The 135,222-nt window shown below is 53.4% G+C and overlaps 9 protein-coding genes across 39 annotated transcripts in view; 4 read left to right on the forward strand and 5 right to left on the reverse strand.

Moving 5' to 3' along the window:
* Window positions 1–247: 247 nt before the first annotated feature.
* Window positions 248–28,006, forward strand: GRK6 (G protein-coupled receptor kinase 6). Of its 6 annotated transcripts, none has more exons than XM_045576799.1 (16): window positions 248–464; window positions 4,493–4,588; window positions 5,503–5,615; window positions 5,746–5,823; window positions 6,175–6,275; window positions 6,581–6,673; window positions 6,776–6,839; window positions 6,976–7,116; window positions 7,401–7,591; window positions 8,341–8,378; window positions 8,469–8,558; window positions 9,682–9,890; window positions 9,971–10,108; window positions 14,069–14,206; window positions 14,297–14,431; window positions 27,870–28,006. In XM_045576799.1, the coding sequence occupies exons 1-16, from the start codon at window positions 413–415 to the stop codon at window positions 27,915–27,917; spliced, it is 1,725 nt and encodes a 574-aa protein (XP_045432755.1). In that variant the 5' UTR covers window positions 248–412; the 3' UTR covers window positions 27,918–28,006. The 6 variants fall into 6 exon arrangements, with proteins under 6 accessions (XP_045432755.1, XP_036279144.1, XP_036279142.1 ...); XM_036423249.2 differs by lacking the exon at window positions 27,870–28,006 and adding an exon at window positions 15,068–16,134 and having other exon boundaries at window positions 249–464; XM_036423250.2 differs by lacking the exon at window positions 27,870–28,006 and adding an exon at window positions 14,620–15,058 and having other exon boundaries at window positions 249–464.
* Window positions 18,989–28,967, forward strand: PRR7 (proline rich 7, synaptic). 4 transcript variants are annotated; one of them, XM_045576801.1, is made up of 3 exons: window positions 18,989–19,248; window positions 27,527–28,186; window positions 28,411–28,967. In XM_045576801.1, the coding sequence occupies exons 2-3, from the start codon at window positions 27,775–27,777 to the stop codon at window positions 28,806–28,808; spliced, it is 810 nt and encodes a 269-aa protein (XP_045432757.1). In that variant the 5' UTR covers window positions 18,989–19,248; window positions 27,527–27,774; the 3' UTR covers window positions 28,809–28,967. The 4 variants fall into 4 exon arrangements, with proteins under 4 accessions (XP_045432757.1, XP_036279167.1, XP_045432758.1 ...); XM_036423274.2 differs by lacking the exon at window positions 18,989–19,248 and adding an exon at window positions 19,526–19,706; XM_045576802.1 differs by lacking the exon at window positions 18,989–19,248 and adding an exon at window positions 20,517–21,045.
* A 561-nt stretch (window positions 28,968–29,528) lies between these two features.
* Window positions 29,529–42,924, reverse strand: DBN1 (drebrin 1). Of its 2 annotated transcripts, XM_036423244.2 has the most exons (15): window positions 42,684–42,924; window positions 38,155–38,210; window positions 37,405–37,517; window positions 37,183–37,257; window positions 36,944–37,090; window positions 36,728–36,805; window positions 36,303–36,454; window positions 36,147–36,210; window positions 33,286–33,345; window positions 33,074–33,197; window positions 32,230–32,367; window positions 31,728–31,898; window positions 30,644–31,323; window positions 30,246–30,348; window positions 29,529–30,119 (listed from the first exon to the last, which is right to left on the reverse strand). In XM_036423244.2, the coding sequence occupies exons 1-15, from the start codon at window positions 42,767–42,769 to the stop codon at window positions 30,049–30,051; spliced, it is 2,118 nt and encodes a 705-aa protein (XP_036279137.1). In that variant the 5' UTR covers window positions 42,770–42,924; the 3' UTR covers window positions 29,529–30,048. The 2 variants fall into 2 exon arrangements, with proteins under 2 accessions (XP_036279137.1, XP_036279139.1); XM_036423246.2 differs by lacking the exon at window positions 32,230–32,367 and having other exon boundaries at window positions 42,684–42,922.
* A 4,832-nt stretch (window positions 42,925–47,756) lies between these two features.
* PDLIM7 (PDZ and LIM domain 7) lies at window positions 47,757–63,153 on the reverse strand. 8 transcript variants are annotated; one of them, XM_036423257.2, is made up of 13 exons: window positions 63,031–63,153; window positions 61,997–62,103; window positions 58,280–58,431; window positions 58,170–58,200; window positions 57,648–57,766; window positions 56,882–57,018; window positions 56,740–56,776; window positions 55,668–55,729; window positions 55,283–55,520; window positions 54,213–54,393; window positions 49,185–49,305; window positions 48,248–48,363; window positions 47,757–48,097 (listed from the first exon to the last, which is right to left on the reverse strand). In XM_036423257.2, the coding sequence occupies exons 2-13, from the start codon at window positions 62,090–62,092 to the stop codon at window positions 48,011–48,013; spliced, it is 1,377 nt and encodes a 458-aa protein (XP_036279150.1). In that variant the 5' UTR covers window positions 62,093–62,103; window positions 63,031–63,153; the 3' UTR covers window positions 47,757–48,010. The 8 variants fall into 8 exon arrangements, with proteins under 8 accessions (XP_036279150.1, XP_045432355.1, XP_036279152.1 ...); XM_045576399.1 differs by having other exon boundaries at window positions 61,997–62,097; window positions 63,031–63,131; XM_036423259.2 differs by lacking the exons at window positions 57,648–57,766; window positions 63,031–63,153 and adding exons at window positions 57,256–57,272; window positions 62,732–62,947.
* Window positions 63,154–69,450: 6,297 nt separating this feature from the next.
* Window positions 69,451–73,744, reverse strand: DOK3 (docking protein 3). Its single transcript, XM_036423262.2, has 5 exons — window positions 73,593–73,744; window positions 72,381–72,686; window positions 70,678–70,777; window positions 70,413–70,585; window positions 69,451–70,318 (listed from the first exon to the last, which is right to left on the reverse strand). Exons 1-5 carry the CDS (start codon window positions 73,656–73,658, stop codon window positions 69,635–69,637), a joined length of 1,329 nt encoding a protein of 442 aa, XP_036279155.1. The 5' UTR covers window positions 73,659–73,744; the 3' UTR covers window positions 69,451–69,634.
* Window positions 73,745–75,456: 1,712 nt separating this feature from the next.
* On the reverse strand, window positions 75,457–81,753 carry DDX41 (DEAD-box helicase 41). 3 transcript variants are annotated; one of them, XM_036423248.2, is made up of 17 exons: window positions 80,464–80,619; window positions 80,264–80,374; window positions 79,852–80,011; window positions 79,697–79,771; window positions 79,520–79,580; window positions 79,257–79,393; window positions 78,827–78,899; window positions 78,583–78,736; window positions 78,369–78,505; window positions 77,405–77,567; window positions 77,159–77,290; window positions 76,826–76,897; window positions 76,609–76,705; window positions 76,321–76,470; window positions 76,172–76,243; window positions 75,961–76,071; window positions 75,457–75,793 (listed from the first exon to the last, which is right to left on the reverse strand). In XM_036423248.2, the coding sequence occupies exons 1-17, from the start codon at window positions 80,488–80,490 to the stop codon at window positions 75,657–75,659; spliced, it is 1,869 nt and encodes a 622-aa protein (XP_036279141.1). In that variant the 5' UTR covers window positions 80,491–80,619; the 3' UTR covers window positions 75,457–75,656. The 3 variants fall into 3 exon arrangements, with proteins under 3 accessions (XP_036279141.1, XP_045432715.1, XP_045432716.1); XM_045576759.1 differs by lacking the exon at window positions 76,826–76,897 and having other exon boundaries at window positions 78,583–78,754; window positions 80,464–80,663; XM_045576760.1 differs by lacking the exons at window positions 75,457–75,793; window positions 75,961–76,071; window positions 76,172–76,243 and having other exon boundaries at window positions 76,329–76,513; window positions 78,583–78,754; window positions 80,464–81,753.
* A 1,580-nt stretch (window positions 81,754–83,333) lies between these two features.
* Window positions 83,334–115,962, reverse strand: FAM193B (family with sequence similarity 193 member B). 10 transcript variants are annotated; one of them, XM_036423242.2, is made up of 11 exons: window positions 115,608–115,745; window positions 109,304–109,364; window positions 100,271–100,513; window positions 99,025–99,256; window positions 97,530–97,902; window positions 94,055–94,256; window positions 92,923–93,162; window positions 85,502–86,519; window positions 85,293–85,368; window positions 84,383–84,480; window positions 83,334–83,716 (listed from the first exon to the last, which is right to left on the reverse strand). In XM_036423242.2, exons 3-10 carry the CDS (start codon window positions 100,382–100,384, stop codon window positions 84,384–84,386), a joined length of 2,352 nt encoding a protein of 783 aa, XP_036279135.1. In that variant the 5' UTR covers window positions 100,385–100,513; window positions 109,304–109,364; window positions 115,608–115,745; the 3' UTR covers window positions 83,334–83,716; window position 84,383. The 10 variants fall into 10 exon arrangements, 9 of the variants coding, with proteins under 9 accessions (XP_036279135.1, XP_036279130.1, XP_036279129.1 ...); XM_036423237.2 differs by lacking the exon at window positions 109,304–109,364 and having other exon boundaries at window positions 94,055–94,253; window positions 115,608–115,959; XM_036423236.2 differs by lacking the exon at window positions 109,304–109,364 and having other exon boundaries at window positions 115,608–115,956.
* A 5,872-nt stretch (window positions 115,963–121,834) lies between these two features.
* TMED9 (transmembrane p24 trafficking protein 9) lies at window positions 121,835–125,767 on the forward strand. Of its 2 annotated transcripts, XM_036423275.2 has the most exons (5): window positions 121,837–122,056; window positions 122,220–122,320; window positions 123,047–123,172; window positions 123,473–123,619; window positions 124,952–125,767. In XM_036423275.2, exons 1-5 carry the CDS (start codon window positions 121,873–121,875, stop codon window positions 125,099–125,101), a joined length of 708 nt encoding a protein of 235 aa, XP_036279168.1. In that variant the 5' UTR covers window positions 121,837–121,872; the 3' UTR covers window positions 125,102–125,767. The 2 variants fall into 2 exon arrangements, with proteins under 2 accessions (XP_036279169.1, XP_036279168.1); XM_036423276.2 differs by lacking the exon at window positions 123,473–123,619 and having other exon boundaries at window positions 121,835–122,056.
* Window positions 125,768–127,912: 2,145 nt separating this feature from the next.
* Window positions 127,913–135,222, forward strand: part of B4GALT7 (beta-1,4-galactosyltransferase 7) — an 11,877-nt gene continuing 4,567 nt past the window's right edge. Inside the window, exons 1-3 of one of the 3 annotated variants that reach the window (XM_045576348.1) lie at window positions 127,913–128,069; window positions 129,776–129,928; window positions 131,591–131,953. In XM_045576348.1, the coding sequence (XP_045432304.1) occupies window positions 128,020–128,069; window positions 129,776–129,928; window positions 131,591–131,953 (566 nt within the window). In that variant the 5' untranslated portion in view covers window positions 127,913–128,019. The remainder of the gene's footprint in view (window positions 128,070–129,775; window positions 129,929–131,590; window positions 131,954–135,222) is intronic. The other 2 variants (XM_036423270.2, XM_045576349.1) reach the window with 2 other exon arrangements.

Consider the following 135,222-nt stretch of genomic DNA (forward strand, 5'->3'; position numbering starts at 1 on the left):
CCTACGAAAGAGCAGAAATTCGAACCCGGGGGCCGAACCCCGCCGCAAACCGCGGAGGAAGGGGTGCCGCACAAGTCCCGCCCCCTGCTCCTCTGGGCCAATCTCTGGCTCGGGGGCGGGGGAAGATGCAGAGTTTGTCCAATGGAGAGCCGGCGCGGGGAGCGCCCTCCCGAGCATTGGCCGGGCAAAGTAAACAGAGGGCGGAGCGGGCGGGGCGGGGCGGGGCGGGCCGGCGCCGGGGTGGCCCCCGGGGTGGGGGGGCGGAGAGAGCGCGGCGGGCGGCGGCGGCCGGGGAGGCCCGGGAGGCCGCGGTGCGGTCACTGCGAGCCGAGCCGAGCCGCGCCGATCGCCATCCGGCCCCGGCTCCCGCGCGCGATCCCGGCCGGCGGCGCGGCCGGCGGCGCCGCAGCCCATGGAGCTCGAAAACATCGTAGCGAACACGGTGCTACTCAAGGCCCGGGAAGGTGAGGCGGCCGGGCGGCCGGGCGGCCGGGGGCGAAGAACGCGGGCGCGCGGCCTCTGGGCTCGGTGGGGTGACCCCGCCACCCGGTCTCCTAGGGCGGCGCGCCTCGCGCCCCTCACTCCGCGCAGACATGAGTCTTTCCGGGCCCGCGTCCTCCTCCTCCGCACCTGCCCCGGGGAGCTCGGGCCCAGGAAGGGGCGCGGGGGGAGGGGGGGCAGGCCACCGCCCTCGCGGCGGGGGAAAATGAGGGGTGAATGAGCCGGTCTGGTGTAGCAAGCGGAAGGAAGAGGGAAGGGTGGGACCTCAGACTCAGGAGAGCTTCTCTGGGGCCTCTCCCAGGTGAGCGATGAGAAGATGCCCCAGGAAGGGGCAGCCTACCCCCACGTGCCCAGGGCTCAGGTTCTGCGCACAGCCCGGACTGGCACAAAGTTGATGCAGGGTAAAGGTTTGGAGAATGAATGAACGGCCATTGGACTTGGGGAAGCTGCTAGTTACGTAGGCTACCGATATGACTGCCACTTGTTCTGCACCTAGTGACACTGGGGACAGAGGTGAATGGGTCACGATTTTTGCCTTCAGGAAGCGCACGGGCTACCGGGGCAAACAAGCACAGAAACCAGTGGGAGGCAGCTTTGAAAGGAGAGAGCATACAGGACTGTAAGAGCAAGGCCTAGCAGAGGGAGCTGGTCCGGTGAACCAAGTGTGTGCCGAACTCCTCATGGCTCCCACCCAAGATGTTACAGACACCTGCTCTGGAGGGTCCTGGGAGACACAGAAGGACCCAACCTGACCCTCCCTGCTGGTGCTCAGTCTGCCCCTCCTCTGCTATTGTCCACCTTGGTAACATAATCACGGAACACCCCCTGTGTGCTGTGTCCTGTCCAGGGTGCTGGCAGCCAGCACTGTACAAGACCCTTCTTTTGGAAACTCTAGGACAGAGAGGTCATGACAGCTTTTCCACTCTTCGCTGAGCTTCCAGGCTGAACGTGTCCGGAAAGAGTAGTCTGCTTCACCTCTGTGCCCCTTTTGCAGCGACTCTCCTCCAGGTCACGTAGTAAGGCTGTGGTTGACCCAGGCTTAGGAGACAGGATGCCCCCAATACAGTTTGTAGGAAGCCCGGGGGGGCCCCAGCCGGCACTGCTTTTGGTACCTTCTGCCTGCCCAATGGGTACTGACCCCAGGGAGGTGCTGCCTGGAAATGGGCACGGCAGGCTGGTGCCCTGAGCCTTCCTTATCTCCTGTTCCTTATCGAGTCCCGGGCTGGGCCTTCCTCCCAGCCTCTGGGGGCATCTGCCGATTCTGTTCTGCCTCGTCATCCAGCAAGCCAGGGAGGAGGGGTGAGGAGAGCCTGGCCTGGCCTCTCTCTCATTGCTGTAGTCAGTTCAGGCCTCAGGCTGCTGAGAACATGGTCTTGCCTGGCGGGAGAGTAAGTGCATCATCAGACAGGCTTCTTCAGGCGGTGGGTGCAGGTGTAGGGATTTGGCCAGACCCGGGACCCATGCCTCCCTCCCCTGGGGAACCCTCATCCTACCTGGCTTTGTCTCTCCCGCCTACCTGGCTCTAGACAAGCCTCTTCTCTCTGAACTTTAGTAACCTTTTCTGTGGAATGGTTGGGAACAGGACATGAAAACTAAAGGAAATCCCGATTGTCTCTGAGTCCTGAACCCTGGCCCATGGACTGGCTGCATCAGAATCCCTTCATGTGCTGGCGGGCAGCTTGGGGCTGGGTCTTTGCCAGCTTCCCAGGTTGTTTGGGAGCCTTCGGTGTATATCTTCAGTGGACACCCAATAAATATGTGACATATTTGGGGTGGGAAAGGAGCTTGGATTGTGATCCAAGGATATGGGTTCCAATCCTGCCTCTGGTACTTCTAGGTTTTGTGATCTTGTACACAATGGTTCGTTTCAGGGTCTTGGTTTTCTTATGAAATTGGTCCAGGGCTGGCAGAGCTGCTGAGAGGATGAAGTGGGACAGCTCTGGGGATGTGAGGCCTTGCCCAGTCCTTCCTTTTCCAGGTGCCCAGAGACACAGTGCGGGGACCAAGCTGGGGCGGGGAGGAGCCCCGCTGACTGGTGGCAGTTCCAGGACAGGATATTTGCGTGTGACTCTGCTGCTGCCTTAGTGTGGCTGGGAGGAGGGGAGAAAGGGAGGAGGAAGTAACTGATGGGGAGGCAGGCGGATGGAGGGTTGGGTGAAGGACCTGCGGGGGTGGGGGAGGAGTTCCCCTTCTAGGGAGGCCTTGCCTGTGTTGGGGGGGGGGGGGGTCTGTTGCTTACTCACAATGGAGCAATGACTGGGATATACTGGGCGTAGGCGGCAGGAGGGCTGCTAATGGGTTTCCCAATGGGTGCCCTGCAACACTTCCTCCTCCGGTCAGCTTGGGTCAGGGAGCACATTGAGGGACCCAGCCCTGCTTCCTCCCCAGAAGGCAGCTCCTTCTCCTTGCTCCACCTGCCTTCAGCAAAGCCAGATGGAGATAAGCCTGGGTAAACCAGGGGGGAAACTGAGGCGAGGGAAAGTGGTAGCTTGAGATTGCCATTGACTTGGATCTGGGGCCCATCTCTTGTCACAGCCCTACTGGTATTGGACACAGACACTCCCAGTCACCCTCACAACACCTCCGGAAGTGGCTTAGGATCCAAAGTACACATGGAGAAATTGAGGTTAATAGTGGGCAAGTGATGGGCGTAAAGTGTGAATTGGAGATTGCAACCAAGGTCTCCAAGACTCAGGCCCCTTCCACTATCCTCAACCTCATGGCCCACAGGCCACATCTGGCTAGCTCTCTTAACATGTTTTATTTGGCTGAAGTAGTATTTGAAAAAATAGGAACCAATCCTAACATATAAAAAGCCAGGGGTGTCACAACCGAAACAACCGGATGAATGACAGAACAGCAAGCTGGTGGGGCGACCAGGCCCGCAGGGGGGTTAGTGAGGGATGACCAAACAACTGAATAGCTTGCTGCATGAGGCGACCAGGCCGACGGCGGGGCAGGGAAGGTCTGGGGGGGCAGCTGGGGGCAACCAGGCCAGTAGCAGGGGAAGCTGGGGGTGACCAGGCCAGTGGATAGGGAGCAGTTAGGGGAGATCAGGCAGGCAGGCAGGTGAACAGTTAGGAGCCAGCAGAGGGATTGTGAGAGGGATGTCCAGGGATCGGGCCTAAACCGGCAGTTGGACATCTCCCCGAGGGTTCCCAGATTGGAGAGGGTGCAGGCTGGGCTGAGGGGACCCCTCACCCCCGCCCCCCATGCACCGGACCTATAGTATTTCCCGTAGCAGTCTGGATTCCCAGAGCTGGCCACACTGAGCCAGCATTCCTGCCTAGCAGAAACCAAGCAACAGCTGGAATTGTGCTGCAGCACTATTAGAAGGGGCATGACTAGGTCAGTTCACCACACTCTCCACCACTCCCTGTTGTCTCCCATCTGGTCCACATTAACCACATCTGTCTAGCTTTGTAGGCATTTGGTCTCCGTAGCTGCAGTTGGGAGGTTACCTAGGTGAAATGAGGCAGGGAATCAGGGCTGGGGAAGCCTTTGTGTGCAGGGGTGGGCATCCTGAGTGCCAGCCCTCCTGCTGCCTCCTTATTTGAGTCTTCTATAGCCCTGATACAGGTGACTCAGGCTGCCCTCTGGCTCTGGCAACTCTCAGACATATTTCCTAGAATCTCCCCCTTTTGGGTGTTGACTTACATGGTTCCTGCCATTGTCAAGTTCTTTTCTGTTTTCTTCGGAAACATGAGGAACTACCTGGTAGGTAGCAACTGAGACTTGCCGAGGCTGCCCAGAAACCCCATCCTTCCCCAGCATCCTAGTCTCACTGTCCGCTTGGCTCTTCCAGCCCAGGAGCCCCTAGCAGGAAGGTGGATGGACCATGCATGTCCGGGAACCCAGTGAGGATATGTTGGAGTTGTAGAAGGAAGGCCTCTACAAGCCTCTGTTAGTGAGCTGTGCCTGGGGTGGACCACACTGAGAGTGGAGGGGAGGCGTGGTGGTGGGCAGACTCAGTGCCTGTTCGCTCCCACAGGTGGTGGCGGGAATCGCAAAGGCAAAAGCAAGAAATGGCGACAGATGCTGCAGTTCCCCCACATCAGCCAGTGCGAAGAGCTGCGGCTCAGCCTCGGTGAGGCCTGGGTGGAGACCGGGGTGCTGGTGTCAGGGAGCCTCCCCTGAGGCCTTACCCTGGGGCCCACGGGCAAGGTGGGGGGGCGGGGCAGGGAGCAGATTTAGGCTACACCACCCACCTCAGTTTCAGTTCCTGGGCTTGTGATGAGTGAGGGCAGAGAGCAAACAGAACAGCAGGGGGCGGGTGGGGTGAGTGTGGGGAGCAGGGCAGGGTCAGATTTGGGCAGAATGAGAAAAGCAGCGGAAGAAAGGGCTGGGCCTCGGAGCAGAGCTCAGGGGACAGAGGCTGGAGTAGAGGCTGGAGCCAGCCCACAGATTGACTTTGTTGGGAGTCTTACCCAGTCTGGTCTTAGGGAGCTCAGCAAAGTCTTGACCAGAAGGGCTCAGAACCCAGTTCCTGCTTATTGTGGCTGAGGCCCCAGGTCTGAGCAGCACTCCAGGTTGCCCAGGCCCCCTCTGACAACCTGCATGTGGGCAAGGAGTATGTTGTAGCTGCTTCCCCTGCCTGGGAAGGAGATCTAGCCTGGAGCTCAACGGAAGCCACAGCTTCCTCCCGTACTTTCGCCAGGCAGGCTGCAGGTGCGGGCCCAGCCTGGGCCTGGCCGGAACCTCAGGCCACACCCAGCCCCAGCACTGTGACGAATGCGGGGTGGTGCGAACCAGGCGACCGTGGGGGAGGTGAGGGCCCCGGTTCTAGAGCCACACACCTGGTTGTGTGACCTTGGCTAATCACTTAGCCTTTCCGAGCCTGAGTCCCAAGCTATGATATAGTAGAAGCTCTAAAGGAGGAAATGGGTGCCATACTTCAGGGCTGGAAGCTGTCGATGGGACCCAGGGCCTGGGGGTGTGGGCTGGAACGCCCCACTGGCCAGCTCCAGGTCCAGACCCAGCAGCTCCCACTTCTGCCCGCAGAGCGTGACTACCACGGCCTCTGCGAGCGGCAGCCCATTGGGCGCCTGCTGTTCCGAGAGTTCTGCAGCACGAGGCCTGAGCTGACCCGCTGCATTGCCCTCCTGGATGAGGTGGTGAGTGCTGCTTAGCCCAAAGCCCAGCCCAACACCCAGGGTAGTCAGAGGCCCAGACCCTGTGTGCTCTAGTGCCCACGCCTGTTACTTCCCCCAGACCGCAAGCCTCTCCACCTTTTCCACCCTGCAGGCTGAGTATGAAGTGACTCCTGATGAGAAGAGGAAGGCATGTGGGCAGAGGCTAATGCAGAATTTTCTGAGCCACACGGTGAGTGAGCAGTGATGGAGGGATGACGGCAGCGGGCAGAGCTCAGTGATGGGGAGAGGAGTGGTCACCATCTGGGCAAAGATGCCCTGGAGCTGCTCCAGGCTCATCAGGCATCACTGTGGGCACAGAGTCTAAGGGGGGGGGGGGGAGAGACAGACAGCCTGCCAGCAGCTCTGCTTCCCCTCGCCTCTAATGTAGAAGCAGGAACTGATTCAGTAATCAGACAGGCTAGGACACCACCAGCTTGCAGCTGCTTCTAGTACTGGCCCGAGATATCTGCCATCTCTGCCCTCGGAGTGAGCTGCTGGCCCAGGGGGTCCATTCACTGACCTGTCTGTGGCCTGTCCTCAGGGTCCTGACCTCATTCCTGAGGTCCCCCAGCAACTGGTGACTAACTGTGCCCAGCAGCTGGAGAAGGGGCCCTGCAAAGACCTCTTCCAGGAGCTAACGCGGTAAGCCTCTCCCTCCCACAGGCCTAAAACTTTGTCCTGAGGAGGGGCTTCTGTGGGTCTGGAAGGTGAACAGCTCAGCTGCTCAGCCTCTCATCCCAGGCTTGCCATGCTGTGTGACCTGGGGCAGGTTGCCGCCCCTCTCTGTAGCATCCTCAACTTCAGCCCCTCTCTGTCCCAGTGGGTTAGTAGGAGGGTTGGCTGGGGATGCTGCCTTTGAGGCTGAGCATGCATGTAACGGGGGACTGGTCCATCAGTCTGAGAGCCTGGGGCGTCGGGCTGACCAGTGGGCTGGGCCTTCTCAATAGGCTGACCCATGAGTACCTGAGTGTGGCCCCTTTTGCCGACTACCTCGACAGCATCTACTTCAACCGTTTCCTGCAGTGGAAGTGGCTGGAAAGGTGAGGGCCTCGAAGGTGGGGCCAGGGCAGGCCAGGTTGTTGGGGCTTTCGTGGGCCTTGGACCCCTATTCAGTCATTGGCTCCCCACATCCTTTCCCACAGGCAGCCAGTGACCAAAAACACCTTCCGGCAGTACCGCGTCCTGGGCAAAGGCGGCTTTGGGGAGGTGAGTGGCCACGCCAGAACCGTGCAGCGGTGAGGTAGGGTGGGTCCTGGACAGCCCTCCTCCCCGCCCCCCAAACCTCTGTGCCCCCAGCAAGAGCACGGCTGGTTCCCATTTTCTCATCTACCCTGGCTGTTAGGTGTGCGCCTGCCAGGTACGGGCAACAGGCAAGATGTACGCCTGCAAGAAGCTGGAGAAGAAGCGCATCAAGAAGCGGAAAGGGGAGGCCATGGCACTCAATGAGAAGCAGATCCTGGAGAAAGTGAACAGTAGGTTTGTAGTAAGTACAGACAGGAGACCCAGCCCTGCCCCTGGCCATGTGCTTGCCCTCCCCACTCACCAGGCTGACCTTTTCCCCTCAGCCCACCCCTCATTCCCTCCAGGCTCTGCCTCCCATTCTTGGAGATGCCTGGGAAGGGCAGGTTTTGGGGTGTTGATACCAGGCCTGGGAAGCAGGCTGGGCCCCCAGGAGTGGCACTGAGGATATTTGGGGCAGCTGGCACCAGCCCCGCCACCAGGTGGCCTGTGTCTCCTGCCTGAGGGCTTGGGTCCCTTGGGCCACAGGTGAGCTTGGCCTATGCCTATGAGACCAAGGACGCGCTCTGCCTGGTGCTGACACTGATGAACGGAGGTGACCTCAAGTTCCACATCTACCACATGGGCCAGGCTGGCTTCCCAGAGGCCCGGGCCGTCTTCTACGCTGCCGAGATCTGCTGTGGCCTGGAGGACCTGCATCGGGAGCGCATTGTGTACAGGTGCGGAGTGCTGCCTCCCCGCCAGGGCTGGGGCTGGGCACGGGTGAAGGTGGTGGGAAGGTATGGGTGTCTGAGGCCAGGGAAGCACTGGCTGGAGGCTCTGCCCTTGCCCACATTGCATAGACTTGAAAGGCTCAGAACCCAGTCTCTGGGGTCTGGCTGACACAGGGGTGACTCTGACACTGTCACCCTTCTCAGTGGCTGGGCCAGTCTGCTTCCTGCGCCTAACATCCCTTCCTTCCTGGAAAGCAGAGGCTTTCATTCCTGCCTGGTGGGTTGTTATGGGGCCAAATGAAATGATTCGGTAAAATACACAGGGCTTGGCAGTGGGGGCTCTACCTATCACTGTTATTGGTGACTATTTCCTTGGAGTCTCCCAATAGCCCCAGGAGGGAAAGAATGAGCAGCCCTGTTTTACAGGAAAGGTAGACTCAGCCACCAAAGGGTGGGATGGGCGGGGAGGGCTCGACACTGGGTGAGCAAGGCTACTGGGGAGCTTCCCTAGGTGAGAGATGCCCTCCACATGCCCAGTGAGTCCCAGGAGTCCTGGCCCCACAAATCCTTCATCTGCTCCCTCGAGCTGGGGTTGCTGCGGGTGGAGGACAAGGCTCTCTTGTCACCCTGGCAACACATGGCTCCTACACCTGCTGCGCATCACATCCCAGGAGCTGACCCAGCAGGGAGGAGGTAGCCCTTCCTGGCTGCCTGGCACACTGAGCAGCATCTGATCCTGCCCTTCTCTCCCACAGGGACCTGAAGCCAGAGAACATCCTACTGGATGACCATGGTGGGTGGGGGGGCCACAGAGGTAGGGTGGTGTGGGGTGGGGTCCAGCCCACCTGCTTCATGGGCTCCTCACTTTTTTACCCACCTTCAGGTCACATCCGGATCTCCGACCTGGGGCTGGCTGTGCACGTGCCCGAGGGCCAGACCATCAAAGGCCGTGTGGGCACTGTGGGCTACATGGGTGAGTCCTCTCACTGTGCTGGGCCCGACACTGACCCCTCCCCCCACTCCCCCCCCCCCCCCAGAACTTCTGTGAAGTCTCCTGTGTCTCAGGGAATAGAAAGAGCTATTGTCCCTCTTTCATAGATCAGGAGTCGAGACTCAGCCAGGGCCCCAAATACGTGTGAACCCACTTCGTTTATTAAAAACTTGCTGAGCTCCTGTTGGCTGGGCTTGCAGGTGGCAACCAGTGAAAGGACTTAAATCCATGTCCATGGCCCCAGCCCTCCACTCCCCTCACCTGCCTATATCAGAGCCGAGTGTCCATCAGGGGAGGGACCAAGATGAGGTCCTGGGTTCCCCTCTGAGACCACATGACACAATAGACAGAACCCGAACTACAGGAGTTCTCTCTCTTTTCTTTTTTTTTTTAATATATTGATTTTTTACGGAAGAGAGAGGGATAGAGAGTTAGAAACATCAATGAAAGAGAAACATCAATCAGCTGCCTCTTGCACACCCCCCACTGGGGTTGTGCCCGCAACCAAGGTACATGCCCTTGACCGGAATCGAACCTGGGACCTTTTAGTCTGCAGGCTGACGCTCTATCCACTAAGCCAAACTGGTTTCAGCTATAGGAGTTCTCTTCCTCACCCCTTGCTTATTGTGTCCGTGGGTCAGCCCCTCCCAGCCTCGCTTTCCCTGACCGTGATCCTCATACCGCCTGCCAGGGTTGCCTCGAAGATGAAGAGGCAGTAGAGGCAACTCACCCTGCCCTGCAGGCAGTGTAGGCATCCAGCAAGTGACTTTCCTTCTTTCCTTGGTCTAATACTAAATCCATACATTGCAAACTGGTAGCCACACGGGCTTCATTTGGCCTCCGTTTGTGTGTTTCAGTCAAATTATGTTTAAAACAATTGGAATTGGTTGCCAACATTGAATGAGCTAGACAGCCTCACAGTAAAATATGGATTTCTGACTTCTTTGAAGTTAGAAACTTGCCCTCTGCGGGTGCTCTCCTACCCACCATGGTCCCCACCAGGCCATTGGCGGTGTTTGAGCTGAGCTCCTGCCTTGATATGTGCTGGGCTTCCTGGGATGCCCCTCATTCATTCTTACCTCTAACTCCTATGCCTCCCATCCAGCTCCAGAGGTGGTGAAGAACGAACGGTACACGTTCAGCCCAGACTGGTGGGCACTCGGCTGCCTTCTATACGAGATGATTGCAGGCCAGTCGCCCTTCCAGCAGAGGAAGAAGAAGATCAAGCGGGAGGAGGTGGAGCGGCTGGTGAAGGAGGTGGCGGAAGAGTACTCGGAACAGTTTTCCCTGCAGGCCCGCTCACTCTGCTCCCAGGTGTGGCAGCCAGCGGGAGGCCTGGGCTGGGGCTGGGCACCTCTCCCAAGGCCACCCTGACCGCCCCTCCCCTGCTACAGCTCCTCTGCAAGGACCCTGCCGAGCGTCTGGGGTGTCGTGGAGGTGGTGCCTGTGAGGTGAAGGAGCACCCCATCTTCAAGAAACTGAACTTCAAGCGTCTGGGAGCAGGCATCCTGGAGCCACCCTTCAAGCCTGATGTGAGTGCCACTTATATGCAGGCAGGGCCAAGCCTGGATGGGGACTGGCGGCTCTTGGAGTCAGGATACCCGCCATTTGAATGTAAGGAAACCTAGCTCAAATGGCTTAGCCAACAAAACAGATCGTTCTCTGGGCTCACGAAAACGAAAAGCCCCATCTTGGCTTCCAACTGTGTTGTAGGAATTGTCTCTCTTCCTCTCCCTTCCCACGAACTGGTCAAGGTGCAGTCTTTTCTCTCAGGGAGCTGTCCCAGGGCATGGCAGTGGTGGACTCAGCAGCCCGAACCCACATCCTGCCAGCTCAGTCACTCCTGTAGATAAAGAGCACCTCTTTTTTTTTTTTTTTTTTTTAATATATTTCATTAATTTTCCACAGAGAGGAAGGGAGAGGGATAAAGAGCTAGAAACGTGATGAGAGAGAAACATCGACCAGCTGCCTCTTGCACACCCCCTACTGGGGATGTGCCCGCAACCCATGTACATGCCCTTGACCGGAATCGAACCTGGGACCTTTCAGTCCCCAGACCGACGCTCTATCCACTGAGCCAAACCGGTTTCGGCTAAAGAGCACCTCTTGCCCAATAATTTTTAAAGTCCTAAAAGGGAGGATAAAAGCCTAAGGCTGACGCTAATAGCCTTTGATTCCTCAGAGGCCCCTCAGTGGCCACACTGGATCATACGCCTACCTGAAGCACTGCTAATGGAAGAGACCAGTTCCCCAAAGGAAAACCAAGATACTGTTAACAGCAGGGGGAAGTGCTATTAGGGTTGGCATAACACCTGGTGCCCACCTTCCATCTGTGGGCAGAACCCTCCCTCTTAGAAAATCTCACCCATTTGCTGACATCTCAGTGGGTCAGGCATCCTGCAGGCAGGAATAGTCTTGAGTTATCAGACTCCAAGTGGAAAAACCCCAACTCAGACTTACTTCAGACTTACTTATGCCCAACATGGAGTTGGTTCATTTAGCCAGAAAGAGTAGGGCCCACATCAGGGTTTTATGCTGTGTTCCAGGACTCCATCTCTTGGCTCTGGTTCATTCTGTTGACTGCCCTCCCACTAAATTCAGGCTTCTCTGTATGAAGTTACAGGGAAGGTTCTGATTGGCCAAAATTTGGTCATGTACTTACTCCCCTCCTATGTGTGAGAGGCCTGTGTGGTGAACACAGGGGAGGCAAGAAGGTGATGGGCAGACCAGGTTGATGCATGGTTGCTATTTCATTCAACAAATATTTGAGTGCCCAGATGTGCCAGACCTTGTAGATAATGAGGTCAACAGGACCCAGTCCTGCCTTCATGTTCTAGTGGGAAAACACCAGTATAAACCAGTAAGTGAAAACATTCTAGGTAATGTGAAGTGTGCATTGACAAAGGAATAAAGAAGGCTAAAAAGAAGATAAGGAAGATGGGGGTGTATTTTTAGACAGGATGGTCTCTGAGGAGTTAACAGTTAAGCAGAAGCCTAAAATATGTGAAGGAGAGAACTCTGCCAAGACTTATAGTGTGAGCATTCCAGGGAAAAGGAATGAGCCAGGCAATGAGGTCCTGGGGCAGGGACCAGCTTCTGGAACTAATACAGCAACGAGGGGCGAGTGTGACTGATGTGTCTTCCTCTGAGTGTGATGGGAGCCTTTGGGGACATGGAGGCAGGAATGTGAGGTGTCCAGTGGGCCACAGAGGAGGTGAGTGGAAGTGAGGGACCCGGTAGTGGGCTGCCGCCTCTGAAGGACTGTCATGTGGGCCTCACTGACACCCCGTGATGTGGGCATTGCTGGGGGTGGCGGCCCCTGACGTCAGCAGCTGCCTCCAGGCTGCACTGCCACTCCTGCTTCCCAGGCACATCGTCTAATTTAACCTTGAAACCACCCACTGCTCCCGGTCTTTTATTCTGAGTTAGAGAATCAGCCCAGCCGGTGGCGCTCAGTGGTTGAGCATCAACCTATGAAGCAGGAGGTCATGGTTGGATTCCCGATCAGGGCACATGCCCAGGCTGTGGGCTCGATCCGCAGTGTGGGGTGTGCAGGAAGCAGCCCGTCCATGATTCTCTCTTATCACTGATGTTTCTATCTCTTCCTCTCTGAAATCAGTAAAAATATATACTTTTTTTTTTTAGTTAGAAAATCAGTGCCTTGGACTTCAGTTTTTTAGAAGCAGCAGGTGAAAAGCAAGGTTGTTTTTAACAGCTTTATTGGGAGTTAATTCATATACTATGTAATCCACTCATTTTAAAGTATATAATTAAATGTTTTTAGCATATTCAGAATTGTACAAGCATCATCACAATCAATTTAGAACATTTTCATCCCCCCCCCAAAACAAAACAAAACAAAAAAAAAACTCGTACCCATTAGTAGTCATTCCCCATTCTCCTCTTCCCCTGGCAACCACTAATCTTTCTTCACTATAGACAGGGTGTGCTAAAAAAAATGTATACATACTTAATAGCTGATAGCTCAATTGATTTTTTTTTTCTTTTCAGATTTAACCCATTGGAATTAATAATTATTCAAAGTGTGTATACAGTTTTTGGGGACACCTTATATTTGCCTAATCTGGACATTTTATATAAATGAAATTATACACTGTGAACCCTCTGATAATGGCATCTTCCCCTTTGAATTTTTCTTTTCTTTTCTTCTTCCTTTTGCATGTTTTTAAACTTCATCAGTATTATAGCACATTTCAGTTCTTTCCAGTGTATGAATAGCTCACATTTTGTTTGTCTTCATCAGTTTCTAGACATCAGGGCGGTTTCCACTTTTTGACTATCATGAATAATGCTGCCACAAACATGCACACACACGTTTCTGTGGGGACACAGGTTTCCTTTTCTCTTGGCTGTGTACCTAGGAATGGAGTTGCTGGCTCATCTGGTAATGCTGTTTAACCTTTGAGGAACTGCCAGACTGTTTTCCATAGCAGCTGCACTATTTCATATGATGATGTTTTAATTGATATCCTTAATAGTCGGGGATAGAGCAAGCTGTTGAACATCCCCAGACACAAACCCCTCAGCACTGGGCCCTGCATGCAGGTGCCTTGCTGAAGGTGCCTGCTGAGATTCAGCCTCTGCTCACCGCACCAGCGGCACTCGCAGAGAGCAGTGTGCTAATGGAGGGGGCACTTGTTAGTGGTTCCCCCTGGCACTGTGGAGGCTACTGGCTGTGGTGGGTCAGCTACCAGCAACTGGTCAGGGATGGAGAATGATCCCATTTACAAAGGGGAACTGCGCTCAGAGGGAAGGGACTGCCATACTTAAGAAGTACATGGCTCAGTGGATAGACAGCCTGTGGACTGAAAGGTCCCAGGTTCGATTCCAGTCAAGGACATGTACCCAGTGGGTGTGCAGGAGGCAGCTGATCAATGTTTCTAACTATTTCTCTCCCTTCCTCTCAGTAAAAAAAAATATATTTAAAAAGGGGAAAAAAGTACATAGTTTGCTGATTTCTGACTCTACCAGGCGTCTTCAAACTACGGCCCGCGGGCCACATGCGGCTCGCAGAGGAGTCTGATCCGGCCCGCCAGGTTTTTTGGGCAGTGAGCGCAGCTGAGGTGTTACAGTAGGAATTAGTAGTTCATATAGTCCGGCCCTCCAGCTCTCTGAGGGACCGTGATCTGGCCCCCACTTTAAAAAGTTTGAGGACCCCTGCGTCTAAACTAGGGGTGTCGAACTCAATCAGAGAAGGGGCCAAAATCTAAAATCCAGCCTAAATCGCGGGCCGAATGGTTTACTGAACAGTCATAAACTGTCATTGTGATGGAAACACAGCAGAGTGCAGTGATGACAGCGCGGTGCGGGCCACATTGCAAGGCCTGGCGGGACGGATTTGGCCCGTGGGCCTTGTGTTTGACACATGTGGTCTAAACCATAGAGCACAACCAGGCTAAAACTGGAGTGGTTCTCAGGGCTGAGCTATCTGACCACCATCTCTTGTCTGACCATTGCCTTTGTCCCCTCAGCCCCAGGCCATCTATTGCAAGGATGTCCTGGACATTGAACAGTTCTCCACGGTAAAGGGTGTGGAGCTGGAACCCGCGGACCAGGACTTCTACCAGAAGTTTGCTACGGGCAGCGTGTCTATCCCCTGGCAGAATGAGGTGGGACCTGCCCAGCTGGGGGCGGGGGGGGGGGGGGAGTCCAGAAGTTGGCCCTGGGGGCAGTTCTCACAGCTGCCTGTCCTGTGGCAGATGGTGGAGACCGAGTGCTTCCAGGAGCTGAATGTCTTCGGGCTGGATGGCTCAGTTCCCCCAGACCTGGACTGGAAGGGCCAGCCCCCGGCACCCCCCAAGAAGGGACTGCTGCAGAGACTCTTCAGTCGCCAGGTAACCCAGTAGTGTCCTCCCTGGGCCCCAGCCGTGATCCAGGGGATGGTGAGTGGGAGGCCGGGCCAGTGCCCGCATGAGCTGTGAGTGGGCCTCCTCCAGCCGTGCCAGTGGTGCCCAGGGTCTCTGGCCTCAATCCCTCCCGTCCCCCACCTCTGCTGGGCTCATGGCCTCTTTTCTCTTTCCAGAGGTGAGCAGTGTAGGCTCCCCGTGGGTTGGCTTTGCTGCCTGGCCTCGGGGAGCCACGGGCAGTCCTTCCATGGCAGAGGCAAGATGTGGGAGAAAGAAGTCCGGTGCCCACTCCCCACCTGACCCTCCCCACTGCTTTTGTTTCCTGCACCCCAGCACCTTCAAGCTGCTAGCCTTGCTTAGCATCTGTTTCCCCATGCTCTGCCTTCAGCTGCCCCAGGGAAGAGTGGCTGGATGGGGCCCTGCCCTGGCAAAGCCTGGGTTCCTCCTGGTCCCCCTTACTTCAGCCTGTACTCGGCAGCCCCTGCACCAGTGTGTGGCCTGAGCTGCTGCTCCAGGCCCCTCGTGGGATGTCCCCTCCCCAGAGCATGGCCCGCTCAGTGATGGCACTAGTGGCTAACAGCGCTTGCTCTGCCTCTTTCCCTCCGTGTCTTCTCCGCCCTCTAGGATTGCTGTGGGAACTGCAGCGACAGTGAAGAAGAGCTCCCCACCCGCCTCTAGCCCCCAGTCCGAGGCCCCGACCGGCGGTTGGCGGTAGCAGCTACTTCGAGTGCTGTTTACAGTTTTGCACAGTGGTCCTCCCCATTGTCCACTCAAGTTGTGGCCTGGGGGACACAGCCGGAGCTGTCCCCAGTGTTGTCTTCCCCTCAGCCCGTAGTCTGGCTGAGTTTGGCAAGACCTAGGCTGTCCTTGGGACAAAGGTGCGTCCCTTCAGCTCTTGTCCGTGGAGCTCGGGGCTTTCTGTATTTATGTATTTGTACGAATGTATATAGTGACTAGAGCGTTCTGAAGACCCACGCTGGAGCTGGCAGAGGGGCCACTGCCAAACTCAAGGCTCCTCAGGCCCTTGAGCCCCCAGCACTGTGCTCACCACCGCCGACCTCCGAGTGAGACTCGTGCCTGCCTCTGCTGCCCTGGGCTCAGGCCGCCACCTCGGGCCCAACGCTGTCCCTTCTCAGCACTTGTCAGAGCTGGATCTGGGGCATGTGCCAAAGTATGAACAGAGAGTGGGCTGATACTGGGACCCATCAGTCCACTGCCCAGGCTGTCCCAGATGGGTGTGCCTCTGCCTTCCAGCTCCCAGGGCACCTTGTCCCTCATGCTGGGCCCCGTTCTGAAGGCACCTCTTGCAGAAATGCCCCATCCCAGGAGGGGAAAGGGGGTGTCCCTGGCCAACCCTCAAACATTCCAAACTTCTCTCATAACCATAGACACGTGCCCAGCAATAATCCGCCCCTCCCTCTGTGTGTGTGTGTGTGTGTGTGTGTGTGTGTGCGCGCGCGCGTGCACACGAGTGCGTGTGTATGTGAAGGGGGTAGGCTGAGGCTATGTGCCTATATGCCAGGCCCCACCCAGCCCTTCCCAGACTGGATAGCCATCCTGGTCCCAGTGTTGAGGTAGCATGGGATTACAGGACCCTGGTTTTTCCATATTTAAAGCCAATTTTTATTACTCATTTTGTTCAATGTACGCCGCCACGTGTCTATGTGAATACAGTCTCAGCACAAAGCTGGCCAGCTGCCCCTGCCTGCTTCTTGTTCCTGGTGCTCGGCTGGTCTTCCTTCTTCCCTGGATCTGCTGGAAGTGGGAAGGGATTGGAGGTGGGCCTGGTGGGGGCTACCTTCTAGCCAGGGCCAGGAGTTCCCAGGGTGACCTGGGGGCAGCCTCTCCAAACACTCCGGCCGTGGTGGCCTTTGGGCTCACCTTTGGGTTTCTCGGCTTCCTAAATGGGATGAGGCCTGAGGGAATTGGGTGCTCACCATGGTGTGGGTCTGGCTTTGCCTGATCCTGAGAGGCAGGCTCAGCTGGCAATATCCCCTCCAAGGCCACGGTGGCCTGGCCTTCAATTGTGGACTTGGAAAGAGTGAGGTGGAGCTGCTGTTAGAAACACCTGCCCAATCAGTCTCACCTGGACACTTGCTGGGTGCCTGGCCCAGAGCCAGTGACCGCCCAGTAGAGCCATCCCTCTGCTTTGCCCTTGAAGTAGGGGATGTGGCCAGGCCAAGATGAGATAATGGCAATACTGGGCATTAGGCTGTGACAGAGGCTTGTGGGCATCAGGAAGGGTCTTCTGAAGATAGAAGTTGAGCCAGGCCTTGAGACATTCAGCAGGGGACAGATGGATTAGGAGAGCATTCCATCCATAGCATTCAAAGTGCAAAGACTTGGGGCTGGGTGGGCGGAGGAGGGGTGTGCAACAGCCTGTTAATCACAAGTCTGTCCAAGTCTTTAATGCCAGTGACCTCAAACACAAACCTACCCTTGCCTTGTGCCACCATAAGATTTTGTTCATTGCCTCTGGGCTGGTTACCCCATTGCCACAGAGACCACATGAGCTTTGCTATTAGTTCTGGGTTCAAGTCCCAGCCTGGTCACTTTGCCAAACGGAAAGATGAGTGTGATACCCATCGATTCACAAGGCAGCTATGGGAAGTAGCCAGTCACCCCTCCCCTTGAGCCCCTAGATTAGGGGTGTCGAACTCAATCAGAGAAGGGGCCAAAATCTAAAATCCAGCCTAAATCGTGGGCCGAATGGTTTACTGAACAGTCATAAACTGTCATTGTGATGGAAACGCAGCGGAGTGCAGTGATGACGGCGCGGTGCGGGCCACATTGCAAGGCCTGGCGGGACGGATTTGGCCCGTGGGCCTTGTGTTTGACACATGTGCCCTAGATCACTAACGGTCTTGCTTGCCATGGGAGTGGATGTTGGATACCAAGCTGACCATTATCTCGGGCAGTCAGAAAACTCCAAGCAACAACTTAGAAGATGGGGCCTCTGGGGCTGTCTCAGGTCTTGGTGAGTGGAGTGTGCACTGCCTCTTCTAGTAACTCGAGGGGAACAGGGTAAGGAAAGGACCTTGCCAAGTTCTTCCAGCTGGTGAGTGGGTGTTGCAGGGCAAAGGAAAGCAACTGAAGGTGAAGCTGGATCCTGCCCATGAGGTTAGGGGCCAAGGTACATTTTCCTTTGCTCCAGGCTCCGGGAGGAAGGGCAGTTAGGGGGTATCAGCATGCAGAGGCTGCAGCCCCGCCCTCGGCAGGTGTGAGTGGCTGCCAAATGGACAGGAAGGACCCTGTGGCACTACCTGCAATGGGTCCAGATTTCCCACTAACTTCCCCTTGGGATGGGGAAGCATCCAGGAAACTTCTTGGCTAGGGTTCAGCTTACCTTACTGCTCACGGTGCACCACTGGCAGAGGAAACTCGGAATCACTTCCTAACAAGTCTTCCCAAGTGCGCCTGCTCTGAGAGCGGGCTGGGGACTCGAAGATAAGGCCCTGACAGCTTGGAGCTCAGTCTGGTAAGGAGACAGACATGGGGACAGTGGGGCCCAGTGTGCGTAAGTGGCAGAGATCATTCAAGAGCTGGGAGGGCTGGGACTAGGGAGGGAAGGCCCTTTGGCCACAAAGGTGTCAGAGTTGGTGCCCTCCAGCACACAGGACCAGATGTATCTGGATAGTCTAGGGCTGTGGTCAGCAAACTGCGGCTCTCAAGCCCCATGTGGCCCTTTGGCCCCATGAGTGTGGTTCTTCCACAAAATACCATGGCCTGGGCGAGCCTATCTTGAAGAAGTGTTAGGAGAAGTTTAAGTTTAAAAAATCGGGCTCTCGAAATTTCAATCAGTGCACTGTTGATATTTGGCTGTTGACTAATGAGTTTGCCAACCACTGGTCTAGGGCCTCTAGTGGTTTAAGATGGCTAAACATGAGGTGGGGTGGGTGAGGTGTGGAAGACGGGAGTGACTGGAGCTGAGGTCAGTGAGATACAGTCATGTATGGCTTTGAAAGCAGTGTTAACGTGAGGTCTCATCTGGAAGGCAGTGGAAGAGTGCCTGCCCAGCATGCACAAAGCACCCCATGTTTCCTTTGGGAAATCCAGGCAGTCCATGTGACTTAGATGGCGCGGGTTTGCACCCACTGCACACACACCTAGAGCTGCGTGACTCAGGTGGGGCTGTTGGGGGTCTTTGGTTGCAAGTTAGAAAGTGTTTTTTTGTTTGTTTGTTTGTTTTTTAAAGAAAGGATGGGGGCAGGGGCTGATTGACAGGGAGAACCAGATTGGGACGGCTCCCGGGTCTTAGTGGCAGACTCGATTCTCATCAGGGCACAGCTCCCAGAAGGAAGATGCTACCATCATGTTCGTGTCTGCATTGCTGACATAAACCCAAGGAATCTTGAGTAACCAGACTGGAAACCTGCCCACTGTGCATCGGAGAGTAGGTGGGTTAATAGGTCCACCATGATGACATATCTAGGATACAATTGATACCACCCCCCAAAAAACACACAAAAAAACAGAGAATGTAAGAGTCATAGACAGCCAAGTTCTGGCTCAGCCCAAACAGTGAGGCCCTCACTGGGCTCAGTTCTGTTGCTGGGGATGAGCAGGGTTTATGGAATCCAACACTGTGGATCAAGCACTGGGTTCTCCTCCTGCTATCAATATTTCTAAGTAGGCATGTGGTGATGTAGGCCTGCTGGAGACAGTGGGAGTGGCCTCGAGGCCGTGAATTCATGGTTAGCGCCACACTGGGGTACATGCCTGCTCCAAACCCTGCCCACTGCAAGCGTGCAGTGCCTGTGGGTATATGGCCAGGGCCTGGACGTGCGTCTGCTTTTCGAGCTGAGGTAGGTGTGTGGTGTGTGTGTGTGTGTGGTGTGTGTGTGTGTGTGTGTGGTGTCTAGACCTCAGCTGCTGGTTGTGTGCACTGGGTTTGCCTGCATATGCTAGCCTGTTGCTAGGTGTGCGGCGTGGCGAGCGCACTCCCCGTGACAGGGGAGCCCGGCTCGACAGGTGGGTGAGGGTCCCCCGCCTTTGGCTCCGGGGACGGTCTCCTCCGCCGCGAGGGGTGGGGGGCAGGGGCTCCCGGCTGGCGGCCGCGTGCGCGCACGCCGGGCCCAGGACGCGCCGGGTACGCGTCCGTGCGCGCGCCCCGCGGCTCCAGCCCCGCGCTCGGAGCCGCCTTCGCGGCCACAGTCGGCTTCCCGGGGCTGCCGTCGCCTCCCCGCGGCCGGGGGCTCTGTCCGCGGGGCCCGCGCCGCTCTCCCGGAGCCAGGAGGACGAGCTGAGGAGGATGTCTGGGCCCGTGAGTACCGCGGCCGCGGCGGCGAGCCGGGGGCATGCAGTGCGGACGGAAGACAGTCCCGGGCCAGCCCCCTTCCCGCGGGCGGATCCAAGCCCGGCCCGGGTCTCTGCCTCGGACCCCGGCCCCGGCCAGTCCCTCTCCCAGCCCCCACTGCAGGGAGGGAGGGGAGGAGAGGGAGGGCACCAGTGAGCGAGGGAGCCGGAGCGGGGCGCGAGCAGCCACTGGTTCGCTTGGAAACGGTTGTCACAGCAACGGGGTTTCGCTCCTCGGTAACGCGACTGTGGGGCGGCGACACCCTATCCCAGCCCTCCCCCACCCCATGCGGGGCCTCTGCCCCCAGTCCCAGTGGGAGAGGGGACTACCCCTCTTACGGTTGGGGCGGGGGACTTGGCCCCTTTGGCCCGTTTGGGTGTGCCTGTCTCCACAACCCGTCGAGGGTGGGGGTGGGGAGGTGAGCACACCTTGGAGCAAGATTCGGCTCCCACGTGGCTGCGGTCCTCGCAGCGGGGCTCCTGGGGTGGCAGAGGTAGAGGGGAGCCCTGGCAGGAAGAGGCATGGAAGCTGGATCCGGATCCCGCCACCCCCACCGCCACTACCACCACCTGCCTTTGAAATGGCCCAAACCCGAGCTGGGTACCCCATGTTCCTTACCAGGGGAGAGGAAAGAAGCTCGGATCTCTCATCCTCGTGGCCAGGGCACGTGCTGGGCCGGTGGTGGATCTGGACTACTCATTCCAAGCCAGGACTCTGCAGGGAGGGGTGGGAGCAGCGTGTGCAGGGCCAGAGGAAAGGACTTCGCTGACCCCAGCCCATTGTCTGGATCACAAGTGTCCCTTTCTTGTCTGAGCACAAAGCCCAAACTGTGCTGGGTGGCATGCAGGCTGGCCGCAGGCTGGCCAGGGCCATATGGAGATACCCTGGCCCAGGAAGCTCCTTTGGAAGGAGAATGGCAGCAGAGTCAGAGGAAGTGACCTCTGGCTCCCTTCCCAACCTCCCCTGGTGTCAGTGTACTGGGGAGAGAAATGCCCTCCAGCCGGCTCTCCTGGGTCTGACTCAGCAGATGCCATCCCCTACTGACCACAGGCCTCGACCACAACCGCCACCCCTGGCTTCCCCTTCGCATCCAGGGTGGTGTCCGGGGCACCAGGAGAGACCATCATCCTGGGCATCTGAGATGTTGGCACAGATGTCCGTGGATGAGTGGTGCCCTGAGTCAGGCCCAAGCCTCCTTCCCCAGACAGTAGGCCTTTGGAATTATTCACAGGCCCTGTGCATTCCCTTTCTGCTCAGGGTGAGGCTCTGCATCCATTATTCCTAAGCCTTACGGCAGTTGTGCAAGGTAAGTTTATTACCCACATTGTGGCACTGAAGGTGCCGGAGGCGCAGGGAGGTAGTGACTTGCCCAAGGTCACACAGCCAGTCAGAGTGGAGCGAGGATTCCAGGCTCTGTTGGCATCGCCCACTGCGTGCTGCACATCTCTTGTGAGCCAGGGAGGAAAGATCTGAGGAGCTTCCTAGAGGAAGATTCTTCACCTTCTTTCACATTCCTCCAGTGAGCAAATGCAGTCTTTCCTGCCGTGGTACACCTTTCCTTCTCCCAGAAATAGCCAGCGTTTGCTCCCTTAGATGCTCCAGAGGACTGTTCTGCTGCCAGGCTGGCTCCCACCCACCCTCCCTCCATTTTCTCTCTCTGGGGACGACCAAGCAGTGAGGTCTGCCTCAGCATCCTGGGAACTCCCGAGGTTCTAGTGCTTTGTTGTTGGCCTGATCACACAGCAGCTGTGGGAGAAGGAATTTAGCGAAGAACGGCCCTATCGAGTGCTGGCCCTTGTGGGTGCTCAGTCTAGCTCAGTGGTTGGAGACCCGAATGCCTCGAGGGCCCAGGATGAGGAGTGCCAGGGAGCTACTCACCACAGTCAATGTCACCAGGTGAGAATGTGGCCTAGTCTGACCAGATTGTCCAATTTTCAAGAGGAGGCAAAAATCCAGGCTTTCGTGTATAAACTCCTGGTATTTAAATGTTGGCAACTAAATATTTTTTTTAAATTGATCGTGGTCCAACAAAACACACCCATGAGCGTTGTTCAGCCTGTGAGTCACGAGCTGAAACCTCTGGCCCGCAGTAAAGTGATGGCACCTTTTGCCGGACCATGCCAGGCTTGTGTAGATAGCACCATGGTGTGGTTTTCACATATGAGCCTTTTGAGGCTGCAAGATTCTGGCATTTGGTTTGTCACATGCAGCTGTGTACTCTGATTTTTTTTTTTAAATATATTTTTATTGATTTTTTTACCGAGAGGAAGGGAGAGGGATAGAGAGTTAGAAACATTGATAAGAGAGAACATCGGTCAGCTGCCTCTTGTACACCCCACACTGGGGATGTGCCCGCAACCAAGCTACATGCCCTTGACCGGAATTAAAACCTGGGACCCCTCAGTTTGCAAGCCGACACTCTATCCACTGAGCCAAACCGGTCAGGGCTACTCTGGTCTTGAAGCATTTTCACCTCCCTCATCAGTTGTGTTGCCATGGTGCTGCCAGGCAGGCTTCATCATCCCTGTCTCACAGGTGAAGAGTCTTCAGCTCAGGCATGAGAACAGCTGGGATCAGGTCACACGGACCCGGCAGGGCAGGGAAGAAGCAGGATTTGAACTCAGGGCTCCCCTATCAATGCTCTGTGTGCTACACCAGGCCGCCCCTCAGAAGAGCGGATCCTCACCCCACCCCCCACCCACTACACCCCCAATTTGTAGTTAACTCCCTCGGAGGGACAGATCTGAGTACAATAGATACTGACCGAAGTAAGGTCTCTGTGGCCACAAGCCCCTGGGGCTCCTGTCTCTGCTGTCCTATTTGCAGTTCCCCGAGCCTGGGATCCATGGCCCAGGACCATGGTTGGGTCACAGAGATGCTACCTACAGGTACTGGTGCCAAGCTAGTACCTTGGCCTAGCTGGGAAGGAGGTTGTGGCCAGCTCCATGCCTGGCTGACTTTGGCAGCTGGGACACTTCCCATCATTTCTCTCTGGCCTAAGTTCATCTGTCTTGGTGTGGGAGGAGTGAAAAAATGTCACCAGCGCCTTCCTGAAATGCCCTTCTTGCCAGGACAGTGGACTTGGCAGTCACCTGGGCTTCACGGTGTGGGCCTAAGGCGGCCCCAGCTTCTTGTCTGTAGAACAGGGATGGCAGCAGCCACCTTCTGGGTGTCACTGAGATACCGAATGAATAGAAAGAGGCTAGCAGGGAGCCTGGCGTGTGCAAGGGCATGCAGGACAGGCTAGCAGCCACTTCCTTCTTTTTTTCTTTTTACTATAAAGCATTTTTAACTTTATTTTTTATTGAATTATTGGAGTTACATCAGTTAATAAAATTATATGTTTCCAGTGTACAATTCTATAATACATCATCTGTATATCATGTGCTCACCATCCAAAGTCTGGTCTCCTTCCATCACCTTTTATCCCCTGTTTATCCTCTCCTACTGGCCACTACCGCCTGCAGTCACCACCCTATCCTCACTCCTCAACACACTCTGCTCCCTCTCCCCTCTGTCCCCTGCTCTGAGTTCCTGTCCCTTCACTTGATTGGTACCTTTAGCCTCACATGCAAGAAACCTCATGACCAGAACCTCAATTGCCTGGTGTTTCTTCTACCCACACCAGAGGCCCTGGCAAATGCTAAGGACATAGATATGTGGTCCTCAACTTGCTCATAAAACAACCTGCAAGGACCAAGAGCTGGGTGATGGCCTCTCTCTGTGACATTTTGATGAATGACTGACATTCCCAGGAATGAATTAGATGCAGACCCAGCTCTTGAGGACTTCCTTGTCCCTACAGCTAAAAGACCAAATAGGTAACCAGACACCTCCAGTCACTCCTTCAGCAAGTGGTTTTTCAGCTACTGTGTACCAGGTGATTAAGACAGATACAGCCGCTGGTGTTGGACACAGGCCACTGTAGGACACTGAGATACATAGGGCTTCTCACTCAGCCTGGGGTGAGGTGGCTCAGGGCTGACTTGTCCAGGGAAGTGACAGGTGAGGCTGTGAAGCTGAGCAGTGAGTGCTGGGGCAGGAAGAGCGAGGATGTATTACAGGTCCCTTGGAGAGAGAAAGCAGAGCTGTAGGCAGCACAGAACGGAGCCCTGAGAGGTAAGGCTGAAGAGATTTTGGCAGGAGCTCATCTCAGAGGCCATGATCTAGGTTAGGGGTTCTCAAAGTGTGCCCCCTGGACCATCAACAACCAGCACTTGCTGGGAATTGGTTAGAAATGCAAATTACTAGGCCCGACCCCAGACCTGGGGCGAAGCCCAGTACTCTGTTTTCACAAGCCCTCCCCGTGGCTCTGAGGCTTACTCCAGTTTGAGAGGTTCCCATCTAAGTGTGTGAAAGAGCTGGACTGTCTCCTGAGACAGTGGGAGTTGTTGGAGGGTTCAGGCCAGAGAGGGCCCTGGGAAAAGGGACAATGTGGAGAGGGGGTAGGCTGGGCAGGAACATGGCACAGACGTAAGGACAGTGGTGGCAACCATGGTAATAGGGGCCTACGTGAGAGTTGCTGGTAGCCTGGCCAAGGCAGTGGCAGGGGAACCAAAGGAAGTGGAATGTGAAGACACACTAACTACACTGAGGGTAAGAACAACGGGATTGAGTGGATAGAGTAACCGGTGGGCCCTTTGCTGAGGGAAAGGGCCCAGTAGCAGATCTTTGGGGTCTGAAGTTGGGTGCTGGGCTTCTTCAACCTACAGGGCTGCAGTTGGTCCAGAATGAGACAGCTAGGTGAGCTTGGGTGTCATTTAATCTCTTTGAGCCACGTGTTCTCGTCTGTCAAACGGGGAAAGTGCTAGCGGTTCTCAGGGTGACTGCGAGAACGACCTGTGATATCCAGCTCTTGTCAGGAACACCCTGGGGACACTCACATCTCCTCATCCCCAGCTCAGAGCCTTGAGAAGCACTAACATTTGTTGAACATCTCCAAGCCCTTTGCACAGATTAGCTCCATCTTCACCAGGACCATTGAGGAGGACCCCGAGGCAACATGGAGTTTAAGAAACTCACTGCCCTGGGTCTTTTACCTCCTGCTATGCTGCCAGTGAGCATGTGGCCTCAGAAAACTGTACAATCCAATGTGCTCACAAACTTTACAAATAAATCAAGATAGAATCCTAAAAAAAAAAAAAAAATGTTCAAATAACCCACAAAAAAGGTAAGAAAAGAGAAAGAGGAAACAAATCATAAAATGACAAACTTGAGGATGAGTCCATCTGAACTAGCACAGCCAGAGTCAGACACAGAGCAGGGATTTGGTATGAACAGTCTGGAGAGGCTGGGGAAGGGCTGTGTACAAGAGGCTACAGCAGGGTCTGCTGGAAGCATGACGGAGGCCCAAGGAGCAAAGGGACAGCTTGGGGAGCCTTGGAGCAGCTTGGCCTGGTCAGGAAGTGAATTTGGAAAGGCCTGCAAGAATGTCCTGATGATGATGTATTGAGCACCTACTATGGGGGAGATGAGATGGACTGAGAAGATAAGGGGCAGGAGGCAGGCCTCAGGCAGGGTTGGTGCCAGAGGGTCAGCTCAGCTGTAAGACTTCCTCTCATGGACACACAGTGGCCTAAAATGCAGCCATGGTTCCTGCCTCCTGGCTGAGGGGCCACAATGGCACTCAGCTGGTCTTGGGTGTGGCCTGCCCCAGTCTGTTCTAGTACCCAGCTGGCTGCACTGGGCTCCTGAGAGCAGGGTCTCTGTTCTTTTTTCCTGGTTAACCCTGGAGCTGCCATCAATTTCTCCACCACCATGTAGCCTTTTCCCACTCTCGAGCTGAGGGCTGAGGGCCCAAAGGGCCAGGGCCTTGATGGGAAAGAACAAGAAGGCACATTTTGGCTACACGCTGCCCAGTGTCCCTCTGGCTGCCAAGTCCTCATGTACAGGTGCACACGCACCAGGCTTTTCATGTACAATTCAGTTGTCATGTAGGCGAAGGTGTTTTGACAACAGACTTTGAATTCAGACTCTGGCTAAATATTAGCTTTCCCCTTATTAGCTTTGTGACTCGAGACAAGTTCATTTCCTTGTCTGAACTGGTCTCACCTATCAAATGGACCCCCCACCCCGATGAAAAAGTGCTGGTGAAGATCACACAAGATTCTGCATGAAAAGAGCCTACAAGGCCTGTCACACAGTATATAGGCCTTGGTAACTATTTCTAAATTCGGCTAAGCATCACCTGCAGCTGCAGAAGTGCCTTTTCTGACCCAGAGCTGTTCTTGCTCTGCAGGCTAAGAGGCCCCCTAGTTAGTACTGACTTCCTCGGAGCATTCCTGAAAATTCCTGTGGGCTCAGGAAAAGGAGAACAACGGATTAATTTAACTCCCAGTGACTGGCAGCATCGTGTTTTTATCAGGGCTTCGTCGCCATGGCAGCCTCATGGCAGGGTTGTGGAGGGGGTGGGTGGAACTATTGTTCCTGCCATTGTCTGTTCTGGAATGCAGGCCCAGGATAACGGGACTGGCACAGGCACCAAGCGGCACATGGCACAGGCAGCTGTTTAGTCTGACAGGAGCCCTCTTGGGGTGGCCTGTGCCCTGGCTTCCCCCCAGCTCACTGCCAGACCAGTCTGAGATGGCTTGATGTGGAGCCCTCAGGTTGGGGCTCAGGCCCTCCCTGGCCCCCAAAGCTGAATGTGTTCATTGGCCATGTCGAGGGTAGGAGTGTCCACGGGAAGAGGTCTCACAACGTGGCTCAGGCAGCACTCTTTCACCCAGGCTAGGATGTTGTAGTCAGGGTTGGAGTTAAATTACAGCGCGGCCACCTGCTATCTGCACAGCGATTTGCTTTCCCCTTCCTTATCTTTAAAATAGGAGTAATTACAGTTACCCCAAAGGGTGGTACTTGAAAGCCCCTGGGTAAAAGGCATTCAGGAAGGGCTCATTTCTGTTCTGCGGGGGTGATGAACAGTCGCCTGCCATCTGTCACTCCACCGACAGGGTCCCCTCCTACATACCTCTTAGGAGGCAAGGGTCCCCTCTCCACCCTGGCTGTGGAGAGGAGTTGGGAGGAGAGGGGCCCATCTGGAGTGATGCGGGACCTGGTGATACTAAAGACTTTCCTCCCCTTTGCGGAAAGGGAAAGGAATTGAGGGGAAGCGATCCAATGGCCTGGAGCCAGAAGGACAGGGCCAAGTGGGACTAAGCAGGAGTGGGAGGAGGTGAAGAAACTGGGATCTGGCGGGTGGAGGCACATAGAGGGAAGGAAGAGGGAAGAGCTCCCGGTGGGAGGGTATTTGGCAGGACAAAGGCAGATGCAGCGGGAACTACCCGCCTCCGAGCTCCCGCTGCAAGAACGGGCGACAACCCGGGAGGTCGCGGTGCGGGCTGGGATGCAGCCTGGGGTGGGAGCGGGTACAAGACCTAGAGCTCCTGGGGCTGCTAGACACATGCATAGGGCTGCAGATAGGCGCCTGTGGTTGGTTGTGTGGCTCTAGAAGGTGGGCCACCCTTTCCCCGCCGCCAAGCAACCAAGCGGTGCCCAGGGGATACCAGTGGCGAATCTCCCTTTGCGCAAAGGTCGAGTCTGGCCTTCGCGCGCCCCCTGCTGGCCTCCCTGGAGTTCCCTCAGCTCAGCCGCAGCGGCCGAGTCCCAGACCCGGGAAAACCCTACCAGGGGAAACCTCGGGGTGTGACGTCACCCTCCTCGGTGACGTCACCTCCCCCGGGGAGTTTGGGGGTTCCGACAAAGGAGGCATCCCCGGGACTGCACAGGGCACCGGCAGGGAGGTCGTCGGGGGCTGCAGCGCGCCTTCACCGCGCCTTATGTCTGTCCCATAGGTCCCGCGCGGCCCCGGGTGAGGCCTGCCCGCTCGCCCGCCGGCACCATGGGAAGGAGCGGGCACCGATGCTGCTGCCCCCCGCCGGCGCGCGCAGGACTTGAGCCTCGCCGCGGGCAGCCCCCGGCCGCAGGTCCCCGAGTGACGCTGGCGGCTCCCGGGAGCGTGGCGCGGGCCCGGGGCCACGTAGAGGAGCCCAGTGTCCAGTGAAGCTGCCGAGGACCCGCCGCCCGCGCCGCCGCCGCCGCCATGGTTATGTCCCAGGGCACCTACACGTTCCTCACGTGCTTCGCCGGTTTCTGGCTTATCTGGGGGCTCATCGTCCTCCTGTGCTGCTTCTGCAGCTTCCTGCGCCGCCGCCTCAAACGGCGCCAGGAGGAGCGACTGCGTGAGCAGAACCTGCGCGTCCTCGAGTTGGAGCCGCTCGAGCTCGAGGGCAGCCTGGCCGGGAGCCCCCCGGGCCTCGCGCCCCCGCCGCCACCGCACCGCGGCCGCCTGGAGGCGCCGGCGCACGCGCACCCGCACGTGCACGTGCACCCGCTGCTGCACCACGGGCCCGCGCCGCCGCACGTGCACCCGCACGCACACCACCACGCACTGCCGCACCCGCCGCCGCCGCACCTCTCCGTGCCGCCCCGGCCCTGGAGCTACCCGCGCCAAGGTAAGTGCCGGCCCGCGCCGGCGGCGAGCGGGGTGGGCGGGGCCCCGGACGCGGGCTGCCTCGGGTCTTCCATGGACCGGTGGCCCCAGCCTCGGAGGGCGCGGGCTGGGCCCGGCGTTGGCTAAGGTGTCTGCGGGAGGAGGCTGGCGACTTGGCTAAGGTTTCCGCGGGAGGAGGCTGGCGACGGGCGCCCTCACCCCTTCGGATCACTTCCCACTCCACAGCGGAATCGGACATGTCCAAGCCTCCGTGCTACGAAGAGGCGGTGCTGATGGCCGAGCCGCCGCCGCCCTACAGTGAGGTGCTCACCGACACCCGCGGCCTCTACCGCAAGATCGTCACGCCCTTTCTGAGCCGCCGCGACAGCGCCGAGAAGCAGGAGCAGCCGCCGCCCAGCTACAAGCCGCTGTTCCTGGACCGAGGCTACACGTCGGCGCTGCACCTGCCCAGCGCCCCGCGGCCCGCCGCGCCCTGCCCCGCGCTCTGCCTGCAGGCGGACCGAGGCCGCCGCGTCTTCCCCAGCTGGACCGACTCGGAGCTCAGCAGCCGCGAGCCGCTGGAGCCCGGAGCTTGGCGCCTGCCGGTCTCCATCCCCTTGTTCGGGAGGACTACAGCCGTATAGTGGGGTGCCCGGCGACCCGAGCCCCAAGAGTAGACTCCTGGCCTGACTGCTGCGAGGCTTTTTAAATACTTCCCTTGGACTGCGGGTGGTGGGAGGGATTTCTTACCCCATTTGTTACATTTTGAGGATAATAAAGGTGTGTGATCTGGTTTGGTACAAGCGGAGGGGACACCCACTGCTTGCGTGCAAAGCTCTGGTGGCCAGGTGTGCCTGGGCCTCGGCAGGAGGAAAGCTGAGTGCGCTTTTCAGCTAAGTGGCCCGAGGATGCAGAACTAAACCTGAGGTCAGCCTGCTTCCCCCAAGAGCCTCAGACTCCATCTTCCCTGCCCATGAAACCACGGTTAGGTGCCCCTGTGGCCTTAGAGGTGGGGAAAGTTGGGGAAAAGGGGTCAAGGGCAGGCGGCCCAGCAGCAGGCCCAGAGGGATCTGGATTTCTTTATTAACAGACATGAGCACGACCCGTTACAGAAGTTTGTGCTTTCCAAAAAACAGTTACTGAATGTGAAAAAGGGACCCAAGCAAAGAAGGGAGTTGGGGAGGGGCCACCCACGCCCTGGGCCCCACCCATAGCCCTGACCTGAATGGGCCTAAGGCCTCCAGCCTGGGACCCGCCCAGCAGGAGGGGGCAGGAAAGGGCTGGGAAGCTGAGCTGCCCCAGCTGGGCCTGCTACTTCCTTAGGGCCCAGGTGGGCAGAGGTCAAGAGACGGGCAGGGAGGGGGTCCCAGGGAGCCAGAGCCCGAGAGCCATTTATTGCCATGTTTTCAAATTTCGTGCAAAATATCTGAAGCCCTGGACAAAGAATACAAAGTGATTTTTTTCCAAGAAACATAAAACTAGGAAAAGTGGAGGGCCTTTTCCCACCAGAGCTCCCCCTCACCGGGCCCCACACAGGGTGAGGCCTCCACCCTGGCCATCTGAGTGAGCACAGGGAGGGCTAAGCGCTACAATCCGGACCGGGTGGGGGAGGGATGGAATTTGCAACAACATCTCAACTACCAACGGGAGGAAAACCAGTCAACTGTACAAGTCTCCTATCAACTCTTTTTTTAAAAAAAGGAAAGAAAAGCTGTAAAAGTCAGGCCCTGTGGGCAGGGAGGCGGCCAAGTCCCCGGTCAGGGCCAGAATCTGGAGTGGGTGCCAGGCGGAGCGTCTTGGAGTTCAGGCGCGGCGGGCCATCCGGGCAGAGGCCAGCGCAGGTGGATGCTCGTGGCAAGGACAGCCTGAGGGTGGGCGCCACTGCTAATCGCCGCCCTCGAAGCCCTCCTCCGCTTCCGGGACTGGGTCTGCATCCCAGCAGGTGATGTCAATTTCTGTGGCGATGGAAAAAGAGGGCAGGTAAGGAAATGGCCAGCGGATGTATCCCCCTGGGAACTGTGCCTGCCCACACGTAAACCCACCCTAATTCTGACCCATCACCCACACCCACACTGCACTACCTGGAGGCTTATTGTAGAACACAGGAGGCGGAGCCTTTGCACACAGATCTTCTGATTGGGCGAACTCCTCCTCCTGTGATTGGCTGAAGTACCCCTCACTGGCCTGCAGAGGAAAGCAGCAGGTTATTATATGTGGCCTCACCCTGCAAGGCTAGGGCTCACCTGCCAGGCCAGAGGCAGTTTCTCCAGCAACCAGTGATTCCACCGCGGTGGCCAAGAAAACAGACACCTGACTCAGTAACAAAAGCAGAGCTGGCCCAGGGAAGGGGAATGGAAAACAGCTTCCCCCTAATAAATGTGGGTCACAGAGAAAGGGGGTACTGTTGCAAGCCTAAAACACTCAGGGTCAGCCCCCTTCTCAAGCCCTGACTTCCAACCACCAGGATGCCCTGCCCTACCTGAGTCCCCTCCTTCTGGGTGGTCTCGCCATTGGTCAGCAGGTGGGGCTCCGGCTCGGGCTCCGGCTGCGGCTCCTGATCCAGCTCCTCTACAGCAGAGGGTGGAGTAGGGGCCTGGGGGGCAGCCAGGGGCTCCCCTTCTACTTCCTCTTCTGGGTCACAGAAGGTGGCTGGTGGCTCAGGCAGCTCATCAAAATTGAGGAGACTGGCACAGACTTCACCTGCTGGTGGCAGTGGCTCCTGAGCACCCTCATCCAGCAGGGACACCTCCGCCAGAGTGACCTCAGCACCTGAGGGTGCTGAGGGAGCCCCAGGCTCAGCCGGGGGTGCGGAGGCGCCATCCCCGTTGTCAGGCCATAGGTCAATGAGGCTGGCAGTGGCAGGGGCGACAGTGTTGGCAACAGCGGTGTCAGCAGCAGCAACGTCATCGGTTTCAATGGCAGCAGCTGCCAGGGTGTCGGCTGCGGTGTTGGCTACGGCAGGCTCTAGAGGGGCAGCCAGGACACCCTGCTCAGGGGCCCCCATGAACATAAAGTCCTCTATGGGGCTGCCTTGCCCCTGGGGAGGCTCCCGTGCCTGCGGGGCCTCCTCCACGGGGCCAGCCCAGGCCTCGGGGGCTGCGGCTCTGGCCTCCTTGCTGCTCCCTTCGCCCTCCAGGCCGGGGCCAGGCTCCTGGGTCTCTGTTACAGAACAAATGGAGGAGACAGATGTGACCAGCTCCACCGGCGAAGGCCACGGACAGGCACAATACCTACCCTGTCATGCACTGAAAATCTGACGCCCTCCTGGAAAGAAGGCCTCCATGAATAGCTCCATGCAGAGTACCCTCCAGCACCCACCGGGCCCTGCTGCCCCTTGGCCTAGTGTCTGCAAGGCCTGTGTCCTCCTCCATGGAGAGACACTGAGGCTAGGAGGGTAGATCTGACTGCCACACCAGGGCTGCTCCCTGCCACAGCCACCTCCAGGGCAGTGCAGTTTGGGTGGTGGGTGGCCCAGGTGCCTGGGGAGTTGTTACCGTGGCCGCCTGGGTTGTTCAGCATGGGGACTGGTGAGAGGCGTGGTACAGCGAGGGCCCCTCACTTACCTTGGGTTTGTGGAGGTGGTGGCGGTGGAGGAGGAGGCTGGGAGGACGTGACCTCATCCAGCGCCCGCTCGATCTGCTCAGAGACCGGGGTGGAGGCTGTGCTGGAGTCGGAGGGGCTCCGGGTGGGGATGGGGGTGGGTGCCATCCTCCGGTGACTGTCCAGGTGGCCGCCTGTGGAACAAACCCCCAAGGTTAGTGAGGGCCAAGAAGCCAGGTGGGACCAGGACTGTACACCTCAGGGCCTGGCCAGCATCTCTTCTCTGGAGTCTGGGTCGGGGCTGGGAGCTCCCCAGGCTCCCCAGGGTCCAGGCCACAACTCCAGACCCTGTAAGCCAGGCCCCTGGGGTCAGTGCCCCTTCAGGGTCAGGGAAAAGAGGCAGGCAGTACCTGCTCCGGGGCAAGCACCAGAGATCAGTGGTCAGGCTGGGGAGTAAGGGCAGGGGTGCTGCTGGGAAGAGGGGCCCCTCTTACCCCCCTGCCGAGGCCTGGGGCTGCTACCTACATGGGAGGGAGGAAGAGAGGTTTGGGGTGCGGTGACAGGTGATATAGGGAAAGGGAGTCCGTGGAGGGGAAGAGGAGGAAGAGGAGGAGGAGGAAGGCCCACTGTCCGATGCCTTTATGAAAGGGCAGTACGGACGACCTGCCGAGAGAGACAGACAGAGAGAGAGAGAGAGAGAGAGACAGAGGACAAGAGAGGGTCAGTCTCCCCCACCCCCGCCCCAAGGCCTCACCCACCCCCAGAGCTGGCCCAGGATTTCCAAGCTGCCTTTGGCCAGGGCACACAATCAGCCAAGCTGGGCTACAGCCTCCAGCACCAGCCACGAAAAGCAAGGAGCCAGCCTCTGCGAAACACACAGCCACGGACAGCCTGCCCCACCCCTGAAGCCCCTGCACAGGCCAAGCACACACAGGGGCAAACACTCCGCCCAGCAGACAGGGAGCAGCAGGGTGCTTCTGGGGAGGCAGAAGCTACAGTGAGAACCCTGACGGGGAAGCGGGGTGCAGGCTCCAGGGCTGCCTCACATGCACCACAGCCCTCAGGCAGGACCTGCTTCCACCCCAGCAGGGCCGCTGCCTACGCCCAGGGGCGTGCCTTAGCCCATGCCAGAGCTGCCTAGATGGGCCTCTTGCACTGCCCGCTGCTCAGCCAAAGCCCAACATTGACCATCTCCTCCCCAGCCTTCTCAGTGCTGCCACCTGGGAGGCAGTGGGCGGGAGCACGCTTGACGAGCCACCTTGCCTTCTCCCAGGGTCCTTGGGCAAGGCTTCTCTTCCAAAACATGGGGTCAAAGAGGCTCAGGGCAAAACCCGAGTGGGGGTCAGGAGGGGGCGGGACCTGGGACTACCTGGCCTATGATTGAAGGGCGAGGGCACATCGCAGCTGCCCACAGAGGCCGATGCGACTCGTTCCTGCTGCTTGAAGAACTCCCGTGGGTTGTCAGGCCGCTGGGCAATGATGGCCGCTGCCTCCTGGGGGCACAAGAGAAGGATCGGAGTCAGGCTGGCCAGGCTGAGGCAGTCCCTGTTGGACTCAGCTGCCCTGTCCCCCAACTCTCACCTCTACCTCCGATTCTGACTTCTTCATCTGGGTCTCTTCCTCTTCATCCCTCCGGTCACCCTAGGAAAGAAAGAGACAGTGTCCTGGGCACCCCCACCAGGAGCTCTTGCTTCTTTACAGCCCCATGTTTCCTCCCTAATCTGGCAGGAAGAGACTTGCAGGTGGCACCTCTGCTCCCTTTCCCACCATCACACAGCTCCTTCTCTCCATCCACAAGGCCCTCAGCCACCTCATCTCCAGCCTGGACAGGTGTCTGGGCACCCAGCTCAGCTCCTCCTGCTCCTTCTCCCCAGATCCCCAGTCTTCCAGGAGCACTCCCTGCTTTGCAGCCAACTTTTCATAAACCTCCTAACCCCAGGATCTAGCCAATAGCCCTGCCTGAATTTCAGCATCATGACTGAGCTTTCCTCATTAACCTCCCTCCACCCCGACTTGGCCCACATTCCCCTCCTGCTGCCTGACCTCACCCCTGTCACCTCCCCAACAACCCCACACACCCTGAGATATAGATCTAGTTATCAGCATGACATAATAGTTTTCATCCCTGGAACATGCACGCCATTTACCACTTGGTATGGGAGATGAACCTCTCTCTCCTCAAACGCCCAGCCCCCACCCCAGCTCCAACTCTTCCTGCTCCTGGCCTCGGCTGGGGCACCGCCTCCTGGGGAAGAGGTCCCTCGCCCATCCAGGTCCTTTCCTTCTCTGGGTCCCCAACGTGTTCTAAGCACACACCACAGGCTACACTGTGTCAGAAACCTCCTGTTTCTGGGGTCAAGTCCCCTCCCCTTGGTGGGTGACACAGGATGAGAACTCAGGTCTCTCTGTGTAGCCAGCATGAGGTTGAGTTGGCGTTTGCTCAGTTGAATTCACAACACCAAAGCCTCTTAACAGTGTCCCCTGCTGCTCCCATGGCAAAGGAGGCAGGAAGGACTGAGGGGGGACAAAAAGGTGCAGGTACGGCAGTAATGGGGCTCCTGTTTTTGAGCACACGCATAAGCTATCGGGTGCATTAGGAGAATGCCCTTCAAAGTGTCCCCCTTCAAGAGGGCTGTCACTGCAACAACTTCGTGTCTTCCAGAATGAAGTCTGGACTCTTCTGACCTTGCTCTATTTTTCCCAAATCCTCCTGCTGCCACTGGGCTCCAGTCAGTCTCCCGGCCTTCCCAGAATGGACATCCAACCAGCTTTTTCAGACTCTGTCCCTGCCTAGTATAATCTCCCTAGGTTCCTCTGCTTCATTTAGAAAAAAAAAAAAAAAAAAAAAGAGGGAAAAAATAAAAGACCAGACTTGGTTTACCACCTACCAACGATGTGGAAAAACACTGAAACAAGTTAGGGCTGTGGGTAGGAAGAAGATGCTGCTGTGCCTGAGCATCTTAAGCTCAGGCATAAAGGGAACTCAGAAAAGATTTATTAGGAGAGGAAGCATTTCATAGTTCTAAATTCCGAAGTTCCTCACATGGGATCTTCCTTAGAGGACCTGAACTCGTAAGGTCACTGTCACACGAGCCACAGGTGAAGGGTCAGATGGGACTATAAAGGTGCAAGTTCCTTAAGGTTTTGCCTGAAATGTTGATAATTAGTGCAAGATCAGCTCAGAGGGAAGCCTATACTATTCTCCCTACTTTGTGTGTGTGAAATTTCCTATAAAAAGCTTTTTCATAAAAGCCCTTGCTCTGAATGGACAAACTAATGTGGTATATAGATACAGTGGGATGGCATTAGCCTTAAAAAGGAAGGAGACATCCTGACACATGGATGAACCTTGAAATTATATTGAGTGAAGTCAGTCAGTCACCAAAGGAAAAATTCTGTATGATTCCACTCATGTGAGATACCTAGAAAAGTCAAATTCATGGAGACAAAGTAGACTGCTAGGGGCTAGGGGGAGGGGAGAATGGGGACTTGGTGTTTAATGACAAAAATTCTGGAGATAAACTGTAGTGATGCTTGTACAACGTAAATGTATTTAATGCCACTAAGCTGTACATTTGAAATCGGCTAAGATGTTACATGTCCTGTTATGTGTATTTTGACACAATTAAAAATAAAATATCTGGTTCATTTCATCTTGTTCATCTTCATCACCATATTCTTTAACACCTGGCACAGGCAGGTGGTGGCAAGGGCTTGTTGAATGAGGCTGGAGCTTACATCCAGAGGCTGGTGGGGTTGGTAGCATAGGATAGCCACTTAATGCCAATGCCTGCAGGTGGTCCTGCCCCCTCCCTCCTCATCTCCTGTGGATGTGGCCCTGAAGCTCCTTCGGGTCCCCAAGGCCCAATGGATCTGCCCATCATAGTCCCAATCCAGACAAGTACCACCCACCTCCCGCCCTGAACTATATCTCACCACTGAATGACCTGAATTCAAAGCATGAGGCTTTTCAAAGGGCCAATCCACAGGCCCCATGGGACACCCGAATGTTTGAAGGTTCAGACAGCCTCCCTGAAGGAGACACTACACACACAGGGTATTAGATGCTCAGAGCACCAGCCAGGTTCATTTGTGTGGCTCTTCAGCACTAGTGTTGTGGGGACCAGGTCTGCAGCCCCAAGTGCAGAAAGCATGTCTAATCCATCTGAGCCCCTCAAGCCTTGCTGGGAGGGGACAAGGGAGCCTGGTCAGTGAGGGTCTGGATCAAGATAGATTTTCCTCTTTCAGTCTAAAGGAGAAGCTTCTCCAAGTTTCACGTAGCCAGGGGCCAGATCCCACGTGATTGAGTGGCAGACCTGACACTTCATGGCACCCCAAGGAGCAGTACCCAGAAGCCACTGATCTCCCCAAGAGGCCCAGGAGCACAGGGACCACCCACATTTCCCTAACCAGGAGACTGGAAGCCCGGGTTAAGAACTTACGAAGATAGACTGCTCGTTTAACCGCCTCTTGGCCTCCTCAGCTTCTAGAGTCTGCTGTTTCCTCCTGAAAGGATAAGTGAGCGTAAGTGGGCCTGCACCTCACGGAGGCCCCCGGGGACCGGCCTGGGGCCTGCGGAGGGGCGGGGCCGGGCACACCTGTGCTCTTCGATCTGCTGTTCCCTCTCTCTGTAGCGCCGTTCCCGCTCCTCCTGCTCTTGCCGCTCCTGCTCCATCCGCTCTTGCTCAAACCTGAGTCTCTCATCCAGGGCCTTCTTCCGCTCCTCCTCCTTCCTCAGCTCTTCCTCCTTCTGCAACCACCCATGCAAGGCAGAGTATAGGCCCTGAGCCTGGGGACCCCTGAGCCTGGGGACCCGTCCCACCAGGCCATCCTAACCCAGGGCTGGTGAGGTATGGGTTCTGAGAAGACCTGAGTCCTCTGGGCATAAGCCTCACTCTTTCAGCTGGGGGGCGGGGACCCGGGATGGGACACACTCTTGAGGGAGGGACTTGAGGAGAGAATCCTAGAGCTACTCCATGGGGTCAGGTCAGCTCAGCCTGCAGGCTGGGGTCGGGGTCCACACCTTAGCCTGCTCCCAGAACTGCTCGCGGTTAATCCGCTTCATCTCCACAGCGGCGTCCGTCTTCTGGTAGGTGGTGCCCTGCAGGGTCAAACGGCCTGGTATGAGCCCCGAGAGCAGGCCGGGTGCTCCTGGAGGTCCTACCGGGAAAGGCTGAGGACGGAGAGGGCGGGGGTGGGAGAGCCCTGGGCAGGGCCAGCTGGCCTCGGGCACACTGACCACCGGCTCGGCATTCTCATCCTCGCGCAGCCGCAGCCGGTGCAGCACGGGGCTGGAGAGCCGGGCCAGGCCGTTGGAGAGCCGCTGCCCAATGGCGCCCGCATCTATGTCTTCCACGCTGCTGGCGTTCACAATCACATCGACGCCCTGCGGCAAGAAGGTGTGTTTAGGCAGCACGGCTCCCCCCCACCTCCGTCAGCACACAGACCCTGGGCGGCTGGTCCCACCCCCGCTCGCACCTGGAAGAATTCAGCCACCTTGGCCACGTGGCTGGCACAAGCACATTTTCGGGCATCAGGCACATCTTCACCAACCTGCAAAGCACCCAGCACAGAGGGGGTTGAGCGAGGACAGGAAAGGATAAGAAGGGCCTGGTACAGTGGGGGTTCTCTCCGGAGGTGTCCGAGGCGGAGGGTAACTGTTGTGGGTCTCAGCTCCCTGCCCAGCCCGCAGCTGCATACCCAGTTGATGAGCACGTATTTCGGCAGCGCAGCCTGGGAGTCCTTGACGCTGCAGAAGCCGTACATCACCTTCTGGTTTTCAAAGTGGCCTGAGAGTTCCTGCAAGCCCCCGTCTGGAGGAATTAGGAGGCATCAGGACTCCCTTCTCCTAACCCTTACCCACAGCGGGCCTGGAACCCAAAGGAAAGACTCCATTGTGGGCTCTGCAGGCACTGCCCCCCTCCCCCACTTCTCTCCACCCTCACCCTCCCCCCACCAACCTGGAGGCCCCAAGTTCTGTGCTGGTGCGAGAAAAAGTGGCAGGCAGGCACCAGCTTTGCCTTTGAATCCTCAGGGCCTGATTTGGGGTAGGACTGAGGGAATGCTTGTTCTTCACACATCCTCATGACACACTGGTGCCCGGGGAGGTACAAGAAAGCCTTTGGGCTCTAGAGAAAGTGAGGGAGAACTGGGCCATCCCCACAGGCCCCCGCCCCACAGCGGTGTGATGTGGGCTGTGTGACTCTCCTCGCTGAGGCTGCCTTCTCAACATCAAATAGGAATCAAGGCTCCCTCCCCCCCCCATCTCACCCCCCGGAGCTTAGGGATGATCAGGAAGGACACCTGCCAGACAAGTGAGGGTCTGCTGGACGCAGGCAAGGAGGTGCCCAGGAGCCAGGGGACCTACAGCCCAGCGGGTGGGGAAGAAAACAAGCAGAGGAGCGGGGAGGAAGGGCTGAGAGAAGACAAAGGAATGGCTGGAATTCTTACCTCCTGATGCTGCAAGCTTGAGGTCATCTGAGCCATCCTCATATGTGTACAGCGCCCTGGGGAGAGGGAGTGGTGATTCTTAGAACTGTCAAGGCCCAGGCTGCCAATTTTGGGTGGGGACAGCTCTAGGGAGGAGGAGGAGGGACACAGAGGGGGCAGGACAGGAAGGGGGCTCTGCCCCAGCCCTCACTGCCTGACAATAGGGCCAGGAACTATTTCTGGAGGGGGAAGCCCTGAGACCGGGTAGAGGGACGCCTGGGTTAGGTGGGGAATAAACAATGGGGTTCGGGTAGAAATCACTGTCCATGTCCTGGGAGCTCTGGTCCTGGCAGCCTACAACTCAGCAAGCGGGTGTGCTCGGAGATTCCAAGGCGATGGTTCCTTGGTTACTGTTCCCTGGCTACCACGCTCCTCATCGCCCATTGGCTGTTGCCAGGCGTGTCTCGGTACCCATCGCCCCTCCCCTCACAGCAGGGAAAGGGGAGGAGAAAGAACCTGGTGCTCACTCTGATCAGGGCATCCCCTGGTAACCATGGCAACCCAGCGACTGGCACATGACTGGCCCACTCCAACTGCAGACTCCTGAACACAAAGGACCCCAGGGACACACCCTCAGCCTTAATCTCTGTCTCGCTGAGATGTGGGTGAGGTAGCCCAGGTCGCTCTTGCCCAGACTGTGGACCCTGGTTGCTCTTACTCTCCTGGTCCTCCAGCTCCTCGGCCCCCTCTGCCCCCTCTGCGCGGCGGAGGCCCTGGCCTCCTGGGACCGCCAGCCTTTCTTTAGCCTTAGCTTCACCAGAAAGCTGACTTAGCAGCCTTCCTCGCTTTTTTCCTCCTTCCTAGCTTTTTCGCCCCAAGTGGCAGTGGCACAGCATCCATTTCACAGAAGGGGAGGCGGAGATGTCTGTTTCTGAGGATCCCTTTGGGAGAACAGGCCTGGGGCCAGGAAGGAAGGCCTTGTTCCAGGGGCTCCAGAGGGCTCAGTCCCCTCCCCATTTCCCTATTGCCAAGACTAGGAGGGGTGGTGGGAGCACAAGGGGTCCGGACAAGAGAAAGGGAGAGTCGGTGGGAAAAGCAGGGAGAGAGGAAGAAAGAGAAGACAAGAAGAAAGGGATAAAGAGGAAAGGAAGGAGAGAGGAAGGGAAGGGAAAGAAAAAGAGGGGAGAGAGGGAGGAAGCAGGAGAGCAAAAAGGAGGGCCTGGCCTAGCCCCACGAGGTCAGCACAAGTCACTGCTAAGGACACACACACACACACACACACACACACACCCCGGTTCCCAGGACCCTCCCTCCTGAAAGGGACACAGGTGGACTGTGAGGGGGGAAGCTCTTGGCCCAACTGTTGCCCGGGCCCCATTGCTGGCAGCTGCTTCCCCCGAACAGCTGTCCCACCACCTGTCCGGCTGCCCTCGCCCACCACTGGGAACAAAGGGCCCTCAGAGAAGCAGGATCTGTCCTTCCCAATCCCGAGATGAGAAACTGAGGCCGCACTCTGAGACCCTGGTTCCCAGACACTGCCTTAGGCTGCACATGTCCCAGGGGTGAATCTCGGCCTCTCGAAGGCTCTGGGGGCCCTCGCTCCTCCCAGGGACGCCTGCCCTGCCCTTTCCACCCTCAGTCCGTGCCGACCTACTTCCCGGCATCTTTCTGACTCCGGCCACAGCCCTGACCAGGCAGAAACCATAGCTAACTCCCAAGAGCCTTCGGTCCTGAGCTCTCCCCACCCGCCCTCCCCGCTGGGTTAACCTGGATGGCTCCCTGATGCCGAGCACAGCTTTGAATATGTCCCACTCTTGAGACTCTGTGTATGTGGTTCCCTTCGCAGAAGAGCGAGGTCTGTTTCTCCACCCCACGCCACGCTCGGCAGAAATCCCTCAGGGTCCTGATGCCAGACCTCCAGGAAGCTGTGTGCCTCCCCACACCACTGACGCCATCCCAGCAGGGAGGGGAAGAGGCACCGGCCCACCCCGGATCTCACCGACCCAGTGCTTCTCAAACACAGCAGAGGCAGCCTGGGCCTGGGCAGCACAAGGAACCAGGAGTGAGGGAACCGGGACTCCATGTCACCAGCTCCAGGCCCTGGTGACAGACACTGCCGTGAGCCTAAGCTTCGTGAAGGCGGACATCTGACTCAGTCAGCCAACACACTTCCCCCTCTGGGTTCAGGATCCAGCATACAGCAGCACCAGTAGGCATTTGTAATATCGACGCAAACTCTGAGAAACCATCTAGACCAGAGAAACTGGAAGAGGTAGGAGCTGGCATATGACAGCTCCAAGGGGTCAGCTGAGGCCCAAGGCGGAGGGCAGGGAGAGCCCTCCGGACAATCGCAGGCTCAGATGTGAGAGATGGAAGAGCCCTGGAGGTCCCAGGGATGGCGGAGCCAATCCCCTCTTCTTCGTTTCTTCTTATTATTATTTTTAAAGTGTTTATTGATGTGAGAGAGAGAGGAAGGGAGAGGGAGAGAAACATTGATGGGAGAGTGGAACATAGATGGCAGCCTCCCCCCTGCTGGGGATGGCGCCTGCCACGGGGCATGTGCCCCAATGGTGAATCGGTGACGGGAAGACACTCAACCAGCTCAGCCACACTAGCCAGGGGCCCCCTTCTTATTTTCAAGAGGACCAGAGAGGAAGGAGTTCTTGTGCGGTCACCCCGAGTCATGTCACATCCAGGGCAACCCTGGCTCTTCCTGAGGCCCCCCTCCCCGTGGCTGGGCAGTGGTCCATTTCAAAGGCGAGGGAGAAGGAGGACAAGCCCCCTTTACCCAGGCAGCAATCTCACCCAAGACACCTTCCTCCAGCCTCTGAGAACAGGGTCCGCTCCCGAGTCCTGAGACCCCACTGTAGCCCCAGCTCAGGGCCCCCACTGCAGAATGTCATCTTCACCCCTTTTTACAAAACGCCATCTCGGCCCTGGGGAGTGAGCAAATGTGTGCACAGGCAAGGGTACATGTGTGCATCTGTGTGTCCCACACAAAACCCAGATGGGAAGTGACGCATGCCAGTGATGAATAACTAGTTTTGGCCACATGGATCCTGCTCGGGGATGGGAGCCCAGGGCTCTGCTGAGCAGGAGGTGGGCCAGCAGTGGCCTCCGGAGTTCTGCTTTTGGGAAGTTAGGGGCAGTGATAGGGTGGTAGACGGTACCCCTAGACGGAGGGCGAGGGGGGCATTCTGAGATGGACCACGCCCCTTCCCAGGCAGGGCCCATCGTATCCCAAGGCCACCTCCTCCACCCGGCCACGCTGGCCCCTTGCCCTGAACTCTTCCCATGATCTCAGCCCCCAGGAGCAGGGCTGGGACAGCGGGCTGGCCTCTCCTATGACTGACCTGCAGAACATGGGAGCTTGTCTCCCGAGTCCATCTCGCCAGGCAGGCCTGGCCACCCGCCAGTGCTGCAGCATCATGGCAGGGACGCCTGGCCACCGGTCCCCTCCTCCAGCCCTCAGGTCACTATTCCTACCGGAATGCCCTCCCTACTTGGGGAAGGCCAGCCAGGGGAGGTCCCTCGGGCCTGCCCTCCCCCTGTGCCTTGGTATCCTGCCTGCCAGCGGGAGTAGAGGTCTGGGAATAGAATGAGTATTTTGGGGGTGAATGGTTCCTGAATGGGGCAGTGTGGAACCCCTTGGCTTGCTCACCACCCTGAGGAGCCCAGCCCCAGGCAGGTGGTCCACCCTCCCAGCTCACGGGGAGACAATAGCTGTGGAAGGGAAGGAGGGCACGCCAGCTCCTCCCCCACCAGGGAGCTGGGAGCCCCTTGCACTGGCGATGTGGCCGAGGGTTCAGCAGATCTGCTCAGCTCTTCACCCCTTCCTGGGGGCTCCCCCCAGGCCTGAGCGACCGGGGGCTTCCTCCCGGGGTCCCCAGGCGGCCCTCGGGGCGGGCAGTCCGGCCCCCTCGGCGTCTCCCAGTCCAGCCGCCCAGTCCCTGAAATCCCCGTCGCCCCTGCCTCCTCCCCCGCGGCCCCGGGGAAGAACAGGAGTCCCCGGGCTGTTGCCATGTGGCAATGAACCTCTTTCCATCACACCCCAACTCCTCCGGGAGGCCCCCCCGGTGGGCGGGGCGCCGGCCCCTGGCCCTCCCCGCTCCTCCCCCGCCCGGCGTTCCTTTGTGCCGCGGCCGTCCGGCCGGCCGAGCTCCGCTAGCTGGGTCCCCGCCCCGCCCCGCCCGGCCCGGCCCGGCCCGTGCCCGCTCCGAGGTAGCGAAGGTGCCCTTGGCCGGCCTGTGCACACCTGTCCCCGGGGCCCGGGCCGGGGGATGGGCTCCTGCAGGGCCCCGAGCCCGGGCCACACGACCGGACCCCGCGCGCCCCCGGCCGCGTCCGGCCCCCTCTCCCCATCGCTCCGGGCGGCAGCGCCCAGCGGGACCCCGGCCCCTCCCCCGGCGCACAAAGGCACCCCCTGCGGTCCCCCCTCCGGGCCGCCGCACCATCTCGGGGTCCCCCCACCCCCCGCAGCCGAGTGGCGGGCAGATGGAGACAAAGGCGCGGCGGCGGGGACAAAGGGCCGGCGGGGGCGGGGGGCTCACCAGTCGGCCGCGCTCTCCTCGCGGATCACCTCCTCGTACGCCGCCAGCAGCTCCAGGCGGTGGCCGCTGAAGCTGACGCCGGCCATGCTGCGGGGCGGACCGGGCCGAACGGCGGATGCACAGACGGACAGACGGAGGAGGAGGAGGGAGGGGAGGAGGGAGCCGCCGCCGCCTCGGAGCCTCTGCAGCGCTGCGAGCGGAGAGCCAGCGGCCGGGGGAAGGGAGCCGGCCGGCGGGGGGCGGGGGGCGCTGGCTCCGCCCGGCTCGTCCCTCCGCCTCGGTCCTAGCGCCGCCCCGGCCCGGCCCCGGGGGAGGCCCGCCCCCCCTTCCCGGCCTGCCCCGGGCGCCCCCGCGCCCCTCAGCCAGCGCCCTTTCTCCCACGCAGCTCGGTCCCCCGGTTCTCAAGGCCTGTCCCGCCGGCGTCCCAAACCCTCACCTACAGGGGCCCCAGCCTAGGTGCTCAGCCTCCTCCTCAACCCCAAACCCGGCCCCGGCCCCAACCTCACCGACTCAGTTTCATTCTTCTTATCAGCTCCCAGTCCAACCCCAAACCCTCTTCACTTCAATCCCGCCAGCCTCAGCCCTTGCTTAATTTATCTGTATCCGGGCTTCATCCCCATCCCTGGTCCATCCCTACCCCCCAGCCCCAAGCCACAAAGCACACGGCCCATCTGCCGCCCATCTGCACCTCTGAAAGGCCCATTCCTTGTCCATCAGGTCACTGCCCATTGCCATCTGCATCCCAACCCCCAATTCAGCCAATTCCTTTCCCATCCCAGCAGCTCCAGCCTCAGTCCCAACTCCATGCTTAACATGCCCCCCCTCCCCCAATTCATGAAACCCCATCCCTAGCGGCCCCCTCTTCAGTCCAGTCTGTCCTGTTCCCATTCTGATCCCAGTTCCCAAACACACCCCTCCATCCCTACCTCCTAGACCATTCCCAGCCCCAACTCACACCCTTAGCCCAGCATTGCCATCCTCTCCCACCGCCTCTGCCCCCACCCCTAGGCTGAGCCCCCTCCCTACCAGCTGCCTCCTGGGCCCTCTCAGAACCAGCCAAGGAGACCCTTTGCCTTGTCCCTAAGCTTCAAGCCTTCCGGAGCAGACTTCCTTCTGGAACTAGCATCTGAGTTCTGAGTTGGCCAAGACACATAAGAGAGTAAGTAGTTGTGTGTATTGATCTCCAGCAGCCGTTCCCAGTGCTTTAGAGGGCAGCCCTCTTAAAATCCAAAACATTTCCCCAGACCCCTGCCTGGGAAGCTCTGTGCCCGCTATGCCCATGAACCCCTGGCCCTGGCAGTTTCTCCACAGCCCACACTTGGCACGAGGTCAGAGGATTTGGGAGAGGGAGGAGACCCCACAGCAGGGCCAAAGCGACCTGGGACAAGTAGGTAGAGGGATGTTGGGCCTCAGCCCGAGGCACAGAGCTGCTGAGTGATAAAGTCTGCACGGGAACCCACGTCACTACAGCACACCACAGACCCTCCTCGCGGCTAGCCTGGCCTGGAATGCGGTCAGATGTGGTTCCCCAGGCTACAGCCAGCTGGAGGGGGTAGGGCAGGAGTCAGGGAGTAGGTGTCCTGGACAAGGAGGGTGTAGCCAGTGCAGCAGCATCCATGGTCAGGCATCCTTGTTACATAAAATCCCTTAAGGCCGAGAGCCGAAAGAAAAAGGCTGACAACTCTACGTTGTATCAAGAGTTTATTAAGGGAACTTACAGATGAGATGCATCTTGGGCGGCAAGATGAGGTGGCTACTGTGTGTGCCAAGTGGCAGACATTAAGGGGTTCTAGAGGAAAGGGCAGGATGGATGGGGATGTGCGGGGGTGACCCTCCCCAGATAAAAGGAAAATGCTTGCTTGTGGGCAATGGCCTGTCCCAGGAACCAGGACAAAGGGAAGCCTAGGGGAGGCACTGATCAGTCTCTGGGGGGACTTATGGGAAGTGGCCTCTGTTCTGGCCCTGATCTAGCTGGTACCAGCCTGAGGGCCCAGCAGCAGCCACCTCATTGAACAGTCGGGTCTCCACCACAATCCCTCCTGTCCTCTGGCTGATTTCTCACCATAGACTCCAGAGGGGGAGCATACAATACAGGACGGTGGGACAGACCCAGTGACCGCTTCAGGGATGGATACGTGATCCAAATCAGTCCAATGGGCACCAGCCCCCCAGGACTTTTGCTGGAATCATTAAGGCTCCACGGGGGCTGCTGAGCTGGCAGGCGGTGGGCCTGGAGCTGGCGGAGGGGTGTCTTTGCCAATGGTGGGGAGAGCCTACTGAGGAAAGCTGCGCAGAGATGGATGGAAACTCCTGGTAACACCCATGGTAACAGACCCCACCAATCTGAAGCCATTAACCTTGTCAGTTAAATGAGACAAACTCTCCGTCTCTAATGAAACTACTTCGAATTGCAGTTGAAAGAGTCCTTCCTGATCCACTTAGTCCTCAAGGTCTTGTCAGTGGCAGGAAGGCGAGTTGACCTTGGCTTTGATTGGCACCCAGGCCAGTCCTGGAGCCCTCCCTGAGCACTGTGGTGACCCCACTGTACAACGCACCCACCTCCCAAGTTCTCCTCAGGCGCCCAGCAAGCTTGTGCTTGTCCCCTCAGCGCCCCTGGAACTCTTCCCCCACCCCCACCAATTGAGGAGCCCCACCTCCACTCTCAGGTTGGCTTTGGACTCCGTGTGGCTGCTGCTCCCTTTGTGCCGTGTGGCGCCCCTAAGCCCAGGCCTCAGATCCCTCCCGTGGCCTGGCCGCATGGGGGGTCCGCAGGGTTGTGTGCATCTCGTGTGTGTTCCCAGGCCACGCGGCACCGAAGAGGCAGCACCAGAATCATCAGTTCCCGCCTGTTCTCTGTACCCTGGTGAAACAGTTTGCTTGCCCTCCACTGCCTCCTCCTGCTGACTTCAAATGAGCTCCAGCCTCTGTGAGCTGGAAAAAGCCTCTCTCTTGCTGGCTGTCTTTCCAGCTGCCCACTCAGACCCCTGCCAGGGGCTCTGCCCCCTCAGCTGGGGAGACTGAACTCTCCAAGGGTGCTAATGGCCCCCCTGCCAGACACCAGGATGTTTCCCAGTCACCATCCCCCAGCCTCACAGCCTGCATCCAGCTTCGGAACACGGCGATCCCTGCAGTTCTGTACGGGGACAGCCTGAGGTGCAGTGAGGAGCCGGCCCTTTGATCCTGGGCGCTGCAGACCTGGGCCGCTCTGGCCACTTTCCCTCTCTGAGCCTCTGGTCCCTTATCTGAAACACGCCATTAATGAGATTGCTCTTAAGTGCATGGTGAGGACTAGATGAAATGAAGTGATGGCTCTGTGGGTGCTGGCAGAGGCGACCATTCAGAACAGGTACTTCCTTCCATCTAGGCGAGCCCTCTTTCTGAGGCTCAGTCCCCAGATGTCTGCTCTTCACGTTCCCCTTACATTCTCCCACCTTCCCTCGGCAGACATCTTCTCCGAGCCCTCCCTCCACCCCTCTTGGCACTTAGCTGAGTGAGTGGCTGCGAGTGGTCCTCCTGGCCACCACAGCCCAGCCTGCTAAGAGTGCTGTCTGCACTCTCTTGTCTGCACTCTCCTTCCACATCCTCCCCCGCCTCCTTGTTCCTGTAACCCAGGCGGCTGCCCAGCTCTCAGCTAAACTGATCTGGCTGAGTTACTTTGTTGCGAAATGCCTCTGGACGCCTGGCCTTATCTGTCTGCTTGACACTGTTGGCAGTTTCTGGAAACACTCTTGCCCAGCCCCAGCCCCCCCACCAGAGCCACCAGGCCTACAGGCCCGCAGCTCTCGTCTTTGGCGGCTCCCGCTTCCTCTGCCCAGAGCTGTGATGCTGGTGCTTCCTGGGTTCTGTCTCTTATCTGTGCTGGGGCCTGGCTGACCTCACACTGCATTTGGCCCACATTTATTATTTTGTAAAATAGGATTTTAAGAAATCAGTTACCAACATTAAAAAAAACAGATTTCACATCAAGGTCTGAATCTCTGGATGCTGCTAATAAGCTGGCAGGTCTGGCCACAGCTCGGCGTTCCCACGTGGCAGCCCCGGGTTGAGGCGCCTCCACCCGGTTGAGGATGAGGGTGGTGCCTGGGAGAAGCCTCTCCCCAGAGGACTCCCAGCAGCACTCACCATCCACCCCTGTGATCTTACTCGCTTGTATCCATGGAAACCAAGTGTGGACTGAGGGCTTCGTGGTTCAAGAGAAATGGCAGACCGCGTCGCTGTGGAAGTGGGAGGTACTGTTTAATATGCTACGGATGTCTATATTGGAAGAAAGCCATGTCCCTCCTGCTTGTCTCTTGGTAGACCTGCCTGGGTCCAGCTCCCAGCCACCCATAGGCGTCAATTAGAAGCATCTGTGAGGACTGCCCCAGACCTGTTCCAAAGTCATTCCAGAATTCAAGTTGCTCCCTGAATGTCTCCTAAATGTTTCACAGGCACCTCATTCAGTCTCTCAACAAACATTTTTTGGCCTCCACAATGCGCCAGGAACCAACAAGACATGAAAACAACACAGGAAGCCCTGTAATTATTGCCCAGGGTCCTCAATGGTTCTCTACTCTTAAAGGGGAGGGGCCCAACAACTTCAGATGCTCACGCCCAGGAGCCTGAGGGACAGGTGGTCATGGACACGCTGCACTGTCCAGGCCTAGTTTGGGCCCGCTCTCCAGTCCCTTCTCAGTCCAGGCTTAGGACCGGAGCGATGACAGTCCCCCTAGGCTGGAGGAGGGCACCAGTTAGAAGCAAGAGCCCCACACAGGTAAGGCCCACACCAGAGTCTCCAGGTGTCAGGGTACCAGGCGAAGTGAGCCTCCCATTTCAACTCTTCTCTGACCTCCACACCAGGCTGGATCAGGATCCCGCCCTCTCCTGTCCCCCCCACTTCCCGCCCCCCATGGGTACCTTGGCCTCGCACATGGAATCCCCCTTCCTCTCCTCCGGCTGACCAAGAGTCCTCCTTGCCCCCATCACAAGGACTACTAGGATGGTTAGCCCTAAGAAAACCAGTTAACCTCTACCCTGATACGTGCCTCCAATCCCACCATTCCTCATGCACAGGGAGGAAGCACACACAGCACACAACTGGATACAGGTTTATTGTGGCACTGGATGTGAACAGGGGCCGGTGTGGCCAGCACCGTGTGCAATGGTGGTGGAGGGAGTGAGGGAGATAAAGGGGGTGAGGCAGGGCCTAGGGAACCCCAGGCTCGGGCCAGGGGTCGGGGTTGGGGGTGACCTTTGCCAACCCTACCCAGAAATCTGGTGGGATGACTCCGGAAACGGTGGTGACCCCTTCAGCTGGGCCGGGAGAGACAGCAGTGGGCTGGAAGGGCTCACACGTGGGAGAAGGCATGGCTCTTGCAAAGGGGTTTGTCCTTCTTGGAGTAGAAAGTCTTTCCTTCCAGGTTGATCTGACAAATCTGGGGACAGCAGGGTCTAGTCACTTATGGTTGGGGGTAGCTAGAAAAACCCCTTCCTAACCTCTAATGGATCCCAGAGGCAGGCAGGGGAGGAAAGCTGGGGAAGACCACAGGGTGCTGGGGGTGGAACCCAAGATGAGGGGCACTCACCGCACACACAAAGCACGTGTCATGCCAGCTGAAGCCCAGGGCCTCCAGGAAGCGGTCCCCAGCGTCGATCTTGAAGTCACAGCCTCGGCATTTTGTGCCAAACATCTTCTCATAGTCTGGGAGGGATGGAGGCAGAGAGGAAGAAGGAGCTGGGTTCTCACCTGCATTGGCCACGCCTCTTTCACCTGGCCCTGCCCCTTATTTCTTTTTAAAAAATGTTTTTATTGATTTTATTGACTGATTTATTTAAATACTAAAGGCCTGGTGCACGAAATTTGTGCATGGAGGGCAGGAGTGTCCCCTCAACCTAGCCTGCACCCTCTCCAATCTGGGACCCTTGGGGGATGTCTGACTGCTGATTAAGGCCTGGTCCCGGGGATTGGGCCTAAACCAGCAGTCGGACATCCCTCTCACAATCCTGGACTGCTGGTTCCTAATCGCTCACCTATCTGCCTGCCGGTTGCCCCCAACTGTTCCCCGCCCCTCACTGCTTCTGTGTGCTGGCCTGATTGCCCCTAACTGCCCCCCCCCTCTGGCAGAGATAAAAACGACAATGACAACAGAGAATCAACAGAGAATCATCAATCGGCTGCCTCCTGCACACCCCCTACTGGAGATTGAGCCTGCAACCCGGGCATGTGCCCTTGACCAGAATCAAACCTGGGACACTTCAGTCTGCAGGTCAATGCTCTACCAACTGAACCAAACCAGCAAGGGCTGTTTTTATTGATTTTAGAGAGAAGAAGGGAGAGGGATAGAAACACTGATGAGAAACATCACATCTATTGGCTACCTCCTGCACGCCCCTACCAGGGATTAAACCTGCAACCCAGGCATATGCCGAAAGTGGGAATCAAACCTGGGATTTCTTGGTTTATGGGTTGATGCTCAACCACTGAGCAACACCAGCTTTGCAGCCCTCCCCCCTATTTCTTACCTCGCTCACAGTACGGCACCCCTTCTTCCATGTAGAAGGCCCTGTTCCGAATGGGTGTCTTGCAGGCTGCGCAGGTGAAGCAGTGCACGTGCCAAGTCATCTTCAGGGCATGCATGATTTCCTGGGAGGAGGTGACAGTCAACTGGCAGCTCAGCCCCCTCCTTCCCACAGTAAATGTGACATCTCCCTCCCACCCCGTCGCCCACCCTGAGGTCTCCTGGTGATGTCCACTATGCCCCTGACTTGGCATGTCCAAAGCTCAGCTCCCAGTCTCTGTGCCCTAATCTGCTCCTCCCAAAGCTGTCCTCGCCTCCATTTTTGGCAACTTCATCCTTCCACCTACACAGGCCAAATCCCCTCTCACACCCTGTGTCAGGCCCACCAGGGAATCCTGTTGGGCCCCCCTTCACAGTGCACCCAGATCCTGACCACTGCCCAGCCTCCCTGATGCAGGGTGTGAGCCTCACATCTCCGGTGTGGTGACCCCATAAAACCAGCCTCCGCACTTCTCCCTCTGCTCCTTCAGACTGATGTTAACCCGAGCCAGGCCACATCCCTCTGCTGGAATCCCTGCCTGCTCCACATTTCTCTGAGCAAAAGCCAGAGTCCTGTTATGGGCCCGGAGACCAGCAGGTCTAGCCCGTCCCTCTGCTGCCTCTACACAGACTCTCGGCCGTGGTCAATGCACCACACGCCGTCTTGGGGCTTCACACCAGCTGCCCCCTCTGTCTGGACTGCTCTGCCGCTCTGGTATCTGCAAGGTTCAGCCCTCACCTCTTTCAAGTTTCTGCTCAAATGTTGCCTTCTCCGTGAGGCCCACTCTGATAACATCGGTTCATACATTTATTTAAAAATGGGAGAGTGGCCAAAGCCGGTTTGGCTCAGTGGTAGAGCGTCGGTCCCAGGTTCGATTCCGGTCAAGGGCACGTACATTGGTTGCCGGCACATCCCCAGTAGGGGGTGTGCAAGAGGCAGCTGATCGATGGCTCTCTCTCATCGATGTTTCTAACTCTCTATCTCTCTCCCTTCCTCTCTGTAAAAAATCAATAAAATATATTTAAAATTTTTAAAAAATTAAAAATAAAAATAAAAATAAAAATGGAAGAGTGGTCCCAGCTGATTTGGTTCAGTGGATAGAGTGTCAGCCTACAGACCAAAGGGCCCTAGGTTCTATTCAAGTCAAGGACATGTATCTTTTTTATTTTTAATATATATTTTTAATTTATTTCAGAGAAGAAGGGAGAGAGATGGAGAGTTAAAAAAATCGATGACAGAAAATAATTGACTGGCTGCCTCCTGCAGGTCCCCTACTAGGGGGGGCATTGAGCTGGCAACCCGGGCATGTGCCCTTGGCTGGAATCGAACCTGGCACCCTTTAGTCTGCAGGCCAATACTGTACTGAGCCAAACTGGCTAGGGCAAGGATATATATATATCTTGGTTGCAGGCTCCCCCCCTCCCTCCCCGCACACCCCCCACCCCCCACCCCCCCGCCCTGACCCAGGCCCTGGTCAGGGCTCATGCAAGGAAGCAACCAATGTTTCTCTCATATCAATATTTCTCTTTCCCCCTCTCTTCAACTCTCTCTAAAAATCAATGGAAAAATATCCTCAGATGAGGATTTTAAAAAGTAATAATAAAATAAAAATGGAAGCGTGTGGACCAAGCTATATCTGAGCGCCTAGGTCTCAGATATACCATCTGTGCCCTTCACAACGTCAATGTCACATATTACATCACATCACAAGCATCCCGGGCAGGACTCACTGCCCAGAGAAAGCAACATGCCCCCAAAAGATGGCAGAAATGGGTTCTGTGCCCCTGTCTGGTCGACTCCAAAGCTGGCTCTTCCCACTGCCTAGGACAGGACAGGGGCTCCAGCAGGGTGCAGGGGCCCACAGCTGGCCCAGAGGGTACATGGCAGGAAGGCAGGCCTCTGCTGGAATCCACAAGAACCTGTGAGCAGTACTATCTATTTCACCCCTAGTTTCCTAAATCTGCCTGCTTCTCCCACCCCCAAGCCCCTGATCCCAGCAGATTGTGTGGGTGCTCCTGGGGCCTATCAGGCCCTGGAATCCCTACAAGAGGGAAGCTGAGGCTCCAGAGCCACTCTGTGGAACCACCAGCCTGGGCCAGGGCAGGAGCAGAGTTTGCCATCAAAGCTCACTCCAGAACCCAGGATTCAGCCTGTTCTGTGAGCCTCAGCTCCTCATCTGTGGCCTGGGTGATAAACCTGCCCACCTAGGACTTGGAGGGAGGGGGCAGGAGGAGTGCAGTGTAATGCCAGCAGAAAATCCAGATGCCCAGCTCAAGAGACCCTGGGATCCAGCCCATTTTCCAGAAGAGTCAAATGGAGGTGGCCTATTCTGGCAAGGAAATGGCTGTGATCTTGGACAAAACTCCCTCATCTATCAGAAAGAAATAACCAAACTGACTTCATATGATTGTGAAGCTGGATGCCTACACACAGTAAGTGCCACGTGCACTGTCACTATAATGAAGATTATGATAATGTCCATTCTCCCATCTAATGATGGAACCTCCTTTTGCTGGTCACATGGCTGCCCCACACAGACTGTAGCCTTCCTTGAAGCTCAGTGGGGTCATATGACTGAGTTCTGGCCAATGGGATGGAAGCAGAGGGCTGGGTGGCAGCATCTTCTAAAGACAGCTGACATCCCTCCCTCCCTTCCAATGGCATGCTGGCTGGAACATGAAGATTTTGGCTGAGGCCCAAAGCTGTAAGTGGTAAGTAAACCTGTGCAAACAATGGCCGAGTAACAAGATCTAGGAGCCTGGATCCTTCTACCAGTCCTGGGTTGCCCACCTCTGGACTTTAAAAAAAATATGCTTATAATTATTTCAACGAGAGGAAAGGAGAGGGAGAGACAGAAGCATCAATGATAAGAGAATCACTGATCCACTATCTGTTACACGCCCTCCATTAGGCATGTGCCCCGATCGGGAATCGAACCGTGACCTCCCGGTTCATAGGTTGACACTCAACCACAGAGCCATACCAGCCAGGCTGGACTTTCTTAGGTGAGAAATAAGCTACCATCATTTTGAATTTTCTACCACTTGCAATCACGGTAACCTAATATGAGTATCACCACAGAGCTCTCTGGCTACCTGTGACAGCTCTGCCTCTGGACCCAGAAATAAGCATGAGTGACAGGAAGAGCCCGCGCTGGAGTCAGCTGAGCCTGAGGCTGTTTCCAACTCGTTCCCCCACTTTGTGAAGCCTCTTGCTCCTTTCTGGACTTCAGTTTCCAGAAATATACACAGTAACCCTCTCAGCTTGTTATTCCTGCTTGTTCTGTACCCTTTTCCCTGGCTCTGTCTTCAGCCCGGTACCCTCCGCATTCCCTTCCTGTGTGAACTCCTGTCTCTTCATAAGGTGTCCCCAGCACGGGGCTCACTGCCACACTTAACAAAGAGAACTGATGGGGAAGGCAGGCAGCCCGTCACCCTTAGCCATGACATGTGTGACCTAAGTCCCTAGCCAGCTCCAGTGGCAGCTCAGTTGCCCTGCAGGAAACCTAGCCAGCCAGCATATGCTGTGTGTGTAGTCTCAGTGGTAAGACTAAGATTTGAACCACAAGTTTTTGAGTGTGTTTCTGGCTTTGCCACTCAATAGTCCTGTGTCCTTCTAGCACATCAAATCATCTCTCAGTGGCCTCATTTTCTCATGCATTAGGATTGCAAACACTATAGAACAGCCTCTCAAAAGACTGTCACAAATAACCCCCTTCTCTTTGGTCTTCCACTCTTAGGAGTTTGCTCTGTGGCCTGGTGCCCAGCTCTAACAACTGAGATAAAGATGCACATTCCTGGTTTTTCTTCCAGTTTAAAGGCAAAACTTTATTAAGAAAATACCATTTGCCCCTCTGCCTCCTTCCTGTCTGCAGCAAGAATATAAGGTCAGGGCCTTGCACAGTCACCTGGTAACCATGACAGGATAAGTTTGGGGACAAACGTCTATGGGCTAAGGATTTTGGAGCAAAAAGGCAGGAAAAGCCCAAAGGCATCCGTAAGCCGCTATCCCAGCCCTGCAATTTTTATGATGAACTATAAACCCTTCTGCCTAAACCTCTGCAGTGGGCTTTTCTGTCATTGCAGCCAAGTGCAGTGACACAGCCACAGCTTGTTTCAACTTGATCCACAGTACTTCCCTTCTTCGGGGAAGGTTATGCTAGTTTTCACTCAGGGAACCCGTCTTCCCCCATTCTCAGCCAACTCCCACTCCAGAGCCCGTGTCACCAGGCCAGGCCCATCAGAGACACGGGGCTTGGGTCAGAGATGGGCACGTGACGCAAGCCAGGCCGATGAGCAGCAGCACTGGCGCTCCTGGTGCATCACCTGGCCCAGAAGTGAAGCTGAGCTGACGCTCACTCTGCGGTGCTAAGCTGGGGATGTAACCTGGAGCTGTGGTGGCTCCGTTTTTGCTGCCTTCTAGGGAACAGCAAGCTGGGAATGAAGCCAACAATGAAAACAGAGGCAAGGAACAGGAAGAGTCCTGATGACCTCGAGACCTGCCATCAGCTAGGCCTGAAATTTAGCACCCGTTGGGCTTGTCAGTTATTTGAGCCAATACACTTTTTTTGTTGTTGTTAATCCTCACCAGAGGATATTTTTTCCCATTGATTTTTAGAAAGAGGGAAAGGGAGGGAGAAACATCCATTGTTTGCCTCCTGCACACGTGCAACTGGGGACCAGGGATCAAACCTGCAACCCAGGTAGGTGCCCTTGCCCTTGACCAGGAATTGAACCCACAACCCTTTTGGTGCATGGGCTGGTGCTCTAACCACTGAGCGCACCAGCAAGGGCTGAGCCAATACACTCTTGCTCAAGCCCTTCTGAGTAGGATTCCGGTCATTGTTAAAAGGATCCTGAATATTGCAAAGTGAGACCAACAGAGCAACCCATTTATTAAGCTACTAAGGATGGAAAGGGCTCATGCAGGTAGAGCCCCTCAATGCCAACAGGGTCAGACACACCTTCCCACCCACCTGCCAACCCCACTCACGCCTGTGATCTTCTTCTTGCACTTGGCACAGCTGGGTGCGTAGCGCATGTCGTAGCAGGGTGGGCAGAAGATGGCACCCTTCTCCTCGAAGAAGCCACCCTCTTCAAGGACCATCCCGCACTGGCTGCACACAAACTCCTCGGGGTGGTACGCATGACCCAGTGCCACCAGGTAACGGCCCCTGAGGGGGAGGTGAGGGCAGAGAGAGGGAGACATAGAGATGAGGTGGGAGCTCCTGGCCGGAGCCCAAGTGGGTTTACAGAACGCCTGTTCTGAAGCCTGGAAAGGTAAGTTCATTCTCTGCATTTCCCAAGAAAGGGAGGAAATGGGCTTGGGAGATGACTTGCCCACTGTCACTCAGGGAGAACAATGAAGCTGTATCACTCTATGACAGGAGTGGTGCAGTGTGGGAATAAGGAGGAGGGTTACACTGAGTGAGGCTGCTGGCATGGGCCCAATGAGCCTGAGCAGCTGGAGCCCTGCAGGGCACATGAGCCCTGAAGACCAGCGGGTACCTGAGCTGACACTATCCTGCTTGCCTGGGGAGAGGCCCACTGGTCCCACGTGCTGCAGAGCATCAGAGCTGATAGGAGTCAAGAGCAGGGGTGGAGCCGAGAACTGAAAGCCTCTAGAATCTGGTACTTTGATTCTGGGGGGAGGTTTGGGATCCGGTTGGACCCCAGAGAGCAGTGCAGAGAAGGAAGGGCCCCAGGCCAGTCTGCAGAGCAGAGACTAAGTAGAGACCAAGCAAATAGGAAGGAGAGAGGCAGCGGGGCTGGGAGGGGCACGCCCTCCTCTGCCTGAGAGCAGCCAGTCCATGGGTGAGCTCTGATGCATTGCTTCCATTTCACTGGAGCGGAAGCTGATAAAGACTGATGTGGGGAGGGGGAAAGTGATGCAAGTTTCAGAATCTGAGGACCCAGGTCAAGTTCCTACCCCCACTCCAAATGGGAACTGAATCTGTATCCTGTGCAATGACAGCCGCGAGGAGTGGGGAGACGGATGGGGGAGCAGAGGTCAGAAGGACAGTAGGACAAGGCATCAGGTCAGGAAAGGAACCGGGCACCCACCGGATGACCTTGTGGCACTGGTGGCACACAGGAGTCTTGCCATTGCTGCCACCGCCCCCTCCTGTGCCCCCTCCAGCAGCCGCCTGCACGATGGAGGTGCGGTTCTGCAGAGGCGTGGGTGTGGCGGGCTGGCTGTGCCGGGTCAGCACCGTGCTCGTCTTGTCCGGGGCGTAGCGCTCAGCAAAGGCAGGGTCCACAGCCCAGGGTGGGCGGCTGGTAGGGCTGGGGGTGGGAGGGCCTGCCAGGGCCAAGGAAAGTGGCTCCGGGGGGGCGCCCAGCAACCCCAAATGACAGGGAGAGAACCCAAGGCAGCTTGGAGGGACCCACCACCCCATATCCTGGAGGCCACCCGCCCTTCCCTAGGCCCAAGCCCACTCTCTCTCACCAGGCCAAGGTTCCTGGGATGTAGCTGAGGCTGGGACTGGGGCTTCTGTCCTGGGCACCTGGCTGCAAGATCTGCCATTCAAGGCACTGCACGGCTGGGTCTCCTAACAAGACCCCACCCCCCAACCCATGGGAGATGCCTGGGTGCATGCGAGCTGCTGGGCTGGACTCCAGGTCCCACTGGGTAGGAGTGGGTCAGGCAGCTGCTCCCAGCCAGGTTTCAGCAGGCCTGTCTGTTGCACAGGGCTGGGAGGTGGAGCAAGGATCTTGCTTCCAGGGCAGCTCTTGGGACTTCCTCATCCCCAAGATCCAGCTCTGAAGGCAGGGCCCTCTTTGCCAGGTACCACCTCCCACCAAGACCCAGACTGGCACGGCCCACACTGAGTCCAAGCAATCTAATAACCCACGCCCAAAAATACAAACCAAGCCCACAAAGACAGAGGCAGAGAAAGGAGGACGGAGTGTTTATTTCCATGCCCAAGCCAGCACAGACCCGGTAGACAGTAGTACCAGAGGGCAAAGAGGGAAGGCAGTGGCAGATGAAGCCGGGCCCTATGCCAGGCGGGCAGCCAGGGCCAGGCCAACAGGAGGCTCAGTACAGGAGCAGAAAAGAGGTGGGCCAGGTAGGCAAAAGCTGGAGGCACCGGGGGTGCCCTGGGCAGGAGGGGAAGAGAGAGAGGCAGAGAGGACAGCTGGCCAGCCAGCGCCGGGCTACGACTGCACGTTGAGCACGTGGGCAGAGCGCTGGTGGTGCCAGTCCCGGAGGCGGGTGTAGCGTGGGCTCTGCAGCTCCAGGACATACTTTTCCCTGAGGGGCAGAGAGAGAAGGAGGAGGAAGTCGAAGGAAGGAAAGGTGGAAGGGAGAAAAGAAAGGAGGAAGGAGGAAGGAGGAAGGAGGAAGGAGGAAGGAGGAAGGAAGGAAGGAAGGAAGGAAGGAAGGAAGGAAGGAAGGAAGGAAGGAAGGAAAGGGGAATGGAGAGCCCCAGCTGGGGACCCCCAGAGCAGGCACAGGGTGGTGGCTGGAATGGGAGAGGCAGCAGATGAGAAAGAGGGACTGGTGCTTGTCCTTTTACCTGGACTTCTTCAGGTGCTCCTCATCCGGGTCTTGCACTGAGAAAACAGAGGCAGGCATTGGCCAAGAGCAGACAGAGGGCCATCCCAGCCCTGCGCCCTGGCAAAGGGTCACAGGGTGCCCAGCCCTGGGCTGCCACTTACTGAACTCGGTGCCCGTGAGGTGGGCAAGGATGCGGAAGGAGCGGGACTGGCCCGTCCCGGGCCGTGGCCGCCAGTCTTCCGTGTCCTCCATCAGCCGCTGCTTGCTGGGGTCTGGGGCCAGCGGTCGGAGCGGCTGTCTGTGGGGAGGGTGTGGCTCAGAACCTCATGCCAGGGGTGACCAGTGGGGCAGCCCCTCCCGGAATTTGTGCGTGTGGGCTACAGTGATGGGAGAGTGGGTAAGGGCGAGGCCAGGACCCTGCTGGGTGGATGAGGGGGTGGGGTAGGTAAGTGAGAGGGAGCCAGGGTAGGAAGGGACCACCACCCGGAATGCCAACAGGAAGGAAGAGAGGGACAAGCAGAGGGGGCTCACTGACTTGTCAGGGGTCTGCACCTGTGAAGGAAATAGACAGATGGGACAGGTAAAGGAAAAAAGGGACAAATACATGGGAAGAAGAAAGATAGCATGGGGTCAGAGTTGCCAGGGGCAAGGCTGCACTGAGTATCTGAGTCTCAGTGGGCCCAACACCACACCCCAACCCCAGGGTGCCAGCAGGGGGTGCTGCCTGGCTCAGAGCTCCCATATGGGCAGTGCCTGGGCAGCAGCCATATCCTAGGAGGGACCCTAAACCTGCAGTCCCCGCCCCGGACGCCAGGGGTCACTGCTGCACAGTGCCAGTGGGGCTGGGGTGCAGAGCAGAGAGAGCAGCAATAGGTGGTTTTAGCGGGTGGACTTAGCATGGGTGGTGGGCCGGCAAGACGGACATACCCATTCTGCTGTGGGGTGCTGTCAGCCAGCAGGGGCGCCCCGAAGGGCCGCGCTGTCTTGTTGAGGGAAGTGCTGGGTGCAAAGGTGTACCGCGGGGGGTCCGAGGCAGGGGCCAGGGCCTGGGCGGAATGGGGAATGGGAGGGGGCCTGGGCCAGAGCTGTGGAAGGGGTGCCCCCCCTCACCCGGTGAAGAGAGGACAGTGGTGCTCCAGCCCTGCCCCTGCACGTCTGGATGAGGCTTTAGTGGAGGGGGTGACTCAGGTCTTAAGGGGCCCATTTGGGAGCAATTATTTCAGCCCACCAGTGCGGCTAGCAGCACAAGCTGGTAGAGGTGTTGTGGACAGACAGGCAGAGATGTATGGGGTAGCCCTGACCCAACTCCCAGCTCCCCACATTCTCCCAGGCTCCAGCTTCTGCCCCTTACCCTTGGAAAGGGGTACAGAGGCGGCTGTGCAAGGAAAGCAGGCCAGCCGGGAGTCCTATCCCACCCCCACCCCAGATGGCGCAGGCCCTGTCGCCTACCTTCCGAGGTTTGCTCTGAGGCGGCTGGGCCCTGGAGGAGAACAGGAAAGGGTGACAGAGAGCCACGACCAAAGACAACTCACCTGCCAGGCGGGTCAGAGCCCTTATACCTGCTGAGACCCAGGCTGAGGCGCTCCCCACAGGCTCGGATCTTGTTTTGGGCTTCAATGTGGGTAAGGCCTCCAGCGTTCTCGCCATCGATACTCAGCACCCAGTCGCCAACAGCTACCCCGGCCTGTGCAGCTTTGCCTCCAGGCGTGAGCTGTGGAGAGACGAGGGTCACCAGGCCAACCAAACTGAGGCCAACGGTAGTCAGCCTGCCTGCAAGCTGCCTGCTTCCAGAACTCAGAGGCCTCTTCATTCAGCTGATGGATACCAGAGATCTGGGAGGGGTGGGGCTCACCTGAGCTTCACAATCACCAGTTATTTAGTTATTCACCTCCATGATCCTACCCAGTCTAGAGACTGCCATGATGTCAGCAAGCTGCCACCCTCAGGTTAAACCCCAAACTTCTCAGCTCCAACTGGCTTCTTGCCCAGACTGTTCCACCCACCAGACATGTCCTCCGGCTTATGCATGTGGCAAGTTCCTCCCTGACACCCCTGGGTGCTCTCACTGACCTCTTGTGCACACAGGGTGCTGGGGCCACCACCAGGGATCTGCCAGGCTCCCATGAGAGCCAGGAACAGGCTCCATCGTCTTCAAGTTCCCAGTGAACAACGCATGTCTGAGGGGCCCATGGTGCCAGCTGGGGCTTCTTGGCTATCAATGTGCCACCTCACGCCCTTCAATTGCCACTCTCCCTCTCCCCATTCCTTTGGGCTCTGGTTGGGGATCCCTGGTTACTGTGGCAAATGAGGAGCAGTAACAGGATGGAAGGGTCACCCAGCATGGGCTGAGACCATCAGGGATGACTTGTGAGAAATGTTGGGTCTTGGTGACAGGAGTGGTGTGTGCTACCCAGGGGGTGAGAGTCCACTTATGAAGGCCTCATGGGTGGGGGAAGGCACCAGGATTGGGCCTGGAGGTTAGGAGGTTCCATTAGCAGTTTGAAGGCCTAGGGTATGGTTATTTCTCAGGTCTCTGATAGAAATGACAAACCCCACTGGGCCCGCCCAGCCTTCTAGTCCAGCAGCAGCAACCCAGACAGGTGCAGTGCTGCTGCTCATGGGTGTGAGCTCGCAGGATGCCTGGTCAGCTGCCCAAGGGCCCGACATCAGGCTTCTGAGGGAGTAACTAGAAGGGAGATTCACACTTCACAGCTCGGGGTTGGAGGGCTGGGAAGGCACAGGCTGCCCAAAGCCCCAGGAGGCTTCTCACGTGTGCAGGGACACAGACTGAGTGGAAGCAGAGAAAAGGGAGGCAAAGAGACCAGATGCAGAGACTGACAACATTGGGATAAGGGAGAGATGGGTTCGATGGTTCTGTTTCATGCTTGGGAAGTTTGAAGGGTAAGACATGGGTGACTCCTTCACCTGCTAAGTGGTAAGAATACAGTTTACATTTATTGAGCACCTAGTACTGCAACATACTGACACTGAATCCTCCAACAACCCTGTGGAAAAGAGTCTGAGATTATACCCATTTCATACATGGGAAAACAGAGAGGTTAAGTAACGTGCCTCAAGTTGCCCAGCTAGCAGGAAGCAGGGCCCAGACTCTACTCTAAGGCTCTACTACACCAGGCCAACTCTGGTGAGTGTTGGGGCCCAACTCAGAGGCCAGCCTACCTGGAAAAACTCCCTGATTCCTTGGCCCGGTTTGGAGCCTTGATTCCTTGTCGCCTTTAGTTCGATCCAGCCCCTTACAATGGGCACAGGGAAGTAACGCCCTTGAAGGGAAGTGACTTACTCAAGGTCATGGTGAGTCAGTGGAAGGGAAACCTGGTCCAGCCACTCCCTACCCATAGTGCTGGCTCCTGGGAGGTTTGGATTGAGCCTGAGGTGGGAGTCTTGGGGTGGGCAGGAGCAGCTGGCTCCCAGAGTTGGGACAACTTCCTTCCTAACAGTGGGAGTGAGGACAGGAAGCGCATGAGGGATAGGGGCGGGGTCAGTGAGGTGGAGAGAAAAGCATGAGAGCTGGGAAGGCAGGAAGGGGGCGGGGGATGGCTGGAAAGAGAAGCTAGGAGGCCAGAGGGACCAAGGAGGGGAAAAGAGCCAGAGGGGCTGGACACTGCATGGGGTAAGGGGTGAGTCAGCCTGAGGGCTCCACTGAGCAGCCCAACCCCCCAGTCCCAGACATTACCTCATCTCCCAGGCCTGGGCCCACAGCCAGCCATAGCCCCTCCCCCCTCCCTCCGTGCTGGGGTCAGGGGAGAGGGAGAGGGCTGCCCAGCTCATAAAAGACCACCCCACCCATCTACCCACCCACTCACTAGGGCCCAGGTCCAACTCTGGGGCTGGGATTAACTGGTGCCTCATCCACAGGCTAGGGCTGCTGACAAAGGAGCCCCAACAGGCCGCATCTGAAAGTCCAACCCCCAGGCTATCCTGCGGCCCATCCTCAGCGATGAAAAAGCTAAGACTCCTCGGCCACAGAGGCCAGCACTTTCCCAGGGAGGGGACGTAGGGCAGGTTTTCATGGCTGCAAGGCTTGAGAATTGCATAGCGGTGGGTGTATGGTAGGAAGACCACTGCCCTTAGCTACCCTGCTGGCAGGGCGGATTTCAGGGGAAACCGAGGAAAGGCTTGTGGGAAAAACAGTGACCACCTCCCTGCCCTGGCCATCAAGCCCAACCCCCACAGACAGACTCCACCTTCCGGGCCCTCTCAGGCGGGGCAGTGCCTGGACAACCTCCCGACCCCCTCTGGGCAGTGCTTGTCCTGGGCTTCCTGCCAACAGCCGCTGGTCCGCCGGGTGCCTGGGTGGGCCTCTCTGGGCAGGCGGATCGGGCCCAGAAATTCCCCACCCCCTGTAATCCCTAGACCACAGTCAGAGACACCAGCCCTTGGGGTGGCCTCACTGTCCCCGGGCAGGCAGTTTGTTCTCTGTACACCACAACTGACCCTACAACTGGAGCCATGGCCTGGTGGTCACTAGCTGAGGCGGCCACCAGTGTGGTTCAGGGGCCCAGACCTAGGCCAGCCATTTTTGGCTCTGCAGAGGCCTGCCACCAGTTGTTCATCCCAGTGTGGGGCTGCATTCTTGGGCTTATAAGGCAATCCCCCTGCCACAGGGAGGGGCCAGCCCGCAACCCCGCCCCTACCAGGGCAGGCTCTCAGGGGCTGAAGTCAGAACCCTAGAGCCCATTTCACACCTACTTGGGGTCAAAAGCCACTGCAGCCTGAATGGGACCAGTGGAAGGGAATGGAAGTCCTCCAATACAGCTGGAGAAACACCACCACCCACCCACCCACAAACACTGCAGCCATCCCAGGGCCTGAATACCCATCCCTGTTTGGCCAAGGAATCTCCAAACGAGCCCTTCCAATTCAGCCCTGAGGTCCCTCACTTGAAAAACAGGTGATAATGGCTATTTCCTGGGTGGCAATGAGGCTGCAATGAGATCTTGCAGTCAATACCTTGCCTGGGGCCTGGCAACAAGTATTGCATTGCTCCCTCAAGCAGCTTACACACTTCCTTAGAGACCTCAGGCTCCCCTCCTGCAGACTGGGCCTCAGAGTGGCCCCGGGAGCTCTGTGGAATGCACCAGGTAGTGCAGTGCTGGGGAAGCCTCTCCCTCGCATCCACCTAGCTCGTAGTCCTTGTAACAAGTCCCCCCCCACCCCCCCGGACCTGGACACCTCCTGGTTTTTGGATCTGGCTCCAATTCCTTCCATCATCCACAGGAGACCCAAGCACCCACAGACTCCTGGCATAGGCTCACCCGGGAGATGGAAAGGGGCACGTTGAAGTCCTTGCCCCCTTGCAGCCGAAAGCCCCAAGGGGCTGGTCCCTCCAGCACCACCTTGAAGGAGTCCATGGTGCCTGCCCCAGAGAGAAGAGAAAGGTGAGTAGCCCGCATGGTAGGGCAGGTAGGCACAGCCTTGGACTGGTGCCAGGCAGGAGGGACAGACGCGGAGCACACCCAGGTCACCAGTAGGCAAGCACCTAGTCAGGTTTGGCTGTGCTGCTGGAAAGACAGGAGCAAACCCCCTCCTCCTCCAGGGGCTGGGAGGGTGAGGAGAGCCTGCATCCAGGCTTGAAGTTGCTTTGCATCCACAGCTAGTAGCACGACCTTCCCCCAAGCCAATTTGGAGTCTCGGACAGACAGCGGGGTGAGTCAGGGGCCGGCGTTCCTCTCCCCCGCCCCCAGGTCCCGGCAGGCAGGCCGCGGCTGGAGCCTGGTCGGGCTATATAAGGTGTGTAAGCTGACACTGTGCAGAGCCAGCGGAGGGAGCACCCGGGGGCTCGGGACTCAAGGGGGAGGGGTGGGAAGGGAGGCGGCTGGAGCGGGTCCTAGTCATTCCGGGACTAGTCGAGGCTCCTGGGAGCCATGATGGGACATCTCTAGGCGCTAAGGGGAAAGCGGGAGGCCGCGGGGGACGGAGATCGGTGGGGGTTAGGACCCCAAAGCGTGGTCTGTAAGGGAATTCATCCCGGAGCGCAGTAGGGGTGGTACCTTCCATAATGGCCTGCTACCATCCAGATGTGACTCAGTTTCCCCCTGTCCCTCCCCCCCGCCCAAATCCTATGCCGCGTCCAGGTCCCAGGCGCAGGAATCAGCGCAGGCGCCGATCTGCCCCGCCGCGGCCGGCTTCGCCGCAGGAAGGCGGGGGCGGAGGCGGGGGCAGGGGCAGGAGCCCGGGCCCGCGGGAGGAAGCTCGGCGCTGGCCGCGACCACGCAAGCCCTCTGTGGTCCCTCGAAGCCCCCTGGCCCCTGCCTGACCCAGCCCCAGCCGCCCCTGCGGCCGCCAGTACCTGTTCTGCCCCACCGGGGCACTGCTCGACGGCGGGCTCCAGGGAGCCGCCTTGGGATCGGCCGCCGTGCTCTGGCCCCGCCCCCGCGGCAGCCGTCCGCTTTGAGGCCACGGAAAGGGGCGGTGTCTGAGGCCACGCCCAGACTAAGCCCCGCCCACAGGCGACCTCTCCCGCCACAGGAAGCCCCGCCCAATCCTCTCGCCTCGGCCAATCACGACTTCGGATCACGCTTTGAGCTGGAAAGCTTGGCCCGCCCACGCCCCTCCGCGTGGGGCGGGGCCTTGGCTTCGCGGAGCCGCTCGCCCGGCCGCTGACGCCTCCCGCTGGCCGAGTGAAAGAAAAGCAATCTTCTGAGACAATTGTCTCTGAACATTCGTTTTCTCCTCGGAAAAATGGGACCATGATGCCCGCTTCGCAGGGCCGCCGTGAGGACAGGTAGTGCTTGGGGTAAGGCTCAGACATCGGCGGCTCCAGAATTCCTAAATTGAGGGCCTTTGGGGGGGGGCGCACATACCGTAGCGGAGTTTTGAGGACGGAACAAGAGAACTTGGAGCTAAGTTTGGAGAACACTGACTCTACAAAGGCAGAAAAAATAATGGCAGGAGCGAGTGGAAACGGAGGGGATCCTCGGCTGGACGCTGAGCCTGACCTGTGCCCCTGCCCTCACTCCCACACCCTGACCCCGGGGCAGGGAGCAGCCCGCTGCCCTGCGTTCCCGGCTCAGCGTGGACACCGAACAGCGTGGACAATGTGAGATGGGCTGCATCCTGGTACCAAGAACAGGCGGCACCGCTATGGGAGAGTGTCCGAGTCCCTACTTGGCCGCCCTCCCCCACACACACCTCCCAGCGCAGGTAGGTGTAGGGGATGAAGCAGGAACAGGAGGGTGCGGGTGAATGAGCAGGCGTCCACCCTTGCCTACTTGTAAGACATGGCCGCTGCTGTCCTTCCTCCACCGCCATCACATTCCCCTCATCTGCATCATTCCCTTCACTGCACAAACTGCTGTAAGACTCTTGACCCCACCTGCCCCTCCAGGTATGGCCCTTTTATTCTCTCCTTGAGAGTGAAATTCCTTGAAGGAGTTATCTGCGGCCCGTCACTACTTGCTTTCTTTCCGTTCTCTCTAGAACCCACTCGTGAGGCTCTAGTCCTTCCAGTCCTCTGAATGAATTCCCTCTTCTCAAGGTCTCCAATGACCTAGGGTTATCAAATCAATGGCTTTCTCAGCGTTGCTCTACCTCTGCCTACGGGCACTCCAGGTGCATTGCCTCTGGCCTACTGCTGTTTCTTCTCCACCTCCTTTGGTGGCTCCTCATCTGCCTCCCAACCTGGCCATCAGATCTTTCCCCTCTACACTAATTCTCTAAGACCCACCCTGTCCTGTGACTTTCAATAACACCTACATGCCCAGGACTCCCAGGTTATAAGTCCAGCCCTGACTCCCCGCTCCCCACGAACTCCAGTCTCTCCTATCCAACTACCTGTCTAATCTCTAGTTGGATGTCTCCTAGATATTTCATATCATGTCCCAATTTAAACTAGTGATTGTCTCACCTTCCTAACTCCTTCCCCATCGCAGTAAATGGCATTCATCTGCCTGACCTGATAAAAACTATGAAGCTATTCTTCCTTTCCCTTCTCTGGTATTCTCCAGATTGTGCACATTCCACATCTAGTCACTACTGCCACTGGTGTCGTTGCCACATGTCTCTTGTCTGGAAACCTTAATAGTCTCCTCACAGATCTCCCTGCTTCTACCCTTGCTCACTCCAGAATTTTCTCCCTACAGCTGCCAAAGTGATATTTTTAAAGCAGAAATCATGCCACATCACACTCTGCTTTTAGCATTCCTAAAGCATTGCACCTAAAATAAAACTAAAATCTGCCCTAACCGGTTCGGCTCAGTGGATGGAGCGTCAGCCTACAGACTCAAGGGCCCCGGGTTCGATTCTGGTCAAGGGCATGTACCTTGCTCGCCGGCACATACCCAGTGGGGAGTGTGCAGGAGGCAGCTGATCGATGTTTCTCTCTCGTCGATGTTTCTGGCTCTCTGTCCCTCTCCCTTTCTCTCTGTAAAAAATCAATAAAATATATTTAAATAAATAAATAAATAAAACTAAAATCCTTAAATTGTACATGACACTAATAAACTGGTTCCACCTCCCACTATTTTTTTCTTTGCTTACTCCACTCCAGCCCCGGTAGCCTCCTCATTGTTCCTCCGACATGTCAAGCATATTCCTGCCTGAGGGCCTTCTGCTGGGAACACTTGTCCCCGGATATCTAAACAGCAGGCTCTCTTACTTTGCTCAGGTCTCTGCTCTTGCGGGGTCTTCCCTGATGACACTGTCTAAAACAGCACTCCTGACACCTCACCTGCATAACACACTGGTCCCTTATCCTGCTTTATTTCCCCCCATGGCACTGACTACCAGCCGGCATTGTATTAAGTGTTTTTTCATTGCCCTTTGTTCCCATTCGAATGTCATTTCAGTGAGAGCAGGGGCTCGCCTGTGCTGTACACAGTGTGAACGAAGGAAGGACTGAGAGAGTGAAACAGCAAATAAGCGAAGAAAGAACGGGCAGCCTGGGCTCCTAGCAGTCCTCCAGCGGAGAGGACTCTGGTGCCAGGTCCTTGGACCTCTTGTGCAAGCTCTGGCCTAGGTAAAACCATCAGAGCTCCTGGCATAGGCAGCTCCTGGGCTAGGACACAGTGCCCCCTGGTGACCAGGACACTTGCAACTCCAAGGCAAGGCCCCTAAAGTCCTGAAGGTTTCCAAAGACTTTCTGTTCCAATATGGTTGAAACCTCAGAGTAATTGCCATGAAACAAAGAGGCTTAGATTAAAAAAATAATATTTTTTATTGATTTCAGAGATGGAGGGGGGAGAGAGAGAGAGAGAAAGAGAGAGAGAGAGAGAGAGAGGCATCAGTGATGAGAATCATTGATTGGCTCCCTTCTGCATGCCTCCACTGGGGATCCAGCCTGCAACACAGCCATGTGCCTTGACTGGGAATTGAACCAGGACCTGGTTCATAGGTTGACACTCAACCACTGAGCTCTGTGTATTTATTGCCGAAACAAGTTTGGCTCAGTGGTAGAGCATCGGTCTGCAGACTGAAAGGTCCCAGGTTCGATTCCGGTCAAGGGCATGTACATTGGTTGCCGGCACATCCCCGGTAGGGGGTGTGCAAGAGGCGGCTGGTCGATGTTTCTCTCTCATCGATGTTTCTAGTTCTCTATCTCTCTCCCTTCCTCTCTGTAGAAATCAATAAAATATATTTTTTTAAAAAGATGTATGTACAGTATGTATTTATTTATGAGATGCATTTTAGATGCCCAGAGTCTAGCATCCGGTTGCACTCTTTTTTTTATGATTGTTGTTTATTTTTGTTAACCTCACCTGAGGATATTTTTTCCATTGCCTTTTAGAGAAAGTAGAAGGGTGGGAGAGAGCGAGAGTGAGAAACATCAATGTAAGAGAGACACATCAATTGGTTGCTACCCGCATTCGCCCTGACCAGGGCAGGGACCAAACCTGCACGCAGATATGTGCCCTTGACCAGAAATTGAACCCACCAGCCCTCAGTCAGGGCCAGTTGGGCTCTTAAATCCTGAGCTTGTGGGAGAGTCTGTGGTGAGGATGGGTAGTTAGCCTGTGAGACGTAGAGACGGAATTGGCTCATTTAGGGCTGTGGCTCCTAATCTTGGATGCACACTGCAGTTACCTGGGGGATTGAAACCACCCTACTGGACCGAAGCCCAGTCCATGGGTGTGGGCCAGGCATGGGCATTTTTATTTTTTATTTTTATTATTTTTTAAAATATATTTTATTGATTTTTTACAGAGAGGAAGGGAGATAGAGAGCTAGACACGTCGATGAGAGAGAATCATCACCAGCTGCCTCTTGCACACCCCCTACCGGGGATATGCCCACAACCAACGTACATGCCCCTGACCAGAATCGAACCTGGGACCTTTCAGTCCGCAGACCGACACTCTACCGCTGAGCCAAACCGGTTTCGGCGCATGGGCATTTTTAAAGGCTCCCAGGTGATTCTCAGCACCCAGGGTTGAGCTACACTGTGTCTGAGGCCAGAGTCCAAGCAGAACTCAGGCAGAGGAGGGGGGAAACCAAGTGAAGGAGGGCTGTCTGAGAAGTTGGGAGAGTCCAGGTCACAAAGGGAGTCCAGGATGCATTTGTTTGGGGGAACACGGAGGTTGGTGACCCGAATAAAAGCCATGTAATGGAGTAGTGGGCACCTCTGGGAGACGAGTTGGTGGGAGGGAGAATGGGAGGTGAGAAAATGGAGACAAGAGGATTCAACAACTCTTTTGAGGACTTTCTCTGTGAAGAGGAACAGAGAAGTGGGGAGACGCTGAAGGAGAATTCGAGTTCAAGGGAAACTTTTTTTTATAGATGTGAAGTTATGGAGCATGTTGGTGTGGCTGGAAATGACAATGATGACGATGGAACTAATGGGTGGAAGAGAGGGGACAGCTCCATTTGCCCAGCTGTGAGGTGAAAGGAGCTGGGTGGGAGCACAGATGTGTTGGGAACAGGGTACTTCTGTCATAGGTCATGAAGGACACGGTGCAGATGCTGGTGCACCTGTACGTGAGGTGGTGGGAGGTGGAGGGTATTCACCTATTTTTTTTTTTAATATTCTAAATAGACATTTTATTTTGTTACTTTTTTATTTTTAATTGCAGTTGACATTCAGTTTACATTAGTTTCAGGTGTGTGAATGGACAGAGATGAAGGGGAGATGTGAAGTCTTTTTTATAAAAAATATATTTTATTAATTTTTTACAGAGAGGAAGAGAGAGGGACAGAGAGTTAGAAACATCTATCAGAGAGATTCATCGATCAGCTGCCTCCTGCACACCCCCTACTGGGGATGTGCCTGCAACTAAGGTACATGCCCTTGACCGGAATCAAAACTGGGATCCTTCAGTTTGTAGGCCGACGCTCTATCCACTGAGCCAAACCTGTTTCGGCGAGATGTGAAGTCTTGAAAGGGAGAAAAAACAGCTACTCGGGGATGCAGGATCTCTGAGTAGCATGGAGATCCTGCCTGTGTGAGGTTTGAGGTCACTCTGGTAAAAATGATGCAATCAGCCTGGTTGCATGAATTTCTCTGGCTGTGGGCAGCTGCCAAGCACAGAAGAACGTTGGGCCACCCAAGGCTGGGCTTTGCTGGAAGGAGAGAGGAGTGAGCGGGGTGACTCAATTGGTGGAGCACAGAATCTACGTGGGACAAGGATAGAGTAGTGGACAGCGGCCATGCAAATAGTCAGCGAAGGTCACCGAAGCTCCGGGCAGTGGGGAGGAGCAGTGTGTGCCACACTAGAGGAAGTGGGCCGGAAGGAGAGAAGGAGGTGGCCAGAGGCAGATGCTTGGAAATATCAATAAGATTGTGTCACTGTGAAGTGACAATGGAGAGTTACTGGCATGAAGACAAAGTTTTCGATGTGTCAAGGGTGTTGGCAGCTGAGGGCAGAATTGTGGTCAAGGGGCCAGGAGGCCAGGTCCTCAGGGGCCTGATGCTTATGTACATGAGGCCCCAGGAACGGTGAGAGGAAGTAGCACGAGGGGAGGACAATAAGGAAGGCACTAGAGTCTTTAGGAGACTTGCTTACATCCCTCTGGTTTGAGGTTCCTTGAACACAGCAATGTTCCCAGTGCCTGGCACAGAGTAGGCACGTGGTAAAACATGCAGCAGAGAATTAATGAATGTGCCTAATGTGTAATTTGATCTTTAGCCTTGACAGTTGAGGAAACTGAGGCTAGGGTTCACTAGAGTGTCTGAGCACTTCTGCTTCTCAGCAGGAGCAGGGTTTTTGGGTGTGCATACATGATGAAGTCTTTTCCACCTACCCCTCCTGCCACCCCCATCACCTTCTCTCCAGCTCAGAATTCCCAGTCACTAGTTGGGCTCCCTCAGATTTGGCCTCCATACTGCTCCTTCCACAGTCCAATTGTTCCTCCACTGCAGGGTGGTCAGGCTTTCATGCTCAGCCACTGGCTCCCTCTTTGCCCCTTAAGCCTCTGTATACACACTTTTCCCTTCCTCTCTGTGCCCACTGTGCCCGCCCTTGGCCTAGAAGCCCTGGGGCTCCCTGCCCGCCTGGTGCAGCCCTCCTGCCCTTCACACTCCATCCAGAGGACGCCTTACTTCTCTGCCAGACTGTACATGGAGCCATAATTACCTGCACCTGCTGGATTGGACTTGCGACCACTGGTAGCAGAGGTCAGGTCCAGGTCATCCATGCCCCTAGAATCCAGCAGAGGGCACTGGTGTTTGCTGCAAAGCATGTGAGGGAGGGTCTGTGTGCCTGTGTGGCCCCCAAGTGCCACTGCCAGGAGCTGAAGTGAGGAGGTGCGGGCTGTGGACCACAAGGCGGGACCAAGAGGCGAGCCAGAGGCTTTATTCTCAGCAGACCTGTACACTACACACCGAAGGGCCGGCAGGGCTCTGGAAGGGCCTCCTCAGGCCACCTGCCTTGGCCCCAAAGGCCAGAGCTGATGCAGAGTTGTGTCCCCAAATAGCCATTGTTTGCCCACCCTCTTGTCCCAAGCCAGGTCGCACCAGATGTTCAGGGCCTGTCGCAGGGAGCTGGGCCCTTCTTCCGCTCGCGGCTCAGCAGCGTCACCAACTTGGCCTTGAAGCCTGAATGGGCACCAGAACGGCCAGCGACCCCAGCCTCGTCCTCATTGTCATCAAGGTCCAGCTCCAGCAGCCGCCGGTACTGGGCCTCCAGGCTGCTGTCATGGGCTGGGCCGGGCCAGCCCAGGTCCTTGCTGTTGTGGTAGATGGGGCTGGCTGGGGGGCTGAAGCCCCCGGGGCCCTCCTGCGCAGGGCCCCCCAGGTCGGGCGGTGCAGGGCCAGCTTCCAGGGCACACAGGTTCTCGTAGAGGTGCTCAGCGCCGGCCAGGGGCCCGCTGGCCCGCTTGCACACGGCGGCGTACAGCCCGGACTCCAGGGGCAGAGGGGGCAGGCTCTGCGGCCCAGGCTCTGCCAGGTGCACCCTACGGGAGTCTGAAGGCAACTCAGACCCTGGGGGCAACTCCCGCAGCTCTCCAGGGGGCTCCAGCGAGGGCAGGGAGGTGGCCCGGGGCAGGGGGCAGGGCCGAGCCCCCACCAGCTCAGGCAGCCGCTCCTTCTGGCGGGTGATGGCCGCAGCCACGACCCCGCACAGGTCTCGCGCTCGGGGGCTGCTGAAGGCGAAGAGGCCCTCCCCTGAGTCACAACGGCGGCCAGCCTCGAAGGAGAACACGTCCTGGCCATGGGTGACAGGGGTGGGTCAGCTGCCAAGGGGTTCCCCCACCTCCCACTGTCCCCTAGTCCCCTCCACTGCAGGCCCAGGGCCTCACCTTGTCGGAACCAAACTTGCGCAAGAAGTGGTAGGGCCAGGAGTAGAGGACCTGGGGGCTGGCTGGCTCGCTCAGCTGGATGGCGTCTTGGCCCAGCAGCAGGATGTAGGGCCCCTTCAGCTGGCAGCGGGTAGCTGCCTCCGTTCTCTGCACCACCACCGGAAATGTGCCCACTGCAAGCAGAGGGCGCAGCTGCTACGGTCCCCCAGAGGCCCCATCCCTGGGTGTGGTGGCGCTGAGGCTGCCCTGCCCCTCCCTGACTCACCTTCCTGCCAGGAAGAGTAGATGGAGTTCTCTTCCATGGGGACCAGGCCCCGCTGGGGAGCCTCCGCCTCCCCAGATCCGGAGGAGCATTCCCCTATGGCCTGGGGAATGGGTGAAGGTCAGAGATTAGAGTCCCCTCCTACCCCCCACCACCCTCCGGCCCCACCTCTTCCTGCATCCTTTTCTTGTGGAGAGATGTCACCTGACACACTGCACAACCCTGGGCACCCTCTGAGCCGATTTTGCTCCTGTAATCTTACCCTTTCCCCCTGGGGGGACTGAGAGCTGTATAGTAAGGACACACAACAGGATGGCCCCTCACCCTTGCATTAGGCTAGGAACCAGGCCAGCCCATATGTGTTCCCCACAGCTTAGAGTGGTAAAGGGGCTCCTGGGATACGAACAAGTGAACTGGCCGTTCACTCCTCCCCCAGGCCTCTGGCTCCATCTCACCCCTCCCTACCCCTAGTTCCCCGAGTAATTCACACTGATTTCAGCACCTCAACCACGACCACCTGGCCCATAGTCGCATGGCCAGGGCCAAATGCTGTGGGCTGCTCGCTGGTCACCTTGCTCCTACTCATTTCTTTTTCTTATTGTTTTTAAACAAAAACCTTAAGTACACCATATAAAATTTACCATTTTAATCGCTTTAAAGTGCATAATCCAGTGTTTTTTTTAGAAAAGTCACAAGATTGTCCAATCATCATCATCTTTCTCTCGTTCCAGACCTTCTCATCACTCCACATTAAAACCCTGCTCCAGCCCCTGGCAAATACTAACCTGCTTTTGATTGCTATGGATTTGCTTAATCATGCAATAGGTGGCCTTTTGTGCCTGGCTTCTTTCACTTAGTTTAATGTTTTTGAGGTTTTCCGCTGTGAAGCACGGCTCCCTCCTGCATTCCTTCTAATGGCTGAGTGATGCTTCATTGTACGGGCAGACACATTCGGTTTATCCTCATCAGCCGACAGACACTTGGATTGTTTGGGCTTTTGGGAATAGTGCTGCTCTGAACATTCTTTCATATGTTTTGTTTGAACATGTTTCAATTCTCAAGAGAATTGCTGGGTCATATGGTAACTCTTGTTTCACGTATTAAAGAATCCACCAGACTCATTTCCTTTTGGCCCATTACAGACCCCGTGAAGCTCTAAAACTCAGTCCCTCGCTCAACCCCAGCAGAGGCTTCTCCTCTCACTCTCAACAAAACGCCAAACTACACATGAGGCCCAACGTGGTTTCAGCTGGCTTCCACCAGACTCTCACCTCCCTCCTCCTGGCCCTCCCACTCCTTGCCCTCCAGCCAAACCAAACTTTTCTCTGCCTCAAGGCCTTACCACACTGCGCTGCCTCCGCCAGGACACTCCTCGGATCTCAGTGTCCGGGACCCCCTTCTCAGAGGTTTGCCTGGTGGGTTGACCTTGAGGACTCAGACCTTCTGTTTCCTCCTGAGAGGCCTTCTTAGACCATCCTGCCTAAGGCCCCTGGTTCACTCCTGTCCCACTCGCCTTTTCATTTTCTCCATAGCATGGATGGCGAGCTGACATTTTTCTGTGGTTTTTGTTTCCCAGGCTCGTAGGTACTTGGCAGGTGTGCTTGGGGAGTGACAAGATGTGAGTGAATATGGAATGAATAAGAGGGAGGGGAGCTGGTCCCCTGGGGCCAGACCTTGGATGCCCTGCCCGCTTGCCCTGTGCTCACCGGGAAGGCCAGCTGGCAGATGGGGCCCATCCATTCCTGGCGGTGCTGTGCGGCCAGCAGGTGGCTTCTCTCGGTGGTGGTGAGCAGGAAGGCGCCGGTGTCCCGGGGGCAGCTCTCACCATCAGCGGGCAGCACCGACACGCAGTCGGCCAGGCGGATGACCCGCCGTTCTCCCCGTCGGCAAGGGTATGCAGACCTGTCGCCTGCTGGCCCCGTGCCACCGTCCCGGACTTCCCAGCTCTCCAGCCGTGCCACGCCTGACGGGCCACCTGCATAGAGCAGACCCCACACCTTCCGCCAGGACTTCTGCGGGAGGTGAGGATGGGGGTGAAGACCGCTGCAGCTCATTCAGCAAACTCTCCTGGTCACCCAGGGTGGCCTTCACCTCCCCCGGCTCCTCAGGGCCTCAGAGAAGGAGGCCTTGCCACAGCCAGCCCAGCAGGGGGAAGAGTCTGTGCTTGGGGTCAGTCAGCCCTGGGTTAAATCCACCCCACACTTTCCTAACTGGTACCTCCTGAAGACTAGTGTCCTAGTCTCTCAAAACGTCATGACAATGTGAGGCTGGGGCTTCTACTGGATTATGTCCATAAAGTATCCAATGGCTAAACCAGAGCACTGGACACCGCTGTTCTGTTGGTGCCCAGCCCCACACCCCCCAAAGGTCACCTGGGCCACGGGACAAGGACTATGGCAGGAGGGAGGTCTCATTCTCGTGATGGCAAGGAAGGAAACATGCAAATAGTGTCAAGCAAAGGAAACAGACCGTTTATCTGCCTGGGCAGCAGCTGCAGCTGAGCTGTGGGGGTGCAAAGCCCGCTGCCTGAGGAGAAGTGAACCCCTTACTATGTCCCATGACAGGCTGGGAGGAGCCGAGCCCGCTTCTGCAGGGTGGGGCTCCTCCTCTGGAGGCTCCTCCAGCTCAGCCCCCGGCCCTCCGAAGGGTGGAAGGCTGTTGGGTTAGCAAGCCTCCCGGCTGTGCCCTGCCCCGAGGTTTGGGTTCTTAGACCCTTCTGATTCTTGGCTTCCCCCTGTACAAATAAGGCAGGGTCTCCCCAAGGCCCACTCAGGCTCAGCTCTTCTGCTCAGGCAGAGAGAGGATGGGCCTCTCTCCCATCCCCACATCTGGGTTAGATCCCCCAACCCTGATTCCCATCACCGTTCTCCCAGGTCCAGGTGTGAGGCCCAATTATCCCAGGCAGCCAGGGTCCCCACCTTGCCGAACTTGACGTGCTGCTGGTACAGGATGCCGTCCTTGACGGGGGTCTCCAGAGGCTCCATGGCCGCAGAGGGCCTGAGGGCCACCACTCCGAAGGCCTGAGGCGACTGGTGACAGGCTGAGGGGAACTCCTCACACTTCCCCTTCTGGCCACTTCCCCTCCCTCTGTCCAGAGAGGCAGCTGTACGACTGGGGGAGGGGAATCCCTTCTACAGTAAAGGAGCTAGAATAGGGGGCGGGGCATCACATATTTCTGCCTTCAGGTTCCAGCTGGCCAAGGTGCTCACACATGCCTGGCAGAGGCCCCAGACCGCCGGGGGCAAATGACCCATGCCTATACCTGGGTCAGCTGGCTGTGAGTGGGCATCAGGCCGACAGGCTTCCTCCCTGGTCATGGGCTCTGAAGCCTTCCCTGACCCTCAGGGGGGCAGTTGTACAACCTGAGACCTGCATTCCCACAGCCAGACTGGCAAGCTTTCTTCCTACTCACAACCCTGGTTGGTTGGCTTATCCTTATATCAAAATACTTCTAATACTCATTTGCTCTATCTTCACAGCCCCTAATGCCAGCCTGAGCATCTCCCTTTCAATCACCACCCCACCTGGGCGAACTCATCTCTCCCCTTTCTAAACCTTTTCTGGCTTCCCACTGCCCTCAGGTCTACCCTGGGCTCCTCAGCCCAGCACGAAAGGTGTTAAGTCCTGACCCCAGCCCAACCCAACTGTTCCTCTGGGTGCCAGCTGCTTACTCTGGGTGGACTTCCCTCACCCCTTCATGCTGAGAACACAAAGGCCCAGCAGTGTGCTTCTGTCCTCCTGTGTGGCTCTGGCCACATGAATGTAGGTGACATATCCCCAGTGGGCCCCCAGGGAGCTCTTATGCTCTTTTTAAATTTTTCTTCCTGCTGGGGCCTTTTCTTCTTTTCTTCTTTGCCTTGCTGGAGGCCAGTAACTTGGCTCTGAATGTGGATCTGAATTCTGAAAACAGCCTCATGTCATTCACTCAAAGCCACCTTTGGAAAGGAATATATAAGCCAGCTGAGGAATATAATTTGGGGGTCATATATGGAGTGTGTTGCTTCTCAGGCAGGAAATTTTTTCCAAGTCCTCCTGCACTCGGCTTTGTGCCAAAAATGGACCACACAGCCCGGAGCCCCAGCCTTACAAACCCAGCCCTTTGCATTCTCACTGTCGTTTCAACAATGAGGAAATCAAGGCTCAAACATTAAGTAACTTGCAAAGGCCACACACCAAGTGACAAATGGCTTGAGCAACTGCTGTTCTGCTGGGATAAGCATGTGGCCTTGCACATGAAGTGTCTGGCACAGAGGAGCCACAACCAGCACGGTCCTCTGCCTACCCCTTGCCAGATGTTGAAATCCTGGTTCATTTGTCAACATACTCGTGACTGCTGCACATGCTCATTATGTCTGATCTCTCTCCTAGTCACCTGTAAGCTGCCCAGCGGAGAGCTTGGCACAGAGCGTATCAGAAACTGACTGTAGCCTGAGTGGCAGTCCAGTGGCACCAGCTGCTCCTCGGCAAACAGAGTGGAGGGCTCCATACCAGGAACAGGGGGCCCGAGGCAGAAAGTTGTAAAGGAGCTTTACACAACCAACGAGGAGGAGGCTGGGCAGGGCTGGAGCCAGAATCACAAAAACCCCATCAAGGATTTTGCCTTGTCTGCCAGTGTGGTGCATCCAAGTCATGAATCAAGCTAGATGCCTCCTGCCACAACCTAGCCATCTAGATGTTGGGGAGACCCAGGATCTGCCTCAGGGCTCTAAGGTCAGAGGGTGAGGAGGCCAGGAAGTAATGGGCAGACAAGGTGAAGCACAGAGGCAGGGCTGGGGCTGAGACTAGAGAGACTTGTGCTTTAATGGCAACTGGGATAAAGGGGAGCAATAAAAGCAATTCCAGAGGCACAGAGGGCAGGCAGCCAGGCCCAGCCTAGCCCAAGCCAGCTGGGCCCAGGATGCTGGCTTCTTGTCCAGGGTTTGGTGTGTGGGAGGCAACTGGAACCCAGAGGCTGAGGCCTCTTGGAGAGGGATGGCAGACGGCTAGAAATCCATGGAGCTGTGGGCCAGGTAGTCCTTGCGGCCGATGTTGCTGACCTGTTTGGTCTGCATGGCCTCAAGTTTGGGGCAGTCGGTGATCCGATGGCCCAGGCCCCCGCAGAAGGCACAGCCTCGTTCTCCTAGGGGCATAGGGAAATGGAGATCAGCATGGTGACAGGGCTAGGTTCTGTGCCTCAGACATGTCCCCCTGCCCACCAAACCCCCCACCCACTCATGTGCAGTGTAGGCTTGCTTCCTGGTGATCCTGTCATGCCCCCCTCTGGACTACCTCCCGCTTCACAGTCACCTCCGATCTCCAGCATGGACTCGTCCCCACAGTGCAGCACTTGCAGCACAGGTGGCACCTTCTGCTTGGCCTCCAGCAGCAGGGCTTTGAGGTCCATCAGCACTGACTCATCTGTGGGGGCAGTGGGGAATGATTAGGTCCAACCCTGGGCCCCGTAGCCAGGACCGGTAGGACTCGGGAAACGCTCTGGTGGCCCTGGAAGCAGACTCACCGCAGGCCTTGTTGATGAAGGTGGTGGCGATGCCTGTGTTTCCTGAGCGCCCAGTGCGGCCTATTCTGTGCACTGCAGAGAGGAAACAGTCTTTGGCCCACTGCCCATGCCTGGGGCCTAGCCCGCACCCCAACCACACAAGCTCCCACCGTAGTTCTCAATCTCCTCAGGCATGTCGTAATTGATGACGTGCTGAATGGCAGGGAAGTCCAGGCCCTTGGAGGCTACGTCTGTGGCCACTAGAACATCCTTCTTGCCCTCCCGGAATGCCTCGATAGCCTTGGTCCGTTCCTCCTGGTCTGGGGAGGGTCAGGCGGGAGCTGTCAGGGTGACAGCAGGAGCCTGGGGAGTAGTGGCAAGCCAGCCAGGCAGGGAAAGGGTTAGGTGAAGGGCTGCTATAGCAGCCAGGTTCACGCCTACACATATGCCATCCTGACCTTTGCCCCCATGGATGGCCACGGCCTCGACCCCCTTGAGCAGCAGGTACTCATGGATGGCATCCACATCTGCTTTCTTCTCTGCAAAGATGAGCACCTGTCCGGAAAGGCCACCTCTAGTCACAGGGAGTGTCTCCACTCAATGACCACAATCTTCCCCAGCATCCTGCCCCTACTGCCCTCTCCCCTCATCTTAGGGATCCTGGGCTGCACTCACGGGCGGGGGTGTCTTCTGCAGGCACTCGAGCAGATACACCATCTTGGCCTCCTCCTTCACATATTCCACCTCCTGCCACCACAGGAGCTATGTCAGGTGATCCTGAGAACAGGCTCACCAGCCACAGTGCTGCTGCAGAGGCTGGGCCCCCCAATCCCATCTAGGAGGTGATTAAAAGTCTCTTGCACCAAGGGCTGGACACCTTAGGAATGTTTCCCCCTAAGGATTGAAGCTTTGAATGGAACTCCTAATGCCCCCAAGGAGGACCACCCACTCTGCTCCAATCAGCTTCAAGGGAGTCTGAGACCCAGCCCTCAGTGGTGAGCTGCCCACCTGTATGACATCGAGGCTGGCGGCCCCAGCGCGCCCCACATTGATGGTGACAGGCTTCACCAGGGCACTCTTGGCAAAGTTCTGTATCTTCTTAGGCATGGTGGCACTGAAGAGTAGGGTCTGTCGCTGGCCCTGAGAGAGAGCTGGGACTGAGGACACACGGGGTCTGGGAAAGTTAAGCAGCTGGGACAGAGGGTGGACAGCCCCGAGGGTGCAGGAGTACCCTGGCCAGGCAGGGACGGGTACCTTGAAGTAGGAGAAGATGGTGCGGATGTCACCCTCGAAACCCATGTCAATCATGCGGTCAGCCTCGTCTAGGGCCAGGTAGCGACAGATGTCTAGGCTGACCATCTTCTTCTGCAGTAGGTCCATGAGGCGCCCAGGGGTAGCCACCATCATGTGCACACCACTGGGGCCAAGAGAGATTGTGAGGTCGGGCCAACTGCTCAGCCCTACTTCTGTGACTCCCCACCTCTGGCCTCCTTCCCGTCTCTCACCTGTCCCCTCCTCATCAGTCCTACCACTTTGCCCGGGGTTCAGCATACGTCCCTACTGGAGCAGACTGCAGCCTTCTTGGCCAATGCTATCTATATTCCGGAGCTCTTCCCACCCATGTTTTGACCTCTGCCATTTCCTTTCTTTTCGGTCATTTCTCTTGCCCCCAGGAGGGGGCTGTTCTTAATCTCCAAATAGCCTCAACTCGCACTCCCCCAGCTCCCTCCATAGGCGGGGAAGGGCTCACTTTATTGGCACAGAGAATTCAACTGTTCTGTATCTTCCCTGAGGCTGGGATGCCTATCAAGCAGGGACTGGGTGTGCCCTGTCAGTGACCCCAGACAACTGGTGATATCTACTGGGGTCTGGCTGCACTGTGTGGAAGAGCAAGGGTCCAGCTCTGGCCCACTGCATTAGCCTCCTTGCTGGACCACACACTGAATGACCCTAACCTTTCTGAACACCCCAGGCCCCCCATCTTTGTCTTCTGCCTGGGATGCCCCAATCCTCTGACTTTCCAGATGCCTCTGTTCCATTTGCTATGTTCCCACAGTCCCTCGCCACATCCCCCTCCCACCCCAGCTGACCTCTGCATGAGACTGGGAGCTCTTTTAATTGGGCCTCTGCAAGGACCTGCAGAATAGCTAAAGCAAAGGATCCTTCAGCTTATCTAGACGCTTTGGGGAGGCCCTGGGTGAGGGGTGCTTATGCTCACTGTCGGATGGTCTCCATCTGCTCTTTGACAGACATGCCCCCGATGCAAAGCGCGCAGCGCAGGAGTGGCGAGCTGTCCTCCTGCAGCAGGCGGCAGTAATACTCCAGGATGCCGTGGGTCTGCCGGGCCAGCTCTCTCTGCAGACACAGGGGCAGGGGCTGGTACCAGAAGACAGTCTCCTTGGTGTCCTGCCCTCCAGGCCAGCCTATTTTACCGAGGGGCAGATAATGAGTCCATAGGGACCTTCACGCTTGGAGAAAGGTAACCTCTTTTCTTGTTCCAGGCAGAACATGATGACAGGCAGAGTGAACACCAGCGTCTTTCCTGACCCCGTGAAGGCAATGCCTATCATGTCCCGGCCAGAGAGGCTGTGGGCAGAGGATAGGCTGCAGGTCAAGTTCAGCAGAATGAAGGACCTGCCTAACACTGCCCTTCTCAGGGCCCCAGTCCACACTCACATGGTGGGGATGCCCTGGATCTGAATAGGCGTTGGGTGGTGGATGCCCTTCTTCTTGAGGCCTCTCAGGATGGCTGCGGAAAACAACCCTGACATCACTCTGATGTCTCAAAACTGCCACCATCCCCCTCAAGTTACAAATGATGAACCATAGAAACAGAGAGGGAGGGAAAAGTCTGACAGACCTGTTCAAAGCTCCTAGGCTAAATGGAGACAGAATTCACACCCAGATCTAAAGCCAGCCTCACCTGTCCAATTAGGCTTCCTAGTGGCACAGAATAGTGAGTATCTTCAGCTGGCACAACTGAAAAAGGAGCTTAAAGAAACCCCTCCCCAAATCCCCGCTGCAGCTGCTGAGCTCAGTGGGAACTAGGACAACCTCACAGATATTTGACTACCAAAGTGTGGAGCCACTCCCACTCCCCAGGTACCTGCAGGAAATTTCATTTCCTTGAAGCTCTTGATGGGTGGTGGGATACCATCTCCTTCCACCAGGATGTGGTACTTTTTCCGTACACGCTCATGCCGCTCTTCAGACATACTCAGGACATAACGGGGAGGTGTCCAGCTGTGAGTGGTGGTAGAGGTTAAGAGAGGCCCTGGGCATAGCTGCCTTTGGCATGTCCCTGCCAATCTCAGCCATAAACTATTCCAGGTAAGGGTAACTGCTTTTCCAGAGACTATAAAGATATACCTGGTTTTGATTGGATCATCATATGTGATTCCTTTGGCCATCTCTTTCACCGACATCAAGGCTGAGAAGAAAGATGTGACTCAGGGCTGGCTTCTTCCCAGAGGCCCTTTGAGATATAACGTGCCTGTGTGGGAGGAGGTTCAGTCCTCTTCCTCCCTGCCCAAGCTACAACCATACCTCGGCCCTCAGCCACACTCTCCAAGATCTTCTCCTCTTCCTTCAACTGCTTTTCCTTGGCAGACTCCTTGCGAGCTGAGGAGAAAAGCAGACAAATGTCAGAGAGACACCAAAGCAGTGCACCAAGCTGAGCCTCCCGCCACTGCTGAGCCCACCTTCAGCCTTCTCTTTGAGGTGCTGGTGTTGATCCAGGAGGCTGACGTTGGACTGAGGGCCCAGAGGGATGTCGTCCTCATCTCCCCGGTAGTCACTGCCACTGTCCTGCTGCTCCTCCTCCGCAGCTCCCTTGCGTCTTCGCTGTAGCAGCTTCTGGAGCTGAGGGTCCAGCAGCGCCCCTCAGAGCCAAGCCCGACACAGAGCTGGGCATCGCGCCCAGGAGCTGCGGCAGGATCCTGGCTTTTGAGAGAAGATCGTGCCCCGAGGTGCAGAGCTGCTCTACCCCTCAGATCAGGTCGCCAGGCCCTCGGGCTGTGACTGAAGCCACGCTCCGTGTAGACCCCCTCACTCCACAGACCACTGTGAAACACCCACCCCTACCCTCATTCCTCCTTAGACCCCGGCCCTCACCAGCAGCTGTCGGCGCTGTCGCAATGGCACGTAGGGCACATAGTCCTCGTCGTCTTCTTCCTCCGCCTCGGAACGGCTTCCGGAGGCAGTCGCCTCGTCGGTACGAGCCCGCTACAGAGACCCAGGAATCAAGCCCGGAACCCCTTCCTCCCCTTCTTCACGGCGGCACGCCACCCAGAGAACCCCAGCCTCTCTCCCACCTTCCGTTCCGGTTCCGAATCCTCCATCCTTTTCTGCACGCATGCGCCCCACAGCAGAAAACCCCGCCTTATACCTGAGATCCAATCAGATGTAAAGAAGCGGATGTCGGCGCCTAGCAACGATCTCTGGATGACGGATCGCGCCGAGGGACAAACTTTCTCCTGAGCCGCTGTCTTGTGGGGCGGTGTTTACGTTCTCCTTGTGGCAATGCAGCTGGCAAAGCATTGTGGGATGCGGGAGGATTTGAAGCATGAGCTAAAGGCTCGCACGGAATCCGGTGGCAGGAGTGCTGCCCCGAGGGAAGACCGTCGCTCAGAGCACGACGTCATAGCGCACGCACGCCGGCACACTGCGCCCTCTAGAAGTTGGGGAGCCCCGGGGCCGGACCTCCGTCCCCCACAGGGTCGAGCGGGCAGGATGGGGCTCGCGGAGTGACTCAAGCGCTGCCGTTCTGACTGGTGTCCTCTTCTGAGCACCTATGTTCAGAGTAGTGAGTGGTAAATAAAATACTGACGACGGTGGTTTTCTACTGAGGGTCTGTACATATGTGTGTAAGCTGTTATTAATGTAAACGCTGTAACAGAGCTCAGAGGAAACCTGAGTCGACTTCGAGGAGACAGTGATTGGATCAAAGCTTCCAGGAAGTGTGGAATATCAGAGCAGGGAGCGGAGAGGAAGAAAGGTCCAGCAGGAGTGATCTGCCATGTGCAAGAGCAGATTTCCAGGGATTAAAGAGATCAATTGGCCCACATGGAGTAGGGGCAGTCAGAGCAAGGGTTTTGGTAATTTGGGCTCAGAGCATGCAGGACAGTGACTGTCAGTAATTTTGGCATTAGGGACTGAGAGGAGTGATGAGTCAGTGCTGTCGTTGTGTGCAGGGGATTGTGCAGTGCTGGAGCAGAGAAAAGATGAGCAAGAAGCAAACCTGGCTTGTGAGATTATGGATTAGTTGAGGAAACAAAATATAACCAGTCGAGGTTAAGAAGTATCAAGACATGGTGGAATCATCACAAAGGCAGAGCAAACTGATTCTCATAGTAAAAGTGTCTTCTCAATGGGAATGTGAATAAGCAGGAATTTATGACAGAAGGGTAATCTGCGAAGAGGCAAGTATGTGAACAAAAGTTAGGAGATCAAGGATGTCAGGCCTAGCTGGAGACTACGGTGGTAGGTATGGCTAGGTGACTGCTGGAGGCAGAAGCCAGGCAAGGGGGTCCAAAATGCCACCCACAGAAGTCTTTTATCTATAGGAAAAGTGCTATTTCAATCAGTCCTGAAATTTTCAAATAAGACAGAATTTTATTATTTTTAAAAAATGTCTTTATTTTGAAATATATTTTTATTGATTTCAGAGAGGAAGGGAGTTAGAAAAATCAATGATGAGAAAATCATTGATTGGCTGCCTCCTGCACACCCCATACTGCATGTGCCCTGACCTGGAATTGAACTCTTGATGCATGGGACAATGCTCAATCCATGGAGCCACATCTGCCAGGTGAGGTAGAATTTTAGATAGCTGGGCCAATTCAACTTGAGGACAGGAGGCTGGTGCAACAGTTACAGCGTTAGAGGAACACAGGTAATAAATACACAGAAAAAGGTTTTATACGAGTGTCCATACTTCCCTGGGAACTGGAATTGTGAGCCTGTGGGCAATGCTGTTTCACTTCTTTAGAAGAGGAAGGTGGCACTGACTGCTAGCCAATGGTGGGGCTCAACCAGGTGGAGGGGTGGGATGGGAAAAGGGAGCTGTTTCTGATCCTGCTCCAAACACTACATAAAGGTACTTAGTCACCCTAGCTGGTTTGGCTCAATAGCTAGAGCAGTATCAGCCTTCAGACTGAAGGGTGCTGAGTTCGATTCTGGTCAAAGGCACATGCCTAGGTTTCAGGCTCAATCTCCAGTAGGGGGCATGCAAGAGGCAGCAGACCTATGATACTTTCTCATCATTGATGTTTCCATCTCTCCCTCTCCTTTCCTCTCTGAAATCAATTAAAAAAAACTTTTTTAAGGTACTTAGTGTGTGGCCACTGCCTCCGTCACTCCCCACATGAGCTAAAGTTAAGAGTTGATTTTAGTCAACTGCTTTGGTGCACTGCTTTGGTGTCTCTCTGACATTTGTCTGCTTTTCTCCTCAGCCCGCAAGGAGTCTGCCAAGGAAAAGCAGTTGAAGGAAGAGGAGAAGATCCTGGAGAGTGTGGCTGAGGGCCGAGGTATGGTTGTAGCTTGTGGACTGAGCCTCCTCCCACACAGGCACGTTATATCTCAAAGGGCCTGAGGTGTGTGAGGCATTTTTAGCAAACCTATTATATTAAAATTTGAATTTACAAAGCAAATCTAATGGGGAAGGGGCATAGTTTGCTTTACTTTACAGAAGGGTTTATTCTCTTAACTGTCAAGTATTTAAGCTACATGTCTTATTCCCATTGGAAAGTCAGATCCAAATTATAAAAACTCAATCTACACTCCCTCCCCCTCCAAACTTTCCCTGACAACCTCAAAACACCCTCCATAAAGGCCTCCAGCCCCTTTTCACATCAGCTATTCAGACCTTGTCCCATTCCTCCCATTCACCCGTCCTACAGGGGAGAAACAGACAGTGTGGGGAAAGGGCTGCTCCCATACAAAGCCTCACAACAGGAGGAAAGGGCAGAGATGTGTGCTTTAACCCTAGTCAGCCAGACTGAGTTCACTAGTCACTTTCTTGTCTTAGCTTTAGTTTCATCTATAAACTTCCCACTTAATAGTCCCACTTAGAACAGATGCAAGAATTAAGTGGAAACATTGCCAAGCCATTGATAACACTGTACTTCTGATTATATCCCTCACCTCACCCCTGACCCAGTCTAGCAAAAGACCAACACACCGATTCTGTGTCCAAATGTTGTTTTATCTTTCGGTAGGAAAGATTTTCACAGTATCAAAAGTAAGGAATTAAAAAACAACAAACAAACAAAAACAAAAATACCAAACACAAAATGAGCAGTGTTGGGCCAGCAGTACCATCAGCCCCTGGCCCACAGGCCAGCCCAGCCTCCGGGCTCTGAATATGGAGGCTGCATAGCACCAGGAGGCGGCTCTGTGGAGGTCCTGAGGGGGCCCGGCCCGACAGAGCATCTGCTCAGCTTTTGGTTGGTCCAGGATGGCGGGGAGCAAGGAGGGTCTTGGGTGGGGATATGGAGGAGAAACTGTAGACCTTCAGCTGGCAGTTGGGGGTCTCAGGACACCTGAAGAAGCTGGACCCAGCAGGGGCTGAGAAAACAGAAGAGCATGACAACATGGTGAGTAACAGTCTTCCCATGCCACCATGCCATAGGTCCAAGGTGGAAGGAGGAACAGTTGCCTCCTACTTTTTCTTCCACAGACTTCTTCAATCACCTATAGCAGAGGATGAAAATTAAAACCCTGCCAGGAAACAGCCCCAGTTCTGTTCATCAGCATGTGAAATGTCATCCTAGATCTAAAGAAATGTGGGACTATCCCTAAGGAGCTCGCGGCTCTCTATGGCAGGCAGCACACCCTCCCCCCAGGCCAATGTGGGGCACGTGCTCTTGTGGGTACAGGCGGGGGAGACACTGCCTCTGCACTCAGACTCCTGCTCTGGAGGATAAAGGTCAAAGAAGGGGAGGGGGGAGGGAGCATCTTTTATCTTGGAAAAGAGATCTCACAGGAGGGCCTGGCCCAGGGAGGAGCAATGTAAGCTCAGAGTCCTAAGGAGTAAATGGCTGCAGAATAGACAGGGCTTGTGCCTCTGGAGAGCATAGGCTGCTCGGCTGTCACTGTGGAGGTGGTGCAGGGACCAGGATACCAAGCCCCCAGTCCAATTCCCTGAGCCTCAGAGCACGAAATGTTCTGTTGGCAACAGAAGCTGGCAGAGCATCAGAAGAAGGTGCACGCGACACTTGGGGGTTTGTATACCTCACTGAGCTGTGCTGGGAGTGGTTTTCTTGAGGCTGAAGTTGGTCCAGTTCACAGCAACTTTCTGACGTGTTTGCTTTGCAGAATCCAAACAGAATCTGTCAGGTTTGGGGGATGACACAGAAGAAGCACAATCAAAGATTCCCCAGTCTACTGTACCCCTCTCCTAGACCCCTGTGTTCTGGTCACTAAAGCAGCGAGGTCAGCTCTGTACAACCTCTCCAGCTCCTGGTTGCTGGGGTCTTGCAGGTATGGTAGTTGTGCTGGATGGGGGCTATCAGGATGGAGCACCCACGAGCCCAGGGGACAAGATATGAAGAGAGTTGACACGGCCTTACTATATGACGCCCTCTTCACCCTGTATTTTACTCTAGCTATGCTGGGCTGCCTTTCATTCCCCTAAGGATATGCTTCTTTCACCCTCAAATCTCTGTATGTGCTGACTCCACTGTCACAAATATCCTTGTTTTCCTTGGCCCACTTATTCCTATTCCTCAAGTTTCAGCTTGGTTATCACCTCTTCTGGGAGGGCTGCTCTGGCTATCCCCACCACTCACTCCTGTAGCAGCACTTATTGCCAGCCGGTGGGTTTATGCTCTCTCCCCACCTAGACTGTTTGATTCACCTCTGCCCCAGAGCTCAGTCCAGCAGAGTAGAGGAAGTACAAGTGAATAAACAAAGTGAATGAACTCGGAAAAAGGCCTGGTTCTTGGGGTCTGGCACACACACCTTCATTCAGTCCCTTGGAGCTTGCCAGATGCCCCATCCTGCCAGGTGGCTTCTTTAGTGTGGAGACTGTGGGGAAAGCCAGGAGGGCTGGAGAGGCTCTCCATCCCAGGGCTCAGGGCTGAGGGAGGCCCTTTCTTAAAGGCCTGGGTGCGGGCGGGACAGCAGGTGGCCCCACACCTACCTCTTGAAGTATTCCACCTCCCGGTCAGTCTCATCCATCTCCACCCCATCCATGTCCTTGGGCAGGAACACATCGTCTAGGAAGACACAGCCAGGAGGGCTCAGTGCCCACAGCCAGGCCTCTGGGTCAGTGCTGCCCACACATGAGGACTGCCCTCCACCCCGTGGGCTGGCAGGGTGGGGGCCAGCCACTGTTCCTGGTGCACTCACCCAAGGAGGAGGCCGACTTTTCCTGCTTGTTGCGGCTCCGGCGGCTGCGGCCCTTGCCCTGTGGCAAGCTCTGTGGCCTTGCTGGGCCTGAGGGCTGCACAAACTCCTGTTGCAGAGGCCGTGCCTTGGCCTCACTTGGCCAATTTCGCCAAGAGCTGCCCTTCTCCTTGTCAGCTTTTGGGCTGCTAGCCCAGCCTGGTTCTGGCCGGTTTCCTGGGCTCCCCTCTCCGGCCTCAGCACCGCAGCCCACTTTGGGAGGTTCCAGGGTCTTGCCTGGCTGCTTGGATGTCTGGCCCTTAGCACCGGGAGCCTCCAGGCTGGCCGAAGACCTGGGGGCTAGAGTTGCCTCGCTCTTCTTAGCCTGACCACCCTGTCTTTTGCCTTTCCGCGGCTTCCCACCTGAGGCCACAGGGCCAGGCGCCTCCTGCTTATTACTAGGGACTTCCTTTGGGCTTGGCTCCTCAGAGCTGGTGTTGCCTGGCTTGGGTGTTTTGACCCAGATCACCCGGGACAGGTTGGGCACGGTGTTGAGTCTCCTCACTAGCCCATTCTCTGGGATGATACCAGGAGGAGGGCCCCTCACCTCTGTCCATAGTGGTTGGGGGCTTCTCATTTCTGCCCATGGTGAGGCTGATTCACTTGGAGCTTGTAACATGTGGTTCTGAGGGGAGCCCAAAGTCAAAGGGGAAAGGTCAAGGTTGATGTCAGGCCGGTGCCCTGAGGAGCCATTGAGGTTCAAAGGGGGTAGACTCTGGGTCTCTGGCTCAGCAGCCCTCTCCTTAGAGAAGCCATTGCTGTCCATGTTGAGCTCACATACACTGAAGCTGGCACGGATGGAGTCCTTGACAGTGTTCTTGATCTCCTGCAGACGGCTGCTCAGGAAGCTGTTGACCCGATCCAGCTCCTGGTCAGGCCACTCCAAAAACCTCTCCCTGGCAGGCCTCAGCTCCTGGCTTCCAGAAGCACCACAATTCACCTGCTTTAGAGATTCTGCTGCCAACTGGGCTTTCTCCTTTTCCTGCCAATACAAGAGGCAGTTTCAGCAGGGGCCTGGCAGCTACCAGGCACAACATGACACTTGACACACCAGCCTGGGGCCCAGCGCTGCCACTGATTGGCTAAAAGCAGGACCTCGAAATCCTGGCCTGCTTTCCCACCCTGCAGGAGTAAAGACGAAGTGCAATCAGACAGGTATATATCCTGGAGGTAGAGGCAGTTGGACCCAGAGGGCAAGGTTTTTACAGCTTGTTCACCCGGAACAACAGTGTCATTCCTAGGGCCTAAGAAGGCTGGACTCAAAGGGGTGGGAACATAGTTCACTGAATCTTGCCTTCCAGTCCTGAGCTTGAGCAATCCACTTATTTGCTGAGTCTCAGTGGACTCATGTGCAAAATGAGGACAATAATTTTGGAGTCAAGACCAAAGTGGGGACGGATGTGAGGAAGATAGCTGTTATAGAGGCATTTCTTCCAATTCTGCAGGTTGTAGGGTAAAAAGCTATGCCATCATATGGATCTTTCAGGAAGGAACATGTGGGGCTGTGAGACTGACATGGCAGATCAGACTGCTTTGGGTGGTCAAGAATGTGTGCCCTCCTGATGCTGTATACAGGTGCCACTGAAGAGGGCCAAGCTTCCATAGGAAGGCCACTCACTGCTCGGTTGGCCTCAAAAATCAAGACCATACCTAAAGGGTGCCCCACAGCATACAATGGACAGCCACAAGGGGATCCCTAGGGCAAGATGTAAAAGTAGCCCCTTTGCCCAGGTGAGACCCAGGGGGCTCAGGGAGGCTAGACCCTGCCCATCAGTGCTGACAGAGCCAGATCTGGAGAGTAAAAAGGAAAGTATATGGGCTTTCACCCCACCTCTCTGCCCAATCTCAAAGCACCAGCAGAACAAATGAGGCTTTTACAGGAAGAGGAGACAGATGTCGAAGGCTTATGAGAAGGTAGTGGACAGGTATTGTGCCAGGGACTGAATGACTTCCACTATTTTACATATTTCCAGGTGATTTGGGACCGAAAGGGAAGAATCAGAAAAAGGAAAGTGGGGACATGCCACCACCTCAGAGTCAACTTAAAGAGAGTGACCCTGTTCCCCAACGGGCATACATTTATTTATTTATTCTTATCTTTTTTGAACACTGACCCCACAACTAACTAGGACCACAACTGTGGGACCTTGGACAAATCACTTTGAACTTTATTATCCCCATTTGTAAACTTGGGAGAAAAATTACCTACTTATACTTAATAGGGTTGCTATGAGGACACCTGAGAGGGTGTGTGTCCCTCTCCCTGGGCACAAGTAAAGCTGCACACCTTGACAACGGTGGTGCTCAGATGAGGGAGTAGCTCAACCTGGAGGAGTGTTTCCAGTATGTATCATGGAGTTCAAGGCCATGGGGGATGCACAAAGGATTGGAAAGCCCTTCTCTTCACTCCTGCCCTATACCAGAACACCTTTGCTTTTGTTAAAAACAGTTCTGGGGAAGGGGGGTGGGGAAGAAAGAGGAGGATACAGAGGGGATACATGGTGATGGAAAGAGAGTTGAGTTGGGGTGATGAACACACAATACAGTGTATAGGATTAAGTGTTGTGGAATGAGCACCTGAAAACTATATAATTTTGTTAATCAGCGTCAGCCCAATAAATTCAATAAAAAGAAAGAGAAAGAAACTGAGTTCCCTTTCATTTTCAGAATAGTTAGTTCTGCTGCTAAACAAAGATGTCTGAAAACTGGTGTAGAGGGAGTGATATGGAACCGCATATGATTTGGTCGTGAGAAGCGGGAAACACATTTTCTGCTGGACACCATGAGCTCACAGGCTGTCTCATTTAATCCTCACAACTGCCCTTGTTGCATCATTGTCCTCAATTTACAGATGAGGGCACTTGACTTTGGAAAGAATAAGGATCTGGCTCAAGGTTACGTGGCTGGTAAGTGGCAGAGTTGAGACAGCACATCCAGCTGAGTTCTTGTATTTTTCAGTCCCTTTTGACAATCATTTCATGACCATCAACTCTGAGGCACTAGACTGGGCTCTGAGAATACAGTTGTGCAGATGAGAGTCTCTACTTGTTGACCTGATGTGCTTGGAGAGATGGACACACAGCAAACAGGCTGTTTAATTCTGAGTGTCAGTGACTTCTGAGTAACAGTGACAAGAGCTCTGGGGGAAAAGCACAGGGTGCTCTAGGAACCCAGACTGGGCCATCAGGGAATGCTTCCCGGGGTGGAAGTATCTCCCTGAGCATAAAGGTGAGGAGGATTACCCTGGAGTGAGACAAGCACTGTCCTGACAGAAGACAAGCAGAAAGGCTGGGAAATTGAAAAACACAAAATCTTTAGGGAGTGCAAACCACTCAGAGGTACAGCTGGAGTCCGGATTACTTTTGAGGGTAGGTAGGGTGGAGCAGTCAGGAAGGCCAGAGGGACAGAGGTGAAGCTGGCAAGCTAAGCAGGGGCTAGATCCTGAAGAGTCCTGGAGGCCACGCTTGAGTTTGGGTTCGATCCTGCGGCCACATTCAGCCATTTTTAAGTAGTGGCCACAGGTGGAGAGAAGTGAATGGTTTGAGCTACTTGCGAGGAAGCATGGCCAGGACTCTCAGTGATGGGTGGGGAGGATGAGATGAATCACGAAAACAACCCTGACAACCACCTTTCTGCCACAGTGGCTACAATGACCAATTGTTCACTGTGCTGAACCTTTTCTATGCATCACTCCATTTCATCCTCGCAATAATCTGAGTTAGGTTCTACTGTTCTTCTCATTTTATTGATGAAGAAACTGAGGCTGGAAGGTTAAGTGATTTGCCCAAGGTCATACAGCAAGGGTGGCAGAGCCAGTTTCAAACTGAGGTCCAATTCCAAGGCCCACTGCCCTCGATCACCACAATGCATTCCTCCCAAGATGGCACTCAGGTTCTGATTCAGGCAGCTGGGTGGAGAGTGGTGCATCCAACTAAACAGACAATGGAGGAGGAGGAGGAGGAGGAGCAGGCCTCTTGGAGAAAGATAGGCTGTTTTGGATGTACTGAGTTTTAGTGCCTGTGGAATGTCGTGAAGAGGTGCCTGGTAGCAGTAGTGGACATCAGTGTGAAGTGCAGGGGGAAACAAGTGGCCAGACCACACAGGGAGGCAACACTATCTAGATGGCTTCTCTGTCCCAGGGAGGTGTCCTCAAGCAGGAAGGTCAGACAGAAGAAGAGGAGCTCACAAAGAAGACAGAAAAGAGGGCAGAGAGGAAGGTGGCAAATTTGGCATTCCCATTGTCCTTTCCTGTATCTCCCTCCACCCCCCAAACTGAGAATGGAGGTGCCAAAGAAAAGAATGTTTGAAGAGGAGAACATACACAAAATGTGAGATGTTGCCTAGTGGACAAAGAAGATGGAACAGAAAATATGACTATTTGGCAACAAAGAAGTCACTGGTAGCTCTCTGGTGGGGTGGGGGTGGAAAAGAGGTTGTAATGAGATAGAAGACAGTGAATACAGAGAATATTTTTCAAGAGATTTGGCTATGATGAGAGGAAAGAGATGAATGGGGTGAGACAGGCTGTATGCTCAAGGAACAGTTTGCTTTCAAAATGAAGTACTGGGGAGGACTCTTCCCACTCCCCACATGGGAGTCTGTTCTGTGGGACCCTTTCCCCTTCTCCGTGGGGGAGTCTGTGCTGTGAGATTCTTTCCCCTCCCCATATGGGAATCTGTACTTGGTTCTTCAATCAATTTTCCACCTTTGCTATACAAAAAAAAAAAAGAATACTAGGCAAAGCAGAATGCTGATGGGAAAGAGCCCAGAGGAGAGGCTGCAGGTGTAGGACAGGAAGTCGATGGCAGCCTGAAGAGGCAAGAAAGGTCTGTATGGGCCTAAGCTAGGAAAAAGGGTAACTCATCCTCATTATAAGTTACCCTGGGGCAGTAAGATGTTGAGAGCATGCCTGTCCACTGGCCTTAGTGAAACAGGAAATAAGGTTATTTGCCAAAAAATAAGGTGTGGGTGGGGAAAACCTGGAAGTTAAAGAATGGAGGTCTGATAAAGGGGCTGTGATGAATGAAGTGATCAGAAGTAAGAAAAGCAGAGGCCTGCTAGGCAATGTAGGGAGTTCAGGCAAGTAGCAGTCCATGCAGCCCTGGTGCCACAGATAGATTCGAGTCAGTGCTCTTCTTGAGATGAATTGGGTTCAAACCCAGGGCTGCGGTTTTTCTGAGTGAATGTTAATGGAAGGGCAATGGGAAAAGAATTGAGAGTATTGTTAAGAGAGTAAATGACCTCACCTGGTCTGAAAAGGGGAGAATGGGGTAGGTGACAGTCTTCAGTGAATAAAGAGGAGTGGCTGGGAGATTGCAGATGACAAAGGCATGGGTCAGTTCCAAAGGAGGAGGGGAGAGAATCATGGTCTGGAAATGATCTAAGGAGGCAGAAACTCACTTGGCTTTATTTGTCTCCCATGGTGGGACAGAATGAGCACTCTATTGGGTGACTACTACGGAAAGCTGTGTTTTCGGTGAATAGCCAGGTTGTAAGGCTAGGAGATAGGTGGAAGGACACAGGGAGGAGGCTCACATATAAAAAGACAATGACCATGATGGCCTATCACATGGCATTGCAACTGGCTGCTTCCACTGTATCCTGGTCTCTACTGTGCAGTGAGTTTTTGAGTAAGTGACTAGTGTGTGATAAATGGCAGACTAGAGAGATATGCAAGGTGTAGCAGGAATACAGTGGAAGAAGTTACCTGAGCAAGGCTGCAAGAGAGGAGACATCTGAATTGAGCTTGGAAGGAAGTTGTCAGGGAAGAGAAGAGAGCATTATTAGTGAAGGAAAAAGAATGTGTGGCACACAGATTTATGAAAAGCACACCAAGGCCTAGGAACTGCAAAATGTGCCCACTGATACCTAACTGCCTTAAGAGGCCAAGAAAGGTCAAAGAGGCCAGGCTGCCCACAGGACACTTCTGGCCAGGCAATGCTGGACAGGAGGGAGAAAATGCTGACCACGTTCTGAGGGCAGCGGTGGGACCCCGCTTCAGGGTGAAGGACAAAGGTCTTGGTTTGTCCTTTGGGTTGGAAAAAGATGGAAAACCACTGTTGCTTTCCAGAATACTACAGCTGTTTGACCACCTAGGACCTGGAGCCGGCTGGTTGTCAAACCCAATCTCCTAGGCTGCTGGGCTCTCAAGTATGACACTGTGCAGATGCAGCCGGGAGTAGGCAGGCAAAAAGGTAATGAGGTGGCAGGGGACCAGCCATCAAGCCCTAGGGCTGCCTGGCATCAGGGCTGCCTGGCACCAGGGCTGCCCAGGAAAAACTCACTGGCCTCAGTTTAGGTTATTCCCATGGCTAAATTACATGCCCACGTTGGTAACGCCCAGCCCCACACCTCCATCTCCATTTGGATGTCTCGTGAGAACCTCTGAGGTAACACGCCCCAGCTGAATTCCTGTCTTCTGCCAATCCCATCCTTGCTCAGTGAAAGGTACACCATTCTACCGGTCACTTAAGCAAACACTTGGGAAACATCCCTAACTCCTTTATCTTTCTGTCTTGTAATCAAATCACCAAAGCCTGTCACTTCTGCCTCTGAAAATACACCTCTTGTCCAGTACCACCATCCATCATCTGTACTCTGGCGCTCTGCTTTCTCATCTGGAGTATCACTTTACCAGGCTACCTTCCATATTGCCACACAATAATCTTGGAACACAGAATCGACCAGCTGTTCTTTGATTAAAGCCCTCCAGTGACTCCCTCTCAGCTGTAGGATCAAGCCTTGTAGGCCCTTCCTCACCGCCACTGTCTGTCCTTCCTCTTCTGTTTGAGCCCTGGCTGCACTACTGCTCTGACAGTGTCATGCCCACTGCCAGGAGGGCCCTCCTGATGAGTTGTATTCACTCCCTGTGACTCAGTTCCAGAATTAGCTGTGTCCCTTGCACCCAGGGTCTCTGCTGATGGAGAGAAAGACAGGCCCAAAGGTGAGGGTGTGGCAGGAGCAGGTAATGGTATGGCCATTTCCAGCAAGCCCAAGCAGGATGGGGGGCTTCCCTAATCCCAGTACATCACACACTAATGTGCTCACCAAGTTTTGTGTCAGTCTCTCCACTGGAATTTAACAAATGCTTTGTTTTTGCTGAATGATTAAGTGTCTGAATGACTGAAGCAAGTCCTGGGCTTGAAAGAATCCAGCAAGCTGCTTCTGAGGCCAGGACTCGTTTATCCTCCAGTCACTGGCCCCCAGTCTCCCTGACCCTGATGACCCTGATGCCTCCCAAACTCATTCAGACCTTCCCAGAGCAGTGAGCCACGCCAAGGTCCTTGGCAGCCAGCAGTATTCATGCCCCAGAAGTCCTGGGGGTTGGGGCAAGGGATTCCTCAGGAAGAAGAGGTGATAGAGCTGGGCTCCCCCCCCACACCCACCTTCTTTTTCAGCTTGTGCCGGGCCCGCTTGGCGGCCCTGGCGCTGTTGGGGACTTTGGGCTCCGTGCTGTTGATGAATTCCAGCAGCTCATCCACATCTCGGTGGTCCACGGCGGGCTCCCCAGGGATCCCGCCCAGGGCGCCCCCCTTCATGGGCAGCTCCTCTTTCCGCCTGGTCAGCCTTGAACGGAGCTTCTCTCGGATCTCGGTATAATTCCGACTCGTCGGGGCAGCGGGTGGCTGGGGGAGGGGGAGGTGCTGACATTACACCCTGGGCCTGAGAAGCCCGCAGGACTCCCACCCGCTGGCACCAAACATGTGGTAAGAAGCGAGACAACTGTTCTTTCTACCAGAGCCACAGAGGGCAAATGGCTTCACCTCAGCCAGGAGGTGGGAGGAGGGAGTAGGAGATATGTGACAGCATTGGGAGCACACTGGCATGGGAGCCAGGAAAGCAGGTTTGAGCCCAGGCTTTGTCACTTGGAAGATGTATGACCTTGGGCAGGTCACCGAGTCTTGCGAGCCTCAATTTTGTCATCTCTAAAATGAGGAAAACACCTAGCTAAAAGGTGACTAGCAATGCAATTACTTTCATTTCTTCTGTTCTCAACTGCTCTTCCCTCGTTGGTGGCCCCTTCCTCTTCACCTTAGAAGACTTCTGAACTGCTTCCTCCCCTTGTCCAGAGACAGCATGTATTCTGCTCTGTGCCTCCTTCCTGGCACCATCTGTGCACATGGCCTGTCCCTCAGCTGGCTCTCACACTTGGGGGACTGAGAGCTTTTGCTTCCATTCTGCCTTCATTGCACAAGTGTTCACTTCTCAGTGATTATGCCATACACAAACTCATCAGAATTATAGCTTTCCTCTCTGCCATTTCCTTTCCTTTTGCGTAGGGGAAAAAAAGTCATCTTAAGAGAAACCATGAAAATAGAAAAATTAGCAAAATGATTAAAAATCCCTACCTCACCAATTTGCTGTAAGGATCAAGTGAGCAGACATAGATGCGAAGACTCACAGGGTCCCAGCGAGGTTATTATCCCCTTGAGCAAGGGGTTTCTGGAGAGAGCAGGCACTCCCCCGGCTCACCTTGGCTGGCCCCTAGCCCTCTCAGGCATGGGCAGGCTCACTCACCGCATTGTGGCCGAAGAACTCACAGTAGCAGCAGTCACAGAACTTCCCATCTCTCTGGTGCGTGGAGGACGAGGTGCAGGAGCTACGCTCTGAGCTGCTGTCCTCTTCCTCGCCTAGCCCCTCATCTGCCTCGCAGGGCTGGGGCAGTTGACAGGCCAGGCCACTATGTGTAAACTTGTGTCCCTTGCACCCAGGGTCTCTGCTGATGGAGAGAAAGACAGGCCCAAAGGTGAGGGTGTGGTCGGAGCAGGTAACAACAAGGACCAGGAGAAGCAGCCCACCATCAATGACCCGACTGCCCTTAAGCTGCCTCATCCCACAAAGGTCAAGGCAGTCAGACGGCATTGATGTCCCTCGTAATTACAGGGCTATCACCCTCATTATCCCTTAGGGCCCAGCTCAATGCACTGTTCTGGAAAGGTCCCCATGCCTCTCCTGACCTCACCCACCATGTGACCCTCCCGGACTTTGTCTCCATCCTATCATCTAACACACTTTACTATAGCGATCTATTTGTCTCAGATCAACTGTGCACTCTCCAAAAGCAGAGTTAGAAACATCGATGAGAGAGAGACATCAATCATCCGCCTCCTGCACACCCCCCGCTGGGAATGTGCGCATATGCCCTTGACCAGAATCGAACCTGGGACCCTTGAGTCCGCAGGCCAACGTTCTATTCATTGAGCCAAATCGGTAAGGGCTCATCACTGATGTTTCTCTTTCCATCTCTCTTCCTCTCTCTCTGAAATCAATATATATATATATATATATATATATATATATATATATATATATATATAATTTATTTATTTTTTTTAATGAAAATAGAATTATTGAGGGGGGAAAATGTTGGAATGACCTAAATATTCGGTGACTAGAGAATGGTAAAGTGCCCTGTGGAGAATATCCTCCCATCCATGAAGCTGAGGCTCAGAAGACCACACAAGAGGCTGAAAAATACTGAGTGAAACCGCCGACCATACAGACATCATAAACGCGTGTGGGAGAGACAAGGAGGGAAAATTGCTAAGAGAGGTGGGATTTTAGAGTGGGCAACTACAAATGTATATATAATAAACAGATCTGATTTGTAATAAAAAATAGACCTCTATCTTCTCCAAATAACTGTATCTTTCAAAAATCCTATATAATAAAGAAGCAATATGCAAATTGATAGTCACGCCCTCACACAAGATGGCTGCCCCCATGTGGCTTCCAGATGGTTGCCCCCATGTGGTCACAAAATGGCCTCCACAAGATGGCCAACAGGGGAAGGCAGTTGTGGACAATCAGGCCAGCAGGGTAGGGCAGTTGGGGGCAGTTGGGTTGTGGGGGGGAGACCAGGCCTGCAGAGGAGGGCTGTTGGGGGCTACCAGACCTGCAGGAGAGGGCAGTTGAGGGCAACCAGGCCTGCAGGGGAGAGCAGTTGGGGGCAACCAGGCCTGCAGGGGAGGGCAGTTGGGGGCAACCAGGCCTGCAGGGGAGGGCAGGCAAGGAGGCTGTTAGGCATCGATCAGGCTGGAAGGGGCAATCAGGCTGGCAGGCAGGCAAGTGGTTAGGGGCAATCAGGCAGGCAGGCGAGCGGTTGGGAGCCAGCAGTCCCAGATTGTGACAGGGATGTCAGTCGGGCACCCTCCAAGGGACCCCAGATTGTAGAGGGTGCAGGCTGGGCTAAAGACACCCCCCCCCCCCCGAACAAAGTTCATGCACCAGGCCTCTAGTACACATGTGTCAAACACAAGGCCCGCGGGCCAAATCCGACCCGCCAGGCCTTGCAATGTGGCCCAAACCGCGCTGTCATCACTGCACTTCGCTGCGTTACCATCACAATGACAGTTTATGACTGTTCAGTAAACCATTCGGCCCGCGATTTAGGCTGGATTTTAGATTTTGGCCCCTTCTCTGATTGAGTTCGACACCCCTACTCTAGTATATTAATATAACCTTTCTCAATAACTAGAGTTACTTTAGGACTCTACCTTAAGGACACGATTCACAACTCAAACACAGATTTCGGTGCAAGGATGCTTATAACAGCCTTGTTTATAATGGTTTAAAAACTGGAAATGCCTAAATGTTCAGGGGTAAGAGAATGATAAAATATATATATATATATATATATATATATGTGTGTGTGTGTGTGTGTGTGTGTGTGTGTGTGTGTTAGAGCTATATAATGAGATATTAAGGGGCCACTGAAAAGTGTTTAGAATAATTTTTTTAAAAAAATATATTTTTATTGATTTTTTACAGAGAGGAAGAGAGAGGGATAGAGAGTTAGAAACATCAATGAGAGAGAATCAGCCGAGACCGGTTTGGCTCAGTGGATAGAGCGTCGGCTCGGGGACTGAAGGGTCCCGGGTTCGATTCCGGTCAAGGGCATGTACCTTGGTTGCGGGCATATCCCCAGTAGGGGGTGTGCAAGAGGCAGCTGATCGATGACTCTCTCTTCGATGTTTCTAACTCTCTCTCTCTCCCTTCCTCTCTGTACAAAATCAATAAAATATATATTTTTTTTAAAAATGAGAGAGAATCATTGGTCAGCTGCCTCTTGCACACCCCATAACCAACGTACATGCCCTTGACCGGAATCGAACCTGGGACCTTTCAGTCCACAGACCGACGCTCTACCGCTGAGCCAAACCGGTTTCGGCAAGAAGAATTTAACTTGAGAAATTATCAATGTTATAATGTTAAAAAAAAAAAAGTTACACAAAAATGTATAGTGCCCTGGCCAGGTAACTCAGTTGGTTAGAGCATCATCCCGACACACCAAGGTTGTGGGTTCAATCCTCAAGTCAGGGCACATGCTAGAATCAACCAACAGATGAATAAATAAGTGTAACAATTCGCTGATTCTCTCTCTTTCTCTAAAATCAATTTTTTAAAAAGTATATCAAAGAGAGACCCAATATGCTACACAGAGAAACATCAAGAAGCTATACTGCAGCATTAGAAATGTATCTTTTGATTGAGGACATTTTTTTCTTTATATACATTTCTAAATTTTTCCAATTTTTTTTTTCTGGTTAATCCTCACATGAGGATATTTTCCCCATTGCTTTTCAGAGAGAGTAGAAGGGAAGGAGAAAGGGGAGAGAGACAGAGGGGGAAGGGAAGGCAGGAAGGGAGAAAGGAAAAAACATCGATGTGAGAGACACACTTGACTGGTTGCCTCCCTCCATACCCCAATTGTGCCCTGGGGCAGGGAGTGAACCTGCAACCAGGTACATGCCCTTGATCGTGAATCAAACCCTCAACTTTTTGGCACGAGGGCCAATGCTCTAGTTACGGAGCCATACCAGACAGAGCAATTTTCCCAAGTTTTTAAAAAATAACAAATACATATTTCTTTTATAATTGTAAAAACTATGAAAAAAAACAACCATAAATAGAGTCTACCCTTTAAGTTCCACCCCAACGGTAGCTCTAAGCCCACGTCAGCAGGGAGTTTGTCCTCAGGCCACTCACTCACCTGTGAGTGTTAAGAAGCTGCTGTGAGCCTGGTGGTGGGAGCAGAGGCCCACTGCAGTGCCCGCTACAGGGGTGGCTGCACCCCGGGAAAGGAGGCACCTTCAGGAGTGGCATGCTGGTGGAAGGCAGGTGGGGGCTCTGACATGCCCCTGGGGTGTGTGGGGCGGCGGCAGCAGCAACAGGGCATTCTGAAACCTGCGCAGGGAATGGTGCTGTGGGGGAGGTGGGCAGCAGGTGGGGGTGGGACGGTGAGCCAAAGGTTCCAGAGTGAGATGGGATCAGTGACACTGGCTGAGGATGGTGGCCAGTGGGGCTGTTGGGTGGAGCAGTGAGGTCTGAGTGCCGGCGGTGCTCCGAGATGGGGAAAACCTCACCTGTGGACAAATGGGGGAGAAAGGTGTCATAGAGGGAGGGCACAGATCTCTGGGAGGAAAACCGAAGGACCCGCTGCCCCAGCACCCTGCTTACTGCGAACAGAGGGACATATTTGAGCACAGTACCTCAGCACAGTAGACCCATGAGCTTTTGGGAATGTCTAGCAGTGCCACCTTGGGCTGGAGAGGTTTCTCTGCAGGCAGCAGTTCGGCTGGACAAGCTTGAGAACCCCAGGCCTGAGGGAGAAGGCATCAGGAATGCCAGCCCCACGGAAGGCCGCACACTTCTACTGTGGCACAAGCAGGGAAATGTATTCTTTCTGTCAGGGTCTCTCTAAGACCTGCCTGCTCAGGTACTTCTCAGACTCAGGGCAGGATCTGCAGAAACCAGCAAGCAGCAGGCTGAGATTCTGTCTCTGGGTCATGAGGAGTGAGACTCTCCAGTGGCCCCAGAAATCGGAGAAGTAAAAAAAAAAAAAAAAGGCTTACATGACTTTGGTTTATGCACCAAAATAACTGGAAATATATACTGTTCAACTCTCACAAGTGAGGGAAAAGCACCCCTCTGAAGAACTCAGCCACTCCACTTACAAGTAGACAGTAATTCCATTATTTAGACAGTACATCAATAAGCCATGATTTTTTCTTTTTGTCTCTGAGGGTTACCTCAGGTTCTAAAGAAGGCATATGGGGCTATAAAACAGGCTAGTAACTGGCAGCTTGCAGTGTCCTCCTCCTGTGGGTACAAGTGCGGCCTTTTATACCCACCCCATAGGTGCAGAAAGGAGGCCTAAGAAGACAAAGGCACCCAAGTCCTCTGCCTGCTGTATGGGTCAGGTGTTCTGTGATTTAGGTCCTAGTGCCCTAAGGGCCCTCCTAGACTCCATCAGTGCCCACCAGGTCCCCTTCTGGCTCTATGGGAAGAGCTAGCAGAGCCAATGACAGCAGTGTTTTTTATCTTCAGAGTCCTGAGGAAACGAGTGCCCTTCTGCTTCCACTAGAACAGCTCTACCTTTACTTAATTTGATAACTGATCTTCTGGTTTGTTTGAACAAAGTGGTTAGAAAAACACAGCTGCCTACATTTCTGAGGCCTGTCTCTTTCCCAAGCTGGGACACTCACCGGGGATGGAAGGAGGACTCCCAAGTGAGCTGCCTGGGACGGTCCCGCTGGAGTGTGGGGAGTTCCAGAGGCCCGAGAGCTTATGTGCTGACAGGAACGAGCTGGGATCCCAGTCCCCTGAGTTTCCATGGCAGGATGAGGACGAGGATGAGGATGATGAAGAGGATGACGAAGAGGAATGAGAGTCACCCCCACAAGACTGTGATTTGCAGGATGTGTGTGACAAGGATATCTGGAGAAGAAGTAAGAAAGAGGCTCATGATGAAACAGCAAACATCAGAGCCAATCTTCGGCTGCCTAAGCTTACCCAGGAGAGTTCCTCCTCTAGGCCAAAGCACAATCCCACAGCTCCAGGTGCAAGAGCAAAAGAGGGCCAAGTTGCTCCCAGTGGGCTGTGCTGCTCCCAGTGAAATAAAGTGTATGTATGCTGGTGAGAGACTTTGGGGGGAGGGGGGGAATCAACTGTGGGCCTTTGGGGAGTCCATAGAGCTACTAAGGAGAGAAGGGTCTTTAAGTCAGGAGTCCTGGATAAAAGAGAGGGGCTGGAGGGGAATAAGAAACAAGGATGGGCCGAAACCGGTTTGGCTCAGTGGATAGAGTGTCAGTCTGCAGACTGAGAGGTCCCGGACTCGATTCCGGTCAAGGGCATGTACATTGGTTGTGGGCACACCCCCACAGTGGGGTGTGCAGGAGGCAGCTGGTTGATGTTTCTTTCTCATCGATGTTTCTAGCTCTCTATCCCTCTCCCTTCCTCTCTGTAAAAAAATCAATAAAATATATATATTTTTTAAAAGAAACAAAGATGGTCTGACTGCTCTGATTCAGGAGATTGCAGTCTTATAATAGATGGCTCCCAGCATCTCAGAGGTCTTCTGAGGCACACTACAGACCCTCAAACTGACCTTTGCCATCTAGGCTTTTAAGCTGCCACAGAGCTGAAGGCAGCATGGCCACATGGAAAGAGCAGGGTCCCTATCTATCAATTCCTATGAGCTGGCCCTCACATTGTACACAGACTCTCCTCAGGGGCCAGTGGGCTGCCTTAACCCTCTCTCTTCTTCCTCGCCATGTGAACCTAAGCCACTAATGCTATGTGGGTACAGCCCAGCAGTCTCTCAGCACCTGGGCATAAGGGACATCCGAGGAAAGCCACCTGAGAGGACAGGGAAGGAACAGTTCAACAGCCTGACTTCTTTGGGCAGGCAGCCCCCCTGTACTCAGGAACCCCTTCACAGTGGTTACCTACCGCCACTGCATGCTCTCGACCTGTCTGCCTTTCATCTTCCTCCATGCTCCTTCGGCAACTCTGGCAGACCCATAGAGGCATCTCGCCTAGGAGATTCTTGACGAGCTTTGGCATGAAGTCAGGGGGCAGCTTCTCACCCTGCAACACCAGTCCGTTTTGGGAAGGGCCTTCTTCCCAGCCTTTGCGTTCCCGATGACACAGCAAGCAACAAGTCTGCACAGACTGGCTGGAGGTGGGGGGAACCTGTCCAACAGACAGAAACAGGGTTTCCCAGGAGGGGAAAGGCTGCTTAGATATAATATTATCAATATTAATAATGTCACTTATTCTGTGCCATGCCCTGGGTTAGGCACTTTACATAATTTTAGCCATTGTAACAGCTCTGCAAAGTAGGTGTTACTATTCCCATTTTTAAAGATGAAGAAACAGATTTTAAGAAGTTAAATAAGGCCGAAACCAGTTTGGCTCAGTGGTGGAGCGTCGGTTTGCGGACTGAAGGGTCCTGGGTTCGATTCCGGTCAAGGGCATGTACCTGGGTTGCAGGCACATCCCCGATGTGGAGTGTGCAGGAGGCAGCTGGACGGTGTTTCTCTCTCATCGACGTTTCTAGCTCTCTATCTCTCTCCCTTCCTCTCTGTAAAAAATCAATAAAATGTATATATTTTTTTAAAAAGTAATTGATGGCCGAGACCGGTTTGGCTCAATAGATAGAGCGTCGGCTTGGGGACTGGAGGGTCCCTGGTTCGATTCCAGTCAAGGGCACATACCTTGGTTGCGGGCATGTCCCCAGTGGGGGGTGTGCAAGAGGCAGCTGATCGATGACTCTCTCATCAATGTTTCTGACTCTCTATCTCTCTCCCTTCCTCTCTGTACAAAATCAATAAAATATATTAAAAAAAAAAAGTAATTGATGACTAGAAAAAAATTAATCTGTAAAAAAAAAAAAAGAAGTTAAATAAGTTGTCAAATGTTGCAGAGCTAGTGAGTGGTTGAACTAGGATTGAAATCTCAGTGAGGGTGATTCCAAAGCTCATGCTCAAATGCCTTAATGTCCCAATGTCACCAAGTCTTAAAGTTTAAAGAGAAGATAGCCCTTCCTTCTCTGAGATGTCTGAGAGAGGCCACAATCTTTGTGTTGTCTGTGCAGTCTACAGACCAATGCCATCTGAAAGGAAAGAATATTTCAGGTAATGTAACATGTGGAAAGACATGGGTTTCCTGAAGAGCTATGTAATTCCATTAGGACTACAGCAGCATTTTGGAGGAAGGGTTTGTATAGCTAATCAAAAAGCATCAACTGAATTGAAAACGGAATTGGAGAGAAGGCAAGGCAGACCCCTGGTGCTTCTGAGAGGCAGAGGTGTGAAAAGAACCTGAGCTGTGAAGGTCAGACAGATATGTACTCTAGCACCTGCCTGCCCACATTAGCTGGGTGACCTTGGGCAAGTTATTTAACCTCTCAAGCTCCATTTCCTACATACTGTGCAGAGTTGTGAGGCTCAATGCATAAACAGGGCAAGTGCCTAGCCCTGTGCATACCCATAGGATAGTCCCAATACACAGTAATTCTTATCTGGATTTTTCTTTTTCCCTTCTAAGAGAACTAGACATATGTATAGTTTTCTTTCACATTGAGGAGTACTCACTAAGAGGCTAATTGGGTTTAATGACCCTAATTAATGGCTACAGCTTTGCAGTCCCCTCTCACTCTGACATTGGGCATGGTCATGTCACTTTCTTTGGCCCATAAAATATTAGCAAATGTGCTGCTGGCATAAGCTTGAAAAATGAATGCATTTCTACTTGCTTCCTTGCATGGCTGGGCTTGCTCGCTCTTGCACCTCTGCCATGTCATAAGCATGATCAGGCTAGCTGTTGGAGGGACGTGAGGGACGTGTGAAAAAAAAATGAGTCTTTCTAGACAATTGGCTGGCAGATCAGATACATGAGTGAGCACAGCTAAGATCAGCAAGCTGGCTCCAATCTGCAGAAATACCCAGTTAACTCATATATTCATGAGAAATAACAGATGACATTGATTTAAGCCACAATGTTCTGGGGTGGTTTGTTACATGGAACTGTTAATGGATAACCTTCCAAACTTACCCACCACAAGGTAACAGGTGTTTGCAAAGGCCAAGCAGAGGAATAATAAAAGTTATCATTCTCAACCTATCAGTAAAATTAATGCCATCATCTTTTTCTTTTTAAAATATATTTGTATTGATTTCAGAGCAGAACAGAGAGGGAGAGAGGAAGAGAAATATCAATGATGAGAGAAAAATCATTGATTGGCTGCCTCCTGCATGCCCACACCGGGGGAACAAGCCAGCAATCCAGGCATGTACCCTGACCAGGAATTGAATCGTGACCTTCTGGTGCATAGATTGACACTCAACTACTGAGCCATGTCGGCTGGGCAATGCCATCATCTTTTTCAAATAAAATCGCCTTCTTAGAGTAAGATGGAATCAGAGTATCCTTAAATCTGTCACATTACAATTACACTGACTTTGGTCCCTGATTTCTAGGGAAGAATAGGGACCAAACAGTAGTACCAGGGACATAAGAAACTATTTGGGGAAGTACAAGGACCTTTGAAAAGAATACCAGAGGCATAGAAACCTTACATGTGAAACTCATATGAGATATTAAGAGCCTACACGGTCTCTGCCAAGGAAACATTTTAGTGAGCAAGACAGCTGCTCAGTAGCAATTACAAGGTACAGCCTCCTAGAACCCATTGGTGGTATCTCATGGAAAGGGTGGAAGGTGGATAGAGGAAAATGATGATCAGAGAGATTAAGGCAAAAAAGACCTTTTTGCGAAGTGTACCCAGAAAACTTTTCATAGCTACAATAAGCCATAATAATTGCAGAGGAACAAAGGCCCATACCCACATTCCTTCCCTGTAACGATGGTCACCACAGTCTTAAGGCAAACACCTGGACATGTAATTTTACTACAACAGAGCTTCTTTTCAGTTACGTGTTAGATTCTAAAGTTACTATATTAGACGAAAATCTTCTATGAGTAAATTTATTCTTGAAATGCTTTATATGGCCTGTGAAGTACAGCATATGTGTTTTAGGTATGACTGAGAATTCAAATGTACAATATACAATAACAATATACATTATAACAATATAAGATTAATTGGATTTTTTTTCTGTTTTCATATATATATGAGAGAGAGAGGAAGGGAGAGAGACAGAAACATTGAAGAGAAACATCATAGATTGGCTGCCTCCTGCAGTCCCCCTACTGGGGATGGAACCCACAATCCGGGCAAGTGTCCTGACCGGGAATTGAAGCAGTGACCCCTTGGCTCATGGATCTATGCTCAACCACTGAGCCACACTGGGTGCTTTTTTCTTTTTTCTTTAAAAGCAAATATAGAATTCTTATAAGTTAAATGTACTACCAATAGACTGCATTTAGTGCCAGAGTTGGTGTGCAAAGTGCTAGGGTGTAGAGGAAACAATACTGGCTTTGGCATCCTGGGCCTCTATCACTTACCAGTTGTATGATGCCAGGCAAGTTATACTTACTCTCTGTCTCCTCATCTGTAAAATGGGATTAAGTCTGAACTTGTATGGTCAGCTGTGAGCGTGACAAAGCACCTAATCTGGTGCCAGCCCCATCATATGCTGCTCAACATATGGTACTAATTATGAACCAGATGGGAGCGATAGAAAACAGCACTTAAAACCAGGATTAGGGTAGAAAATATAGAAATATAAATCACTATATTTTATAAGAATGCAAGAATTTCTTAACATTCCATGACTCTAAGGTGATTTGTTAGACATCTTCATCTCTACCCTCAACTCCATGAAGTCATTACTTAAGTTCCCCAAATACTCAGTATTCTCCTACCCCATGCCTTTGCCTAAACACTCTTCCTTCCCATGTTTACCAATAAGGAGTTTGACAGGGCTTAACTGCCCAGTTTAAATCCAACCTTATCTAAGCTTTCCTACAGAGCTCCTCTTATAATTCACCTCCTTTCACATATCCCACAGCACACTGTGCCTTCCACTTAAGTTATTTACCTATATCTTCTGTCCCTAGAAGGCAAGCACCAGATCTGATTCTTGTCTGGTTCCCTCACAATGCAACACAGGGCCTAGGCTCAGCTGGGCACATAGTGGCTAAATCAGACCAGTTAAATGTTCCCAGGGCAATATGCTGGCAGGCAGCTTGGTAAGACACTGCTTGAAATTATTGCTTCCCACAAAGGAAGGCCACCTCCCTACCCTGGACCTTCACCCAAATGGTTCTAATCTCAAGTGTGAAAGAGTGTAAAATTTCGTTCTTTGGAGATTATGAGATGCTTCTGTTCATGGAAATAAAATAACTTTCCCTATAGCCAAATTGCTACACACAATTAATGAGATTAGCCATCAATGGAAGTGTATTTATAGACAGTTGAAGAGGAAAACACAGAGCTTGGGAAGCTAATTAACATTAACTGAAGAAGGGATACCACCTACATTGTGTAAAGCTGCCCAGAGGATTAAGTGACATTATAGGTGCAGAGCTTACCTCAAGGAAGCCACACAATAGACACTCAATCTATTATGTAGGCCCCTGGGCTATTCTGTTCTTAATAAGTCTACACCAGAAACTAGCTTATCCACTGACCTGAGTTTGGCATAAGTGAGTCCTTCTTTCTAGGCAACCCTAAAACTGTCTTAACCCTCAGCCTTGGTGTTTGCACATGGGTACAATGCCTGGTGGGGCCTGGGGATTTTTCTATCTGACATTTTCATCTCTAACTGACAGAGGGTGGTGAGAACCCCAAGCGTGGAGATTTATATTCAGTCAGTACTACTACTACTACTGTTTCTTCACATTTTTGCTTTGGCAGAGAAAAGTTTGGATTGGAATTCCCTTTGACTCTAATCTCCTGCCATTTTCCAAATTCCTGGAACCTGTGACGCCTTATACTCTGAAGTCAACCCAAGCTTCCAACTAACTGTTCTCAAAATGTGTTGTTATCACCTGGCACAGTATTCCCCCACAAAGAATATGACCAATAAATATTTGTGAAATGAATGAAGCATTCAACTATTTTTCTTCATCACAGAGGCTGGTGGAATTGATTTTTAAACCCAACAGCCCTGGGCAACAACTCATTATACCTTCCCACCTCAGTTAAAATGTCAGAGGCTTTGCAGACACAGGTCTAGACTTAGGCAAAAGGTGGGAGGCGGGGAGAAGGGAAGAAACGGTGCGAGGGGGTTCTCTTGAGTTGGGATTTGCTTAAACAAGCTCCAAGATAATTCCACTTCACTCTCTGAGCAAAACCAGAATCTCTGGAGAGTATGAGGTTACTCAAACGGGATCCGTGCTATAGCATGCATATTCCCAGAGCAGTCAAGGAACCAGGTAAGCCCTAGACTATAGCCACTCCCAGCCCAGAGGGTTGTTATGTGCAGCCATTAAAACCAGTATCTCTGCTCCCTCATCTGACCAGGCCCCAAGACTTTTCATCTAAGAAGCATTATGCTTGGCAGTCCAGTTTTTCCTGAATAAAAGAGATAAAAATCAAAGAAAGGAGAAGCCACTCTTTTCATAGAACACCAAATGACTTAAAAGAATGGCTAACAAGCTGATTATTTGAACTTAGGTTCTATCAGACATTTTCTTAAAAAAAAGAAAAAAAGAAGAAAAGAAAGAAAGAACAAAATGAGCCTGTTACTTCAAGAAAAACATATTTATTTATGGCCAATGATAAAATTCAACATTTCAAGCAAAACTTAAAATTTTGGAAAATTTTTATTCACCATTATGAACTCGACAATTCCCCAATACTTAAGGCTTTACTGATTTAATGGGAATTGATGTTAACAAATCTGATATAAAATGAAATGCAGAAACAGTTGGAAAATCTGTATAGCTCAATAAACCTATTTTCCAAGATAGTTTTAGCATGATGTTAAAGAATCACACATAGTCCTGGCCGGTGTGGCTCAGTTGGTTGGAGTGTCATCCTGAACACCAAAAATTACGAGTTTGATCCCTGGTCGGGTTTTGTATGAGAGGCAACCAATCTATATTTCTCTCCCCCACCAAACAAAACAAAACAAAAACAAAAAAGTCAAACATTGGTCAAAAATACAATAATTTTAATGTAAATGAATATTTACACTTCACTGATATGGTCACAGATTCAACACTGCAAAGAACATGAATAATCATCTGGAAAGGCTATTAAAATACTCCTCCCATTTCCAACTAGGTATCTATATGAGATTGAAATTTTTTTATATATTTCAACCAAAACAATATATTACAATATTTTAAAAGCATATATAAGAATCCAGCTTTTTCATATTAAGCCAGACATTTAAAGTTTTACAAAAATGATAACAAGACCATTCTTCTCATTTTTTAGAAATAATTATTTTTTCATTAAAAATTACTACTATAACAGGTATAAATATTGCTATTCTCAAATGAATTAGTAACTAAATATTTTTACTTCCTCAGCTTTAATATTTAAATTCTTTATTTTTTATTTTATTTTTTACAGAGAGGAAGGGAGATGGATAGAGAGCCAGAAACGTCGATGAGAAAGAATCATCAACCAGCCGCATCCTGCACACCCCCCCACCGGGGATGTGCCTGCAACCAATGTACATGCCCTTGACCAGAATCAAACCCAGGACCTTTCAGTCCGCAGGTCGACGCTCTATCTACTGAGCCAAACCGGTTCCGGCTAATATTTAAATTCTTAGATACCAATAGATTTAACCAACAAAAGCTCTTCGGGTCGTCAATAGTCTTTAAGAATGTAACACAGCCCCAACACCAAACAGTTTGAGAACTACCGAAACGCACAAAAAGCAATAGTGATAAACAATGATACAGTTCACAGCATTACCTGGAAGCTCTTTGGGGCATGAATAAATTTCCACCCCAGCCTTGTTGTCCATAATTTAGGGATTAAAAGGGAATAACCTGGGTCACCAGACAGCTGTCAAGGACTGTTCTGAAGCTGGATCGAATTTCTAGCACTAAACCTGCTTCTATTCCTCTCACGGATTCTTTATACAGTACATCCGAGAGTACATGTGCATTTGTAGAGAGTTTCCCAAGACACATGCTGTATCTAAACAGAGGCTCTGCAGCAGCTTCCAAATTCTATTCTAAAACGGTACATTAGAGCACTCATTCTGAAGGCATCAGACTCCAATAGCTTTCCTGTAACCAAGACAGGCAGAGGACAACAGTAGCAGCTAAAATTCCCTTCTAGAAGCAGAGAAAATATTGAATTCCCAGTCTAGAAAGACTCATCAGCTCAGTCATCACCATTTACTCTTCTGTTCACTCATTTATTCCCTCATTCAACAAACATTTTAAGAGCCCCTACCCTGACGCCAACCATTGTACTAGGTGCTGGAAAACAAAACTATACAGAGCTCCTGCCTTAGGAACACATGCTTAAACCAGGCAGGCTCATGCTCTGTGTTGCTGATGTTCCCAACCTACTTGGATGCCTCATTCGTTCAAAGAATCAGGCAAGAACATAAATTAAAATAGCACACAATTAAAATACACAAATTAAAAATAAGCAAACAACCAGGTTTCTTTACTTGATATAAGCTTATTACTTCCTTCTTGAATATCTATCCAGTTTGATGATCTTCCTTTAGCTCCCCTTGGTCTCTCTTTAATCTCCGGGCTCCTTTCTGGTTGAGCTTACTACCAGGGCACTCTCTGGCCCCTGGCATTCATGACTTGGCCCCAGCTAACCTCTCCATGCTCCATTTCTACCTGAGAACCTTAGGCTCTATTCATACTGAGCACATCAGCACTACTCCTTGGCAAATTCATAATCATTCTCTAAGAATCTGGTTAAAGGTCAAGAAAGATTTTGAAGGACCAGACTAAGTAGAGCTAATTATGTTAGTATTGTACCTATTATTTTGTACTATAGACATAATCTCTTGTCTGTCTCCAAACTCCTGGTAGAATGGGAGCTCTTTGGGGGTAGGGAGTGTACACTGGTCACTTAAGTGTGCCAGGAACCTATGCTTGGCTTGGACCTGACACAAAGCAGGCCTTCAATGAACAAATGAACAGCCCTGAACAGGTAGCTCAGATGGTTAGAGCATTATCCTGATAAGCCAAGGTTGCAGGTTTGCTCCCCAGTCAAGGCACATACAAGAATCAACCAATGAATACATAAATAAATGGAACAACAAATTGATGTTTCTTTCTCTTTCCCTCTCTCCTCTCTCCCCCCCTTCCTCTCTTTCTAAAATTAATATTTTTTTAAAAAAGGTGAAAAAAATGAACAAATGCTTAAAGCCCATCTGGCTCATGTCTCACCTGTCTACACAAATATTGATAGAATCTAAAACACAACTGAACCAGACATGCTATGTTAAATGCATGGTTGCATCACTCCAGGCCACTGAGGAAGGCTTTACTGCAAAGAATCTCAGACCATTCTTCCCCCCGCCCGCCCACCCCCCCCAGACTATTCTAATGCTGGCAACCAGAGCTGCAGTTAATTCTCAGGGAGGTGATATAACAGTATCTCAGTGCTCTGGAGCTTTCACCCAAACTCCCACCCAGGCTGTTGGCTCAGGTTCTCCCAGGAGGCAGAATGGTTGTTTCATACCATTAAGTTAGTTTGTGAAGAACCTACTCTTGTTATACAAGCTGAGTCAAGGAGAGGGTAGTGAGTATCTCTGACCTCCATGGCCTTCCACCCCCACCCTCACCCGCCCCAGGCTAGCTCATCCATCAAACCTACTTCCTGGGTGCTATCAGTCACAGAGAAGCTGTTGTTTACCAACTAGGAACTGTATTACCTACTACTCTGTAACCCTAGCACAGATATATTATGGGTGGAAGAGTATAAATTTTGGAGACAAGACTGCTGTGAGTTCAAATCCCCATTCTGCCATTTTCAGTATGATCTTAGATGAGCCTCAATTTCCTCATTTATAATATTAGAATAAACCATACTTCATAAATTTGTGAGGACAGAAGGAAATAAATTATGTAAAGTACCTGGCCTGGGCCTGGCACACAGTAGGTGCTCGATACCCGTTAGTTTCTTTCCTCTTCTGTCCTGGAAGAAATGACAGGGAAACTTACTAAGTGAGAATTGTCCAATCCAAAGTTATTACTTGAAGCACAGGACAAAGGACTAGATAGGTGACTTTCAAGGCTTTTTTGAACCCCTCAGAATATGTTCTTTATCTACAACTTTCTAATAAGAACGGGCCCCTTCTTTCTACCTTAGTTTTCCCTATATTCATTGCAGAATAGAAGCAAACCACAAGGAGAGCTGGAGGTCTAAGATTCCTGAGTAGGGACTAAAAAGGAGATGGCCTATAGGACTGCAGCAGGGCAAAGAACCAAAGGGTACAAACACAGGGCCTTTCCTGGGACAGAAGTACAGTTCTTGTCTGCTCTGCACACCTTGCCACAAAGAACCATTATCCACAAAGCACTCACTCACACTTCCCTCTGCCTCTTCCTTTTTAGGATCAATTTGGGTATTACAACCACCTAAGTCCATAGGCAGAATGAACTGTGTTTTGCTCTGGAATGCCCTAATACTTGTTTTACATGTATCTTGAATAGTGCTTATCACAGGTATCCCAGTTGTTGAAATATACCTTCTCCACAACACTATGGGCTTTCCATGGGCAAGGCCTGTGTCCTATAGTTCAATGCATCCCAATCATTCAGTAGAGGTGGCAGTACAAAATAGGCATGAGTCACTAGCCAGTTTGGCTTAGTGGATGGAGTGTCAACCTGCAGACCAAACGGTCCCAGATTCGATTCCAGTCATGGGCACCTACCTTGGTTGCAGGTTCCTCCTCGACCTGGGCCCAGTTCAGGGCTTGCGGAGGAGGCAACCAATTGATGTGTTTTTCTCACATCAATGTTTCTGTCTTTCTATCTCTCTTCCACTCTCCCTAAAAATCAATGGGAAAATATCCTTGGGTGAGGATTAACAAAAACAAAAAGATAGGCATGGGTAAATGTTCTGATACATAAAGAAGATTAGCAGTTGCAGAATATCAGTAATAAGGAAACATTTGAAGAAGCAGGGAAAGTTTTTTGCTGTTGTTTCTTTAAAACTAAGGCTGTTTCTATTCCTGCTGCTCCCTGGGAGGCCCCATTCTTTAGATATTCTAGGCCTCTTTTCACTCTCCCAGGAGTTGGGTGTTTTTTTGCCCCTGGGTCTCTATTATGCTTCCTTTTGTTTAGACAGTTTCTCCCATTTTGTCCTCAGGAGAAACTTCTCCTCAACATTGAAGGCACTCTGAAAAGACTACCATATCTAGTGCATCCTCAGCATCCAGCATACTATCTAATAAAATCCTATCTGATAAAAGGGTAATGTGCAAACTAACCAGCACTCCATCACAAAGATGGCAGCACCCAGTCCTCTCAGCCCCACCAGAGTCCCCAGTCTGGGATGGGGGTGGGGGTTGGGGAACAGCTGCTGAGAGTGGGCAGCGTGAGCGGCCTGGTGGAATGCTTGCTTCATCACCACTGCGACAAGGCAAGGGGTCCGTGCCCAGCCTCAGATGGGCCTCTGGGCTGCAGAGAGCCTCTCGGCAGCGGGTGTGGAGGGGCCAGGCCCCGCAGAGAGCTACTGGTGCATGGATTCATGCACAGGGCTACTAGTCTATAATAATCAAAGCTACTACCTGTGCTCAGTGCTTGACATGCAGTACTGGCTAAACCCTAATGTGAGCCTGGCATCACGTCATTTTATACATGAAAAACAAACCCAGAGGCTGAACTAGCATTTGAACCTCAATGCAGAGCAAGCAATGCTCTTCTAGCCTTACTGCAATTACTATGTGTTCTCTAGACCATGAGCCCCTATGGACAGGACCAGGTCTGATTCACTTCTGCACCCCAGCTTGCCCAGTGCTTTGCACAGATCAGGTGTCTATCTGTGTTTGCAGAATAAAGAGGACAACTGAGCATGGTGTGTACAATGGATCTAAATGAATGACTGCCAGCCTGGCCCAGCAGTAGGAAAGGATAAGAACAAAGTGGTAGGAACTTACTTCTTTTATAATATTATAATTTAGTTTAACAGCCATTTTTTGAGCAAATAAGAATGATGCACAATAAATACCCCAAAAACGAATTAAAACATCACCCCTGTCCTCACAAATTCTAGGTTCATTAAGTAAAGGTTAGGATCTTAATAGTCCATCTAATAATCAGATATTGAGCTTATAGCTCTGGGATGTTTTAAAGAAATTAAAATGTTAAAAAATCTTGGCAAGTAAGCCTTTATCTTCAAAGGCCTTTTGGCATTTTTACATAGTAAATTTCTATGGGCTTACAAAGAACCAGAGGCAGCAGGGATGCCCCCTCGGCATCATTCCCCATGGAATGAAAATGTCCAAGCTGGGTGGCGGTGATTTTAAGAAGGAGGTCCCGCCGAAACTGGTTTGGCTCAGTGGTAGAGCATCGGTCTATGGACTGAAAGGTCCCAGGTTCGATTCCGGTCAAGGGCATGTACATTGGTTACAGGCACATCCCCAGTAGGTTCGTGTTTCTCTTTCATATAGCTCTCTCTCTCTCCCTTCCTCTCTGCAAAAAATCAATATATTTTTTTAAAAAGGAGGTCCCTGGGTATGTGTGTCCTGAATAAAGACCCCAGCACAAAGTTCATAATGCTTGCTGAGTAGATTAAACATAATGAGATGTTTTAATAAAGACACTGACTGATTATCTGCTCCAGTCCCTTAAGCTTGCTCCCTTTTAACTCTGAGCAGTGGGGAACCATATCTTCATAGTCCCTTTAAACTAGGCTAGGCACAGTCCCAGGGGATGCTATAGGGATAGCAGAGATGGGAAGGGTAGCATGAGTTCAACCCCCAACAACTGCCGATTTACAGTCTAGCGAGTCTCCTGGGGGTTTACTGAGCATGCACATCTGGATTACAAACGGGATGGTCCAAAAGAAACCTAAAGACAGCCAGCAGAGCTGGCAGGTGAGAACACTGACTTCAGATGGGCATGTGGCACAGCTCCTGCTGCACACAACCTCTGCCTCCTGCGCTTGTGTGAGCCTTGATATACGAGGTGCTATGTGGGTTGTTTCACATTCTTTTGCGAAGTTACTGATGAGGCTTAGAGAGGGGAGGAACATGTCCCGAGTCACAAAGCCAAGAGCTTGAGCTTGAGCTTAGAGTTTACCCCAAGTCTGTAACACTAAACACTATTTCTTATGCATACTTCAACTGCTTTGCAAGTTTTTTTCCCCTTTGCTAATAAGACAGTAACTGTCTTCTTGTGAAGTAAGGGAGGATTTCAGTTCCTTTCTTTCTTTCTTTTTTTTTTTTTTACAATATACTAAATTTATTACCAGATGGATTTGGGTTCTTAGTGAACAGATCAGTATACTTAAGTAGCCTGAAACAATTGGAAGTAGACTTTTGGGATACCAATTAAGCTCAAGAGACTGCATTAAAATGTGTACATGTTATGTATGAGTGGAGGGGATCTGATGAAACCAGAGTGATCTATGAACCTTAACTCAGAGGAAGCAAAACTTATTGCAATTACTATACACATGTGGACAGGCACTGTGACTTAATTCTGCATCCCTGACAGCCCAGGGCCTGGCACAAATCAGGTGCCTTTTACATGCTAAAGGGAGCAGACACCATTCAGAGACTGCAGATTCCTGCCTTTGTAGAAATGGAGGTTGAGCAGCAGCAGTTGCTGCAGCAGCAGACTTTTTGAGTTTTAAGAGATGGCATAAATCCAGTTTGAGCTCAAATCAAAACAAAACCGGAAACAAAACGATGTGTGACTTGGGACATTAGAACCTGACTATGGACTGGAAATGGCCCGAATTGCCATCTTGGGCTTCAGCTCAGCATAGTACACTGAATTCCACTTTACTTACCCACTCTGTGTACATAACATTGGGTTATAAATGGCAATGGGAGCAGAGATCCTTGCCTCTGATCCTTTCAGCAGGTGCTTTTCCCTGGGCACAAAAATCTGCTTCTGGCATCTAGAACCCCCCTCCCCAGCAAAAAAGTTGGGCACAAGCAGAAGAGAGTTTGTCAATCTGTTTAGTCTATTTGTGGCTATAGTGGGGGGGGGGGGGGGGAGAAGGCTATGTTAAATCCCCTACAGGACACCCTTTGGCGGGGGGTGGAGGTGGGGGGGTGTATGTGTGTGGGGGGAGGTTGCACACTGAGACCTATAGTGGGAGATTTGGGCAAATATTTAGTTGTTCTGCGTTTCTGTTTCTTCATCTGAAAAATGGAGTAGTATTTATATCCTTCAGTTCATTCATTAACATTTGTTAATCATCAAGCATGGAGTATAATGATGCCTGAGATGGTTCCTGCACACTCAGAGTTTATGTAGCAAAAGCAGACCAATAATTATACCAAGTTAACTCATCACATTTGTGCTTAATGCTGAAGAGATACAGGGGTGGTGGGAAGATTAGAAGTAAGGTATGTAAATGCCTGACATGAATGAAATGGAAGGTTAAGCAGTGGAGTAAGTAAGAACATGTTGGGAATGTACCATGTTAGTGCAGGTTATAGCTGTTAGGAAAGATGCATCCTAAATAAAAACTAAATGATTAAGCCACCATCCAAACTTTCTGGCCATGAATACTTTAGACTGGCTAAGTAGCAGGGGACCCTAAAGTATTACTGTATGGTTTGAATGAGGAGAGAAGACAATAGCAGCCTGGCTCTCCCTTCCCCACTCTCCTCTTTCCGATAACAGCATCCCCAGAGACGGAAAAGAAAAGCTAGAAGGGGAAGCAGCTTCAGGGTCAGAAGTCAGACCAGTTGAGGGTGGGTTCCAACCTGAGCAGTCCCCTTCCTCTATAACCAATTGCAGCCTAGGGTAGGAGTTGAGGGTGAAGGTGGGGCTTCTGACACTCAGTAAGTAGTGATATTTTCATTAATTAAAATTTTTATTGTGATGAGATACAAAGGAGGCCAGCATCAAAACTGGGTGATAATAGGCACAGGTTCTCAACAGATTCCTTCTCTCATTCACCTAGTTCTTTCTATCCCATGTCAGAAAGGCCTTGGGCTAGGTGTGGAGGACCAGGTAGATGACATAGGCTGTGCCTCTGTGGAGTTCACAGTCCGGTGTAGAAATAGACACATAAACAAAATGTTTCATCACAGAATGGGGAGTGATACCAGAGGAGAGCACTGGGGCTGTGGGCACAGAGGGGTACCTCACACAACCAGGGAGGTGAGGACTTTCTGGGAACGGTACCCCAAATGGCATCCCCACTCACATGCACAATTCCAGAGATTCTACTAGGAGGCTGTCAAGAGCCATGCCTTCTGGCTGCACCAGCCTCCCAGAGTCCCCTGCTGCTCGATGCAGTGTCTGCAGAGCCAAACGCATCTTCAGCCACGCCTCAGCTTCATCCGGCGCCGCATCGGACCCTCCAAGACTCCTGCAGGAGCCTGCCTTCCCTGGCAAGCTCAGCCAAAAGACCAACTCATAACTCTTTTGTCAAAGCAAGCTTAGGGCGAGCCACCCAGCCCCAGGTGCCACAACTCCCCCCAGAGCACCCGTGGCTCCTGCCACCCGGGCCGCTTGGTGAACACTGGCAGGGTACCTCCCATGAAACCCTTGGCCCAGAAGAAAGTGACCTTCTTCCAGGAGGCAGGCTGGAAGGTTTGGCGAGTCCTCGGACTGCTCACTCTCAGCAGAATTCGCCAAACCCAGGGACCAAGAGGGGCAGGGCAGGCGTCTTGTGGGTCAGAGGTGTAGAGGAGAGAGCAGGTAGGCTCTGCTGGGTTCCCACCTCAATGCAGGAGCCTCCCCAGAGAGAGAGTCTTCTGGGCTGCCTGGCGCTGTGCTCCAGCTGCCCCGCCGGGCAGGGCGAGGAGGGAGGCCCGGGAGACACCGGCCGGGGGCACAGCTGCTGAGGGGGCAGTGAGGGGAAGGGGTGGAGCCGCTCTCAGGGGAGAAAGGGAAGAGGCTGCATGCAGCCTTCCAGGCCCCATCACCCCGAGATGGTCCGGGGGTGGGGGCTCAGGTGGGCCTGGGGGCAGTGAGAGCAGAGTGCTGAGCGGTGGCTCAGGACCAGAGCCTGGTGCCAGGGCGGGGGTACCCCCAGGGCGTCTAGCTCCTGTTTCCGGCGGGAGGAGACGGGAGGGACTGGCAGCGTGGTCTCAGAGCCAGCCGGGCCGTGCCTCCGCTTTGGAGAGAGGGGTTCAGCCTTGGCAGAGAAAGCCTCAGCCTCGGCCCTGGGGGTGCGAGGGTCTATCCCCAAACCCGTTCCGCCTGGAAGAGCCGGGGCAGCCGCCCTCGCCTCGCTCGCTCCTACCTGCCCCAACTTGGGCTCGTCCTCCTCCCTGGTTCCATCGCGGACGGGCTCCGCCGGCACTTCGGGGGGCCCTGCACCCGCTCCGGCTTCCAAGATCGGCGGCGGCGGGGGCTCGGGCACCTGAGGCTTCTGCGGCCCCGCGGCCCGCGCCCGCTCGCGCCGGCCCGCGCCCCCGCTCAGCCTGCTCCGCCTCCGAGTCATGCCGCCGCCCGCGCCTCTCCCTCGCTCCGCTCGCGCCGCCGCCGCCGCCGCTCCCCTCGCAGGACAACAGCCAATATGGCGGCGCCCGGCTCCCCGCGGCCGCTGCCAGCAGGTCAGAGGGCACGCGGAGTCCGCGCCGCCGCACTAGCCCCCGAGGCTGCCCGCGCCATTTTGAAGAAGGTCGCCACCCAGAGCTCCGAGGGAGGAAGAACGTGGAGGGAGACGCCCTCCCTCCGGGTCTCGCGACGCGCGCGAGGAGGGGGCGTCCGCCGCGGGGAGCGCGCCGCCGGGCCCTGGCCGCCCAGGACCGTACCTGGAGGCGTGAGTGGGTTTCTGGGAGGCCGCGGCACTGTCGCACCCGCCACCCGGCTGCTCACACTCACACCGGGAGCCAGGTACGGCCGGCCCCGCTTGGCGGCCGCCGACATCTAGGCCCCAAAAGGCAAAATGCTCACCATCCGCCCAGGGCTCGCGGACGGCCTGACGGAAGGGGCCGAACGCATCGTCCAGGCCTGAATTTGCCGCGTGTGGCCCACCGAGAGGCCAGCGTCCGGGGCGTGGGGCTCGGGACTCCGACCCGGGCCTCTCTCCCCGCCTGGCGGGAAAGTGGACACTGAACACAATGACACCCGGTGTGATAAACTGGCACGTATTAGGTCAGTGTTTAAAAAAAAAAAAAAAATGTTTCCCAAAAAGAGGATTTTGAGTAGTACCCAATTTTTAAAAAAATATAATAATTGGCCCTGACCGGTTTGGCACAGTGGATAGAGCGTCAGCCTGTGGACTGAAGGGTCCCGGGTTCTATGTCGAGGACATCTGCCTTGGTTGTGGGCAAATCCCCAGTGGGGGTGTGCACGAGGCAGCTGATGGATATATATTTTTTATTGATTTTTTTTACAGAGAAGAGGGAGAGGGATAGAGAATTAGAAACATCAATGAGAGAGAAACATTGATCAGCTGACTCCTGCACACCCCTTACTGGGGATGTGCCCACAATCAAGGTATGTGCCCTTGACGGGAATCAAACCTGGGACCTTTCAGTCCACAGGTTGATGCTCTATCCACTGAGCCAAACCAGTTAGGACAACCCTAGCTGATTTGAAAGCTCAGTGTTCAGGGCTCGTGCAGGAGGCAACCAATTGATGTGTTTCTCTCACATCGGTATTTCTCCCTTCTTTCCCTCTCTCCCGCTCTCCCTAAAAATCAATGGAAAAATATCCTCAGGTCAAGATTAACAACAAAAACAAATATATATATATTTACTCTAGCAAGAAGAAATCTCTAATCATAAATCACCTGAATATATAATTAAAGTTTTCTATAACTCAACTTAATTTCTATTTTGAACTCCCATTCTGCTGAAGTGGCAGAAACCCGATCTCAACTAATTGAAGGTTTTACCCCTTTTCTGGGGTTCTATTTAAGGCCCTGAGCTCTAACAGTTTGGGGTGTGTGTTGGAGGATCGAGTTCTCAAGGTCTTCCATGCACACAGGCACTCATGGATATACCTTTGGTCCCCACTGGTTACTGGCTGTTCTCAGTCTCTGCTAGAGACCATAGCTCTCTCCCTGCCTCCTGCCACTCTGGCCTGTGGGAATCTTGCTGAGATTACCTAAGGTCCTTTGTGCCTAGATGTATCTCAGAGTCCTCTCCACTCTGGGTTTTGCTGCTCACCAGGGCAGCATTCCAATCTCTTGGATTCTTTGCTCCTTCCTCTGGCCCCTCTCTGCTCTCATCACTTCCCTCCATCTACCTTCCTTTCCTTCCTTTTCAACAGACCCCTGAAACCCTCATTTTGGGGTTTCTGGAAGACCCAAATAGATAGCACTGTCTTTCTGACTAAGGCTCTAAGCATACTATAAAATGAAGCAAAGTATAGGCAGGCAGAGTCTGGGTTATTACCTTATTACTGACAAAAACCAAGCATTTTGCTTCTTGTGTGCTTATACTAGTATATTACTGAGCCCCTGAGTTAGGCAGACTCCCCCCACACTTCCTGTGATGGCAGTGCTTGACTGGGTAGGCCTCCCTCCCAGAGCCCCTGGAGGGACAGTGAATTTGTACCCCCTGCAGGCAGGCTGGGGATGTGCCTGCAACCAAGATACATGCCCCCTGACCAGAATCGAACCCGGGACCCTTCAGTCCATAGGCTCTATCCACTGACCAAACTGATTTTGGCTTAAATCTTTTCTTAATAAAGAAAATAGACAAATGTAGATAGAATTCTATAATGATTTTCCTTGTAGCCATCAATCAGCTTCCACAGTTATCAGCTCATGACCAGTCCTAATTTATAACTACACCCCACAATTCCTTGTATTATTTGAAACAAGTCCAACACATTCCAGAATGATTCCTTATTTTGTTTTCTGCCCTGTCACATCCCACCCCTGAGGGGCAATGAGCATACAATGGACCAACTATTTGAAAGAGGTGGGGGTGAATTACTAGAAAAAAGAAAGGGAATATTATGAAAATATTATCCTGCCATAGTAGTTAGGCTGTTTCTATTTTCTTTGCAACCATTGGAGTTTAAGACTCATCTATCTCTGACAGCTCCCTCATAATTATTCTCCTTGCTTCTTCACACCCTCTGGATTATTGGAGCTTCTTTAAGTAACCACCTGCACCAGAATCATTTGGAAAACTTGTTAAAATGCAGATCAGCCGAAACCGGTTTGGCTTAGTGGATAGAGTGTCAGACTGCAGGCTGAAAGGTCCCGGGTTTGATTCCGGTCAAGGGCATGTACCTTGATTGCAGGCACATCCCCAGTGGGGGGGGGGGGGGGGGTGTGCAAGAGGCAGCTGATCGATGTTTCTCTCTCATTGATGTTTCTAACTCCTTTCTCTTCCTCTCTGTAAAAAATCAATAAAATATATTTTTAAAAATAAATAAATAAATAAAATGCAGATCACTGGGCCTCTCTCCAGCCCCATTGAATCAGACCCTCTAGTGTGGGTTCCAGTTGGTTTTTTTACAAGCAGCTCATATGATTCTGAAACAGTGATATTGAGAACTGCTGTTTCAGTTGAGCCTCCTTACTGTTCCCCCATATTCTCTCTCTCTCCCTCTCTCTCTCTCTCTCTCTCTCTCTCTCTCTCTCTCTCTCTCTCTCTCTCTTTCTCTCTTCTCTCTCTCTCTCTCTCTCTCTCTCTCTCTCTCTCTCACACACACACACACACACACACGCATGCACATGCACACACTGAGGACAACCCAGAAGGCTCTCACCTACAGGAAAGTTTCAAGTTATCACACCTGGTATTTTAGGATCTGTAGCAGACTCTTTCCCTGCCTCTCTCTTCCTGAACCCTGGGTTCCAGCCCCATCTTACAACTTTGTTGTGCTCAAACACTTTTTGTATTCTCTCCCTCACCCTCCTAGACCTGATAAACTTGTACTGATCATTTGTGGGCCATTCTAAAGGTCTTTTATTTGAAGCCATGTGTAACTCACTCCTCTGTTCATGGTAGTTGAAAAGCTTGATAATCATCTGAAAGTGGTTTGGCTCAGTGGGTAGAGCGTTGACCTGCAGACTGAAAGGTCCCAGGTTCGATTCTGGTCAAGAGCATGTACCTTGGTTGTGGGCACATCCCCAGTGGGGGGGGTGCAGGAGGCAGCTGATCGATGATTCTCTCTCATTGATGTTTCTAACTCTCTATCCCTCTCTCTTCCTCTCTGTAAAAAATCAATAAAATATATATTCTTTAAAAATACCTGAAACAAATATTATAAAATGTTATCATTTATTAATTCTTTAATCATTGGTTGCATCATCACTAATAATGTGTAGTTATGACAGCACTAAGAAAAATCAACCAGCAGTTTATAGACGAAAACAAGTGACCAGTAAAAAAGTGTTCAGTATCTGAATAAAAATTAAAAGGATAGTAAAATACACATTTTCATCCAATTAATTTGCAAAGTTTAAAAAGGTTGAACTGGGTAGCTCAGTTGGTGAGAGTGTCAGCTGGATTATACTAAATTTGTGGGTTTGATCCTGGCCAGGTCACATACAAGAATCAACCAAAAACCCTGCCCTAGCCAATTTGGCTCAGTGGATAGAGTGTCAGCCTGCAGAGCAAAGGGTCCCAGGTTCAATTCCAGTCAAGGGCATGTATCTTGGTTGCAGGCTCCTCCCTGATCGGGGCCATGTAGAAGGCAACCAATTGATAAAAAAAAAAAAAAAAAAGGGGTTGAGAACATTTGACCAGGGTGCAGTAAAGTAAGCACTCTGACATATTTGCTTGGTAAATTGGTACCAAGTTTTTGAGATGTGATCAACAAAACTATACCCAACTTAATGCTTTTTTAAGTGTATTACATACATATATATATATATATATATATATATATATATATGTAAACTTAATACTTTTAAATATACATATATATTAATTTTAGAGAGAGTTGAAGGGAGAGAAAGAGAAACATTAATTTAGAGTTCCACTTATTTCTGCATTCATTGATTTAGTCATGTTTGAGTCCTGATCTGGGATGGAACCTGCAACCATGGTGTATGGACAACTGAGCTACCTGGCCATAGACAATGAACAGTGATGTTTATTGCAGCATTATTTGTAAGAGCAAATAATTAAGGGGAAAGAAACCTTAATCACTTTCATTAGAGAAATGCTTAAAAAAATGAAGTACAATCATATTATGAAATACTATTTCTAAGAAGAATGAGATATACTTCTCAATGATGGGGAAATGTGAACACATTCCCACTAAACCTCCCTCCCTAAGGCCAAAGTAAACAAAAAGAATCTCAAATAGAGGGGAGGAAAACCTCCAGCTTCTATGCAACTTTGAGAGCTTGTTTGGAGGTTCTAGCAGGGGAGCGCAGCTACTCGTATACCCTTGACCGAAGACCGGTCCTCTCCTCTTGGGGGAAAGTCGTCCTCTTCGACCGAGCGCGCAGCTTCGGGAGGGACGCACATGGATCGGTGAGGGAGGAGGGGGACACCCGCCTAGGCAGCCAGATCAGCCGAATCAACCCTGGCGATCAATGGGGTGACAGATGTCGCAGCCAGATCGCCCTCACATCCTATGCAACTTTGAGATGAGCTGCCAAAACACTGAAATTTGGGTAAAATTCAGGAAGGTCACGAAGGGAAGTTCCAGACCCTGGCTGATCTCACATTTAGTGCAGAGCTCTTCAAAACCGGGCTGTTCTGTCCCAAGAAGCCCTATTGTCCTTTATCCTGCCAGCCAGTGGAGTACAGAATACTTTGGGTCCAGAGAAGAGCCAAAATTCGGCAGCAAAGGCCTCGTGGTAGGATTCTTGAAACCATACAGAACGGATTTAAATGAGAGAGGTTTCAGGGGCAAAAAAAAATGGTAAAGGAGACAGTGATTTTTATTTCCTATTTTGAAAAACATCTTAAGATAAATCTGAGCCGGGACCGGTTTGGCTCAATGGATAGAGCGTCGGCTTGGGGACTGAAGGGTCCCGGGTTCGATTCCGGTCAAGGGCATGTACCTTGGTTGCGGGCATATCCCCAGTAGGGGGTGTGCAAGAGGCAGCTGATCGATGACTCTCTCTCATCGATGTTTCTGACTCTCTATCTCTCTCCCTTCCTCTCTGTACAAAATCAATAAAATATATTAAAAAAAAAAAAGATAAATCTGAGCATTGCTTGTGTCATTTTTTTCAAAGCTGAATTTTTAAATACAGAAGCAAACCCATGATGGCAGATGCTATGCCAGGAAAATCAGAAATCCTAGGTCGAACCTTGTGTCTGCTCATAATTCCCTCTGCAACCTCAAACTGTGTTAGTTTCATCATCTGTAAAAAGTAATAATCACCAGTCGCCGGGCCGCGACAAGGGCCCGACAGAGAGAACTTTCCATTTTGTTACTTCAATTCCAATTCGGTTCCAGGTAGAAACTGCGCCCCAATCACGTACTGCCGCGCCACAGCCGCGAGGCATCTCGGGATTTATAGTCCAGTTTCCCCACTCGCCCCCGCGGAACTCGCTGTCCCGACAGGCCCTGCGGCGGCAGCGGCAGGGGTACGTGGCGCGGCCAATTGCGGCTGCGCGATAAGGTGGGGCAAGATGGCTGCGGAGTTGGGTGTGCGGATCGTGAGGCCCTGGCTGGGAGCGGGCCTGGGTTGGGTGGTTCGGGCCCTTCTGTTGCTACTATGGTTTGCGGCCCGCGGAGGCGCGCTCTACTTTCACATCGGGGAGACTGAGAAGAAGTGCTTTATTGAGGAGATTCCGGACGAGACCATGGTTATAGGTGCGGGGGGAAGGGGACAGTTGGGAACAAGAATGTGGTTTTGGGGTGCGGGGTGTGGGAGGGTCAGCAACGCTCCAGAGCCGGGAGCAGCCGGCCTCTCTGTGCTCTACCTGCCGCGGACCTGGTGTCACCTCTGACTTGGGCTCACCCGGCTTCCCTCCAGGAAACTACCGGACGCAGCTGTATGACAAGCAGCGGGAGGAGTACCAGCCAGCCACCCCCGGACTGGGGATGTTCGTGGAGGTGAAGGACCCCGAAGACAAGGTGGGTCGGCCCCTTCGCGCCGCTGAGCCCTCCGCTCTGCACTTCAGCGCTAGACCCAGTAGGCGCTGATACTTCCCCTCCTGGTTCCCACATCTGCTAAATTGGTAAAAAACAGTTATGTGGGAAAATCCCGGATTTTCGCTCCAGACTTAACTTAGACTGTTGGAATACTGGCTTTCCTCTCAGCCTCTTTCTGACTGCTGCATGATTCCGCCAAGTCAGTTACTTTCCCTAAGCCATTTACTGGTCTGTGTTATGGAAATTCATCTGTCTTATAAGTGTGATAAGAGGATTAATTGTGGCTGAGAAACAATTTTGCCAACTCTAAAGCTGTGACATCTACACTTTAGGATTTCATAGAACAGTGTACTTTCCAAAAAGAATGAGCAGCTTTAAATTTTGACAAAGATTAAAACCAAAAATCCCTCAAAACCCTTTAGCTGTCACCTAAAAAATGAATTACACCAAAATCATAGAATGGGCATGAGCTATGAATAAAAAAAAAAACTTCCCAATAGCAGTCACATGCCACGCTATGCCTGATTTTCTTTTTTACCTCTACTCCAAATAGTTTTCAGACAAGCTTTTGGCAACTGCTTCTGAGCAGCTTTGAACCTTTTCCTGTTGTGTGATGTCTGCAGCTCTGCTTGCAGATTTTTGAGGCACTTAAAGCCTTAAGCACCATCCAGCTCCATGCAGTAACTCACTAAAGCCCTTTCTCCCCAGGTCATCCTGGCCCGGCAGTATGGCTCTGAAGGCAGGTTCACTTTCACATCCCATACCCCTGGCGAGCATCAGATCTGTCTTCACTCCAATTCCACCAAGTTCTCCCTTTTTGCTGGAGGCATGTTGGTAAGTGGATTCGCATGGAACTTGTACTTTTAGCTTTTAGCAACCCTGTTCAGGATTGGGGACTGGTGATACTGTGGGTATGAGATGAGTATGTGGAGCTGTTTGCATATACCTTGGACAGAGCATCAGCCAAGGCTTACTCTTTTCTGTGTGTGTAGAGCTCCATAGAGCTGGGCACTGAGGAGGCTTCATCAGGGTTGGCTTGATGAACAATTTAAGGAAGATGGGTGGACTGTCAGTCCTTGCCATGAAGAGGGAGCACACTACCTGATTGTCTTTACCTTCCTTGTCTGTCCACAGAGAGTTCATCTGGACATTCAGGTGGGTGAACACGCCAATGACTATGCAGAAATTGCCGCCAAAGACAAGTTGAGTGAGTTACAACTACGAGTACGACAGCTGGTGGAGCAAGTAGAGCAGATCCAGAAAGAACAGAACTATCAGCGGGTGAGTGGCTAGGCTCGGATCAGTGGGCTTCTTAGAAGCTGCCTACTGGCTCAGCCAGGAGTTACATGTCAGATTTATTATGAAACATACCAGGTTGTCTATTTTGCAAGTCTAAAAGGTGGGATGGCTATTATTAACTCTGTTTTGTATTTGAGGAGACAGTCTCTTAAGGTTGTTCTTGCCCTAGGTCATACAGTTACACAAAGTGACAGCAGGAAATTGATACCAAAACTTGGGTTCTATTTCCATGGCTATAGGTCAGTGGTTGGCAAACTCAACAGAGCCAAATATCAACAGAACAATTATTGAAATTTCTTTTGAGAGCCAAATTTTTTAAACTTACACTTTTTCAAAATAGACTCACCCAGGCCTTGATATTTTGTGGAAGAGCCACACTCAAGGGGCCAAAAAGCCGCATGTGGCTCAAGAGCTGCAGTTTGCTGACCACGGCTCTAGGTGATCCCAAGGGTTGTAAACTCACCAGTGTCCAGGAGTAAGCAGGTTCTATTAATGGATCTATGACCATAGGATTGGTAGGATAGTAAACTGCCTAACTAGGGACTGTTGTCAAGCCAAGGAATGCCTAGCTGGCTCTGCGGTTTTTTTTTGTTTTGTTTTGTTTTTTTTTTTAAATATATTTTATTGATTTTGTACAGAGAGGAAGGGAGAGATAGAGAGTTAGAAACATCGATGAGAGAGAGTCATCGATCAGCTGCCTCTTGCACACCCCCCCACCGGGGACATGCCCGCAACCAAGGTACATGCCCTTGACCGGAATCGAACCCGGGACCTTTCAGTCCCCAAGCCGACGCTCTATCCATTGAGCCAAACCGGTCCCGGCTGGCTCTGCGTTTTAAGAGGAGCTGGAGGTCCAGGTTTTTTGTGTGAAAAATTCATTGGTTTTAAAAATACTGTATGAGCCAAGCAACACACATGTATGGGCCAGGTGTGGCCCCTGGACCACCAATTTGCAACCTGTGCCCACAATTTTCAAGGAGCAGTTTGGGAAACCTGAGCGGAGGACTCAGAGCAAGCCCATTCCTGGACACTTCAGGACAGCTCTGTCTGATGGTGATATCACAACTACTTTACCTCTCCTCTAAGCTCCAGGGTAGGACTGGGAGTCTGTAACTGACAGAGCAAACAGACGTAAGTTACCTGAGGTCATCTGGCTAGTGAGGGTGAAGGGAGTCCCCACGTGGGGTGTCTCTGCAGCTTTTGACTGCAGAACTCGGCCCTGGACCATCCTCCAGGGAGGGAACCCAGCAGTTCTAACAGACCCAGGTGGGGCCCAGCCAATTCAGGCTCTTCTTCCATTCTCCCCTCCCACAGTGGCGAGAGGAGCGCTTCCGGCAGACCAGCGAGAGCACCAACCAGCGGGTGCTGTGGTGGTCCATTCTGCAGACCCTCATCCTCGTAGCCATCGGTGTCTGGCAGATGCGACACCTCAAGAGCTTCTTTGAAGCCAAGAAGCTGGTGTAGACATCCTCCCAGGCTGGGGGAGAAGAGGCCTCCTGGAACTGATTTCTCTCTGGCAGGAGGACTGATTCCCAGCCATGGATGTTCTGGAGGGAAGAGAGGTCACAGGCACCCCAGGCACAAGCTAAGGGGAGCAGCTCACCTAGAGCATACTGAGCAGGTGGTGGGGCAAGTGCCTGCCCCCTCTCCTGAGCTCTGGGCCTTTGCAGTAATCTCCTAGGGTCTATTGAAGCCACTGGGAGTCCCACTGGCACCTCAGAATCACAATGTTACTGATCAGGGATGTGAGGCTGTTATCTGGGGTGGCTGCAGGGAGGGGAGTGGGTGGGCAAGCCAGTTTTCTTTTTGTCTTCCTTGCTAACTTGGGATTTTAGGCAGGTTGTGATACAGCTGTGATTCTCTGCCACCCTGAGAATCTCCTTGGGCCCAACTCAGCCTGCTGATCCAGGGTGTGTGTTTCAATTGAGGGTAGGATGGAGGGGGTTGCAAAGTGGGAAAGTGGTCCTGAGGTTGACTCTAGGTTTTTCACATAGATGTCCTTTTTGGGGCTCGGGATCAGGGCAAGCAGAGGTCTTGGTGCTGGCTGGGGATGGGGCCTGCAGAGTCTTAGTTACTGATTTCATTTTCAATAAGCCTAGGTTTGTTACATTGGTTTCCCAATAAAAAATTTAAAAAAAGACTTCTTGTACAATGTAAAGTTACTCTACTATCAGTGGGCATAACACTTCAGGGAATGTCAGTTCTTCCAGTGGGCAAAGCACTTCACATTCCAAGTTGAGGACCCACCTTTGAACATCAATCTTTGTTTTTTAAATATATATTTTTATTTATTTCAAAGAGGGAGAGAGGGATAGAAACATCAATGATGAGAGAAACATCATGGATTGGCTGCCTCCTGCATGTCCTCTACTAGGGATTGAGCTGGCAACCTGGACACATGCCCTGACTGGGAATTGAACCGTGACTTCCTGGTTCATGGGTCAATGCTCATCCACTGAGCCACATGGTGCTGAACTTCATTCTTTTTTTTTTTTAATATATTTTTTTTATTATTGATTTTGTACAGAGAGATAGGGAGAGAGATAGAGAGTTAGAAACATCGATGAGAGAGGGTCATCGATCAGCTGCCTCTTGCACACCCACTACTGGGGATATGCCCGAACGAAGGTACATGCCCTTGACCGGAATTGAACCCGGGACCTCTCAGTCCCCAAGCCGACGCTCTATCCATTGAGCCAAACCGGTCTTGGCTGAACTTCATTCTTTTTATCCTCTCCATATCTTCCCATAGCAGAGGGTAGTGGTTTTGCCCAAGAACATCCAACAAATAAATTGGTTTGGGGTTCAAATCCACACCACTTCTCTGTCAGCTCCCTCATGAAGTGCCATCCCTGCCTTTTCAGAGTAGGTGGACTCAGGATAGACTTGTCATGGTGCTGTAAGGAAATGCCTAGTTAGAATGAAGGGTTTATGTTTTTTTAAAAAAAATATTTTATTGATTTTTTTTTTTTTTTTTTTTTACAGAGAGGAAGGGAGAGGAATAGAGAGTTTGAAACATTGATCAGTTGCCTCCTGCACACCTCCTACTGGGGATGTGCCCACAACCAAGGTACATGCCCTTGACCAAAATTGAACCTGGGACCCTTCTGTCTGAAGGCCAATGCTCTATCCACTGAGCCAAACTGATTAGGGCTAGAATACAGTTTTGTTTTTAAAAAATAGGAATGCTGCAGGTGTGGGAAGGACAGAAATCCTTGAGTAGGCAGGGATAAGGATATTGATGGGCTTAAGCAGTAGCATGGAATCAACTGCCTCTTGCATGCTCCCTACTGAGGATTGAGCCTGTAACCCAACCAGGAAGTTTCCCCTATTATTAACGTCATATATTAGTATGATACATTTGTTAGAAATTAATGAATGGAGCCAGGCGGGTGGCTCAGTTGTTTGAGCGTTGTCCCATGAACCAGGAAGTTTGATTTCCAGGTCAGAGCACATGCCAAGGTTGCAGGCTCCATCCCCAGTAGAGGGCATGCAGGAGGTAGTAGCCGATAGATGCCTCTTTCTCATCAATGTTTATATCTCCTCTCTGAAATCAATAAATACAATTTTATTAAAAATTAGTGAATTTAGTAATACATTATTTTTAACTAAAGTCCATACTTAATGCAGATTTCTTGAGTTGTGACCTATGTCCTTATTCTGATTGCCTCTATGAAAGTCTGAGAAACTCACTGCCAAGAGAAGCCCAAAGAGACAACTAAATCTAAATCTATTGTGCCCATCTCTGTACCAAGTTTATTTTTTCCTTTAGTCCTCACAGCAATCATGTAGATCAGGCACTTAGGAGAGGGAACAGAGTTTGTTTTGCCCCCAAACATAGCTGAATTGAGGGAGTCAAGTTTGGAATCCAGTCCATCTGTAGTGCCTGGCTCTAACTCCATGGGGCATCTCTTGAACGCAAGACTAAGCCCTGAGCCTGGCTTTGCGGTCCTCCAAGCTTGTTGCAGAGGAAGAAGGCACCTGAGTTGACAGCCAGGAGGCTCAGAAGCTCCTTGCCTTCCCTTGGGAGGAGGAGGAAGTTGCACATTACCCCCGGGCGCTGGTTTGAGAGTCTGGAGTTTTCAGTCCAGCCCCAGCCCAGTGACTTGTGCCCCCTCTGGGACCTCAGTTTCTTGGGATGCGAAGAAGCGGGGGCAGTCAGCCGCCAAGTGGTAGTCGTGCTCGCGTGTTTTTCCACAGGCGGAACCTTAAACGCCACAGCTCCGGGGAGCAGCCGGCGCGGCCGGAGCGGAGGACCCGCAGGACCGAGGGGCGGGGCGACCGGTTGGGGCGGGGCGGGAGGCGGAGGTGCCGCGTAGGCCGAGGAGGCCGGGCTGCCCGGCCGGGAGCTCGAGCCCCATGCGCGGCCGCCAACCCCCGCGATGCTCCCCTCCCGGAGGAAGGCGGCGCAGCTGCCCTGGGAGGACGGCAGGTGAGCGGCGGCGGCCCCGGGCCTGTCCTCCGGGGGCCGATCTTCACCCGCCGCGGGGCGGAGTCTGGGAGCCCGAGGCCGCCGCGCCTCCTCTCTGCGGGGCTCCCTGAGGGTCTGCGGTTCTTTCTGCGGGTCACCGGGTCTCTGTAGTTGGGTGTCTGTCTCTGGGTCCCTCCAGTCTATGTCACTGCAGGGCTCCGTCACCCCTGGGTCTGCATCTCTCCGTTAACACTTCCCTTTGTGAGTTTCTGTTTCTCTCTTTGCAAGTCGTTTTCTCTTAGGAGTTTCTCCTCTGGCCTCTCTATCTTAGTGCTGGTCAGGGACTCTGTTGACCTCTCTGAATGGACCTCTGTCTTTCTGTGCCTGGTCTAGGAGTCTGTGTTCCATTTCTCTGGTTTCTACCTCCCCATCACATCCCTGTAGCGGCTAGGGAGGGGCCTCAGACCCTCCCTCCTTCCCGCTTCCCCTTCCCTGCCGGCCACCCAGAGAGCACGCCGAACAGAACAGAGGCTCTGTCCCTCCGCCCGGCGGCCGCTGCCTGGCACGCAGTCAGCTCCGCACTTGACACCGATTCAGTTCCCCGTGTGTTAGGTATGGCCTTGGCCCAGAGCTTAGCTAATGTTTACCACGAAAGCAGAACTGGGGAGATGGGGCTTTTTAGTTGTCTACATTTGGGAGGACACTTCAATCTTGAGATGTGCCCCCAAAACTCCTCTCACCTAGAACCCATAGCGAGTCTTCACCCAGTGAGTGATACCTCGTTCCCTTTAGATCTCTTAACTTTGCCATGTATCAAATGGTTCTGGAATATAGTGGGCACAGCTGTGTATCTCTGGAGATTTTTCAGTGTTGGTGTTGAAGTGAGAAGACAGGAATATAATAGAAAGAAAGCCCGAACTGTGAAGTCAGCCCTGGACAGAAATCCTCTTTAATCGTCATGTGGCCAGAAACATATCACTTAATCTTTCTGACTTCAACTTTTCCATCTCTGAAACCGGGAAGAGAGCTATATGAGGACTGAAGGAGACAAACGGAAAGTCCTTGATACTGTGCCTGGCACAGGGGAGGTACCTTCCACTTACCCTTGTCATTTGGAGGTACTGTCATCAGAGCATTTGAGTATTCAAACCTTGTATCTCTTTGATTTGTGTGAGAGAAGAAAGGAAAGATAGTGGAGGAAATTTTTCATTTCCTGATCCCTTTCCATAAACCTTTGGGAAAAAACTGTGTTCTCGAAAAAGTTACTGATACCTCTTCTCGCTTTTGACTCAGGGTTACTGGAATCCATGCAGGCCAATGTAGCAATGAAGGGTGCTGGCTGCAGAGCCAGCCTGCCTCAGTTTGAATCTTCTCTTTCCTAGTCTTGGGCACAGGTTGAAGAGGGAGAAAAAACCTCATCTGGTCTGCCCCTCAGAGCAGGATGGCCTGGGCCCTGGGAGCCGATGGGACTACAGATCTGGAGTTTGCCATCAGGTGGCATCAGGACAACTTCTCAGTATTGTCCACTGTCCCAAGGAATTGGGATTCAGCTCTGAATTAAGTTGTTCAGCAGTTTAGACTTTTAACAGCTCTGGATGAGGGTGCCCAATGGGGATGTGATACTGGTAGGAAGGGACAGTTAGATCCAGGAAACAGCATGTGAAAGTGCGTGAAATGCCCAATTCGTGCCATACTCTGGATAATGGTCATTGCTTCTTCCCCTGAAGGTGGGATAGTTCCCCATGTCCACGTCCCCGGTCTCCACCCCACCCCCAGAAAGAGCTCAGAGGGAGAATCAGTAGAGACTCCAACCTTCCCAGGCCACTGGCAGGATTGGGTTCTGCTCCCCATCGGAAACCCCCACCTCAGGACAATGGGGGGTAAGTCAGAAGCCCCCTGTGAAGGTGTCCTACCCAGCCATCTCTCTGCTGTGTGTGGGACCTGGACCTGGCTTCAGGACTGCTGGCTTTCTGGTTGGCAGTTGTGCCATTATAGAGGCAGGAGCTGGTGTGGCTCTAACGGTGTGACTTAAAGCATGCCCTTGCTGCTTGAACCCTTCCTGTAACTCACTTAGCATGACCTCAGCTGTGTGTCTGGTGCTGCAGCCACAGACAGGAGCCTGGTTATGTATGGGGAAGCCAAGCAGGGACTTGGGAAATTACAAACCTCTAAGTTCTCCAGAGTGAAGTACCAGATGTCATGGAAACACAGAACGTGCATGTATCTCAGTTTGTATACGTGAGAAGATGGGCAGTGCTGGCCATGACATTGGAGTTTGGCCCTGAAGGATCAGTGAGGGGCTTTCAGACAGATAGAATAGGAAGGGCATTTCAGGCAGAAGCAGCAGGCTGTGTGAGGCTGGAGCAGGAAGGAATATGTTGAGCAGAGAAGCTCAGAGTTGGCCAAATTATAGCACTGGATGAGTGGTAAGGGGCAACGAGGTGGGGCCAGGTCACAGAGGGGTTTGACTGTCAGGCCAAGGGATTGGGTCTTTTTCTTGTAAACAGAAGGGGATCATCCATGAGCTTGAAGAGGTCTGAGCTAGACAAGGACCAATGAGACCTGAGCACAGAAGAGAGGCAGTATGTGAGGAAGGGTCAAGGGACTCTTAGGAAGTAGAATCTATAAGCCTGGTAGCTGCATGGTAACTCAGAGAGGTTGCTTTGCTGATTATTTCATGGGGCATTCTGCAGAGGAAACCTCCCTTTTCTTGGATTCCTCAGCTCCTCCTTCACTACCCTCAGGAACTTCCAGAGAGAAGGCAAAAGAATCAGGTGAATTCACTTGTTTTTTTTGTATTTTCTAACCTAAAGGCCAATCTCTCGACACTACCGCAGCGTTTAAGATACCAGCTGTCTTCCCAGTTTCTGAAATGAGCCGGGGTGCTGGCCGCAGCCCCAATCTTTCTTTCCCGAGTCCACTTCTCAGCTCTTGTCTCAGGGGCTGCCTGTTGGGCTGAAGCTTTTGAGGCTTGTTCAGGAACTGCCACTGCCAGTTTGGGCCTTGCATTAATCTGCGGGCAGGCCTGATCTTCCGAAAATAAACATTGGGGTTTTTGACTGGGGATTGATGCCAGCACAGACCCAGATCTTGGGGAGCTTTCTGGTGTGAGAAGCAGGATGAAGCCGATGTTGCAGCAGGTGGTGAACATGCAGGGTGTGCGAGGCATTGGGTGAGGTCTCTAAGTCCAGGCTCCTGCCATCAGCTAGGACGGGAACCACTGTCCTGTGGTGGGGCAAGTGCCAGATACAGGAGCCTCATCCCAGCCTTCGTGGTCTGGCCAGGCTCATTCACAGAAGATAAGAAAGCATCAGGAATGGGCAGCTCTTTGACCCAGGAGTGGTCGGAGGGCTTTCTGGAGGCGGGGGCATGGGCTGTATTCTGACACATGGTAGCAGCATGAGAAAAAGCATTAAAGTTGCTTCTGCACTAATTCCCAGGTGCTTAGGCAGACCAGCCCTGCTCGTAGGGAAGCCAGAGAAGGGGTCTATGCCGGTCGCAGACCAGACCTGCCCTTCTGACCATCCCTGCTCTTGTCCCAGGTCCAGGCTGCTTCCCAGCAGCCTTCCCCGGAAATGCTCCGTCTTCCACCTCTTCGTTGCCTGTCTCTTACTGGGCTTCCTCTCCCTGCTCTGGCTGCAGCTCAGCTGCTCCGGTGACGTGGCCTGGGCAGCCAGGAAACAAGGGCAGGAGACCCCAGGTCCACCCCGGGCCTGTCCCCCAGAGCCGCCCCCTGAGCACTGGGAAGAAGATCGGTCATGGGGCCCCCACCGCCTGGCAGTGCTGGTGCCCTTCCGGGAACGCTTTGAGGAGCTCCTGGTCTTTGTGCCCCACATGCATCGCTTCCTGATCAGGAAGAAGATCCCACACCACATCTACGTGCTCAACCAGGTGGATCATTTCAGGTAGGGACTGCTGGCCCCTGCTCCCCTCTCCAGGGGCGTCACCGTGTCCAGGCCTCTCAGGGCCTGCTCCCTTTCCCGGCAGCAGCCCAGTGCTGGTGGGCCTCAGACCTGCGAAGGGCCACCTAGGTCAGTGGCAGGAGGGAAGGAGGTGGGACCCTTCTCACTGGGTTTGACAGAAATCTTTGGGGAAAGTTTGGGGCTGGGGAGGGTTCTGATCTGATTTCCATTTTAAAATAGGGGTGCTGTGTGTGAAGTAGATTGTACCAGGACAAGAGGAGGAGCAGGAAGAGCTGTGGGTGGTCACTGCAGTTGTCTGAGATGGTGAACACTTGGCCAGCATGTAGAAGGGATGGAGGAAGCACAGACAGGGCTTGCCAGGGGATTGGTGGTGAGGATTAGGCGAAGAGTGTCAATACAATGACTTTAAAGTTGTTCACAGTCTGGCATTATCCTGAAATCTTTGCACATACCGAAATCTTTTCTCCATAATCATAATTGAAGCATCTCGCATTTCACCCCCACCTTTCCCTTCAATTCCTTCCCTCTGGAAACTCGCAACAGTTCCTAGACCCCACTGGGCCCTGTAGTCCGGATACTCCCAATTTTCTTTCTTTCTTTCTTTCTTTTTAATTTCTTGGGGTGACATTAGTCTACATGGACATATTGGTTACATGTGTGGATTACTAATTTACAAAATCTGTATATAGGACCATGTGCCCACCACCCCAAATTTTTTCTTTCTTTTTATTTTGAGAGTACCTTTATTAAAGCGGGGACAGGGAAACAAAGGAAGGGCTTAGGGTAGAGGAAACAACAGGAGAGAGAGAGTGAGTGCCAACAAGTGCTCTGCTTTGGCTCTCTAGAACCGTTATAGGAAAGAAGTGGGCCACGCTGGGCTGAATTCACTGAGAAGTAAAGTCACAGTGAAAGTCCTGGCCAGTTTTTCTCAGTGGTTAGAGTGTTGGCCTATAGATCAAAGGGTCTTGGGATTAATTCAAGGTCAGAGACACATACCACAGTTGCAGGTTCAATCCCTGGCTCCAGTCAGGGCACAGTTAGGAGGCAACCAATCAATGTATCTCTCTCTCTCTTCCCTTCCACTCTCTCTAGGAATCAATGGGGGAAAAATATCCTCTGGTGACGATTAACAACGAAAAAAGTCACAGTGAAAGAAGTGAGCCAGGGCTGGTTTTAGCTCACTGAAAAGTCTAGGACAGGAGAAGCAGCAGGAGGTAGCCTTGGTGGTGGTCTGATTGGCTCTCTAGAAACGTTAAAAGAAAGAAGTGAACCAAGACATGGTTGGTTATCTCACCGAAAAGAGAAAAGGGGGCCTTGAAGACAGGTTCAGGGTGTAAGTCAGGGATGAGCTGCCACTGCCATTGCTTCTCTGGTTGGAATCCTTAGAGTTTAGGAGAGGAAAGTAAAGTGTACCTCAGAGGGAAGAAAGGTGAGTGTGCTCCGGAGAGAGCCTGCCGATGCTCCCAATGGTCATCCTCTACGCCCCACTCACTCACTACTGCCTCAGAGCCCCCTTCCCCTGATTTCCATAGGACTCTCCTTGTCCTCACTTTCTCCTGCCTAACTTGGATTCCATGGCTCATTGTTAATATCCCTCCCCTGCACATATCTCGGTCCCCTTGCCCCTTTCTGCCTGGCACAACTTCTGCCTGATGAAACCTGACTGTTCCTGGGCAGCTGATGTGACTGGAGACAATGAGCCCTGGCCCAGGAAGCGCCTCTGCCCTGCCTGAAAGCCTTGAATTTCTCTAGTCTGCTGCCTTTCCTCTCTCCTCACCCATCCTCCCCACAACTTTGCTTTCTATTTGAGAAAACAGAACTAATTGGAAGAAAACGTGTGCAAGTCCCCAACCCCTGGCCCTGTGTGCCAGCTTCTGGGCACGGTTGCTTTTGATGTTTTGTCCCGCTCTGCTGGGGGAGCCTTCCACTGGCACTGGCTCCCTTTCTTGTCTTACTCAAGGACATCACTCCAGTTGTAGGCCCTTTTCTGTCCTACATGGCCAAGTTTTTCTTCCTTTCTGGATCATTTGCATCAGCATACATTGCCCTCAGCTATCACCTCCTTTCTCTGCTCCCCTTTATAGCAAAACTCCTCCCATTCCTCCCCTAATTGCTAAAACAGCTCTCACTGACATCACCAATGAACCTTATTAATCATCTTCATTCTGTAGACATCTCAGCAGCATTTCCCAAATGGATTACTTCTTTCTTCCTCAAACAACTGTCTGACTTCCGGGGCAGCCTCTCTGAATCTCCTCCTTTCTCACTGGCTGCCCTCCCCACCTTTCCAGGTTCTGCCTCATCTCCCCGGTCTCTTGGTCTCAGTGCTCTTGAGTGTCTCCTTGCTGGCTACAGTCACCCCCTGGGGGATCTCATCCAGGCTCAGAACATTAGGTCCCATCTCTACTCTGGTGACTCCCGAGGCTGTATTCCCAGCCTACACTTCTCTCCTGAACTCCAGACCTGCACATCCATCTGCTTACGCAGCTCTCCATTTACTGGGCTCAGAAGCACCTCAAGTTTTCTTGATCAAAGCTGAATTGCCCAGATCAGCTTCTCCTGCCTCTTCCCCAACTGGGAAATGGCAATTCTATGCTGCCAGTTATGCAGCCCAAAAAGCCTTGGAATCATTCTCTACTTTTCTTTCTGCCTCACACGGGACATCCAGTTCATCAGCAGAATCCAAATAGAACCTGCCCACTTCTCACCGTCTTCACTGCATCTCCCTGAGCTAAATCACTGTCATCTCTTGCCTAAATTATTGTAATGGCCTCTCAACTCAACTCTATGCTTCCACTTCGGTCCTCTAATCTCTTTTCAACACCCCAACTGGAGGATCCTGTTGCACCCTAAGTCACAGTGTGTCATGCCTCTGCTCTAAGCCCTCCAGTGACTCCCCATCTCATTACGGCCAAAGCCTGAGCCCATCAGGGGCCTGTCACCCCCTGACCTCATTCTCTACGCCCCACTCACTCACTACTGGCCACATTGGTGTCTGCCCTGCCTCAGACCTTGGTAAGCACTCTCTCCTCTGCTCAGAGCCCCCTTCCCCCGATTTCCATAGGGCTCAATCCCTCTGGCATTCAGGTTTCTACTCACCCTTCACCCTATTACCCTGACCACCTCTCTAAAAGAACAACCACCTCATGCTTTGACCTCCTGCTTTGCTTTTTCCCACAACACTTACCACTATATGGCTTCTTAAGTATTTATTTGTTTATTTTTTATCTCCTGTTATTAGAATATCAACT

The sequence above is a fragment of the Pipistrellus kuhlii genome, unplaced genomic scaffold, assembly GCF_014108245.1.
Source record: "Pipistrellus kuhlii isolate mPipKuh1 unplaced genomic scaffold, mPipKuh1.p scaffold_m20_p_8, whole genome shotgun sequence".
NCBI lineage: Eukaryota > Metazoa > Chordata > Mammalia > Chiroptera > Vespertilionidae > Pipistrellus > Pipistrellus kuhlii.

Bases quoted from the DNA above. Each gene is read 5' to 3' on its own strand.
- FAM193B (XM_036423236.2), bottom strand. From the start codon at position 115,808: ATGACTCGGAGGCGGAGCAGGCTGAGCGGGGGCGCGGGCCGGCGCGAG. The intron at 100,514-115,607 runs GTAGGAGCGAGC...TCTGTTGGACAG, and splicing joins ACGAGCCCAAGTTGGGGCAG to GTTCCCCCCACCTCCAGCCA. The intron at 85,369-85,501 runs GTGAGTGCACCA...GTGTCTTCCTAG, and splicing joins AAAGTCGGCCTCCTCCTTGG to ACGATGTGTTCCTGCCCAAG.
- GRK6 (XM_036423249.2), top strand. From the start codon at position 413: ATGGAGCTCGAAAACATCGTAGCGAACACGGTGCTACTCAAGGCCCGG. The intron at 5,616-5,745 runs GTGAGTGCTGCT...TCCACCCTGCAG, and splicing joins TTGCCCTCCTGGATGAGGTG to GCTGAGTATGAAGTGACTCC. The intron at 6,276-6,580 runs GTAAGCCTCTCC...CCTTCTCAATAG, and splicing joins CTCTTCCAGGAGCTAACGCG to GCTGACCCATGAGTACCTGA.
- DBN1 (XM_036423244.2), bottom strand. From the start codon at position 42,769: ATGGCCGGCGTCAGCTTCAGCGGCCACCGCCTGGAGCTGCTGGCGGCG. The intron at 36,455-36,727 runs GTGTGGACCCCG...GGGTGGTTGCAG, and splicing joins AGTTCTGGGAGCAGGCTAAG to AAGGAGGAAGAGCTGAGGAA. The intron at 36,211-36,302 runs GTGTGCCCGGCC...TTATCCTTTCAG, and splicing joins CAGCAGATCGAAGAGCACAG to GAGGAAACAGCAGACTCTAG.
- PRR7 (XM_045576801.1), top strand. From the start codon at position 27,775: ATGGTTATGTCCCAGGGCACCTACACGTTCCTCACGTGCTTCGCCGGT. The intron at 28,187-28,410 runs GTAAGTGCCGGC...CCCACTCCACAG, and splicing joins CTGGAGCTACCCGCGCCAAG to CGGAATCGGACATGTCCAAG.
- TMED9 (XM_036423275.2), top strand. From the start codon at position 121,873: ATGGCTGCGGAGTTGGGTGTGCGGATCGTGAGGCCCTGGCTGGGAGCG. The intron at 122,057-122,219 runs GTGCGGGGGGAA...GCTTCCCTCCAG, and splicing joins GGACGAGACCATGGTTATAG to GAAACTACCGGACGCAGCTG. The intron at 122,321-123,046 runs GTGGGTCGGCCC...CTTTCTCCCCAG, and splicing joins TGAAGGACCCCGAAGACAAG to GTCATCCTGGCCCGGCAGTA.
- DOK3 (XM_036423262.2), bottom strand. From the start codon at position 73,658: ATGGAGCCTCTGGAGACCCCCGTCAAGGACGGCATCCTGTACCAGCAG. The intron at 70,586-70,677 runs GTGAGTCAGGGA...CTCTGCTTGCAG, and splicing joins CTACTCTTCCTGGCAGGAAG to TGGGCACATTTCCGGTGGTG. The intron at 70,319-70,412 runs GTGAGGCCCTGG...ACCCATGGCCAG, and splicing joins GCAAGTTTGGTTCCGACAAG to GACGTGTTCTCCTTCGAGGC.
- PDLIM7 (XM_036423256.2), bottom strand. The intron at 57,019-57,647 runs GTATGTCCGTCT...CCCTCCCCACAG, and splicing joins AGCACCCCACAGCAGAATGG to ACAGCCGCTCCGACCGCTGG. The intron at 49,306-54,212 runs GTGAGTGGGGTT...ACCTCCTCCCAG, and splicing joins GCAAGAAGAAGATCACAGGC to GAAATCATGCATGCCCTGAA.
- DDX41 (XM_036423248.2), bottom strand. From the start codon at position 80,490: ATGGAGGATTCGGAACCGGAACGGAAG. The intron at 78,900-79,256 runs GTACCTGGGGAG...TGTTTTCCGCAG, and splicing joins GGAAATGAAATTTCCTGCAG to CCATCCTGAGAGGCCTCAAG. The intron at 76,072-76,171 runs GTGAGTCTGCTT...CTGCCCCCACAG, and splicing joins CTTCATCAACAAGGCCTGCG to ATGAGTCAGTGCTGATGGAC.